The following is a 144,179-nucleotide window of genomic DNA, read 5'->3' as shown; positions in this document are numbered from 1 at the left end:
ATAGTGTAGACCAACTGGTGTTTTAAGTCTCCATGATAAGCTGTGTGTAATTTAAATCCTTGTTTCCTTCAGTAATTATAGCAAGAAGAACAAAAAATCAGAGCTTGGACTGAAATATACGTTACCAAGTTGGTAATCTGCCATCCTCACATTCTCCTGTAAAAAATAAAGTTGTGAGTCAACAGAAACAGAAGACATCATCCCAGAATAACTATCTGGAGATGGACCAACTATTATCTCATCAGAAGTTAATGCAACTGTATTTAAAATTAAAAGCCAGAAAAAACAACAGACGGAAGGAATGCAGTCAGCAGCAAAAAAGCATTGCTGTTTAACTGTAATTTTGATCCTGAACCTTTCCCCAGGGTCCCCTTCCATCTTACACCCTATCAGGCAGTTGGCTCACTGAGTGCTCTGCACACGATGGAGATGAGCTGCACATGCTGCAGTGTGTGTTTGGCACACAGTGGCTCACACTGCACGGCTGTTAGGAGAGCTTGGAGTTAGGCTAGAAACTCCCCCACAACATTTCAAGTTTCCCTTACTGTACCTACAATGCCCTTTATGCTTAATTTCGAACAGAATATCTCTTGAATATAGAAAGCAAAGAGTAATTTTGTTTGAGTAGTTTTCTAAATTATTATAAAAGGAACAGCAATATGATTATGTAGTCCTTGAGAATTTGATTCATTAACTGGAAGAGAAAATGAGATGGTCGTTGTTCCATTGGTTTTTAGGGAGAGAAAAGTATTAAAGAAGTGGTAATATCTTTTATTAGACCACCTTATAAGTGAAGAAAAAGCTGACTTTTGTGCATGCTGATCTCTCTTTCCTCAAAGAAAAACAGAATAACAAACATTTTTATGTTTTCCAAAATTACAGAATTACATGGTTGGTGGTAAAGGAAGGGAGATTAGTAGGTTGGGATATTTTTCTAGAAAAACTGAACTTGAAATATATCCAGTGATATATGGGTAGAGATATAGATACATTAAAGATTTGGCAGGTTTTTGTTTTGTTTGTGTTGCTTTGTTGTTTTTTTTAAAGCAAAACTTCAGACTCAAATGAAACTCTTTAAACCTCTAAACACTTTTGACAAAAATTCTGAAGTTGTAATATGTCTTGACTGCTTTGGGGTTTTTTTCCCATGTCTTTTCCAATACAAAGGGTTAAAGGTCAGAAGTGTCTGAAACTTATCTAATTTGGGAGAATGCCCAGGATTTGGACTGTGGAACCTGTGTGAAAGTATATAATCTCACAAAATTTCTTTCCCTTTTGAGCTAGGGAACTACAAGAAGAGCATATGAAATTTTGTTTTTGCCATTCATCTCATTCCCTAGCTTGCTTCATACTGACACTTGATTTGGAACGGCACTTCCTTGTCCCACTAATTCATAATTAGTCATCTCTTATAAAAAAAAGGTGATTCATCTAAGAGACAAGTAAAAAATGTCTTCACTTATAACCCCAGAAAAACAACAATTATGTGTAGATTTTATATCTCACTGTTGTTTATCAGAGACATTCAGAAAGAACAACTACTATTTGTTCTTGGAAGACCTTGGCAAGAAACACACAAAGATGCAAGAATCTAATAGATAAAAGCCTATTGCCCACTGAGAAAAAGAGACTGACAAATTCATGTTTATTATGAAGAACAAAATAAAATTTATTAAAAGGTGAAAAGATTACAAAAAATAATGATTATTCGGGAGTTATGATAACATGGAAGATAAATTGGCAGGAGAGGATCCAATCCTCATTCTGAATCCATTCTACAGATGGGAGAGCTAAAGCTCCCAGTTTATTTTACATTCTGGGTCTCAGGTACTCTTCATGCCCATGAATTTAATCCATGGAGTAATCAGGTCTATGAGCAATTGCAGGTGAGAACAAAGGCACTTTTACAGTTAATGGCAACATTTTCAAATATCTGTCTAAGGTGTGTAAGTGAAGACTGTCAATCTCAAAATATAATCTGAATTTGGAAATGTGGGTGAGAGGTTTAATAAAAGATTAGCCCCACTATTCAAAAACAAATAAGTGATTAAAAGACTTAATGGTGCATTTTTTCACCTACCTTTTTCAGAATTCAAGCTGTGTACCTACTACATTTGTAATGCAGAAACTGGAACACACATATATTTAATAACAAGGAATGTTAGATTGCTGCAATGTAAAAGCTGGCACAGACAACTGAAACCCCATTAGCAAAAATGTGTATTTAATTAACATAGTAAAAAGGATTTTCAAACTTCTTTCTACCCCACTACAAACCAAATCCAAAATTAAAACCATGCATGAATCTTAAAAGGAAATTGCCTGTTGTAGTTAGTGTGTAGTATTAGCAACGTTTTTGTGTCTTTGTTCTTTTTTTTACAGGGATCACTTTAAATGTGCAATGTGCTCTAATGTGTGTTTCTATACATTTGGCACAGATCTCAGATTGGTAATGATGAATTTTCCTGGCAGACAAATACTTGGTTCTATCAGATGATGGAAATAAGCTCTTTTGGACTGAGGTCTGCATGGAATTGTACCAGTATGTCTGCACTGACCTCAAGTTGACTAAAATGTTTCTTTTCAACAATTTTAATGGAAACTGATAGTTTTTGTTGTTTTCAGAAGACTTTTTTAAAAAATATTATTTGTGTTTTGCCTAAAAAGAGTTCGAGACATCACAATACTTTTGCCAGAGAGAAAATCAAGAGGGGAAAAGTGCAAGTACTGGTTTAGCTTATATAAATTTTAGCAGGATTAAAAAAAAATGCTAGTGATGCAGAGGGCTTTACACTGGTCTCTTCCAGCACTAAGACTTCTTGACTTCAAATGGCAAAACAATTCACATGTAAAAACAATTGGGAAGATGCTACCACAAAAGAAAACAAAAAACACAACACACAACTACAACCAAAAAAAATCCCCACAAAACCAACCAAACCAATAATCACCGGTGGAAATACATTATATTTTGTAGCTGATATATCTTTTAACTTGTTGCATGCTGGAGATTCTGCTGTCTATCCTCAAATTTGTACATATATGCAGGTGTACTAGGCTTTCATGACCTAGTTTGGTAGGCTTCTGTGAGAAGTTGCTAGAAGCTTGCCTTATGTCCACCAGAGGCAATGCCAGCTGGATCCAAGACAGACCTGCTGCTGGGCACAGCCAAGACTGTTGGTGACAATGGAAGCACCTCTGCATTTAAAAAGGATAAAACCACCCCGCACTTCCTCAGTGGGAGAGGGAAGCGAGCATAGGTGAAACAACTCTGCAGACACCCAGGTCAGTGAAGAAGAAGGAGAAGGAGCACTCCTTGTGCCAGGGCAAAGGTTCCTCCACAGCCTCTGGCGAACACCACAGTAGGGCAGCAGTGCCCCTGCGGCCATGGGCCACTACACGGGAGCCACCTGCAGCATGTGGAGATGACCAGGCCAGGTGGATGTGCCCGAAGGAGGCTGAGCCCCCGTGGGAAGCTCGTGCTGGGGCTGTGGAAAGAGGAGCTGAGGCTGGAACGGGTTTGCTGGCAGGGCTTGTGGCCCTGGGGGGACCCACACAGGAGCAGGCTGTTCCTGAAGGATCCTGGGCAAAGAACCCATGCTGGAGCAGTGTGGAAAGAGCTGCAGCCCATGGGAGGAACTGCAGCATACTGGAAGGGCTCATGTTGCAAATTTCATGGAGCACTGTCTCTTTTGGGATGGACATCCTGTTGGAGCAGGGGAAGAGTGTGAGGAGTCCACCCCCTGAGGACGAAGGACTGGAAAACAGAATGTGTTATGAACTGAGTTTAATACCCACTCCCCATCCTCTTCTACCACTTGAAGGTGAGAAGGTAGAGAATCAGGAGTGACGTTGAGCCTGGGAAAGAGAGAGAGGTGGTGGGTGTGAGGGTGTTTTTAAGATTTGTGTTTACTTCTCATTATTCCACTTTGATATGATTGATAATAAATCAGATTATTTTCATGAAGGTGAGGCCACAAACAGTACTATGCAGAAGTTGAGGCCATTTTTGGTGATGGTAAGTGACTAATTATCTCCACCTTTATCTCAATCTGTACTTATCTTGACCCTTTTGCCTCCTCCTTACATTTTCCTTCCCCTGTTCAGCAGCAAAGGGATTTGATAGAGTGGTTTGGTGGGCACCTGGTGTCTAGCCAAGGTCAACCCATCACACAAAGCATGTTAAAAAAATGTTTCATCAAATATATAAACATAACATTCAGTGCAGAAACATAGGTAGTAAGTTTTTCATTGTATTTAATATTACTCTGAATTTAGCAAAGAAGAAATAGTGGCAGACAAAACAAGGAGTATGTTAATAACTTAAACAATTATTAAATTTCATATTTGCAGTTTGCAAATGAAAAATGGTTTACCTACTGCTGTTTCTTCTGAGACATTTGTCTTACGTCTTTCAATATGAAGAACCTTTTCCTCTATTAGGCAGTGTTGGCTACACAAACTTTCTTTTTCTTTAGAACAAGTCTTTACCTTGTATACATTCAAAAGCTATGACCCATATTCTGCATCTCTTTTCATAAGGGTAACCCTTCTAGCAGTGCAGGTAACACCGTTCTGTTGGGCTGCTCTAGGGCTGAACCTGCTGTGAGACTGAAGCACAATACCACTGGCAGGGGAAACCTGTCACCGACAGCAGCTCTGGCTTCTACCTAAATGAGGTCAGCTCACACCTTTGGTTCTTTTAGACAATGCAAGTCTAATTTAATGAGAAACTATGAGCTGAATTAACTGAAGAGCAAGTTAATTTTATTTCTGAAAGTAACGATAATTACTGAATTTTTATATGGGCAAATAGAGGTACCTTGTATAAGTGGATAACACAATTTCTTGTGTCTGTATGAGTTCTATGAAATTGTTTTCACAGAAATAATATTCATAAGGCTAATTTTAGACAAATTTTCCACTAGTTTTGCTTGCTTGAATAGATTTATGATAAGGGTCCATGTGAAAGGAAAAGGTTACCTTTTTTAACAAGCAATATGTAATGCCTTTCACGGTTTTTACGTGACTGAGGAATGAGGGCTAGGAAAATGAAAACTGAAGTATGACAGTTCTGCATAGTACTATGTTTGTGGCATAATAAACAAATCTGAAAATGCCTTCTTCACAATAGAAATGAGATGCACAAATTCTTAGCCAGGAGATTGTTGTGGTGCTTCCTATTATTTTGAGCTTGACATGAGTCCTGATATTTTCTTAAATATTCTTTTTTGGATCCTGTAACACAATGCATTTCACATTTCTTTTTACATTCTTTGGGAAAGAAATAAAAGCTAAAACATAGGATTTGTGAATGTTCAAAATATCAGAAAGAAAAAAAAAGAAGAAAGCTACCATGAGCTAAAATTGAGAGGAGATTTTGTTTATTTCATGACCTTCTAAGGAATAATCCTCTTATATCAGTCTTTCATGCTGGAAATATTTTTTCTCTGTGAGAATAATTAATAACACATATTATAATCAAAATTCAGTTATTTCCCTCAGAAACAGGGTATGTTATTTGCCTTCCTTAAATTTCAGAATATTTTATTACATAAGCAAAGACAGTTACCATTAACTCTATCAGCTTATCTGACATTACAGAAAATACTTCTTACAATAAACAAATGAAGTAAAACAAGATGTCCACTAAAGCATTAGTAATTTTATAATGTGTTACTTAATTTGGACTTTTTCCAGCTCTGTCTAATGAGATTTGATTCTTGTGGATTAACAGGTTGGGCAATTAGTCTACTCTTTAGTGTAATTTTTCCTTCCTATCCATCTGCCCCAAATCATAAAAGTTCTTCAAAATCTATTTCATTCCAGCAGATTTTTGTGTTACTCTTCTAAAGGCATGCTTTGAAGACTACATTTGTGCTGTTTACCCACTTGTGTCCCTGGGGAAATAGGCGCACAAAGTGTGGGAGTATGATCCTCATGATCCTCATAAGGTCTTAGCTGCTGGCTGAGGTAGCACTTTGAGGCTATCAGAGCGTGTATCTGCTGAATATCCTTTCCTCAGTAGCAGAAGAGCCTCCCTCCTCTGTCCTAGTTCAAAGCATGGAACTATCACAGCTGCTTCTGACCCTGCCACCCAATTTCACCAGTCTGTGCCATGACTGTGGCTGTTCAGGACATTATCCGAATTTTCTGCCCAGCAGAAAATAAAGCAATTGTTATAGTGTGAGCAGAGAGGTGGTCTCCCATGGGAGATATGAGAGCTCCCAGAACTTCATGGGTTACATTGCAATTATTGTGTGATGCTCCTATCAGTGGCTGCAGACACTGGCCCTGAGCAGATCTTTTTGCAAGGGATCCCTACTGGAATATTCTCTCCATGAAGGCATTCAGCCTTGCAGGTGCAGCCAGTTCACAGGTGGGGCCATGTAGCCCTTCCTCCTAACTGAGTTTGTGAACTCTGAAATATGGACAAAATTTTCATCTTGAATTTCACCATCTGTTTTGAATTTCCTGAATTTGCATGGGGAATATTTGCTCCTTGAATAACACTACTCATGAGTCTGTAATCATGGATTAAATTGAATTATGCCTCTAAGATCACCTTTGGAGAGGTGGAGTCACCCAAGGAGGCATCATCTGCTGACACCACCACCACAACACCAACAGGGGGTTTGGGGCAGCCTGCCTCAGGAGTTCTGAATTAACACATTTTAAAATGCAGATATTCTGTTTAGCTTCATTTTTTTTTTTTCTTCATATAAGCTTGAAAAATTGATAAGTGGTTGTTTAGGAATTTTAATCTACGAATTGTTTAAGACAACCTTCAGGCTCATGCAAATACAAAACTTCTCTAAGTCATCAAAAATTTAAATGAATGAATGATTTAGATTCCCAGTCCTAGTATATGAGAAAATCTATGGACAATTTGAGAAAATTAATTTTTTAAAATCTCATAACAGGTAGCAAAGTTTGAGATGACTTTCCTTGCTACATCTTCAATACTCAGCTCAAAAAAGAAGCACTTGGAGACAGGCCTGCATCAAGTGACAGGATATGGAATCAGCATTCCATATAAAATGAGATAAAACACATAAAAAAAAAAACATATTTGAAAGTAGAGAAAAAATCATGTGGGTAAGATGGGATTTTCAAAGCATGAAGTGTAGGTCTCTGATTGCCCTGAAATCAGCAGTGAATTTCAGTGACTTCTACAGGAGCAGATCAAGTACAATGCTGTTCACGTTTTTAACTTCTACTCATAAGTAACTTTTATATATCTGAGAATAGAGACACATACTCTGGTAATGAATATTCAGTTACTCCAGAATGTTCTTAGCTTTCATTTGAAAAGTATATGAGTACATATGGCTACAAAATGTGTGCTGCATCCAACCTATTTTCCTGGTGCTTGATAGCACCAGTCTGTGATTGAGCTGGTGGGAAAATTGATAATTGAAGCCATTCAAATAGCTGAGGTGCTTTTTAATAGGTTTCTCTTCTGCTTGAAAAATGCATTTTTAATAGAATGTTTCTAGCTTTAAAATCCTTCAAAATCTTTTAGGAGTAAATATTATTGAATTACACAGTGATTTTCTAGTGCAGAGAGGCAGGCAGATATGCTTACATATCCCTTCCTGACAAAACTATAATGACTTTTCAAGTGCAAAAAAGCCCATTTAAAGTAGCAATTATAAAAGAGCTGCCAGAAAATACATGATGAAACACTACAGATGGGTCTGTGCAGATCTGTACATTTTCAACTGCATCGCCTGCAGCATGGAAAACTGTCTACAGGATGCTTATTGACATAGCTACAGGTAAGCTTTAATAATAGTGATACCACAGTGTAATTGTTCAAAATGTGTTAGTTAATTACATGATATGGACATGAGTCTAGATAGAGCCCTTGAGATTTTAGTTTTTATTATATAGGATGGCAGTCTTTGATTTAACAGTGCAAAATAGGAGACTACACTCCTATGTAAGGTGACTGGGAAGAATGAGGATCCTTTTCAGGAAAAAAGTGAATGATGGAGGTGGTATCTTCTGCCTCCAAGCAACAGAGACGATGCAAAAATATATTGCACATTCTACCCAAGATGCCTGTGTAATAAACTTGCATTATACCAAGTTAATTAATCACATGTGAGAATAATTTATCTTATCATATGAAATAGAGAAATAAATTAGCAGGAGTACAAGCCAGTACTCCTTGTAGTTCCAGCTCATAACTGTGGAATATGGATCACAAAACCAATCACATCCTGGGCAGAGAAAATTACAATCATGAATAATAATCCATTCAATGTCCTTCGGTCAGGAAATAAAGCCTCAGAGAATGTCAATAAACTAATTGAGTTTGAACAAAAACAGGGTGAAATTTCAACAGAAAGTTGCAGTCAAAATTAGACAGGATCTAATTATATGGTTTTAATGGGAATATGAATTTGATTAACTACAGTGTAACAAATATTAAACACAAAGTATCAACGATAATTGCCTTCTGAAACTATTTTTCTGATTGGGAAGTTAGAAAGAAAACAAGGAGAAATTTAATAAAAAGAAAAAAAGACTGACAGAAATCAAAATAGAACAAAAGAATTGTTGCACTGGTGTAGACTGACACTGCACCTATACCACTGTCCTGTCCCTAAAGAATTCACAGGCCAATCCTTTGTTTTTCTCAGATCTAATTTTGGTGTGCAAAAGACCAACAATACACAGAAAATGAGGCCTTCATAAATCAATGAAAAGGTGCAGAGACAAAGCATTAAGACAAGCTAGACATGCAGTTCGGTCAATATCTGACAAAGTAGTCGGCTTTTACTTTTTTGTCTCAGTCATATTTTTGTAATAAATGAGAAGGTTCATTAGAAAAATAATTTCAAGACCTCTGTACTTTCCCATAAGGGATTTTTTCCCTTTTCACTAAACATGATGGCACACTAAATAAGGTTTACACTCATATAAATCCACTAGAACTATATAGAAGTTAGAACTGTATAAAAAGTATAGATTTTATTTTACTAATAACATGACACATAGAAATTTTAAAAAAGACCGAAACCAAACAGATATAAACTCTCTCTCCGTAGGTTTAATTGATCTTAATCACACCAATTTGCAATGTAATCACATGAACTTAATGTGCTATTTTCACAGATTTCTTTAATCAATGAAAATTTGTTTCTATAAAATATTGAGAATGAGAAGACTGAAAGCATCTATGTTCAACTGAAACCACATCAAATTATTTGATATTTATTATCCAACTTTTATATCAATAGTGAACAAAGTATTTTAGTGCTGTACTGTCTTGTTACTGTGTTGTGTTGATAAGGAAAGAAAAGACTTCATGTATTATTTTTTACATAATTAGGCAGCATTTTAAAAATAAAATTTTAGAAATAAAATCTGTTATTCATAGTAGTAGTTCTGGTTGTATCTTCCCCACATTTCAGATTGAATCACAATCTCATTCTTTTATATAAGAGATTACTTTTTAAAGCCTTGTTCAAAAACTACACAGAATTGTATACCACTGCATGGTTATTGCATTTCATTCATAGATGAGGTTCCTCCTGTTTATCAATTTGGTGTTTTGAGAAAAAAAGTGTTAAATAAAAATGCTATTGATATACTTAGTTTTAAAGGGCATGTAATGCAGCTTCATAAAGTCATATATATTTGTGGTGAATAGCTATTAGGTCATCTGATTTAGTTCAGCCACAAATAACTCTCATTTGAGTTTTGCATTATTTGTATCAGGCCCTCTGGGAAATTTTTCTACAGACATAAATTTCAATTATAGTAATTGTATCCTGATATTCAAACTAAGTTTTCCTTCACTCAGTTTCACCACACTCTCCTCTCTCATGTTCTTGGAACTAACCAAGGTTGTTAATGTCCTTTTGTAAAATAATAAACACTTAATTATATTTTTCTTTATTATGGAAAGACAAAGCTAAGAAAGAAACCCTTCTTAATAAGGATGAAAATGAATAAAGAAAGGGATATAACCTTTATAATGTACCAAAGAGCTCTGCAACTGTTTTGAAAAGAGGTGATAATGCTCTTGAAACACTAAGCAAACAGAGTACCATTAGACAATATTAAAAGGAAGAGTTAAGTTTTGTTGAGTCAGTGACAATAATCTGAAGGGCAAATATACTTCTACTTTATTGTTCTTCATTTGCATGTCACTGATTACTAGACCTTGATCTGTATTTCCAGAAGCCAGCTGTGAAGGCATTATAATATGAGAAATGAGAAGAGATATATATTATTTCTATTCTCCAATCATTGTTTTACATGGGTACTTGCAGCTAAAGCATCTTAGGTAATATATCTTGATTTTCTAAGTTAACAGTTGCTTAATTTGTTACTAAATTCAGTTAAGCAGTGCCTTTGAGGTCAATGGTTATATTTTCAAAGAATCTCAGGTCTCATAGGCATCAACATCAATTCTCTAGATTTTTCAAAGTACTCAATGAGAGTACTTGCAATCATCTTCAGTGAAACTTGAAGCTTTTAATAACCATGTCTTAAGCACATTTTTAATATCATGCTGTTTTTCACACTGATAATTAGGAATATTTTCTGTTTCCTATTCTGTTTTGTCTCAAAATATATGTGCAAAAATTAGTCTTGAACCATGAGTTTTATGCCCTTTTTCAAGTATGATATTACTGTACAAAACAAAATCTAAGTCTTAATTGGGTCATTATTCTTTCTTCTTTATGCATTATTACTTTGTGTTTAATTTTGGTTAAAATGCTATGGCTTGTATTTAACCCAAGGCTAAAAGAGCTTTGTCTTGTTGACTGTAAGCCCTTTTTAACTTTGGTGCATCTATTACCAAGTACTATTGCAGTTTCCTATAAATTCCTCTTTCCGTAATGCTCAGCATGTATTAAATTAGTATTTATAACAGTCACCCAAAGGAAGCATCAAGAGCTGGCAGAGACAAAAGTCCATCTCAGGATGCACCTGATTCTTATTATGTTATTCTATATCAAATAAAGGAATTTGATAAGACTGATCCAGGTCCTGGCATGGTTCATTTGTCTCACATGATTATTTGCAAATAACTTATTTTTAAAAATCAGTTGTGGCTAATTATAATTTAGAAAATAGAGGCTATGGCTTTTAAAGAAATAAAGCACTTGACTGATAAACTTCAGTGTCTGCTCACTGTGAGTTCTGTGCTGATCTGTCAATTTTTTATTCTACAGGCTTTCCTTTAAGCCAATGATTTTAGGTAATAAAACAACAAAAGGTTAAATAACCCTGATCAAGTTTGGGTAGCAAAAGTGCTTGAATTCAAATAGTTCAGCTTTGGTGAAGGCAAAGATTTACTGTGATGTAACACTGAAACAAAGTACAACTTCATGACTTAAATATCACTCAGTAGTTACAAGAAATTGCATGGAAATCAAAGTGCTCAGACAAAGAATTCAGGATTTGTTGTCTACCAAATCCTCTCTACAGGACAGAGGTCAAAACAGGGGTTTGCTGGGGAACATGCCCACCAAAACATGGAATCTGTGTTTACAGATCTAGATTTTTCAGAACTGTGTTTGGCCAGGAGAGATTTTCCAAATAACAATCATTTGAGGGGGAAGGAAGGCAAAAGGGGAGGGGGCAGAAATTCAGTGTAATTTGTCATAGTTCACTGTGTAGTTATTTTCAATTTCAAAATTAGAAAAATAATTATCCTAGCCTCTTCTATTGCATTGTGACACAGTATTTATCAAAGCGTAATGCAGCTCAGGTGACTTAGATTCCCAGTTTACAACCTGACCATTGAAAAATCCTTTCTCTTGAGTCTGAGCCTTGATCTATTCCTGCACTATTAACTATTCCCAATTTGCTTGTCTACAAATAGATGTTACCTTATTTGAGCTGAGACATCAAAGATGGTGAGGAAATTAAGAAAACCACATCACTCCCTTGGCTACTTGTAGTAAAAGAATCTAGGATGTTATATGGCTTTCTAAACAGAGATGAGCATTGAACATATATGTTCTTGTAGACAGTATCTTCAAGGGACTGAAAGTAATCTATTCTTTGGTATTATATGGTAATGTACTACTATCCTGCAAACTAGTTAAACCCTGTAAACTAGTTAAATAACATTATCGTATCTTTTTTTTAGCTGAGGAGCCTGAAAAAGTGATAGGCAGTTTATAGGTTCATGTAAAACAATCAAAGACTTCAAATTGCAGAGAATGTGTACATTTTGCCTATATTCCTATTATTAGATGGGAAATAGGTTAAAAATCACCATGAAAGTTACATTTTTTTCCCATCGTTCACAGATTCTCCCTAGTTCGCTGAACATGAATCCAAACAAGGTCTCAAAATCAGAATCAAAGTGCACATGAGAAGCAGAAGATATATGACGAATTAAACCTACTGTGTATTTATTTGACTCTGCCCATTAGAGTGACTTAAATGTCAAGGCTAAAGCAATATGTCTTGAATGGTTATAGCTATGGATGTATAAAGGGTTAACTTAGAAATGTAGGAAATTGTGTCAATCCTTCACTGTGATTTTAAATAATACAACAGAATAGAATCAATAAATATCAATATATTATAATGCACTTTTATAGTAAAATCATTATTTTTTTCTTCTAGCAGGGGCAATTACATTTTGGCAAGACAGTCAAGAATCTGCAGAAGAATATATGAAAAGGATAACCAGTCAAGGCAGTGACACTTTATTATTTTTCTCCCTCCCCTAACTTAATGCATCTGCATGCAGGATTTGTGTCTTTTGGCACTGCTCAAATCCCAGGATGCTGTGTTTAGTGACTTTGAACAGATACCCTCTAGTGGTTACATTTTCAATACAAAATGAATATAATTTGCTCCTCAGAATGGAGTATTTACTTAAGAACTAATAAGATTAAAAGAACACTCTCATTTAGTTTTCCCCTGTATCAGCAAAGGGAAATAACCTTGGGTTTTTCTTCTCTCTGACAAGTTAATTTCATTCCTTCTTTTATCAGTTCAAGTATAACACTGGAAGGCTTCATGCTCTCTTGCCCCTGTTTTGGACAGATATGAAAAAAATCCATCTCCTGAAATAGATGTACAATTACCTTTTGGCCTATTTTGAGTTAAAAAATACTTTTGGCTTAATTTCCTGCAGTATCAATGCAGAATGGATTGAATATAGATTCTTCCAGAAGTATTTTCTACTGTTGGAGCAAACGACATTCAACCAGGATTTTGCTCCCAGGTCTGTAATTGAGCTTTACCTTCGACTAGGCAGTTGCACATTGCATGCCCCAGTATGAAATAGATATAATAATTATTTCTTCCCTTAAGCACTTAGCCAAGCATTAAATATGTATTTGTTGATTTTTTTTTAAGTTTGAGCAGCAAGAAGTACAGATAGATCCACACTACTCCCTACAAAGCCCATTCAGAGATGAAGTTTAATGAAGAAATCATAATCAGGGACATGTTCAGGATATATATATATAAATTCCTGAAGTTCTCAGATGATCTTATCTGTCTGTACTACATACATAGGCAATCTGTTCCTTTCTTGATTGAAATAATTTTTCACTTACCTCATTGAAAATTTTTTTCACATATTCACTTAAAGAAGTCTACATGTAACAACCAATTGGTTACCTTGGATATCTTGTCTGCATGTGAAAGTAATGTGCACTTTGAGCCCTGTGTAAAGGGAGAAGGTGAATGGGCAGGACAGGTCTCACGGTGGCTTGGTGGCAGATGTCTCCCCCCACACCCCACAGGGGAAGCAAGGTCCAGCATTTGGGATCTTGCTGTGGGTGCTCAGCACTTGTGTGTTTGACTGACTGGTTTGGAGGTGGATAAGCCTCTTACTGGAATGCAGGTGTACAGAGCCCTTGTGAATTCACTCCTGGGTGAAACCTCATGATTAATTTTGGATAAACCACCTGAATTGCCTTCTTGCAACCACTGTTGGTGTTACTCACACCGAAAACTAAGATTCAGAAGTGTAGTTTTAGAAATGAAACGTTCCAAGTTCCATTGTATACTCTCAGGTACCCACTTATTATCAAGTTCTTTAATATGCTAAGTGTTTAACTCTGTTAGGTATCCTTTTGAGCTACAATTCTTTTGTTTGTTTTTGGTTTTGGTTTTGGTTTTGGTTTTGGTTTTGGTTTTGGTTTTGGTTTTGGTTTGTTTTTGTTTTTCTTTAATATAAAAACACATTTCTTTTTAATCATAATTATTCCAAATTTATGATGAAATTAATCCTTGAAAAAGTTAATGTGTTTTTACACCAGTATTTTAAATATGATTAATTAAAAAATTTTGAAATAAAAGCTCTACTGGGTTATCAGTGATCAGTGTTGCTACTGCATGAGAAACATACCCACTCATTCTATCTCTGAGATGTGCTTGGAAAAAAAAAATATAAAAATTTAATTAATTGCATACCTTAAAGGTCAACACTAATAAAAATCAACATATGCATTATATAGTCCATAGAAAAAATAATTAGTAATACTTTCAGGTGTTGTTAAAATCAAATCACATAAAATGAATAAATATAATATTTTATCACAAAGGGCATTCTTGTCCCTCACGAGAGAAGAAAGACCTCCAGAACTTGTGGCTACCTTGCAATTTGAATTATGAGGTGATAAAGAAAAGTTACTCCATAAATTTCAGTCATTATAGTTGCTCACCATGTGTCCTTCATGAAAATGATACTTTTTTCCAGTGTTATTACGAAGTTTCTCTTATTCCCAGAAAGAGTTATGAGTTTTGGTAAAATTTTCATTTCTTTCCATTGATCTTTTTTCTCACTTGTCATCACGAAAGTGTTGATAGAAGACAATAATACAGCAGTAGTATGGGAAGTGACAGAAGTATTGTCAGTGTGTTAAGAAACCCAGAATTTCTGATTATTATCTTTATTAAGATAAATTAATTTATCTTCATAAATATTTCCTATTATTATCCTTTTCCAACTGCTTTGAAAATTTCAGGTCTGCTTGCCAAATTCTTGACATTTGTTTCAATGGAAATAAGCTGTTAGCCATATATGGATGATTTCACTTATTGTTGATTCACAGTAAGAGGCTCATACACTTAATCTGTGAGCAGCCTTAGATGTCAAACTGTAAGGTCCTTAGGTATAGAAAAGATTTCCAAAGAAACATAATCCTCAAACACATTGGCCCCCATTCTTGTTTACATAAAGGCCCCTTTACAGATTCTGGCAGCACAAAGGAACCCTAAAGTGTATTTAAATAAAATTTCTGCCCACTCTTAAGATTTTTTTTATGCTGCCAGAACTGTGTAAAAGAAAATCAGGTCCATTATATCTGAGGTGATTTTTTTCTTTCAACTGTTGCATTGTATATATGAAAAGGCATTTCTTTGTAACTTTTACAAGGCCAACAACACAAATTTAGAGCTAAAAAGGAAACAAATTTGTGAAGTTAAATAGAGAAGAAAAGTTAGGAATATTCTGTTTTAAAAAATAATAAAAAAATCATTAAAAATATGAAAAGCAATCAATTGAAAATTCCTTTCCTGGTTTTTCCTTTATTACTCTGAGAAGCTGTGATGGGGCATGCCACATACCAGAAATGTTAGGTTTTGACCAGGTTTCAAAACAGATTGGCTGAAAGATGGCTTGCAGAAAATCAAGCCTGTGACCCCTCTTAACCATAGAGCAGTCATAGATATTTCACAATGATGAAATTAAAACCAGAAAGAATCATGTTTAGTGAAATGCATGGGATGGTTCTTCATTTACTTTGAAGAAAATGTGCTATGGAGGCAAATTTTTAAGTGTTCTTTTAGACTGATCATGAAAAGACATGCTTGAAACTCTATTGAGGGGACATATCCAGTGAATTGTTTTAAAACTGTAGTACCTCTGGCCTGAAGAGTTAATTGCAGACAAAAAATGACATTTCTGTTTGATTACAGCCCATTTCCTGGGCCAGTTGAATGCAGCCCAAGGTCAAGCATTTGTATTGTCTCCTTCAATGTCCCTTCTTTAGACCTCTTACCTGAAGTTCTGACCTTGGCCTTGCTCCATTTTAAATTTGTTTTTCCTTACATTTATGCCAAGATTCCAATGGATTCCAACCTTTCCCTGTGCAGTAAAACCCTCTTATTTTTACTCCCCGTGGAACATGAAAGTATAGAAAACAGAAGACAGCTTACACATTTAAAAAGCTAATTTATTTTCTGCATAATTTGTCACTAGATGCATTATGTTCCAAGTCCATATTGACTGGAAATTTCCCTCTTATTGTTTCAAGTCTATAGAAATTTAAAATTTTCAGTACTCCTCAGCAGCACTGTCATGCTTTGGGATCTCCACAAGCATTGGCAGTAAAACAGGGGATCTTGCTGGTAACTAAGGATTCAAAGCCCTTACTCTGCCCTTTCTCCCATTTTATCTGCTCTTCCTATCTTAGCTTTTGCTCTCCCCTGATCACTCACTACTCCTAAGAACCCATACATAGCTAACAGGCAGTCTGCTCCAGCAGAAATTGTTTGGGGACAAGTAGTTCCTTGCAAACCTCAGCTAAGTTTCCACAAAAATCAATGTTTTCTCCAGTTCCTGAAGTGGACAACACAGTTTCCTTGACTCTTTTATTATAATAAAAGACAATGTTTGGGCTTTTTTAACCTGTTGGTGGTTTGTGTTCATTTCAACAATCAAGATACAGTAAAACTTAGATTCTTGAACATATTGTCCTTCTTGGATCTTCTTCAGGTGTCATTGTTAGAGGTCTCACAACTCTGAGTGAAAAATAGGTGCTGCCTATTATCATGAAAAGAACATGGAAACTTTGCATCTTCATATAAATTATTTTATCTTTACAGACACGCAGAGAATAAAGGCTGAAATATCTTGGAGGAAAGCCAAGTGGCAGTGTGAGGTGGAACAAAATGATTATTAGTTAGATGAAGAGTAAAATGTTCAGGTACAGTTATAAAAATGAGGTAGCTTTATGTGTACATGTAAATCAAGTATCTAAAATATAGAATCTTCTTCCTCTGTGAGATTTTACTATGATTTGCTTAATATGTCTACTTCTCCTGTCTCCCTTTGATTATTTGTACAACATATGTCTTTACTCAGCTTGACTTCTATATATTTCTCCAGTTTGTTGGACTTTAATTGCCATTTTAATTACCAATTTGATAATAACTTAAAAGATGCATAACGTATAATTCACAAATGAGTGAATAGTTCTCAGATGCTGGTTAGAAGATCACAAGCCATAATCACCATTGCAATTCTCCCATTATGTGACAGAACTGCTCCTTAGCATTCACACGAGAAAACAGAAATAACCAACAGACCTACCTGAGGGATGTTTAGATGATTAACTATTTCTTCTGTTTCATTGATATAATAGATGCCACAGCTGATACAGAATAAATATCAGCATATATATCAGCAGGGTGAGAATCAGAGTACTGAAGACTGAATGTGAACCTAAAGCAGCCTGCTTCTCTTCATAATTACTTACCATTAGTAATTTTGTATATTAAAAATATACAAATATTTTGTTATATTAAATATATGTTAATATATATAGATATTAAAAAATAGAGATAAAAGAAAGAAATATTGTACTGTATCCACTGCACAACCTCAGGGATGCAAGCACTATATAAAGCAAGAAAACAAATAAGAAACACCAAATCCACACAAAATCTTCAAAGACACAGGGGTGAGTGGTATAACAGTTTCACCTTAGCACAGTAGATGAACTCAGCCCAAATCATCCCATGTTTTTTCAGGTTACCCTGCTGCAGTGTGTTTGTTCTGATGCTACACCTGAATCATCATCATTTTAAAGAAACAGTTCATCTTCCTTGAAAATATGCATGGGGGAAAGTATAGCAAAATCTCTTCCTTGCCACTGGAAGACAATAAAGAATATAGGGAATTCCTCTATGAAATTACACAAGGCTTGACTCATGAAGGTAAAATAATAAGGATTTAATATGAATTAAACAGAAGGGGATAGACAGACCGCATAGCAGATTCAGCGCTAAGTCCTTCTCTATTTTTTCAGCTACATCTGGCTAGCTCTTTTCATAGCCAGTCTTGCATACGCAGACAGCTGTTCCAGGAGGGCCTGGGAATTCAGACAGGAGATGGATGAGGAGAGGTCTTCTGCATGTAGGATCAAGGTTGCTAATGTGGTTTGCTGTCTAAACTACTGAAACTCTGATGGATTCAGAGCCCTTTCAGCATGCTTTTGGACACCTGAATGCCCATTTACTCCTACTACAAATGCACCATTTTACTGAGGCAAAGTTCTTTTGTGATGTTGAGCAGAAGCAGAAATCAGATCCCTTATGACAATGTTTATATATTGCCTACAAGGCTTGTTTCCCCTTGTAAAATGTACATCTCATATGCCTTGATGTATGACATCACAGACCTCCATAAACATCTTTATTTTACTATAGTCCAGGTGTAGTCATTCACCTGAGTCAATATATCCAACACAATTAATTGAAATAAATCTATAAATCTTGAACAACTGCAGCTTTTGGAGGAAAAAAATGCTTTATGAACACAGATCTATTGTCACCCCCCGCACAGTCACATTTTCACCTGCACACATAAACACACAGACACTCATCGTATATGACTCTGTAGCCATTCTCAATAGCATTCATTCCACTTTAAACCACCTGTCAAAACAGCCATTTAATTAGGTTAAGCTGTCTGGCTTTGTGAAAAGGTTTTACTGTACTCTGTTGTCTTTGCTATAAAATTAATAGTTTGACCAACTTCTGAGGGGACAGGTTTTTGCACTTGTGAAAGTCAAATTAAAGCCACCTTTGCCAAACAGAATAATAATAATATAAAAAATAAAATGTTGATGTCTGAAACTTTGAAAGCAACACTTCATTTATAATCTTTTCCTAGTGCCAAAGTACAAATTATGTAACAAAACAGAGCTGCAGCTGCAAAGAAACCGAGAGTGTAACCTGGAGCCCGTTATCCTTGGAGTTCTTGGGGCAGTTGCAAGACAATGAAGTTGCAAGACAATGAAGTCAAAGGACTTGTACTTTACTCTGCACAGCATGTTTGCTGTCCAGTTCATTGAGGAAAAGGGAGTCTGCGTTTTCCTGTCATCTCTCTTACACCTTTGTAAGTCTCATTCCTGTGACTACCAAGGTGACTTTGTGCTGGCCTTGTGAATCACCAGCTCCCTGAATACCGACTTAGCTGAGAGAGATCAGTTGACTCAGTTGAGTGATAACCATTCTATCAGAATAATCTTTTTTGTCAAGGGACAGCACTGAAAGTGGATGTCTAAGCAAAAGGGAGAATTGTTAGGCATTGGTAGTTACGTCCTGGTAATTGCAAAGGAGCACAGCCTCTTGCTGGCAGAGGCTGATTTCAGTGGGAGTAAAAATGTCCAAATTCCCATCTTTGCTTCTACCTTGATTTGCCTGGGGTTTTTCAGGCTTTTGAGGTTCTAAAATATAATTCAAGAGAAGCTTCCATTTTTTATGGTAATTAATACTGGTGTCACTTGCTAATACAAGTGACAGTACTGTGCTGAAAATCTATTAAGTATGCAGGACATGTTCTTTAAATTTATAAAAAAATTAATATGGTCCCTGAGGCTTGTACAATTTAATTAAGATACAGTTATGAAGGAGATGATCAATTACAGTTTACCTGACAAGGCTTATGCAAGTTTTAAAATTTTTTTCACTTTTGAGCTAACTGGTTACGTACATGGATTGCCTACTAAGATTTTGGCCAATATATTTATTTGTATTGAAACTGCATGGTATGAAATTTATTTAATCAGAATGACAGAACCCTCAGTACATTAAAAATCAAATAAAGGAAATGATAAATTAAAAATATGAAACAATTTAAATTATTAATTAACTTAATCTTCTGCTAGTTATCAATTTTTTTATTTTTTTTCCCTTGGAAAAAAGTTTTATTTTAACTTTACTTTGATTTGCCCGCTCACAGAAGAGTGGGCCTCTTGGGATAAGATAAAATAACTAGGTTTTATCAGTAGCATTTCAACAATACACTGCTTTCAAATACTCAGGTCTGCACGCAGACTATCCTAAGGTGCACCTATCCTACAGTTACAACAAAATATAACTCAGGTGAGATTTCAAATATGCCTAAAAATCTTAATATATGCAAGCTTGAAGTGTAACTTCTATCTCAGTGTAAGTATTGCCCATCTTCTATGCAGCTGTGAAATAAACTGCTTCTGTTCATACTTCTCCTAATTCTGTAGATGCACTTTCACAGACTCACAGCATAAGCTGAATTGGAAGAACCCCACAAGGACCATCCAGTCTATCTCCCAGCCCTGCACAGCACCATCCCCAAACAGTTACAACATTGTCCAAATTCTTCTTGAAAACTGTCAGGCTGCTGCTGTGACCAGTTCCCTCACCAGGACTCTATTTTGTTTTGGTATAAGCCAGCCTCAATCAGCAGTTTGCATTCTACCTTCCAAAGTCAACAGAAACTGGTTTTGAACAAACCAGAAGCCCACATATTTACTAAAAAAAAAAAAAAAAAATATATCATTCAACGTGTTTTATTTCTGCTAGCTTTTCATCCAAGCTTCCTTTTCTTTATATTTTTTTCTCTCTCTGTTTTCTGTAAAACTCTATGATATGAGTGAAGTAGGATTTGTTTTCCAGGATCATATTACACTTCCATGTGTGGCTTTCTTAAAGTCTTCCTGTTTCTCCAATGTTGCTCTAGCTGAGCAGAAGCTGTGGTTTACCAAGAATGTTCCCTGGAATGTGCAACTGCTGGTAACTACAGTTTCCATAAACCTAGGAGCTCTTTTTCTGATAACCAGAAAATGTCATGCAAATAATTATATGTTTTTATGCGTGATTCTACTTAGCCAATACCAGTTTTCTGAATCCAAGTGGAACTTTTCTGCTCCAAGTAGATTGCATGGCTTTTAGGCCTTTCCTTGCTTCCTTTATTTGTTGTGCAATGCCTGAACCACTTCTGTTTCACAAAGTGTTTATTGTAGACTGCTAGAGTGAGGTTTTTATGTTAGTTTCTAAGATTTTAACTTTATGTGGTTTGATACAATATCTAATAAGTATTTTCAGAAAAAAAAAATAAAAATAAAGTTTATACCCCCCTCCTCATGTTCCTAAGCATATACTACTGCAGCTTTCCTTTTTACCAGGTCTGTTATTACACACCTGCAAGGCATGATGCTTTGGTAAGGTGATTTGACAGAAAAAGAAGTACAAAAAATATTATATGAAGCAACAATGCCCTCAATGGTTTCTGTAAATCTTTCTAAATTTTCATAAAAACCTGCATAGCTTTTGTGTCAAAGAGATTTCCTGTAGATTTCCTGCAGATTTTCCTGCAGCATCATTTCCTGACAGTACAATGAAGGTGTCAGTTGTGGTTCTGCTAGTCTTGACTTGTCAGCATGATGTGTACCGAAAATACACAGTGGAGATATCCTACAGCTGGTCACATTTTCTGCCTTGTTCTTTATTATCACTTTGTGCAGCACCCAAGATTTAAGCCCAAAACCCTCAAATTACTAAATATATTAGCAAATATCCTGGGTTCACAGAGTTTTTGGACCCCCATTCTTAGGTCATATATCTCTTTATTTACTGTCAAAGTCAGAAAAGAACAGCTAAACTTCTATTTTCTTGCTACTCTTTTGGAGCACCCTGGTTGCAGTGGAAGCAGTTTATTTCTAATATTGTCTTACACAAGAGGTTTAATAAGTCCTTTTTGCATTTAGATGAATGTTGGCATTTGGTTAGATTACCCTCAGAAACTGAGAAGAGTGCTGGAAAAATAAATAAGGCATAGACATGTTAGGATGCTTTTCTAATATACTCTGTTCTCAGCAGCTCAGCTCATCTCAAAAAAGAATGTCCAAGAAGTCATGTCCTGGGGCATTTACTGTTCTGGGTTCTGATGGGGTCAATGCAATACTTACCTAACGGTGCATGAATCTAAGTTAGCAGTTAGATTTAATATAGCTGAATTTATGAGACCGAGCAATTTAGCCTGTGCCTGAGCTACAGGCTGGAGCTCATTTTCCTTGCATTCCCTCTTTGCTTGCCCAAACAATCAGCCCAGTGGTGCATAACTTCTTTCATTTTGTACAAATTCTGTGCTGGGTGGTATGACAACTCAATATCTTATTCTCATGGTTTCCTTATATCCTGGCAGCTGTGACACTATTGCTGCTAAAGTTTTAATTTTGTACTGGATCGTGGTGAGATTGTTAATGCTTGTTCTTCATCAAAAGCATAATGGATGGGAGCAGTAATTGCATAGAGTTAAAAGGGGTTAATTGGACATGCAATCTTCTCTGCAGGTTGTCTGCTTGGCTGTAAAACCTTGTGACACTGCAAAAAAACATCACCTCAGTAAAAATATGGCATCTCTATATAACATACAAAGCACGCTGACATAATTCTGACACTGCACTATGCTAAGCCATTAATAGTGCCATGAATAAATTTATATAAATATTTATATAAGTTCTGAATTAATTTTGTTAGAGCTTCTATTACCACAATTTAAAAACAAAATGTTTTCTTTCAGAGCATATATGTATTTTATAATCCAGTAAATGCAATTAAGGAAAAAAAAAGTAACCTTCATGCCTCTAAGTGTGCATATGAGAAAAATGGGGGAAGAAGGAGAGAGGCAGAGTTCTCATGAATTTGTTTATCTGCAGATTCCTTTCTCCCTCCCCTTTCATTCATGTCATTTTCACTTTATAGCTTTGCAGGAAAACAATGATCAGTGTCTGAAAATCACAAGGCCCTGAGCAAGCACTAGGCACAATTCTATTGCATTTATATATCCTCATGTAGCTGCTGCTGCTGCTACTCCATTCAGCCTCTAAAGGCTCCATGTATTGATGATGCTCAAGTGTTGTAACTGATGGCAGAGACAGATGCCAACAATTGTTATCTCAGTGCAAAAAAATTTCATGCTGCAAAAGCAGCTGACATTAATGGCCCTTCTGTGACATCCCCATGAGTGAACAACTCTTCAGGGAGAGTGGAAAAACTCAGATTCTGGCTGAAGTTATATACTAAAATAAATTTCCATCTTCAGTACCTCTCAGAAAAAAATATATATATTTATACATACATATGTATACATGTAATGATGCTTAAGAGTTGGGGTGACTTTAAGGGATGAAAATATTTCCTCATTTTAGTTGTACAAGAAGTATGTCTATTTTATTAAGGTTAGAAACAACTCAGCATATGGCTCTTCGGGATAGTAGTGATGGGACTGGTTTCTGTGTGCATAAGTGTAAGCAACAGAGTAGTTTGTTTATTCACAAATTCATTGTCCCACCTGACAGCCAAACTGATGAAAAAGATACAGATAATATCCACAGTAACTGCACATACAATGTTTCTCAAGACAGTGGATGTAAACAGAAGACAATACCATTTATGTTTAAAATACTATTGTTTAATACTGTTTATGTTTAAAAGCCTGTTAAATATAGTTACAAAAACTCCGGTTTTGCTCAATAATTTTACACTAGCATAATTTAACTACTCACTGCAATATGCTGCTGTTTGATAATATTCAGAGGGACAAAGTATGTTGATGATACTGTGTTTACCACATTTTCAAACGTGTGTTCTCATAAACTTTTATCCCATCCCTGTTTTGACAGCACATTTACAGAAAGGATGTGAACCAGAGTATTCTCATTGACAAAACTTTGTTGATAATTTAAAATAATTTTAACTCAAAAATGTTAAAGACATTAATATTAAACACACAGTATATTTTTTGAGTAATTAATGAAATGATCCTCTGCAAGAAGCCCTGTTTGCTTCACTGTGTGGCAGATTTTATGCTACAAGGATTTTGTATATGCATCAGAAGGGAGATACAATTCATAATAGCAGCCAGGGTGATATCCCACACTTCCTTTAAGGCATAACTTTCTCAGTATTTTGCAAATTACGATTAAAGCTCACAACCTCATTGGATTTATAATAAAGTATTGCCTATCAATCATAAAGATGAACAGAATTATGTTTTAGAGAAGAATTCACTCTCTCAAGCCCTGCTGTAAATAAGACATGCCAAGATAGCTTTGAAGAAATCTTTCAACAGTCCTACTGGGTATGGTGGCTATTGTATTAGAGATGCAAACAATGGTTAATAAAGCAGCTCATAAATCTGCAATCTATTATCTGGCCATAGAGATGATGCAGCTCCTTAAAAGTACATAGAATTGGGTTGTTGAATGAAATTAAAGAGACACGGTCAGCCTGATATCTAACCAATTACTAAATATGAGCTAAAAGTGCTTCTACAGACATTTTAAAAAGCACTGCTTGCTTCCTAGATTTTTCAGGGGGATTATTTCTAGGTAAATCACGTATTTCTGGCTGATGCTGGCAGGTCAGAATCCCAAATTTTTCTACTCTTATTACTTTGAGTTTCAAAGATCTTAGAAATGAACCTTTCCTTCCCTACAGAGAATAACCATTCCTTACAGACTTGCACAAGATTTAACAGATTAAAAAGATTCTTTGTGTGCTCCTTCCAAGGTGCAAACACACAGAAAGAACTGCTACTATCTGGCTACAGGTAAGTACTGTGCTTGGTAGAACAAGGAAAATAAAAATTGTTTAAGAGTGTTTTCTGTTCTGTTCAACCATCAGAAAAAAACATTTCAGGGCTGGTCTCTTGACAGTGCAAATAGGAGATTCTTCATTAGTGGTGTTGTGCATAAATAGACACATTATACCTGTCTGAATGGGAAAGATGAGTTCCTTGTGTGGGGGAAAAATTCCCAAATAATTTATGGGATTTGGAGTGGTACTGTAAGGAAAGCAAAAGACATGAAAAACCTTCCATGGAAGTAAAGTTAGGGTTACAAAGGAAATAATTATTTAGGACAATTTTTAATGCTCAGGTGGTAATGACATGAAGAAAATTCATATTTTCAATATTCTGGATCTCCTCTGGCAACTTCAAGCCTTCACAAATTTTATCCTATTTAACAACTGGGAAATGTCTGACAAAGATCATTATTCAATAAAAGACTCTTAAAGGTTAAAATGGGATTAAGACATTTGGGAGAGAAAATATTAGAGATTATTTTTATTTTTCAGGTGCCAGGTTCATATTCAGAAGATATTTTAAGACATGCTGAAAACCACAGAGAAAATCTTTCTTTCTGGACGTTTTCATCTTTAGGCAAATGTGGACAGAGTGACTGTGTCATGACAAGCTCAGAGTAACCTCCAAAAGTGTCCAGAACAGGATATCATAGATAAGTCTGACTTGTGACAAATTTCACTCTCTCCTCTGTGAAGACTAATATGAGTAGGTATGGAAAAGAGCCATTGTTCCATTAAATTCTCTACATCATCCATATCTGATTTAGTTTTTTTAACCATGAACACCCAGTGGACTTACAAAGACCACTCTGACTGTTTATGTAGTCATGCTGAGTTGGGTTTTTTACAAAGCTAGATAGACAGTGAAATTTGTCTGAAGTCCTACTCTCGAGAAGCAGAAAATGTGTGTCTTTGCAGAGATGTTGTTAAGGTAAAGAACAGGAAAAATCCTACTTAGAAACCTTGATGACGCTTTAAAGTAGTTCATTAAAAGATTAAGTTTTTTACTGAGCATGGGATTCTTTGTGAAACTTTCACTGCTTTTCATAAAAGCCAGTGTTCCCATGAAAGAAGCTTTCATCTGCAGCAAAGGAGACTCCTCAAAGTGGTTATTCCAACTCTATAGGTGTCTTGAGCATATTAATCATACTGGGTGGAGGAGAGGGTAGAGCAATATTAGGCTTAAGCACAAGCTAATTTTCAGGTTTCATAGAACCAGAGAATATGCTGAGTTGGAAGGTGTCCACCAGGATCTAAGTCCTAATCCTGAGCATGAAACCCTGAGACACTACATGCCTCCTTTGGATACCATCTAATAGCTTCATGTCTTTTTTACGATGTGGTGCCCAAAACTTCATGCCTTATTCAAGGTGAGGCCACACCAAAGCAGAGCAGAGCAGGACAATCCCCTCCCTTGCCTGGCTGGTGATGCTGTGCCTGATGCCCTCCAGGACACACCTGACCCTCCTGCCTGCCAAGATACACTGATTGCTCATGCTCAACTTGCCATCAACCACAACTCCCAGGTCCCTTTTCTCTGTGCTGCTCTCCAGGCTCTCGTTCCCCAGTCTAGGCATACAACAAAGAGTTGCCCAGTCTCACCAGCAGAATCCAACACTTGCCCATGTTGAACTTTGTATTTTTGGTGTATTTTTGCCCATAAAAAGTATCTCTAATTTGTGAGGGTCTCTCTGCAGGACCTCTCTGCCCTCAAGGCAGTCAATAAATACTCCCAGTTGAGTGTCCTGGGTCTGTGCTGTTTATGAAGCTGTTGAAGAGAACTGGACTGAGGATGGAGCCTTGCCAATACCACTTGTGACTGGCTGCCAGCTGATGTCACCCCATGCATGATAACTCTTTGTGCCCAACCTGTGAGCCAATTGCTCACCCACTGTACAATACAGTTATCCTGCTGTGTGCTGGACATTTTGTCCAGAATGATACTGTGAGAGACAGTATAGGTAGCAAAGGTCTAAAAAAGCAGAGGGTTAGAATAAAAGTAAAATTAAAAATCTCATCACCTGCATATGAGAAGGATTACAGAACAATAATATGAAAATTCCTGGACTTATTCTGCGTGAAATATGCAGAAATAATTGAGTCTCAGCACTAAAATGCTGTCACTAACACATAAAGGTCCATGCCCTGATGTTCCTGAACCTCTGCCTATGGTGTGTATCACATCACAATGCATTTGTCTACATCTTCCTGTAACATAGAAATCCTAGTATTATGTACTAATGGAGAATTCTAATAATATTTCTCACCTGGACTTAGAAGAGAGCATCTTGCTTTGTGTTTGTGTGAGCCTTATTTCCAGGCTCAGTAGAGTTGCAAAACTCTTCAGAGCCAGGGATAATGGCTCAGTGTGACATTTAGGCAAACTCTGTGCCATGCTTACCTGTAGTCTCAATGGCCAGAGACCAGCCTTTATGCCATTTGCACGTTCTAAGTCACTTTTTTCTGCCTTTGAAATCATCATCCATAAAATGAAAGATTAATGAGATCATCTGCAGCCATCCCTCACACAAATAGCATTCATCCCCTCATCACTGCCTCTACTGAAATGACAGACCTGCTTCAGAGAATGCTCTGATGTCACAGGTTCTGCAGGGTCACTTCCCCAAACCTTGATTCTAAAACTCATGTGCCTGAACAAACTAAGATGTCTGGTAAATTATTAAGACAAATCTTTCAGTACAGCCACAACAGATCACTAAAACAATTACTATAAACAAATTTAGTTTCCAAAATTGTTTCCTTACCTTTTTTTCCTGAAAAATTGCACAAAAATTAATTTCCATATTGGGAATAAAAGGAGGGTTTGCAGAATAAAGAGGGAGGGAGGGAGGGAGGGAGGGAGGGAGGGAGGGAGGGAGGGAGGGAGGGAGGGAGGGAGGGAGGGAGGGAGGGAGGGAGGGAGGGAGGGAGGGAGGGAGGGAGGGAGGGAGGGAGGGAGGGAGGGAGGGAGGGAGGGAGGGAGGGAGGGAGGGAGGGAGGGAGGGAGGGAGGGAGGGAGGGAGGTTGATAAAAAAAGAAGAAAGAGAAGGAAAAGGAGCTGTCTAACTTGCATCTGCACACAAAATACATTCTCTAAAGTGCAGGAAACAATACTAAATACTTGGTGAACTCCTGTATTAAGTGATTTATATTAAAGAAAAAGTTTTATCCCACTCTATACTTTCATAAACTGTTTATTTTGGTTACAAAGGAAACTACAAATCTGCAACTGATAACTGATATTTCTCCCTTTTCTATAATCAACTATTTAACTAAAAACCATCTGGTAACCTTCCATAAGCATTCAGCTCATTCGTCAGATTTTCATTTCAAATCATTTTTTATGATATCCAAAAGACCCTTGCTATAAGGAGAAAGGAAAGTAATCCATGTCCCATTGTTTCTTACTGCATAAAACTAAATCCTGTGCTTCTTACTCCTTCCTTTGGGAATTCCTGTGGTGCAGTACAAAGCATGCATTAAAGAAGAGATGTTTTAATGGATTATTAGCTCTCTTACTGGAGGCTTCAGCCAACGAAATATTTTGCTGTGGTCACTGGTAAGCACCAAAGATATTAATGGATGTGAGACACATTTATGTACAATTTTTTTCTGTGCTTCTACAAAGTCCAATGCAGAGAAACTTAAAGAAGCTTGAAAGGGACTAATATTATGGGCCTGATATATAGAGCTTTTGCTCTTGTCAAGGACAACAGGAAACTCAAGTTCCAATTTAATTCAGGCCATAAAAATGACTTTGGATCCTTTCTGATTACCAGGTGTGTCCTACAGTAACTGTTCTCTGTTCTTTTGTGGGTTCTTGCCCTCTTTCTCCCTGTTCTTTAAAAACAGAGCAAATAAAAGTTATCCTAATGAATAACCTGCAATATTCCATAACAGTTCTTTTCATACAACAGTAAAGCTTTTATCCACTACTACTTACATGAACCTCATCATTAGTACCAACACACTGGATCACTCTCACCACTGAACTGAGGCAGAGAAAGGTAGAAAAACATCACATTTAGCATACCAGACATGAGGCTAGCTGGTGCAACTTGATTAAAAGTATTCAGGAAGGAACAGGAGTCAAAAACATCTTGAATCAATGTCCAGAGAACTAATCTTGACAAATGATAACTCTAGATAAAAAAAATTAGGGGATTAAAATAATCCCATTTGGATTTTTTTTCATTTATTTCTAAACAGAATTTTTAGCTATTTTGTACACTGAGTTCAGGGAATGAACACTGCAGCTCTTGACAAGTCTGCAGTGCTCTGTCTTCTTTTTTTCTCTCATATGCTTCTCTGCCCTGTTTGAAGGAATCACTTTGACATGCTGCATCAAATAAAAATCCATACATAGCCTTTCTAGGTAAAACAGTCAAAAGAAGGGAGAGGGAAGACAATAATAAATAAAAAAACAGCCTAAATCTGAGAGTATTTGAAACCTTATTTCTCTGTATGTACTTGTGACAAACAAAAAGTGAATATAAAGAAGGGACAGTAGTGAGAAAACAGACTGCAAATTTGTGAGTCAGGAGTCTGGATAGTGGAGTAGAACAAAAATAATTATCAAGCTTTGGGTGCAGCAGTCTTACCATTGAAGACTCTCACTTCTCTTTCATCTCAGCTCTTGCTATAAAACCCAGTGAAATGGATTTTGGAAATTGTAAAGTTGATTGGTAAAGCTGATTTTTTCCTGGGAAGATGAATACGGTGGGTATTGCTACTGACTCTCACTCTCCCATATTCTGTCTTGCTCATTCACGGAGTCCATTTTTGGAGAACAAGAAAAACATTTCTCAGCTAGCATGACATTATATTTTTTACCACTCTTTGATACTTCCATGGCCTGTGATCACAGTGGCATTTTCTCCATAAAGTGATATCATCTCCACATGACTAAACTAGAGTTGAAAAACAAGTTTAGGAGGAAAACAAGCTAAACATTCCTGACCTCAGCCTTGTATCAGGAAGGAAGGTGACCTGAGACTGACAAGCAAAGGGAACAGGTGGAAGAGGGAAAGGTTCCCAATGGGAGCATAAATTTCCTTGTTCATGTTCTTTTAAATAGTTTGTGTGACCTCTAGCGGCCTTTGCTGCCTGCTGTGTCCCTGTGACTTCAATTTTTCGAAGCCACCTGGACCTCCTGATTCAGCAGCATATTCGCATGGATGTTAGATACTTCTAGATTTCTGTTGTGGAAGCACAAGTCAGACTGGGGTTAGGCATAGCTATATCCAAATTATTTCCTTAAATAAACAACAGAGAAAATATTTTTAATTAAAATAAACATGTCAGCTTCTCTTTTCTCCCCAAAGAACCTCTCCCAAGACAGAATCACAGAATGGTTGAAGTTGGTTTACTTCAAGCCCCTGTTCAAAACAGAGTCACCTAGGACAGGTTGTTCAGCTCTGTGCCCAGCTGTATTTTGAAATATCTCAAAGAATGGAGACTCCACAGCCTCTCTGGATAATCTCTTCCACTGTTCAGCCACACTCGTAGGAGAAAAAAATCTCTCTTTTTTATGTTTAAAGGGATTTTTTTTGTATTTTTGTTTATGACAGTTGCTTCTTTTTGTCTCACTGTGTTCCTTTGACAAGATCTAATGCATATTTTGGTTAACAAATGTGAAGAACATATGATACTCACAGGAGAGACAGATTAAAATAAGAGATTTTAAAACTACACACACACACACACACACACACACACACAAACACACATATTTTTGCAGAGTAGATTTTTCTTCCTTTCTTTCTCTTACCCCAGAAATTTCCAGGGCCTCTGAGCTGTAGCACACTACACACAGTTCTCATTCTGTGTTTTGTTTGACTTGGCTACATATTTGCTCCCTACTGCTCTCAGGAGCCTCCTCTTCTCTGCTCCTTCTGGATGTTCCCAGATTGCCCTTTTTATTCCATCCCTGCTGGCCTGTCACGTTCTCTGTGGCATCCCCCACTTCTGTACATTCCAGCTCATGAAAACAATAAATTCTCCCTCAGTCTCCAAAAGGGAGAGAATTTTGCTGCAAAGAGAATTCAAACAGGTGATCATCTTCTTCTATGCTTTTCAGTCATATTTACTAATGGATCACAATATAAATAATGTACTGTAGAAAAAGAATAAACCAGATACCTTCCATCATTGCTGGCTTTGCTGACTGTTACATATAAATGACAAACATTACTGCTAGTTTTCCAGGATACTGGTGTGCTTAGATTAAGATGGAAATTTTCCCAAAACTCCCAGTGAAGAAGATGCATTAATCCAAATGAGAGCAGTTTCTTTTGCAGGTTTAGTATTGCATTAAACTGTGAGCTGCAGATGGTGGGAGTACTTCTATAGTATACACAGAGAGATGATGTAGTGAAGGTATTCATTGCTTGAATCGTTTTATGTTATAATTTAGATATTAATAGCTTTATCTTTGTAGATCTTTTTGCACTGCATATCACTATCTTTTCCCTATTTTGCAGAAAAAGAATTGAGTCAAGGACAATAATAAAGATCATTAAATGTAATCACATCTACACATTATACACGGCAATGTTAGATTACATACTAGAGCAATGGTTTGAATCACTTGGTTAAACCAACACAGGAAATTTGTAAGAAAAAATGATGATGTTCCAGCATTTTAAACTTATTGTTCTTATCTTTTATGTTTTTTTTTTAACTACAATGTCTTCCTCTTCTAATGAAAAAAATTGGATATATAATCCCCCAATGTATCACCTTGTCACCAACCTTGATTAACTTTAAATAATGAGGATGACAGTGAGAATAGTATCACATTAAAACACCACTGAAAAAGAATAGGTGAATCTAATTGTCTCATATATATGAGGAGAATTTTCTGATTCCAACTGCATATCTTAAAGTAAGAAGCCTTTTACAATCAGAGAAAAGTTAAAATTAAAAAGTTAAATTAAAGCAAAGAAAAATACAAAACTAAACAACCCAAAAAACAACAAAAAACAAACAAAGAAACAAAAATGATAAAAGAAAACAAAAATCCCCCAAAAACAAAGAAAAAAAACAAAATTAACAAAACAAAAATCTCAACCCAACATTCATCCTAATCATCAAAATATATTTCAAGTCACCAGACTTTGATCTACCTTGGAAATTTTCAAACTCAAGGAATACTTGTTTTGATCTTTTTGGCCTTTTGATTTAACAATTTGCAGTACAATTGAATTCTGATTCTCAGGTATGTCCAGAGAGATGACAGGTGCTGAGCTGCTGAGGCTGAGCAGATTCTGTTGCTCTAGGAAGAAGAAGCCAGTGTTTCTAGTTATGTTTACACTGTGCTGCAATTAAATAAGCATAGCAAATATACACACCACAGCTTTTTAGGGTTTAGTGACTTTTCTTCCTAACGAAAAATCTGAGTCTTTCCTTCTTTTTGAGAGATAGGATACAATGTAGTGCTAACACTGAATTTTTATTTCTGCTCAGCTATAAAGATGGTTTATAAATGCTATCTCTGCCATAAGGTAAGCGAAGATAATAGACCTGATTTGTACAGAGCATATGGGCCGTAGTATCCAATTTATTTCTTATTTTATTTCTTGGATTTGCCTAAGGCCTGTGTTCTGTTTGTATAGGATTTCATTCAAAAATAAATCCTAAAAACCTCTCTTCAAAACATGCATTGCCTTTTTTGTTAATAAACTGTAATTCAGACAACTGCTAAACTGTCCCCCAATATAACCATAAGAGTGCGTCCACTGGAATCCTCTCTCAGAATAAAAAAGGATGAGTTAGATTAAACTACTTTCAAGATTGTTCTTTATTAAAGTATTATTATTCCTTATTAAAGTAGCTTTACCATTGAAATTGGCAAAACAAAGTCATAGAATCTAGAAGAGAGTTCAGTTCCAGAATTTTGTTTTCTTTATTATGTCTTAGTTTTACTGAAATCCATTAGTACTTAACATAAAATTCCTTTGTAAGAAATCCTCATTAACTTCCAAGGGGCTTTGCCCCCAACATTTTCAAATGTCAGAATTTACCATACAAATCAAAAATAAATATGTCATTTTCTGGTTTTTTCTTTTCCCACTGCTTGCACTCTTCTTATTTGGAACTGCTAAAGAAACCAAAGCCAGAATGCAGACTGTGATTTCTAGATCTTGCCACAAATAAGACCAAAAGTATGCTTTTTCTCCCTTCTGACTGGGACAGCTTGAATGGCAACCCCATACACCATGATATAGATATATTAGAAAGGCCTTACCTCTTTTAAATGGAGAGTCTGTTTTTATACTCTGCCTGGGGGAAAACTTGCCCTTTGTTTATAGGTTCCAAGGTGACTAAATGGAATGAAATCCAGAGCCCAGTTCAGAAGGAAAAAATATTTTCTCAAAATCTTGAAAATTTTCATTTTATCTACTTCCCCAAAGCACTGAGTAGAAAACAGAATGTCATTTTCCATGCCCATTTCTAGTGAGTGCTCTAAAGAAGCTATATTCCATTAACTCATTAGAAGATTTAAAAAGAGACAGCTGAAGGTGTACAGGGTGCTCACATCCCATCTGGTCTTTATCTCCAGAGACAGTATTGCCACTCTGGCACACATTTTTTATAGGTAGCTCAGAGAAAAGGGCTATGAAGTTTTACTAAAGGTGTAGTTGTAAATATTATCCAATTCTATGATGATCCAGTCCCCTCAGATGTTAAGAGGTGGTGTTCAGGTTAAGTTCTCGATATTCAGATAAGACCTCAAACTAATCTGAAATGTTTGCAGTAATTTTAAAAGCCATGACCCTCAGGTATCTAGAAGAAACATTAATGAAAATTCCTCTTGTCATCACATGCCCACTGAAGAAGCTGTAAGTCATATTAAGATAAAACTGGAAGGTGGAAGGTACTCACAAGATTATAGCGTCCAACTCTTAAGTATATAACCTATACAGGGATTAAACTCACAGCTTTGGTGTTCTTAGCACCATATTCAAACCAACTCAGCTAATCTCACAGTCATTCATACATAGATTCCATCCACATATCTTGAAACTACAAACTGGCAAAGAAGAATTTGAAGATAGTAGAACAATCAGCTTAATTTCAATTAATTTGAGTAGTTCATCAAGCTAATCAGATTTATAAGCAGTTGAGGAAAACCTCATGATTAATATTGGCCAGCTTTGACTGTCAAGGACAAACAGTAACAACACAGTCTTGTTTCTATGATATGAAGCAGTACACTTCGTTTTCTGAGAAGCTCTTGTCACACATGGAATTTTCATGAATAAATTAGGGACGTACGATAGAACCATTCTACATGAGACACAAAACTAGTTCCATGCTCAGAGTCATCAACAACTGAAGGACAGGATGCCATTCAGAGGGACCTAGACAGAAGAAGTGGATGCCTAGGAATCTCACGTGGTTTAACCAGACCAAGTGCAAGGTGCTGCACCTGGACTGGGTAAACCCTCAGTATCAACACAAAATGGGGGATGATGAGATTATGAGCAGCCCTGCCAAGAAGGATTTGGGTGTGCTGGTGAATGAGAAGCTGGATTAGATCCAGCAAACTGTGCTTGCTGCCCAGAAAAGCCAATTGTGCCCTGGACTGCATCCAAAGCAATGTGGCCAGCAGGGCAAGGAAGGTGTTTCTACCCTTCTACTCTGCCCTCATGAAACTCCACCTCAAATTCACCTCCATCCTCAACACAGGAAGGATATTGACCTGTTCAAACAAGTCTGGAGAAGGGTCATCAGCTTGATCAGAGAGATGGAGAACTGCTCCTGTGAGAAAAGGCTGAGAGAATTGGGATGGTTCAGCCTGGAAAATAGAAGGTTTCAATGTGGCCTCATTGTGGCCTTCCAGTACCTGAAGGAAACTTGCAGGAAAGATGGGGCAAGACTATCTGCAAGAGCATATGTTGATAGCACAAGCTGAAATTGGTTCAAATTCAAGGAGAGTAGGTCTAGATTAGATTTTAGGAAAATATTTTTTACTGTGAGGGTGGTGAGGCACTGGAAGGAGTTGTCAAGAAAAGTGGTGGATGCTCCCTCCCTGGAGGTGTTCAAGGCCAGGCTGATGGGGCTCTGAGCAACCTGGTCTGGTGGAAAGTGTTCCTGCCCCCAGCAGGGGAGTTGGAAGTGGATTGTCTTTCAGGCCCCTCCAACCCAAACCATTCTATGATTCTATGATTCTGTGAACTAACAAAGCACAAAGAGAGGTGGCAGAATGGCATATGTTCATATTCATATTCAGGGCACATTGACAAGAATATAGTTTAGAAGATTAAGAACATGTGAACTCAGAAACTTCTTACATATAACAGAATTTTTTGACCTGAGCATCAAACTGAGTTTTTAAAATAAACAGATAAAATTACCGTTAATAAATAGCCAAGCCATGCAATATTAACTTTTGAGTCCTACAGAGAGTCAGAAATTAAATTTCTGAAAAGTAGTAGAAAATTTAATAATTTTGAAAGACACTTCACAGACATAAATACAAATAATTTTAAAAGTGCTTCTAGGGACAGTCACAGCTAAGGAACAACATGTCTGACTTTCATGCTGGAAAACAAAGTATAAAAAGAAATAGAATTAATAGAGAATATATTGTACATGAGCAGGTCAGTATAAATAAATAAAATTTTGTGTCTCACAGAGTCACCAGAACTCTTTCAAGGACCACTTAGCATATGGATAAAACATGAGGGGAAAATGCTATCACAAGCTGAACAGGAATCAATTTTTCATTGGTGCATTGTGACAAATATAATGCCAAACCTGAGTAACAGCTGTGAGAGCAACATAACTCTGATTTCCTTAGCACTGGCTGCATCTCAATATTAGATGTAGTTTTGTTGTAATGCACTCTGAAGGGAAAAAATAATCAAACAAGCTGCTTGGACAGATTCATCAGGAAAGAAAATATCTTAGAGGCATGAACAATAATGATTGAAAAAATCTGACCTTGCTTAGTCAAGACATGACAGAGGTTAGAAAAACTAGCAGTTCCTACAACCAAAGAGATCATGTAGAAACAGCTATTAAGTGTTATTTCATTGTCCATGTCCAGTGCTAGTAGGATAAGTAATAATGTGTTTAAGTTTGAGCAAGGCCTAGACAAGGTAACTAAACTCCAAATTCAATTCCCCAGAACATGATATTTTTTCACTAAATAGAAAGCACTGGATGGATACCTATCTGGAATGTCATCACATAGAAGAGAGGGAAGGATTACAGGGCTTAGAATACACTTCCTAGATTAATTTTCTATGATTCAATAACTATATCCACACATTTCAAGTTCTGTTTCAGGAATTTTTATCTAAGCACTTAACCTCAATAATTGCAGTAGTTTGGTTGTGACTTCAAATCTTATATTTCCAACAAAATGTCTCTGTTTTCCCACCAAAAAGCACAGGTCCTGTGTTTGTTGACAGCTGCTACAGTATCCTTCAAAGATTACTTTGGATTACCTTTATCCCAAACCATCATCAAAGTGTTGATTAATATCATGTCTGGTTTCAGTCAGGAGCTGGTAATGAATGACAGGCATTTTTTCCAACTGTAACCTTGAATTAGGTATGCTTTTCAAATTGTAGGTTGGTTTCAAATTTAAGGCTTTTTATGTGGAGATGTTTTACATTGGAATGTACACATTTAGTAAGCAAATGGGGAAGAGAACTTTACTACTAAAAGAATTCAAGATAAGTAAACAGGCAATTGTAGTACAGGTGGCTTTTCATTTCCAAAGAACACAAAAAAGCCCCAAGCACCGCTGTAATTTAATAAGAAAAATGTAAAAAATATCCCTGTGTACTTACCGGTAAACAAGCTTTGGGGAAGGAAAATTATTTTGGAAAGAAAGTCTTGTGGAATCCAAAAATATTATGGGCTTGAGGAGTTCCTAAGAGAAGATTTACACTAACAAATCCAAAACAAACAAGCAAAGTTCAGTGTGTCTTAGAAAGAACATAATATTGTCCAGAAAGTAGCCCTCAAAAAGTAATTATGCTCTTAAATAGAGACCTGTCTTGAATGATCTTCAGCTAAATACTAGCAGCAGAAAAATCTTATGTTAGCATAATTCAATAGTGTTCATGTTATCCCTCCTTTACAAGGGTTCATAGCATTGCTGTATATTTAAATGCATAAATAGTTTTTATTTGCATTTAACCATAATCTAGTTCAGATTGTGGACATTAAAATAGAGTTAACAGAAAGCAATTTTAAATCAACAGATGTGGTGATCCTTGAAATTGAATTTTTCTCAAGTTCATAGCTTCCCTAAATATTGATGCAAGAAATTCAAAAGGTAAGAATTCTATTCTTTAAGCTGCATGGATAAGAGGCTACATCAGGAGATTGAGAAAGAAAGAAGTATTTCTCAGTAGAAACTGTGTGTCACTATAACAAACAGGATAACTAAAACCTGACAGTCCCAAAGGAATTGCTCAAAAGTACTGCAGCCAAGGTATTTTCCTGTTCCTATTGCCAGATTATTTGAATCTTAGTCTATTAAACAAGCATGAATAAGTGCTCTGAAGGTACTGTCAGGGAGAGATACTCACTTTACTGAGCATGCAAGAGAAAAAGAGGAAGGTTTGTTTCCATAGGATAAGATAGAAAAGGGAATTTGCAAAATAAAAAATCCTCTGCATGACTAAGGAATGCTTTACCCAAGAGAACAGTCACAGCTAGAACTGTAGCCACACAGAGAGAATAAACTGGTTGCTTTTGATGACAGCTAAACAAGACATAATATGTCTGTTGAGAACATAGACATTGAATATAGGACTGTGAGGGAGAATAAATCGCTAAAATAGACAAAAGCTTTTATAGTCCAGGAATGCATCATGTGGAAGGGGGAGTGTTATTAAGACAATATAATTGGAGGAATTGGCTGGGGAAAAGAAAAAAATTATCTTAGAGTAAGAGTGGGGGACTCTCATTAGTGGGAATTACTACTTATTTGCCAGCACACTGACTGAAAAGATGACCTCTCTTCCATAATAAACGCTGAATGACTAAAACCAGAAAAGTTGGGGATAACAGCAGAGATAGAGCTGCTACTACCAGAAAGCCAAGAATATCTAGGGACTACAATCCTACAGCCACTGACACAAATACTGGAAGGTCAGAGTAGTTATGGTGTGGAGATCAAAGGCTATAGTGCAGCCTTGAGGAGGGAGGTGATGCACCAGCACACACCACAAGATTTTATGTGTCAGAAAAGAAAGTCTAGGTAGACCTTGTCTTAATGTGCCATTGCAGGCATAAAATAGAAATGGCTCATGGAAAAGGAGCAGAGAGATATACACAGAGGTACTACAAAGATGAGGGGATTAGTCAGAGACAGACTTGTAGATTCTTAGACACACTATCCTTTTACAGTTATCGCATTATGATACTCATGTTAAAAGTTCTTCTTTTTCATGCTAAGAGACATGGTAAAGTAAGCAGTGCTGCGGCTTCTATAACCAGACTCAAAATCTGAAAAGAATATTTGCTTCCAGGAGAGCAAATATTTATACTCTCTCAGATGGTCCAGAAGGCATTTTGATGGTTTCCATCTTACGAGTTGTCCTTATGGATCAAGCTAGATGGAGAAAAATACTCTGCCTCTAAACCCAGCAAGCAATTTTGCCATCTAACATCTTAAATCAAGTTCCTTGCCCTTTCAGATAACAATGAGAAAAACAATTTTTATAACCTATTAAATAATTATAAAATGATGACATTTGTCTCCTATTTTATCCAGAAATAAATTATTTAATAGACATTTTTGCTAAAAGTGCTTAAGGCTAGACTGAAATATATGCAAGGAGAAAGATTACAATGGCAGCATAGTATTACCACATTTGCTCCTGGCTACTGCAAGATTCTTAAGGAATCTCTGTGTTTCATGTGTTTGTACACCCATACAGAGAGATAAAACATAAATCTTCAGATCTCAATGGATACTTTTTGTGAAGGAGAACTAGATTAAATGGGGAACTTCATATATTCAGAGTGATATGTGGTGATTTAAAATGAACATTACATTTGACATAATAATATATATCCAAAGGCCAAAGGGCCTGAAAAATGTGGTACAACCAGAATTGTTTCAAGAATTCTTTTGAAGTGGAGGTCTTGGTGCTACCCTTAATCCTTGAAAACTCCTTTAAAATGCAAACTTCTTGGGAGAGAAGCCTTTGAGGAAACGAAGAGGTTAATGAATCTACCTACAATGACAGGAAGTGACACATTCAGGCTGTACCACAAGCAATGCACAATAATAATTTGAAAGTCTGTTACAGATGTAAAGAGGTTATAAACCTATTTACAGGTTTGTAGGAAAGAAGAGACACTCCTAAGCCCTCCCTCATCAGATACTCACCAACAATGAAAATATACTCTTTTAAGAACATAATTCTGCTTTGGGATGTGCCTCTTTCAACAAGGGCACATTTGCATAATCAATGGAAAAATGTTTCTAATAAAATTGCAGGCTATGATGAAGATACCATTAGACAAAGTTGCAGCCAGTAATATGAAATCAAGGATTTTAAACAGTATAAATATGGACTAAGGCAAAAATAAGGAGTTTTTGACACATAGTAAGAATATTTTGAAAGTTATTTTTCCATATGACTTGGCAATGGCTGAGCAGAATGGCAACTTTTCATCTATTTTCTTTTTTCAAGACAAATAATCTGCTGGTAACTCTGAACTGATTCACCTATATCAACTAAATTCTCATTTGGTTTGATAATTTTATATTGTCAGACTGTTCAAAATGTTCAAATCTGCATTCACTATAGACAATTTGTGAGATCAAGATGTCATCTCCTTGTCTGTCCAGTGCCCAATTAATGTTTCTGTATCCAGCTAGAGAGATGCCATGATTGGCTTGGCAGCAGCCATTTACAGAAGCAGTTACAACAAATACACAGAGCTGGATGGAGCCTTTGAAAAACTAAGACCTGGCTGTTAGAAGAACATCTGATTCATTCAGAGTTAATCATTTGGGCCAGAACAAAAACCTTTCTAGTCCCCAGGCAAAAGGCACAGTGGACTGGGAAAAAATATGAAAGGTGAAAATCAATGGCTAATAACATTCTTTGGACTGTGAAACTATGCTGAGAAGTGTGAATATTGGAGGCATGACATAGGAACCTACTCTTGTTGCTAATTGTCTTTTTAGAACTTTATTGCAAAGATATTTTTAGTCAAAATAAAGATGAAATCCACCTTACTTAACTGTAGGAACAAATAAATCTGTAAAAGTAGGACACTGAAGTAAGGTCAGAATCAAAAGATGTTGTTGTGGGATTGATTTTTTCTTTTTTTAAAAGTATTTCTTAGATATTTCTGTGGACTGATGTAAATTAAAAGTTTCAGCATTCCATTTCATTTAAGATACATCAAAGTGCTGAAATTCATATATGTCCTTTGAGACCAGAATTTACTTTTTCTCCACATTTCTAGGCTTCCCTTCAATGGAACGAGTTCTGACTCAAAAGGAAATCAGTATTGTATTCTCTTCTGGAAATTGTTTGGCTTTTTTAATTCATTTGATTTTATCACCAGTGGCATAACTGCCTATATTGGTGTTTTGACATCTTTTAAAATTAAAAACATGCAAAAGTATATAATTAACATAATTCTTTTTTTTTTCCAAATTTAAAATTGTGCAAAGAGGTTTGAAAACCTGTCTGATTACCAAATACTCCACAGCAAAAAAAACCAAAACCAAAATAAAAACAACAGACAAAATGTATACTTTTAAAATTTTTGTTATTTTAATACTAAAGTCTGATATTTGGTGTCTTGATTCATAGATTTTTTAATTTATAGACTTGGTAATGCTTCACTAAGTTAGCCCATTTCATCCCAGATCAACATGCTCCAAATATACCAATGTGCTGCAGCAAATATAAACTGCAATTTAGTTCCTAAGAAAACCCAAGAATTTAACATAGTTGTTTGTGTTTCTTCAGAAGTGCTGTTTAGTTTGAAGTTTAACTGAGTGTGAGAAAACACAAAAGTACCCATATTCTGAAGTGCAGAAAATGGGCTTGTATTCAATGCAAGCAATATTGTTATTAAACGATATACTATCATAAACAGGCTTAGAGTAACATCTCAAATCAAACCTCTGTTGAAAGGCCCCTCAACACACAGGTTAATTAAAATCTACATTTAAATCTTACCATTTAGGACACATCTGTTTAGCTTAACATATGCCAAATTATAGGCCACGATGTTTCTATGCAAAGACATCTTTTTAAATGCAAAGAAGCTTTCACAAATGCCATCCATTTGTTAATGTTTTAACAGAAGAACAAAGTGATGCACTGGGTGAATTACATCCTCTTATTCTCCTCTTATTCTTCTTATCCTTTCTGGTTTTCAAATTTTCAGACTCTGTCCCTAAGTGAGGCTTATGTAATCACCCTGATTTTTCTAATATGTGGCATTGCTGTAAACTCTATGTAATTTGTTTGATTTTCTTGCTCTTTTATCATAGCAAAATCCTGTTATTCCCTACTCAGCTGGTCTAGTGTAGTTCCTTGGATGATTTTCTTGCAGCATCACTTAAACCTTTTTTGATTGCTTTACATAGAACACAAACATTTTATGACCTGTGTCTGTCTGTCAGACTGCCACACCTGTTTTTATTTTGTTTCATTTGGTTTTATTTGTCTGGTTTTAATGTTTTTAGTTGTTCTTAAGCAAGTAATCAAATAAGAGGTATCGCAAACAGCCAGATTGCTTTAAAATGTGTGAAAATTGATGGAGAAGTAGGTTACAAAGGCTCTGTAAATGTCTATTCTCAGGGAGAGAACTCAACCAGTTGGTCTGTCCGTGGCCATGTACTGGCTTATCGTTACATCACCTCATCACTATTTTCTCTGTCACTGATGTCAGCTTTTGCCTATTAACCAGCCAGACTCATATTTAAATGGTGGAAAATAACATGGAAAGAGCTAGAAGAGTTTTTTAGGCACAACAGAGATATTACACTAGTGGCAGCATTGAACTAAATGTAGGGACAAAGTGGAAGTGGACATGAAAAAGAGGGGAGAGTAGAGTGGAGAAGGATATGAGGCATAGAAATGAGAGTAAGAGCTACAGATACAGACTTCTAATACTTCTCTGTACTTGGAACACTACATCTTCTACCTATAAACAGTGTAAACACTAAGCATAAGGGAAATCATGGAAGTATCAAGAGGGAAATTTGCTAAGAAACGGAATTTTTCATTAAAAGCACAACAGCTGAAATAGCTAACATTTAGACTCAGAAAAATGGTTGAGGAATACTTAAACTTAAGCAAAGCTTTAGCAAATAAACAGCAAAAAATCTTTGCCAGATAAATTGACAAAGTTATCTAATGCTATTTGCAGCCATATTTGGATGAATGGGAAGGGCACAGAAGTGTGACTGGAATTCATTCTTCCACTAGCTAAAAACAGATTTCTGCCAGCTTGAATGAACTATTTTTGTATCATATCTGGGATGGAAAAATAAGTGACATTCAAGAATAAAAGAGAAAATACATACGTAGGACATCCGGCTGAGCAATGATCAGAGGCAAAGAATGGTATTCAGGAGTTTGTTTTTGCTACATTAAAACCCTGTTTTGAAAACAAGTTCAAATTGTTTCATTTGATCATTTGAGGAATGTAAGCAACACCAGCAGGTTTTTCAATCAAATTATATGGGCTTATTTTCTCTCCAGCATTTTTTTTTCAAAATTCAATATATGGATATTTACAGCTGAAGCACAGATATGCCTTCAGTTATATTAGCTCTAACAAAACAGTTATTATAGAGGTTTATTCATTTCAGCACTATCTATTCAGTGATGCTTTATTTAACAGCAGAAATTCTGAGAATGTGTAGCAATAATGAAATCATGATGTTTTCTTTTGAGACTGGGTTTTCCTCCTTTAAGAGAGGAAGATTTTATTTTTGTAAAGGCAAGTTGATTTAACCATCTGATAACCTTTAATTAAATTAAAATAAAGACTATCATCCTATTACAAATTTACAAATGCATCAAGGAGACACATTACTCTTTAAGAAAGACAAGATATAATTAGATGTTCACCAAACAAGAAAGATGTAGCAGAAAGACTGCCTTTCAGAAAACAAGAAAATAAGAAATCAGGACATTTTGGTAAAGCTGCTAAGGATTCTATTTAAGTAGTAGAAGTATGGAAAATGACACTAAAAATACTACAGAAGACACTAAAAGTATCTCCTGATATTCTCTTAATATCTGTCTAGTAATGCATTTGACTTTAAGCCAGATTTCTGATCCTGATCTCTTTAGATGGGCAAGCAATCAACACTTAACATACAACACATAAATATATGCTTCTGAGAGAATAATTGAGTGATCTGGAATATAGATCCACTTCAGATTAAGCAACAATTCCCTACATTTTTGACTTAGAGAGCAATATCTCAATATGAGACTTAATTAATCAATTACTTTAAATGTTGGTAAAGTTAAAGATTCAGAATCTGTCCAGAAAAGAAAAAAAAGCTAGACCACGAGAATAAGACTTGAGGAAAGTCTTATAAGAAATATAATCTCATTAGAGAAGCCAACCATCACAGTGAGAAGGATAGTGTCTGATAAAGTGGAATTGACATCTTGAAAAGACTTCTCAGAAACAGATTTCTGTTATTTAAATTAAGGTTGCAGAATCACTGCAGAAACTATTATTTACTTTGTCATGGGTTCCCACAATACGTTCTCTTTCAGAAGGCTTTGTTTAGACTAAGTAATAAACCTTAAATTTTAGAGCAGTAGTAGTAGAAAAGAAATCAAAAAAACAACTTTTTTTAACCACACTTTTGTGTTTTTAAACTCTTTAAGCAACTTCATAGGTATTCCTACAGCTACATTTATTTACAAAAATAAATTCTTTGTAATCTTTCATAGATTTTCTTACAATCATGCAAGTATTAGTCTCTAGAGTACAGAGGATGTACAGTGACTTTATTAAAACATTTTTAACACATACGCTGTGTGTCCTAGCCTGTAGCTCAGTATTGCAGTATTTTTATTGCAAGAAGTGCTCCACAGGATTTGCACTGAGTTTTTGAGGCCTCAGGACTATGGCTTGTCAAGTTTGCTTTGTGTGACTTTTTTTTCATCCGCCTGGAACTTTGTTTTTGACCTAGTTAAGCTGTAACAGTCTTTTTCTCTCATAAGTGGGTAATCATGTTTAATTTGTTTTAATATGGCTTGTCTTCCCCTGGTATAACCAGTTTCACATATAGTTGTAAAAAGTAGTTTTTCTATATGAAATGAGATATTTGTGAGCCTAATGTAACGAAGCAATGTAGAGAATTACAGGGCTGGTATGTTGGCGGAGTCCTTGGGAAGAGGAAGCAAAAGAAGAAGTATAGAGGAATAGTGGTGTGGGACAAGAGCTGAGTCACAGCCTGGCACCAGACACCCCATGGCTATGAACAGCTCATCAAAAGTCAAAGAAATGCAGGCATGAACAAAATTGGGGTTTGGGGGTATGACAAGTGCAAATTACTACATCTTATGTAGTGAAATTGAATGTACTCTGGACTTGCACAGCAATAAGGAAGAAGCTATGTGTGAAAGACCATTAAAAAAAGAAACAAATACTACCTCAGGAGATCCTAAGGTGGAGAAGGAAACTACAATTTCATCATAGTCTTCCATGCAAAATAGTTTGGGGGCTGGTGATTTCTACATGGTACCATAACATGTAGATGGATGCCAAAGGAGAGTGAAAGGTTCAACAAAACCATTAGCAGCTAGGAAATGTGTGATACACTTCTAAATGTATTGTTATTGAGGGTTGTTTTGAATTTTTTTACTTTGGTTTGGTTTGGGGCTTTTTTAGTAATGGTGGTATCCTTTCTTTATGCTCTTTATTTTCTTAATATTCTGTCATTATTAGATGTTGGTTGGCTTTCTGATTTAACTTTTCAGTTATACTAATAATGAAGTCCTGGCTTTATGTACAATCATTATTTACTTCTTTACCTATCATGTTTTTAAGTAGAAGTGTGGACATTGTGATGATATAATTCCATTATATATTGTATATTGTTACTGAGTTCCTATGGAGTCCATATATTAAGAAAAACTCTCAAAATATTAAAGCAGCTTCTTATGTTCTATTAAAATGGCTCTAGGCAAGTTTTTCAGCAGAGCTGCATATTGTGAAATAAGAAAAATGCCTAGCTTTTACCCAGTGCTTATCTCCAGGTTAATAAAGGATGTATCATTTTCCCAATCTTAAGGAAGACTCAACAAGTATCCAGGCTCAGGATCATTAACATTTTGGTGTCAGAATTTGTCTTTTCAATGTACTAGATGACACTGAAGATTAGAAATTTATATGTGGATCTACAGAAGAAATCATAACTGATCTAGATGGTCTTCTATATAAATTATTCTAATCTGACAATGCTTTTTGGCTAAAAAAATATGCTTCAGGATTCATTCCAAAACGTGAAACTCTTAGAGTAATTCCCTTTGAAGAAGACTGTAACAGGATCCACAGATTATTCCAGTCCTTTCAAATTCCCATGCAATTTACATTTTGTAAATCTTTTCTAGAGAGATGCATCCAAGTATTCTTTAAAGATGTGGATACCCTATTAAAAATATTAATATAAATTCTTATATGTGAAACTAGAGCCTTTAGCATAAACTTTGAATTTGCCATCAGTTACAAAAGCCTTTGCTTTTGTCAGTTTAATTTATGGTTTGAACACTTTTTCAGGAATGTAGGGCATGTAGCTGGCGGAAGGAAACTGGAAAATGTGGATCTGATGCTCAGGGAGCAGATCCCAGTCCCCTCTCTGCCCCTCCTGCCGTTCAACAGGCTCACACCACACTAGAGGTGATTCAGCAGGGAGCCATTTGCTGGTGCATGTGTGTTAGACTGGGTGCTGCAGAGGCACAGGGCAGGCAGTGTGATGCTGAGGAGAGGTGACAGCCGTGATGATCATCCATCACACCGTTGGCATCCTCCCCTTCACAGCACCTGCTGAGGGCTCTCAGGCAGCTGTGCGGGGGACACTGAGTGGCAAACTCCTTGTGGGTCACCATCAGAGGGCTGAAAGGATCTGTCATAATTTGCCTCTTCCCTCTTGTCCTGCTGCCCTGAGAAAAACCTGCACATGGCAAAATGGCATATGCTTCACGTGATTGGCTCCAGCCAGGGCAGTCAAGCAGGAAAAACAAAAGGAAAAAACCTGCAAGCAAATCCAACAGAGCATTAGCAAGGGAAGCAGTTGAAACACCAGAGTATTTAGCATGGCTAAAAACCTTTCTGAAGGATGGCTTCTGAAACACGATTTTTGAATAATTACTAGAAATATGCTGATCAAAACATTTTGAAGGTCATAGTGTTCATTAGAAAGCAGAACTGCATTTTGCAGCAAGAAGTAAATTATAACTTGAGGAAATTCATGTTATTTCAGGCATATCATACACTGCACTAAACTAATGCTGTTAGTGTTTTACTCGTAACTTCATTATTTCCTATGATTATTTCACTTATCCTTCATCAGCTGTCTAAATCTAAATTCAAATGAGTACGTCATCTTTTTAGAATTAATGCGAAGAAAGCATTCATCTGACAGTGAATTTTTCTACTGCTTCAAATTAACATCAGTCTTTCAAACATTGTTAAATGTTTTCTCCTGATCCAACTGTTTGTTGGATTATTAGGGCTTGAAGAAATGTTCTTCTATATGTTCTATACGTTCTTCTAAATGTTATCTTCTATAGCAAGGTAGAGGAATGTGTACTGTGATACTTTGTTTTAACCTATAAGCATGCAGCTTCCCAAATTTACTGCAACAGAGCAGACAGTAGTTTCTTTGGGGAAGAAAACGGAAAAAGAAAATTCAAATTTTGAATAGAAAATGTATGAAACAAAGAATTTTTCTCAACCCAGGCAAGGATTTTTTAATGGTGTACTAATTTAGTCATTTAAAATAAGAAGCAACTCTAAATGAACCCCACAATTAGAGAAAAAATAGAAGAAATTTTTACGTTGTATTTATCACAGTTGTTTGGTACTCTAGGTCTGAACAGAACTCTTATATTTTGGCCCATATTTTTTTTAAATATATTTTTATTAGCAGGATTTCTGTCTTTCAAATCTATCTCTCTCTCTCCACCCCTGCTCCAAATACTAAAAGAAACTTTGATGTTCAGAGTAGTCTGTTAGTGGAACTTCCTAAACTAGTAGGAACTTCACTACTTATATCAATTCATTTCCTATTAGTCCAAAGTAAAACACTAAAAGAACATTACCCACCAAATTTCTAACTTTGCCTGTAAGGGCAAACACTGGCTGTTTGGCTCATCTCAGAAAGGTCTTTTTCAAAGAGTTACATTAATGACTTGAGGAGGATGAGTGGCAATGAACGCTGCCCACTTGGGCTGCTAAACACAAATACATTTGCTCATGTATAAGACAAGTGCTCTTTTGGGGCATTCCAAAAAATCCTGTATGAAAAATCAGGTTCTTATGAAGCAGAATGTGAAGAGTGATTTAAAAGAGAGGGAAGGAAATATAAACCACAGAGAAAAATAATTACAAAGAAAGTTGACAGTAAGGCTAATTATGTAGAAATATCTGAATTTATCCCTTATGGTCCATACTGGGTTTCAGTTTCATACGGCCTTCTCTCACTTTCTCCTCTGTCTACACTTTATTTCATGACCACACAGAACAGTCCTGCTATAAACTGATTCCTCAGATGTGCTATGAGCATTCCCAAGTGTATTCCAAAAGGTGCATACTATCTGCTTCCAGTAGCTGGGATAATCTTCTCTGTAATTTTCAAGTTTTAGTGCATAGGCTGTCAAAGCAGATAAATTACTGAAAACATGCTCTTATTAATACTGACATTACAGTTCTTAAAAAAAAAAAAAAATCATGCTATTCTACCTCTTTACTCCCTTGAACAATCTAACGTGGAACTGAATTGATGCATAAGTCCAGAGCAAAAGATCCGTAATGGACTCACATCCATATTTATAATACAGATATACATACCATATGTCTATATATTTGTATATATGAATATTTGAATATATGTAAACACAAAAAAATTTATAAATACAGCATGACTGTGAATATGTTTATGTGTGTGTGTGTCTTATGTGTGCGTAAAATGGTGAGAAACTAATAGTGCAGTGGACAGGTACAGAGTAAATTACTATTTTACAGAGTAAAATACTACTAGAGCAGCCCAAAGATGCAGGCAATCAGAAAATAGCTTTGTTTTTCTTGTTTTAATCTTAAATGTAAACCCTAATAAATCAGATAACCATGTGAGGCATCAAGCAGCAATCTGCCCTCTAAGGTAATCATGCTAGAGAACGTTGGTGTGACGTAGAGGAAATGAGGCAGAAAGCAACAGAAATTGTAAGATTGGTGCCTCTGGATTTTTTATAGTCTGGATATAAACTGAATTGATATCACAGTAGAAGATCATTACTTCATGACAAATGGTTCACTGTATTGGCAAGATTTCTATGACAAGCAATAGTACAAACTGCTTAGTTTCAGGCATTAAGAAAAAAATATAATTTGACAAGAGATAAGGGAGAAAAGTAATAGACATCTAAACTGAAAGTAGTGTCTGATCTGATGGTTAACACAATGATCACATCTGCTGTGGATTGGAATCTTGCCTGCATGGACCTCACTAATATTTGCATTGATAAAAGGAAAGTCATCAAAAATGTGACCATACAAACCTGCCTTGTTGCACACTCCTTGAACCACGTGGTGTAGCTGGCACTCCAGAACTTACAAGAAAGAGTAATTAAATACCCACAAAACAAAGTAAAACCCAGATCCTTCCTTGTTTTTATGGGCATGAGTTTTGCCTTTTGACACAAGCCCTCCAAGAACACGAAGCTCAGTGAAGGCACCTCAGTAGGGTCCTGGACAAAACAAATGTCCTATTTAATGATGCAGAACACCTGTAGTTTGCTGCATCCCTTATAATATGATTCAGCTCTACGTCTGCCAGCTTCTGTAGTCATCAAAGAGAAATGCCGTGACTGCATGTGTTTTCCTTCTGTTCTGGCCACCTCGTTTCTTGAGGGAGATCTCTGTGAAGTAGCTGTGTTTCCTCCTTGATCACTACAGAAAGGAATCTGATACTTGAGTAAGGAAGAAGAAACCTTTGTTCCCTTCTCTTTGTGCAGCTGCTAATAATCATCTGTAAAACTGAACCTATGAACCTAAAGTTCCTATAACCGCAAACCTGAGTTTACTCAGTGTTTCTAGCTCAAGTTCTCAGCATGAGTATTGCAATTAAATGTTGAAAAGTAATTAATTCAACTGAAAATTGTATCAAAATTCCATAAGATAATTTTTCTTAACAGTATTTTTAAATTTTGTCTTCTGTTAGAAAGAATACAGTCTAACCACTGCTGTAATGACAGCAGGAAATAGTTTAAATTTACTCTACTTCAAATTTGCTCAATTTTTGTAAAGTTAAATTACAAAAGGGAAAAGTTAAATTACAAAATCAGAAAGCTCTAGACATATACTTATTTCCCATGAAAGCAAGTATTGCACACAAAGTAGTCTATTCCTCAAATTCTTCATAGCCAAGAAAATAAATCAGTGTATGCCAAGACTTCAAATAAACATCATGACCAATTTTTTAGAAAAAACAACAAAAAACACTAGCTTCAAAACTAACCTCCAACGAAGATGTAAGTGAAAAGCTGTCTGAACAAATTTCTTGTAAACTGGAAATGGAATTTATGCTCCTAGGGATGGGAAATATAAAAAGCTTCAATACTTTTATGAACCCCTTTTTTTAACTGTCTAAAGTACTTAACTGTATACTATTATATATTATATATATAATGAGTATCTCCCCTTACTCAGGTTTCTACTTGTCTATTTTTCTAAATCATCTATTCTTGATAACTCATACGTGCTTCTTGTCAGGTGTAGTGTTTTCTTGAAAATCAAATACTGTGTATGCCTTGCTTCTGCAGTTCGCACAAACACATGCTAATGCCCTGCTTGAATAAATGTCATTGTTCACATCAGCATATACTGCAGAACTTGACTTCACATCAACTCTAGAATTTTCTTAACAGGTTTCCTAAATGGGGAGAAATTCCTAGCATTTTCATTGTAAGTCAGAGAGCAACGAATTATGCATTGGCTCCTGACCTGTGAATGCCCACAGCAGCTTGTGGAAATATATGAGGTCAGGATTATAAGACAGTCATTTAAATTGTTTGACTTTCTAGTCAAACCAACACTCTCCCTTTCTTTCTTCTTCTCTTTTTTCTTTCTTAATATTCATGCATGTATTTTTCAGTCACAGTTTAGCCAAAATATGAGATTATAAGAAAAAATATGTATTTATGTGAATAAAGAACATTCTTGCTATGCTCACTGGACCATTTGTGGCTTTAAATGCCCTTATCTTCCATGGCTTTATATTGGCCAATGTTGCCCAGCACATACTTATCTCCCCACTCATTTTCTGCACAGTCTTTTTCACAACTTTCCCAGCTCTTCATGAGAGAGACCTAGGCCTTCTGCCTTATTCAGCTGATGTATTTCATTTGGGGATACATAGTGTGACATATGTGTCATAATGCATGTTTTTAATAATCGTTCTGTGATATATTATTGCGATTTATAGTTGAAATCAGTGGAGTCAGGATTTCACCATAAAAATGTGCTAATTTCCTTCTAGGAATGAAAGTTATTGCTAAAAATTTCACCAAGTCTCTCTGTGTGTAATGGAAGTATTTAGTAATTTTTAGTTTCAGCCTTTGAATATCCATGTTGACAGTGGCATTTCAAGTAGAATCAGAATATTTGTTACATACTTTAATGGTGGAATGCAGTTTCTCTATGTGGTACTGTAACTCTTCTTCAACAGAAGAACTCTTTTTAAACTGGAATATTAAAATTTTTGATTGAACAATAATGAAATATACTCCTCCGTGTGCTTTCTTTGAGAAATCTTTGTAGCTAAATCCTCTATACACAAGAAATTTATACACAATTGTACATGTATAAACAAGTCCAGGTAACTGAACTTAGAAGTATTAAAAATAAAGCCTTTTTTCTACAATAAATAATTTTGAGTTATTAAAAGATTACCTGATGAAGTCAGTGGTTGTCAACTCTTTTTTTTTAACAGCAAATATTGTCAATTGAAAATGATGATGCCCTCATTGTCAGAAATACACAACTGATGGCAGGCGTTTGTCATTTTCATTATGTCTTGTCCCTCCTGTGGTAAGCAGGTTTAGTTGCCAGAGTCTAATGTGCTCCTGCAGAAACATCAAATGAGGGGAGGCAGGACTTTACAGGGAAAAAGAGGCAGAACTAGGTGTGGATGTATTGCACACCAGCCCTCGGTTTTACATGATACTCGGGGTTAAGAAAGAGTCTAAGATAATTTGTTGAGGAACTGTGACACTCAGCAATATTAAATTTCTAAGCTTTGAAATAACATAGCTTGCAACATTGAGCATTTCACTTTCTGTTAAAGCAAAAAATTAGTTCTTGTATATCGAAGTAGAAGAGGGGTCATTTCCATTTCTAAGTAGCTAAGCCATCTCTTTATATATAGTATATATTACCATATATGCTATGTATAAGATTTGCTTTATACAAAAATTTATTAAGGCTTATGTATGAATGTTGTGCATTCTGAAAATTCAAGAACAATTTTGAAGGGAGAATTGGAAAAAAGATCATATTTCATGTCAAGGAAACAGATTAAATATATAATAATAATTAAAAAAACAGTTTCATGATTGTCATGGATGAATGTCAAACACATTTATCAAATGGCTATGCATATAATGAGTCACAGTTTCCACATATATATATATTTTATAGGCATGTAGCTCCTGAAGTGTACCTATTAACTGCAAACACTGGAGTACAGTTTGTTCTCGTTTTACATTGCTTTTCTGTATGCATATTAGAAAGAGATAACTTTTTAAAGATAAGATTAAATCTGAGAAACTGAGGTAAAAAATTATTTAACTCTTTGAGAGACAGAAGATATTTGTCTTTTAGAAAATGAAGAGAGGATTGAACAGACAGAAGTTTCAGTAGAACATCTGAAAATATCTCCATGAATGAAAGTACAAAATATTGATATTTTTTGTCCCTTTCAGATACCCACATCCTTATTTTAATTAACTTGCTCATATAAATACAGTAAGATTGTTGTATTTTTTTAAATAACTCTTTACTGAATATGTCAACAAGATAATATATAGTGTATAGTGAGGTTTTGAAGTTAACAATGCGTGCAACATGGCAGATTGCAGAAAACAGATAACGCAGACTTCAAACCATCTATTTTTCCATGTTAAAGATAGAAAGTATACCAAACACAGAACAGAATCAAGTGTGCATATCTTAGCTAAAATCAATTTCATGAAAGACCATCTTCAGATATTTGGGATCAACTCATGATAAAAATTTGTTTAGTAGCTTATCTGTTTCTGAGAGGATCAGAATTCAGCTCTCACGAGGCACATTTCCACAGAGCCCCAGTGTAATTAAAGGTTGCCAAATCTCTTCTGTGCTAGTTTTCCATATGGACTACTAGCCAGCGTCCTTTTAAAGAGCAAAACATTCTCTGCTGTACAAAAGTTTAATGCCAAATGCTTCAATATTGCCTGTAGTATCATGTGGGATACAAAGTGCCCTGTTCAATAGAGTTCAGGGAAGGAGTAATCATCAGCTTCCTAGGATTATCTCTGTGTTTAGAAGAGAGCATCAGGCAGGATTTGATGAGGTTCAGAGCCAGCAACTTTTGGTTTTGGCACTCACTTCTGTTTTGTTTTTCCACTGAGCTGTAAAGACAAGTCATGTGTAAAACCATTATTCTCATGGTCTAAAGAAAAAAAAACTTTAATATCTCCATGTTAAATTTAAGGTGAAGAAGTACTATAAATGTAGAATTCAATGGGAATTAACCACTTTACTGTCAAAAGCTGAGACTGAACTTTCACTTCAATGCCATTAATAAAGTGCCTTATGTAAACCCTTAAAACAATAATATCAATATGCATGAAGTTCTTTTGTTTGAAAAATTGAAATGAATTAATTTTTCAGAGGGAGAAACTTGCTCTCATGAAAAAAGGAAAATGATTCAGAGAAAAATATAGCTGAACTACTCTAGTAGCAATTTTCATATGCTACTTCATTTTTTCTGTTTTACATGATATTCACTGTAGTCCTTTATTGGCTTACAGGGAAAACTGCTAATATATTCTCAGTTCAAAGTAGCTTATTCCCTAAATATTCTTATAAAGAAATTCAGTAATAATATTCCAATAAGAACCTGTTAACATGAAGTCCATGCACTAATCAGGTGTTTGTTTCTGCCAGCAAGCCACATGCAAGGAACACTTATTAAAATGTCAGAATCCATGAAAATAAGGACCTCTTTGTAAATAAATATGTCTTTAGAAGGAACCCAAGCACTGGGAACAGCAGTGTCATGATACTTCTTTAACACAATTTCACTTCATTGCTTGTTTTATTCTACTCACCAGTCTTTCTGCACATCTGTGTCAACTATGAGCACTACACAATGGAAGACGGGTGAGATTTTTTTCTGAAAAAAATAACTTGTCCCCAGATCCAATGAACTTGATCAAATCTGGACTTAAAAGTGAACATTTTGAGTGAGTTGTACATGCACATATTTGGCACTTCTGCTCTATAGCCTTTAGTTATTATATGTGGTCAGATATTTGTACTAAGTGAAGATCACCCAATTTTTACAAAGCCCAAGGAAAAAGATACTAATCTTAAACTTTAAATTTCAAAAATATCATTGTCCATTTTTAACTCTGACTTTTCCCACATACTTTACCTAGTGAAATTTGCTCACTAAATGCTTATCTAGGTTGGAACTGAAATGAAATCTCAGGTGTTTGTGTGACTGTCACTTTCAGAAATCTCTAATTCTATGGTAGGTTGAAATACATTGCCAAATACATTTTGGAGCTAAGGAGCAATTAATTTGGGAGAATCATTCTTCAAATGACACATATGACACTTCAGTTGCCTACAACTCCAAATTTTTTTAGATAATATTCCCTGCTCTATACACAAATTTCAGTATAAGGCGCTTGCTATGCTTTTTCAGAAGAGTCTTTATAGTAAAGAATCTTTTATCCCATACAAATTGATATATTTTTCTTCATACTGAAAGGAAGCATAAAATATGCTATCTTTAATATCATTGCAATTTTTGATCAAGGTGAGTCATAGACTACATATATATAAATATATATATATGTGTTTCATCATTCAAAATCAAAATGAACAGTTTGTAAATGCCTTCTGCTTTCACCCTCTTTGGTAAGTAACCAGATTTGTTGTCATCAGGTTGGGCTTGTGGATCATTCACCTGCAGTACAGACCAAACTCCCTGAATTAAGTCAATTGCTACAAATAAGGTGCCTATGGTACGCTGATGTCCAGAACTGAAGATTCCTCCTGCATCAGTCATTGAAGTACAAAACACTAGAAGCATGGCCAAGGAGGCCTTTTGAAACCAAATGTACAACCAGTTATTTCATTGAAATTAAATACTATGTCCACACCCAATGGGAATTACTGGCTCTGCTTAACATCAAGCAAACTCCAACATGCAACAGAAGCATCAGGAGCACAACTATTTGCTGCTTGTCTTTTGAACTGTTACACCTAAAATATGTTAAACAAAAACAAAAAAACAAAAAAAAAAACCAACAAAAAAAACCAAAACCAAGAACCAAAGCTCTAAAGTATCAACCTTACGATCATCTTCAGTAAACAGATCACAGAAAAAACCCTACACTTTGCATAGACATTCCTACCTAGAATTATGTCATTTGAAAACATATGGTAAACTTTTAATCAGCAAAATTTTAGTGACTAAAATATTACAGTAGCCACACAGGCTGCTTAGAATACCTGCTATAGCTGGTGAAAATAGCAAATATATAGAATATAGAGTGGAATTTCAAAATGTGATTTTTAAAGTTGTTGGTGGGAGGATGTGGTTCCTTACAAAAATGGTCATACTTTGTCATCGATCATAACTTTGCAGAAAATTAGTGTTATCATGTGATTTGAATTGCAAAAATTACATGCTTATATACTGCTGAGTTTCAAGAATAGGTTGAGTGAAATGAGAGACAGAAAGGATTAAAACCATCTCTTCCATCATAAGGAGCTTCATAAAGTGAAAACATCTAAGCATTCAACTGTGAAAGTGCTTCAGCCTTTATTTCCAATCCACATGCAGCAACTTTCTGTCTATCCCTAAGTGATCACTGTAAAACTTTCTCTTTGGTTCACTACTACCTCAGGGAAGTTTTGTATCTATCTTTTTTCTTTTTCTTTTTCCACTGTAATGTAGCTTTAGCTTGTCCCCAAACTCAGGAGAAAATTAGCTACATTAAAAAAGCAAACTGAATTCCCACCCCCTCCCCAAAAAAAACATTAGATTCCACTACAGTTCTTGGCAGTCATTGACTTAGCAGAGTGGCTGAAACGTTACATAATTTTGAGAGCTGCATTATGATTTTAATACAAACATTGTGTTTTGCAATAGTGCATGTAAAGCTCAAGGACTGAGAAGGTATTCCAAATAAAGAATCTGAGGGTATAAAAAATCAAATTCTAAACCCACCTACTGCTTGTGAAGCAGAATCATTATGGGAAACTTGAAAATGCTTAAGGTAAAAGAAGGGCAATTCAGAGGGACACTGTGTACCTGTGTTCTCAAAATTCCCCAGTCAATCAAATGCTTAGCTAACATCAGTCTCTGTATACTTTAATTGGGAAGGAAAAAAAGCAAAACAAACAAACAAACAAAACTCACCAAGATTTGTACATGATTTTCCCCACTGAACATATTTCAGTTCATTATAGCCCTGGGGGTCTTTCCAGTACTAAATAATTTTTTGACAATATATTTCTTGTTTGCTTTCTCTTTTTGTTATTTTTTTCCCACTTATTTCTCTATAATGAAGATAACTCAGACCGTTAAGTGAAACGAAGCTTGAACTATACAAATTATTAGCAAAACCTTTCCATTGCCATTATATTTTGCAGCATGTTCTCATCTATGCGCACTTTTAAATTTCAAATTACATGAATGTGTACATGAATACTGCAGAGCTTGGAGCACTCAGAATTTCCCTCACTCTGGCTTTACCTGAACATGCTATGTCAACAAATGCTGATGCATTAAGAGGTGCAACTTAATGACAGCCCTCTGTTACACACTGTTACATAGCTTTCACCTCCCACTGAGAAGGGTCAGAGAATGCCTTAAGCTTAGAAATCCTAATAAAAAGCACGAACAGTTTCTAAGATAAAGTATCTAGCGCTGGGGAAATTTTCGGAGGAACTTTTGCAAATAGGAGTCAAGGTCACTTTGAGTTTGACACTGAGCTCTTTCCACGCTTCCTATTCCAAGTAGATTGAAAGGAAACTAATCAAACAAGAAAGTAGCTTTTTTGGCAGCGCTCCGAACTCCAGCGTTCAGTTGGAGGTGAGAGGTGCAGAACTGACAAAGAGGAACGGATGTGTTTCCAATTGTTTGAATCTCAACAGCAACTGCTGGGTTCAAGTCAGAAGGGTTGTGCCCATTTTATCTGAATTACTTTTGTCTGTTCCTAGTGACCCTGTTTTAATATGCACTTATTTTCCTGTATTCCAGGACACCTAGAAACTTAACATCCCTCAGACTGCTTCGACAGCAAAGTGGTTAATGTTTGAAGAATGACTCATTCTTTCCTTTGCCATGACATTGGGTTCTTATTGTACAACCCTGTACAGTACTCAGCAATATTTTTTTAAAGATTTAAAAAGCAAAGAGTTACAAAACCATTTGCAATTAACTTGAAATAGAAAAGATAGCACTTTTTTTTAAATCCCATTATATAGTACACCGTATAAATTACAGAGTATTCAAATGCATAAATGCATCTGTGTAACATTTATCAAATGTAATTTTTTTTTTCATTATTCTCGGGGGGCTTATTTTTTCTAGAGTTTTTTCTCCTTGTCCTAGAGACCCCCATGCTCCCTCACTATCACGTATGACAGTGCTCCAGGTCTGAGACGTTGCTGTTGCAGTATCGCATGTTGTTGGGGATGTGGCAGTCTGTGTAGTTAATGCCCCCGTTTGGGGTATAAATGGGCTGCAGTCTGAAATCTCCTTTAAGGAGCTGATCGTTATTTAAGGAGACAATCTGGAAGCTGGTTTCCGTCATCTCCAGGATGGAGTTGTCCTTCTTGGTCCCTGCCTCACAGTAGTCATCTTTCCGACGGCCCCGGTTATATTTCCACTTCTGGGAGGTGTAGCGACCTTTTTTGTGCATGTGCCAGCAAAAAATGCTGAGCAAGACCACGAGGACAAATATCACTGCACCCCCAATCAGCCCTGCCAGCAGAAATGGGGAGCCTAGGTTCTGAGAAGTTGTCTGCTCATGGCTGGAAGGGATGTTGCTGCCATTCAAAAAGGAAGCCTTGGTTGTGGCTTCTGAACAGACTGTGTCTTCTCCAGTTCGGTAGTTGTTGTAAGTATCCAGTGGAACCAAACAAATCCGGTAAGTGGATTTGGGTTCCAGATTTACCAAGCTTGATTGCTGCTTCTCACCGCTGATTATTCGTTCATGAACAATTCCTCCTACCAGACTATGGCCCATTTTAACCCACGTGAGTTTATATGCCATCACGGTAAAAAGGGACATCCAGTTGACTTGGATGCAAGTGTCATTCACAAAATGGATGGAGAGCTGAATCCATTCAGACAAAGGAGGCGTCACCCTTTCTCTGTCCTCCCTGTCAGGCACAGTGGGGAGTGTGGCTATGATGGGAGTGAGAGGGTTATATTTACTACTTGAGGAAGGAAATGATGAGCTGGGAACTAATGTAGTTGGCAGGGTTGTAGCTGGGACTGGGGTGATGATGAGTGGCAGACCAGGGGTGGTGGTGGGGCATGACAACATATTCATATTGAGCTCCCTGACTGCCATACCTCGGACCTGCTCTGGTCCCTGGCACATAAAACCCCGTACATTGATGGAAGCAGGAATAAATTTGAGCCATTCGGTGACCCACTTAATACTGCAGTCACATAACCAGGGATTATTCCTTACAGTGAGCTGTCTCAGGTTATGGAGATTATCAAATACTCCCTTTGCCAACATCCGAAGTTGATTGTTGGAAATATCAAGACGTTCCAGTTTGTGGAGGTTTGAAAAGGCTGTAAGCGGTATATGGGTTATCTGGTTGTCCTGCAAGTAGAGTCTTAGCAGATGTGTACCTGGAAGATCGGGAGGAGGGTAAGTCAGTGAATTCCGAACTATTGAGAACTCCTTGAGCTTGGAGAGGTGGCTAAAGGTGCCTTCAGCTATGCCTTTATTAGTAAGGAGATTGCCATCCACAATCAGACGCTCCAGACTTGTAAGATTCTGGAAGGCCAGGTCTGAAATGACAGCAATTCGGTTTTCATCTACACGAAGTTCTTGTAAGTCCAGCGGAAGGCCTACTGGCACACTGCTTAAGTGATTCTTGGACAAGAACAGAAGCTTGAGGCTGATGGCTTCCTGGAACGCCCCATCCTCAACGCCAACAGTGGAGATGGAGTTGTCATCCAGGTGCAGTTCTTCCAGCTTCAAAAGCTGAGCAAGAGCAGCACGTGAAATGGTCTGAATGTTGTTTTCCTGCAGGTGGAGAACCCTGACATTTTTGGGCAGGTTCATGGGGAATTCATCCAACTGATTGCCATACAGGTAGACTGTGTGCACAGACTGGACATTGTGCAACTCTGCAGGAAATCCAGCATTATTAATTTGGTTATTATGGAGGTAGAGGACGGTTACACCCTCCGGTATCCCAAGAGGCACTGAGGTCAAGCTTCGTTCATTACAGTAGACAAAGTTTCTGTCACAGCGGCAAACTTTTGGGCAGGCCAAAGTTTTGGAGACCTGTATGTAGAGCCCCAGGGAAAAGATAAGCCATGATTTCATGAGAAGAGCCCAATCTGTGGGCAACATTTTAGTCCACAAACCCATTTCTACTTTAAAGAAATAAAGTACCAGAGTGTTTAAGAACTGATAACGATACTAACGGACAGGTAACAAAATCTCAGGTCATTAAAGTTGGCTTCTATTTATGTCCAGTGTTCAGGCCAGAGTTAAAGTCCTGGAGGCTAAGCATGAAATAATCCTTTTATAATTGGCCTACCTCCTACTTTTGATAAAGAAAACAGAGTCTTATTAGCCAGGTTACAATGTTTGTTGCCTTCCTCCATGTGTGCTGAAGGTACCAATAGCCATGTCTTTGCAGATGAACATCAGGTTACTTTAAAGCTACCATAAGTCTCTGTGCTTGGAGGGGTATTTCACTGAAGTCTGTTGGTTTCTGTCAGCTTTCTGAAGTCAGAAAAGTCCTCATATCCGCTATCTGCCAGATCTGGCCTGCCTGTAAAAGGAAAGAGAAAAGAAAAAGCTGAATAGCATGAAATGTTTAATAGGGAAGATCAAACCTATTAGAAGACTATTCTAAGGCTGAGCTCTTTATGGATTTCTGGGGAAAAAATGGGGAGAAAAGACATTAATATTAAACATTAGCTTAATATTACTGTTAAATAGTCTTGAAATAGATTTGATGCAAAGTCATTGCAATGACTGAAGGACTTTCAGTGACTTCAGTGAAGGCTAGATCTATTACTTCCATTTGCATACTATACCTACATACTTTGTCCTCTCACAGTCTGTTTAAAATTCTAGAACTTAAAACAACCCAAAACCAAAACCATTTAGCCGGAAATTTTTTGGTCAGGTAATTATTTCTCTTCTGCGGAACCACTGACTTCAATGACTGCTATTCACTGATGCCTGACAGAGTAGACTCTAGGCTGTATTATTAAATCACGCTCTATGGTTTTTTCATTTTCTACCAGACTCTGGAATATTCTGCTTCTATTTCTGTAATACCATTACATATATCCCCCAAATTAATGCGGAAAAAAATGATAATAGAGACTTTTGGGGAGAGTCCTTAAAATAAGCATGGTAGTCCACAAATGTAAGATACCCTGGGGTAAGACATGTATTTGCTAAAACTGTCATCTTGATATTGGTTCTGATGTGAACTGTGCTGTCAATGGACTTCACAACTTGCTTTCCACTAAATGAAACAGGCTCACATCTGCTAAGTTTTTGTTTTAGGATATCAGCTCAGACTATGGCAGTTTTGCAAAACGCTTCCTTTGAAACCATAAAGGTTAGATATGGCTTTTAATTTTGCTACACAGTTATCTGTGAATGGCTACATAAACAAGCGCGTTAGCTTTAGTACAGTTAAGTTCCTTAATGTGCATTTTCAGCTTGTAAGCATGCTTTTTATGTTCACAGCTACTATTTATTATTCAGATCTATAACCAAACGTTCTCACTCTTTAAAGCATGCTATGAAAGGTACTGTGTTGTTTGATGTTGTCTTGTTAAATGCTGTTTCCAACAATTGTTGTGCCCTTCCCCCCCACTCCCACATTATACATAGTTGGACCTAATGATGGATATCAACCTTGACAAGTACAAAATGTGCAGATCCCAGGGCATGGTAATTTACCAAGTTTTCTTTATCCAGATCAAAACTCAGGCTGGGATTCCAAGAAAATGGAATTTTAGTAAAAAAATACTGTTTCAAAATGGTGATTTTTTTTTTTATTATTATATTTATTCAAACAATTTAAGAACATCCAGGTCATTCAGAAAGAAACTTACTTTGGTTATCCATAAAACCTTGTTCTTCTGAAAATGCTGTACAGTTTATAACATGTCCCTGATGCTACTTCTGGGAATCCTATGGACTGGTATTGTAGAGAGCACCCTTAGGAGTCAAATTTTTATAACCCTTCAACCTTGTACCTGTAGATTACTGCATTTATTTAGAGCACCATCAGGTATCAGCCTCAAGGTTCAAACAGCAGGAGATAAAAAAGTGACACCCTGAAAAATCCTGTTTATCATTATGAATGCAAATTTTAAAGGTATGCAAGCGTAATACTGTAATATAGCCCATACTGTGTATTGTCCTTTTATAGAAACAGTATGATTAGGTACACCACTGTTCATGGTTTTCTCTCTCACAGGCATATTTCAGTCAGGAGTGATTTCTTTTCAATTATGCCAGATGACGTGATACTGTAAAGAAACTCTTAACAGGATTACATTCTAACATGAGCCTAAGTGTGACGGTTTATCCGCCTTTAATATGGCCTGGCTCCCATCTAGATCACAGTGCTCTGATCCGTCATGACACTCTCTTTTTAAATGAAAATGGATATGCAGAGCATCCTCTGAGATGACTGGGACCACACAGAGTAATGATAGTTGTTCTCTCACTTTTCCATCATCATCATCAGAGAGAGAGAGACAGCCCGTACCTCCTAACAGATCCAGTGCTCCGCACTAAGCTCGCTTCTGATTGCAAGTCCAGCTACTGATTAGGTTTTATTTCACTCCCGGGTACAACAGAAAGCCCAGCTGAGAACAGGCAGGCACAGGCAGCTGCAGTTCCTGGTGTGCTGGGAATCTCCTAGGAAGGGACTGTCATATTTAAACAGATTTATGCATTCACCTCATTCTAGTACTCGTTCCAGTGTATCTCACATAAGTAGATGTGGCACCTGAATTAAAGATTTCAGTAATGATTCAAACAAATTAAGTCAAGTACACAGCACTTCTCATTAGCTATTACAAGAAAAAGAGATTTGATTGGACAGTCAGTCCTTAATAAACTGGTGAAATAAAAGTCAGTACAGATTGTATGTATTTGGGACTAGTCTTGATCATATTAAGCAAAAGCACAAGTTCATATCTAACTAGATACCTATGACTTCAGGGCTGACTGTGGTGTGGCAGAGGTAAAGAATGAGGATGCAAGGATAAAACTGAATGTATTTAAATAACTTTTTTGGGAAGGGTTTTACTTCAGTAGACTTTTACAACTGCTTAATATTAACTTAAAATACGGCTCACAGTTGCTGTATTTTTCAGCATATCTCAGGGATCCTAATGCAAAAGTGAGTTCTGTCTCTGTGTCAGAAATCTCTACCCTAAAGGCATTAAAAAGATCAAAGTGTTGGAAACCTGCTCGATTAAAAAAAAAAATAAAACTTTTTGAAGGAAAACCATTGTCTGTAAATTCCAAAAGGCTAGAAAAGTGTGAACAATTTTTCCTTCAGTAAACTGCCAAAACTGAAGGCAGGTAGAGTCACTCAGCTTCCCTGACCATTCCTGGCATGTTGGATTTCTAAAGCAAGCTGTTTTCAATATAACTGCAAAGACTAAATTGAGTCTCTCTTCAACCTTACTGCTTTTTTCAGATGTAGAAATTTGGAAGTGGAGGAATTAAAGGCATTCCTTAACTATTGTGGTTGTAAATCTTGGGACTTGACTGACAAGCTATAGGTGGGAGTAACTTTCTTTATTTGAAGTCAAAAAGTTCTATAAACCAATCTAGGTAGAAAAAAAGTCAAGTGTCACAATTAACTTAAAATTAAAGAAATCAACAAGCAAATGCCTCAATAATAACACATCTGTCCATCACCAATTTGGTAATTTTTGTTTCCATATCCTCCCATGTACACTTGATTTCTATTATTTCTCACTATATCCTCCTTAGACACAAGTTATGTCTTCCAAGTGTGTAAGACATTTCCTGCCTTACTGCTGCCAGGATATTAAATCCCATTTGGATTTAAGGAATGATACAATGAAGTTAAGAAAACCACATTGAAATAGATGAGAAAATAGCACATGCTTTAGGTGACCAAGTCTGAAAATTTGTCTTAGTAGTTCCTGCAATCAGTGAAAATATTTATTTGCATAACTTACAATGTATTTCTGATCAACATTTTTATCTCAGTGACTTTTTTTAAACCTGCCTTGTTTAAATTCTCTTTTGGCATAACTGATGCTAGCTGGAAAAGAACTTTATGTACTAGATAAAAGATAAGGTGTTTTAATTAAAGATATTTTAAAGGTTGAAACATCTCGCTGCGAGTTGGTAAGGTGAAAGTTTTTTAATATTTGTACCTTTACTGGTCAGAGTTCTCCATACAACTTCCAGCATTTGTTACCCTGCTGTGCACAGCCAGGAAATAATTAATATATTACTGAAAATGATGTTCAATTACAAGTTTGTGGCATCTAGGGGAAAAAAAAATTAACTCACTAGTAGTCTGTTTGTGGAACTTCTTCCTACCTCACTAACTGGTATATTTCCTCAGTGGCTCTGCCTATGCTGTCTAAAGAATCTCCAAAGCTGCCCTTGGAACCAGCTTTACCATTTTTCATTCTGCAGTCTTCCAAATGTGTAGTCAAGGTCCCTGTGGCTACCTGAGAACCTAGTGATATTCAGGGAAGATAAAAGAGAATAAAGAGAGAAGATAGCATACAGAACCAAGCCTGCATTTAAATACTTACAACCCTATAAGCACAGAGTTTTGAGGTGCTCCTAAAGACAAGTTATCTGTCTTCATTAGCCTAGACATGGTTTACATTAAGGCTATAAATTTTTCCGAAATAATAAAATTAAGAATAGTTGGCTATTCTTTCTTTCAAGGAATCCTGAAAATAATAAAAAGTAGGTCAAAGGAATCCAAGGCCTTTTTTTTCCTAATAGTCTAATCATTTAGCACCACTTTTCCCAGAAGTTCATCCGTTTATCTGGACCTGACTGCCATGAAACATAAATTGAAAGGAAAGCAAAACCAAAACCAAATGGTCATACTTATTCTTTTCACTATTACCAGTCAGTGACTCTTATTTAGCACTGAACCATTTGGCATAAACTTTCTTGGCTGTACTGAAGACCAGGGTTATAATCAAGTCATAATCTTACTCTAGGTAATTATAATATACAGTAACTACAAGGCTATTATGTCTGTAATTGAATGACAAACAGAAAACAAATTAATTCCATTTATATGAAATCTAGTACAGACTTCCTTGTTCTCAAGAAAAATGTCCCTGTGTATCTATCAACTGGTAACAAGAAAAATTACAGAATAATACCTGACAAATGCCGTTTTTCCATATGAGTTCATATCTGTGAGTGTACACATTAATGAATATATTTGTGATTTATTTTTTGGAGCATTTTTTTGGTTTATTTTTATTTTTGATTTTTTTTTTAAGTGATTAGAAACCTTGGGTGATGGTTTGCTGAACTAATTTCTCTATGAGTTACTTGGATTTGAACTTTGTGTTCAAATTCTAATATGAGTCTATTATCTCTGCATGAAAGGCATGGGGAAAATGACCCAAAGGAATCAAAACACTTTTACAGGAAGCCCTTTTGCCTGCTGTTCTGGCTGCTTCATAGTTATGGGTGTGTATTATGTAAGAAGAGGAGGTAAGGAGAAAGAAAAAGAGGTGAAGAAAATGAGACAGAGAGGAAGAAACCACCCTTGGTTCCCTCTTCTAAAGTGAGTGTTGATGGCAGGATAATGATCAGTAGCTGGTACGGGAAGGAAAGAAACCTTGGAGTGTTTCTGTACACTGTTACACACACTACAAAATCTATATGAACTGATTTTGGCAGAGAAGGGCATTACTGTCTTTGCAATATTGTTAGCAAAATGATTCAGCAAATGTACACATCTGAACTCTTGTGCATTTTTCTACTCTGATCAGGATGTTTCTGGTTTTACTTCTCAATTTGCATTTATAATTATTCTCAAAACCTCAGATCAGGCAGCCTGAGGATGCAAGTGAAATTGATTTGGATCTGCCTTGGTGGAGACAGGAGAAAATTTAGAGAGCGGTACATTTTGCAACAATGGGTGTAAAGACGTAATTTGCCATGCTTCTCTTTCTGGTTCTTCTGTAACCTTCTGGTCCTCCAAGTCTTTTTTTTCTTTTTAGCTACATTCCTACAAAATATTATGCAGACACACTGCCCAGATGGATGCAGGCTTGAGGAAATCCCTTTTTAAAAGGCAGACTATTACAGTGAACAAGAGATCTATCTCTGGAAATCTGGGTAGTGTACAGGTTCAACAGGACTGATACAGCCCAATTCCTGACTGCCAGGAGAGGGAGCTAAGCCAGCAGGAAACCTCCTCTCCCCGAATAAACAAATAAATAAATAAATGTGGGACTTGTTTTCTTCCCACTTTCTCTGTCCTCACACACATGCACATACTTGGTCCTCAAAGTTGTCTGTGACTGCTGACTTGACTGTTACATACCTGACAAACTGAGTTGCATAGGACTTTGTTACTGAGAAAATTAATGTTCATGTAGTCTTGTAAAAACACTATTCCCAGATTCATAGTTCAAGACTTTTTTACTTGTGGGTTGCTACAGAGTGGAATTACTTCATAGGCATTAGAAGGCATGTACGAGGGTGGGAGAGAAAAGAGAATAAATAATGGAAAAAAGATTTTTTTGAGGGGCGAAAGCTCAGGTAGAATAGATTTTTCCTTGCACACATTAACAGGAAACAGTAACAGGTCAAGAGAGAGAACCTACTACAAGACATAATCATTGGAGTGGCTGCAGCAGTCCAGGAAGCAGAGCTGAAATAGCTACAAGATCAATAGCATTAGTGCCTCAGGTGGGGCCATGCATTCAAGGCTGCCAGTCATGTTGTCAGGCTCTGCGCTGTACGACACACCCTGCTCAGCTCCTCAGAGTCCTCCATAAATGGGTGTTGAAGTGCCAAAGTTCAGGTGTGGAGACTACCTAGACTAATGTTATCATCATTCCTGTGTTTAACAGTTACTGAACTGTAACAGAGGGAAGCTATTCTGAAAATTTGACATTGCACAACTTCATCAAGACTACCTCACCTGTGAAAATTAACAAACCTCTGAGCCCAGAAACAACTGTGTTTGCAGTCTGTGGCAAAAATAAAAAAAAAAAAAAAATCCTTGCTTGTGCACACATAGGTAAATAAAAATTTTGTCATTAAATAGTCTTAAAAATAAGACTCTTTTTAGTGATAAAACCCATAAATGAAATACTGTAGAATGTCTAGTAGAAAACATACCTACCCAAATTCATGTTTTGGTTTGTCATATCATCCAGTCTTATCTGAATGACTGTCTGCATGAATTTATCTTGCATGGACCAATTTCTATTGATAATTTCATCTTAGGTGTTCTAGACATGGAAAAGTGACCACTAAGAATGTCCTGCCTGTAGAGTCCTAACATAGAAAACATCCAAGCTTAGTATGTCAACTAACTGTAACTGTTAGAGTACAAGTTACTGAGGACACACATGTCAAATTAAAAACCAAAATCTTTAATTGCCTCTACATGAGCAGACAGGACAACCTCACAGAACACAAGGAAGAAGGTGCAGAACTATGGGTTTTTATCCAATGTGAGCTTCTGAGTGTTGTAGGACTTCAAGGCAGCCCAAAGTCATTGATAGCCCAAGCATCTTTTTATAAGGAAATATCCCTGCTTTCATTATAAAATTGCTGATTGCTAAAAAATTACTCCAGATGGTGACCATCATATTTTCACTCCAGTGGGCAAAGAGGAACAGATGATTACCTCCAGGACTCATATTAAATGGAGTATTGCACCTACTAGCAAAGGGTTATTGGTGTCTCTATTAACCTTGCCCCAAGGCCTACTCTAATTTTTCACCAGTCTAATGCTGCAGTGTTCAAAACTTAACAAATTTGTCAAACAGTGAGAACAATCTATTTAGTATGGCAGTAAATTAATTCCCCAGTCTTTCATCCCCAAAAGCTGTTCTCATATCTTAGGTGAAATAGTTTTGATGGATCTCATCTAGGACTCCATAAACTCATCAATGTACCATGTGATGATGTGAAGTTGGTTTGAGAAAGCTGGAAGTGGCAGATGAAAAGAATCTCACATGAGGAGCCATCCAGAACATTTCAACAAAACACATTTACATTAAAATATATAGTTTCACTTTAGCAAAAATCTTGTGTGTAGATTTGTCAGTTCTGATAATGTTTTCAATAGGAAATGTGCCTGAGGTCCAGTGTTTTCTGATCCTTTGTGACCACAGACAGAGAGGGAAAAAAAGTAGGGGAAAAAATAAAAAAATCTACTTTTTTACACAAAAACGTAATTTTGGACACAATTCCACTTCATAAAAGCATTTGTAAAATAATGTTTACATTCCACAATTTAAAACCACAAAAATTGTTGTGGAATTATCTGCCTCTGGACAGCTGCACTTAACACAGTGAAAGAAATAGAAATATAATCTTTCTTTGCCTTCTTGAACATTTTCCAGAGGGCTTGCAGCTTTCCTTGACAAAACCAGACACAACTGCTTGTGAAAAACTAATAATACTAAACTAATTTCAAATAATTCCCCTTTTGGAACACATACATTCTGTACTGTGGTTAGCATAATGCATTTTCTACTAAGAAAAAATGATGGCAACCTGCTGCTTCTTTGCAAGCAAATTGGTCCCTACCTATAAATTATTCTACACTGTGAAGCAAACAGTTTGCTTTTATCTAGAGATATGTGGGCAGCCTGGCAAAACGTCTGTGGAGAATTTGAAAAAGCTGCTTTTAGTGACCTAAGTGGCTAAACATTGCTGCTTTGGAGACAACATTTTGACACATTTTAAATGTGTTGCATGGTGCTACATCATTGATGAGATCCTGAACGGCGTCACATTACCTTGTGGGGTATCGTTCATTTAGGAAAATGAGCGTGGGCTGTCATATTCTTGTCTTCCATATTTGTAGCATATGGCCTGGAGAGAAAATATGGCAGGAGCTGCCCCTCAATTTCTTAGGCACCTCAGTATAAATAAAGTTGAAAGTGTCATCATACGTTCATCTTTCCAACAAAGGCAGATGGAGATCTCTCCTTCCTATTTTAATATTACTTAGCATGCTGCTCCTTCACAGCTCTAAGAACTACTCCATAAACACTTCTAAGGAGCTATCAAGAAAGATTAATAAAGTTGTTTACACTCTTAACTTCTGCTTTAGAGAACCTATCATGTTTGGTGCAGTCACTTATGGCGCCAGTGAACAAAAGATGTTCCCCAGATATAGAACAAATCTCGCTTATATGATACAGTCCCTGTAACAGGCAAATAGAAGGTTTTCAAACAAATTTCTTAAATCATTGCCATCAGATAGCCAGTTAACAGCAAAGGGGAAAGATATTAAAATGATGGATAAACAATGTACAGCTAAGCCTCTGAAATCCCTGTTCAGCTAAATAGCTGAATTATTTATCAACTATACAATATCTCAGCATCAACAGTACCTGACAAGAGCCTGGGGATCTGGATTTGTTATCTTTTCCCAGTGATCCAATTACACTCTTCTATATGCACAGGTGGAGAAAGTACAATAATCTCACTGCACCCTATATGACACAGCACTTCATACAGGCAACAACTTGTGCTCCTACATATCATCAGAAAAGAAAATCAGTAATCTGAAACACTAAAGGTACAGCTGCAACTGTAACTGTCTTATAGCAATACAGAAAAATCCATACACTGGTTATCTGGACACCAGTAAACCTAGTGATTTTTCTGAGTACAGAGAGGAAAGAAATGCCAGAGGCAGTAGGAGAAAAGAGTTTACCAAGAGCATTACAAACCATTAACAGATTTTTTTACCTCACTTACTTTTATTTGGTTCTGCCATTTATTTCTTGCTAATTGTTATTCAACATTCCAGTAACTCTATGATAATAACTATTTTCAGTGAGAGAGTCTTCTTGTCTCTTTTTAGTATTTCTGGTCAAGTGCATATCCTAAGAATGTGTGTATCTCAGGATTAAAAGGATTGAAGAAATTATGGTAGGATTAAAGAATTTCTTTGCAGCAATGAGGATGTGAATCCTCCCCAAGTCTTGTTTCTGACAGAGAGCAGAATCCCAGGTCTTCCTCTGACAGAGAGCAAACTTTTTGGCACTTTGGTCTGATTTGACTATCATTTAGTGAAAGGGTACACTACTACCTTTACCCAAGAGCCATTCAGATCTCCCCTTTAACCTTGAAAGCTCTTTGAGAAAAGAAGGCTGCATGGGATAGAATTTAACATGGGGCAGCTTAAGTTTTAGGTACAAGTAGAAATAAGAGCAAGCTAGAAAGAGTAAATAGATATTTCTAACCCAGTGATTCTCAGCTGTGGAATTAAAACCAGAAGAATCTCATGAGAACTCTTAAGGAATCACAAAATGATACATACAGGTAGTGTTAGCCAGCAAGAGCACTGTTCCTGTAGGATGAAGGAGTACTGATTATACATTTAAACACTGACTGGAACAGTTTACATCAACCAAGAAACTACTATCTGCCTTTAATTTCTGGCAGCAGCTCAGTTCCCTGGGGAAGAGACAGAGAAGAAGAAGAAATGGTGTTTACATCTGCAGTTATGATTTAAGTCACTTTAAGTCACTTTTCTGTCTTCCTTCTGCTATACTATTTCCTTGAAGGAGCAGAGATGCTGCCAACACAGAAGGTGCTCAAAGACAAAGCAGAGCCAAACTGACATAATTTCCAGAAGCTGGATGTGTTTCTCCATCCAATTTTTCTTTTGCCCCATGCTGATGACTGTAGGACAGAATATTCTGTGTGAATAGTTTCTCCTGATATACCAAATCACAAGTCTTCTGACCATGAACAGAGAAAGGAGGATACAGTAATGGCAATAGGTCTAATTTTGTCCACAATGTACAGAGTAGATACAGGAACGAGTCTGCCATCTTTGTGCATTTATGAAGAAGCAGCTCAGAACAGAACAAAGCCCTGCTATTCTGTCCTGAAGTTTCTATCATTATATTTTCTCAATAACTGCTTTAAAACATTTTTAAAAGAGCTTGTCTAAGCTTATTTCAACCGTAGAGTTCAAAGCCTTTATGTTGAACAAATCCTGACAAAGATGGAAAAGAACACAGAAAGAAATTCTGCTTTCTTTTTCCACTTCTCCCCTTTACCTTTGAGGTCTGTGTGTGGTTTGATCAGTTGATCAAAATTGCCAGGAGGCCCACAAATTACACATACCCATAGTAAAGTAAAAACCATAGTCCTCTGCCATTAATGCTTCATGGTGGGTGACTTTTAGCCACGTGCAGACAGCCAGCAAGAGACTTGCAACCACTTAAACTCTCTTAGTAGCTTTTAAGTGGGTCCTAAGAGGTACAGAAGCCTGGAGTTGGCCTTCAGCTCAAACGCAAATTCCATCTGACATGTGCCAAATCATTCCAGGCAGCGGAGTCCTTATCAATATGTGTCCATGTGCTACTTTTCAGCACAGTTGTTATTTCAAGGAATCACAAAAGTATTATCAGCATTTTGTGCTTATACAAAACTGGACATCTCAAATGAGTTCAGAAAGGCAGAGAGGCAGAGCACAAGAAAACCTGAGAGAGGGCCAGAGGGAGAAATATATAAAGAAAAAGTGAGATAGAGTTTTAAGCTATTCTACAGGCAGCAAAATATGCCTGCTCAAAAATGCAATTATTGTTTTCTTCTGTTTGTGAGCACTCTATTTTTTCAGGTCACTGCATGAATCAAATAAGAAGACACTCATCTTTTCTATACAGACCTCTGGGTACTTTAAATGAACTACATATAAAGATCTGCTGCAGGATTTGGGGATTTGCTGATGGGTTTTTCCTTGTACTAAAAACTGAGGTAGGTCACTAACAGATGTATCTTTGTAAGTATGGGAAATCTTGGATTTTGATTTATGTCTGCACCAAAATTTTACATACTAAATGCACAGTTTCCTCACTTCTGCTAATAAGGCGTATAGTTGGCATAACCCGTTGATAAGGACAGTGTTAGCATTGCATGCAATCCATGACATTTTCAGCAATATTACCTCTGCTCATCTGCTCTGACCTCTCTACATGTTCTTTTTTTATAGGGGGTTATAAATTAAGGGAATTTAAAAGCAAATCAACTTTGATGGCCATGGAAATATTGGGATTGCTACATGCATAGCAGCAGGCATGGGCTTGCACCTTCCAGTTCCACTGTATACTCTGGACAGGTACATGTGTACATGGAAGCAAAGAGATGAAGAAAAATATCAAACTCCTCTACTTTATGGAGACACGAATGGCAGAAGAATCTATAAGCAGCCTGGAAAAAGGATTTTGAGAATTTGAGTAACTGCAGAAGTTGCTTTGATTGCACAAAGGAAATTTCCTTATAGTGCAAATCCCGTTTTGTTCCACCTCTGTCTTTGGGCTACTGCATCTCCATTGTGTTATGTAGAATACACAGCTTCAACAACAAAGTGACACAGACAATTAGAATAAATACAAAGAGGGGAGGCCATCTGAGGCTTCACCCATCACCACCACCACTCCCATACGCCTTCAATTCGGATTTGGCAAGAATTTGTCAGACGTTTCGCTCCAAATTCATCCAGAAATCTCTGACCCATTACAGCAAATAACTGACCTTCACTCAAAAAGTAGTATGAAGTAGTAAAGGACAAAAATAAAACAGCTACCACTATTCCAATGGATAAGACTTATTGTCTCATATGAGTTCAGCCCACCACAGTTGGGTCTGTTTATTGTAAGGTGTTATTTTAGAAATTATTTCCTTCCTATTGGAATCAAAATAAGCTGTACTTCCTAATACCATACATTGTGAGAGATGCTGCCACATGCTCTATCCAAACACATGCTCAAACTAACCCACCCTGGCAGCAGCTACCTTCAAGCCTTTTGAGTCTCTTGGGAGATATTGCCCTCTGTTCCAGTGAAACAGAAAACCATCCTGTGTTCAAGAGAAAGAAAAAACCTGTTTCTATATTCACTGAAAATATAGAATTTCAAGCATTAGCCCTCTTTAAAAAAAAAAAAAAAATTCAAATCTTCTGCTTAAGGCTTATATGAAGGAGGAAATCTTGTCAAAGCATAGTGTTCATTACTATAACCAATAACCAACTACTTTCAAAACACAGATAAGGACTGACTAAGCACATGTCAGTGTTTAAACACATTCACTGTGGCTGTTCTGGTCACTTTCTGAGTTCACTCCCCACAAATCACTGAGCTGCACTGGAACAAAAGAAAATGTGAAGTGATTTGAACAGGTACCTGCAGCAAATTAACTGCAAATACCAGCCTTGACCTGGGAAGATTATGACTCACACTGCCGCACAAGAAGCATTGAATTAATAAATTTTTGCATAAAAATCATATTTTGAATACCAAGAGACAATGAGATTCATTAAAATTAGTAAGATATAAAACAGGAAACAAAAAATATTCCTTTACATAGCAGATAGTGAAGTGAAAATTTCTGTGGAAAGAGTTCTACAATTTATTGGTCTTTAAATAAGTTCCCTTAAAGAGAAGACCCTCTAATAGTTCCACTATATAAATTGTCACACTATTTCAGGCACTTCTGGATGGGTATAGAGGGAAACTGGATGGCAAAAGCAACTCCAACAATTTCTTGTCTTCACTGGAGACAAAACACTGAGATGGACTGCTGGTCTCAGCTGAGAATTTCTTGTTTTACTCAGTCATATCTTATGGTCTGAACTAGAGGGTAAGAAATTAGATATGGTGCAACCCCGTGATGTATCTGAGAGCTTAAATATCATTGAAACAGCTCAAATTCTGCATTTTGAAATTGTGGATGGTTGCTAATGACTATAACGTTAAACCTAAACTGACCAAATAATGTATTCTCAGGAGCATTCCAAACGCAACAAGGAGGGTGACTTTACTGGTCTATATTGCTTTTAAGGCCATAAGCTTTTCAGGCAAATAAGAAAATAAAATGGGAAAATGATGATTCAAAAAATGTGTTTCCAGGACTAAGTTCTGGTTCCCTAAATAGCAATGCTCTGCTTTAGCTTTAGAGGACTGGAAACTTTATAGAGTGAAATAGTGACCACAGAAGGAACAGAAATGTATCATCATATTTTATATTCTTCTCTTCAATGACCTCTGCACCTTTCCTATAGAGAAAAAACACAAGACAACATGTCTGTATATAGAATTGTCTTAGCTTGAAACTAAGATTGTTTTGAATGTAGTGTTTCAGTTAGAACACACCTGTAATTTTTATTTATCCAGTTTTTATATAAATGTCTTTTTCTTCTATTCCATTTGTACTCTTTGTATTATATAAATGGGATCTTTCTTCTCAGTGAAACTTTGGTGAAAGAGGTCATCCAATCAGCTGCTATATAAAGCCTATATGAAGTCTGTGAACTTTCTAGGTTATGTCGCTTCTTTTTTGACTGCTGGGAAGGTTGTCAAACACAATGCTTTGAAGAAAGACTTGCTCAACATCTCACTTCACCTCCTTTGAGCTAAGATATTTAGAAATATCCTCATCTTCCACTAACATATAGAATTCATAACTTTACTTGTGTTTCAGTGTAAGGAGAGTTTAGAAAAATTGTCTCCTTTTCTAAATTAGACAGTAGCAAGGAAAATTTCAGAATATAGCGATAAAAAGAAACAAAAGGAGAGGATAACCACATTGTTTCTTCTGACTGGGCTTGATTGCATTCTACCACCACCCATAACACATCAACATCCTCCTGATCAATGTCTTTCCCCTTTTTGTGGATGAACACTTCAAAAACTTCCACTACTCTCTGCGATTGTTAAGCTAAGCAATAAAAATCACAATTTTATAGTTTATTTTCTAGGCAATCACTATTTTCCTGTTGTTGGAATGTCCTAAAAAATAAATAAATAAAATCTAGACATGGTCTCTTGACAGCTGTGGTACTGGCACTTAGCAAATGCTTGGTAACAGCAAACAAGAATTGTTTATTTTCTTCTCTAAAAAAACAAAGTTACAAATCAGTGATCCCAGAAAACAATTTTCTTTCCATGTTATATTTGCAGCCCCTCTCTTAGTCAGGTCATCTTTTGCATCAGTTACTGCAGAATATAATAAACATCATCTGAGAATGTTAACACATCCATGAGAGTTCAAGTACTGCTTTATTCCTAAAGCATAATTATATCCTGGGGTCTGTTGGGCACAGTCATACTTGTCACTGTACACAACATTATTCACCTTTTCATCATCCTTTCTAATCCAGACTAGGACAGTAGTGTCCAGCCATCAGTCATTAGAATGGGCTATGAGTATGGTGAAAAATGAGCTGGCAACTTAAGGCTATTCCTTAGGGGAAGCAGAGTCCAAAGTGGTGTGAAGAGGCAATGTTTGTGTGATGGATTTTTTTCCCTGATGCCAAATCTTTGATTAAATACCAAGCCAGAAGCAGTCAGGCAGGGCTCTAAAAAGGGAGCTTGGAGAGTGTCACTGAACTGATAGGAAAAAACTCCGCTTTTCAGCCTCTCTTCTTGGTAGATGTTGATTTTTGCAGTGACAAGCTCTTTGGATGAAAACTACCTTACAGTTAGAAGCAGTAGATAAAGACAGGATGGAAAATGAGATCACCCTTCTAATGTATGGCAAGTAGAATATCCCTGCACCTCTAAATGGTGCTGTTTAATTGATGAAGTAATTAATTTTTCTAAGAAATGCTACGGTAGCCTGGACACCCCTTAGCACTTACATTTGCAATCCTTATTCTCATACCTATAATCACAAAGTCTTGCATCTCAGGGAAGACAAGCTTAAGTACTTCTGGACCCACTGGTTCAAGGAGAATATGCCATAAAAGACATGACAAGCTTATTAAGATTCACAGTAAAATCAGGTTGTAAGTCAGAACCTATAATCAGACATAACAGCAGTGGATGTGTTTCTTAAACTCAATATGAGCATTAAATAAATATGACTGATTAATTCAATTATCCTACCTGGCTTCCCACTTAAATATTTATAACAACTCTATCTCTCCCAAGCATAATAAAAGGTAAAATGAAGCTAAGCACCTAAAAACAGCATTCTCCACCAAGTTGTGTGGGTAGGATGTCCCAGATATCTCACTACAAAGGTAGCAAAAATTAACAGGATGAAGTTCTCTCTTCTGCTTGTGTTCAACAGGCAAAGAAAGAAGGTTTGGAGCAGTACCACAGACTACATTTAGCCAGTATCATGGTAGAAACAGAGGACATATTCCTCTTCCAGTACTTTTTTTGAAACTTTTAAGTTTCAAAAGTTTGGATTTCCCTCCTCAAAATAAAGAATCCAAAGGTCAGGCCTCACATGTTTATGTGCTGGTTTTGTGAAGTTTTTTTTGCTAATACCAGCTACAGTCAATTATATTCACCCCAGCGCTCACTTGCTCATGCCAGTTTGGGGTTTACAAGCTCTGTCCTGGGTAGCGTCACTGGCCATGCCTCTGACCAGATGGCAGTCAGCAGGAGGGAGCTAATTCCCTGGTTTGTCCGTACATGCAGGACCTGGAACCGACCTCCTGGGTCACAGAGTCCAGACTCCTGCTCTGGCAGGTAACCCTGCCATGGAAAGGCAGTATCTCACCTAGGGGCTGATGTGTGCTTTGCTCTTCCTGCAGTGAATCCCTCCCAGTTTCTCTGGGGAGATAAGAGTATGTGCTTCAGCTGCTTTTGTTCCCAGGGTTAGCTAAAGATCCCTCATACAGTCACGGCACGACAAGCATCGTTAGCCTCCTCCTGGAATTCAAAAAACATTTTTATTTTTCAGTTTAGGTTGAGAAATTGAGACATGGGGCTGCGTGTTCTGTGTTCAGCTGTCAGCTGTCAGCTGCATACAGCCCTGTGGTACATGTACTGTGGTACACGTACTGCAGAAACTGCTCAGCTGCACAGCCAGTATCAAAAGTAGCTCAGACTTTTCCAAGAAATACAGGATAAGACCCAGCATATGGGATATAGGAGAGTAAGGCCAAGGGCTTGAGGATAACACATGTGTGTGTGATTTAGTACAAATAACTGTACCAGCTTGGGTGGTTACTCTGAGCTACCTTCAGGATGCCTTCTTGCCCCCTTGGAGCAGACCAGGATGGTACAACTCAAAGTGTGCCCTAAATCTGCCTCGGCCTTTGGGATTGGTGCTGTGACTCTACAAAACACAATGCTAGATCTTCTGCAGAGTTAAATAAAGTTGCTTAAGGGTTGCAAAGTGAGACGGGAGCACAAGTAAAATTAAAAGTTACAAGTTCCTGTCTCTCAGTCTGCATTCAATCAATGAAACCACATGTCCTCTCTGCTTAGAAATACGGCTTTGAAGACATGGCCCTTAATGGCCTGAGGTTTGACTGTTCCAGCTTTGTTATTTTGGTTTGTTTTTTTCCTTTTAGCATTTACTACCAACCTCAGACAGTCATTCAAAGCAAGTAGAGGGAAGAAGACTGGTGGCACAGTGGGGAACTCAATTTAATAAAAGCACTAGCAGAATTTTTTTTTTTTGTTGTTTCTTGAAAGCATGTAAATAGACAGTATGATTTACAAGGATACAGGGAAACAAGCACACAACTTCCCCTGATGTTGTGATTAAGACAGCCTGGAAACTATAGAGCTGTGCAGAGACCAGCACAAACATACACTGCAGAAAGCCAAGACAACTATTCAAATTCATCTTTGTTTTAAGCACCAATTATTAAAGAGACAATGCTGGTTTTACCTTGTTTTCTCTGACAGTGGGTAACAAAAGGCTTTTTAAATGCTGAAAACTTGCAAGTCTGCCTTTTCTGAATTGCAGAGGGAATTTGTCTTCTTGGCTTTTGAGTAACAATGCAGAGTGAAAGTCAGAAGGAACAGTTGCATGTACTATGTCAAATATGCACAAAATAAAGAAAAATAAACATAAACCTGGAATATTGAGATTCATATGGATTAAAGTGCCTGCACTATACAGAATACAGGTTTTAATGTGGCCTGGATGAGACATGGTAGAATTCATGGCAATTATTTTACTATATGAGCAAAAAAAATTAACCTCATGTTGCTAATGCTGCAGTTATCCCAAATCCTTGAATGAACTATACCATGTGGACAACTTTGTGCCAAAGTTAAATAATCTTGCTGTCTTTCACCATTTGCAACTCTTTTTACTGTTCATAGGATGAGCCATCTTAGACCTCAAATGGAGATAAAAAATTGCAACAGCAAAAAAATAATCACCTTTTATTCTGTTCCTGGAGTGCTCTTTATTCAAATATTATGATTTTCTAAAATATATGTATGATTTTGAATTGCACAATACATTTTTTTTTTTACAAATTACAGCTATGAGAAGGATTATTATTAAAAGTGTCATTAATAGCAGTTGGTCACATTAGTCATGTGAAGAGCTTTTGGGTTCATGCCCAATGCTCAAAATTTCTAGGATTGATTTTCTGGTAGAAATCCTCACAGAAAGCTATGTAAAACAAACTCAACACAACAGCTTATGATTCACTGTTAAAGTCCCTCTCAAGTAAATGTACTCATGTAAATGTACCCAAAAAGCAGGGGAAAAGAAATGCAAATATATCTCTCCCATTTTCAGGAATATCTGCTTCCAGGGCCAAATTCTCCTGTGATGAAAATGGTCATTTTATTGTGCTTGTCTGGCTGAGAACACACTGCATAATGTTTTGACACTTCAGACTGAAATCTGACTAAGGTATGGCATGCACATTTGAAGAAATCAATAAAAAGGAGATGTATAATTCTTAGCACCTTACAAAGTTTTTTGGTTTTTTTTTTTTTTTTTTCAGGTTTGTTTCTAAACATATCTAAAATTTGTGGAGAAATATTTATTTTTTAAAATAGATGCCACAATGTGATAATAAGTTTGAGAATGTGAATGTTCTTCCTCTCTTAAAAAAAACATACCAGAAAAACCAAACTAAACCAAACCAAACACCTTCCACTGTAACTTTCTTACCAATGTTATGTATTAATATGTCATCATAACATCTGTCATCTGTATGCTTTCTCAAGACTCAGATTTTTCTACAAAATTAATATTGATGTTTTAGTAAGATGTTAAAAATACTTTAGTATTATTACTTAATTTTGAATATTCAAGTTCTACAATGTTCTATTTCTCATATTTTCTATTTTTGAAGTAGGTTTCCTTCTACTAGGCTGCAAGACAATGTTCTTTAATTCAAGAGAAGCCATAAATTATTATAACTGGTGAAAGAAATGTATAATTTTGAGAAACTACTACAAAATCATTGTCATGGATTCCTTTCCCATGTATGAAGTTTCATGGCTCTGATTCTATTCTACTGCCTTTGAAGTCAATGGAAAATTTCCCATTAGTTTCAGTAGGCCCTCTGTTTTATTTTCAGAAGTATTTTTTAAATTTTCCCATTTTGAAGTTCCCATGATTTAACCTTGGATGTGACCTTGAAAGAATTTTTATGCCCAGGAACAGAGAGAATAACTGAAGTCAATGAGCCTGGAAGACTGGACAAAATATCATCACTTATAGTGCTACACTCTGTTAACTGCATAGAATGCCAATCATTCGACTTGATTTCTCCGTCCCACTTTATAATTCGAGATTTGTGGCTGTGCAGCTTATGCAATAGTTATATTGCTAACAATGGAAGCTCAGTAGAAAAACACAGTTAATACTTTGTGGAATGACAAGGACATAAAACTGCAAGAGAGTAGTTTCAGTATGTTAGGGAAAAAATAGCAAAAAAGGCAGTTTTCTCCAAGTTTCTTGGGACTATTTTGGATGACATTTAGTGTAATAGGCTTAAGAGAAATATTTTCAATAAAGCAGCTGAAACTTTGTTTTACATAGATTCAGTTGATTCAGGAAAGCAATTATTGCTGCATCAAGGGATTTTTTAAAGAGCTGAATAATAAACAAGATAATGGGCTCTATCAGTTTCATGGGATGTTTAAGGGTGCAGTTCACTTTTCAAAACAAAAATTTTCCCAAAGTTTCATCTGATGATGCAGTGCACCATCCTGCACTGTGTAAAATCTCACTGCCGTGGTTTGATTTAATTGGAAGCAGAGATAAAAACACCACGGCGTATTAATGGCAGTCTCACTAAGTAATATCAGCCAGAACTTTAACTCATTCCAGGCATTGCTGTATTTTACTTTTACTCACATCTTTCTAAAAAAAATCAATTCCCCCTCCACCTCCTCCATCCTGATGAAGCTGTCATTGGTACCAGCATAATGCCAAGGAAGAACCCAACTGGAACCCTGTACTGGATGTTCTTTCCCTTATTCTGTAACTGTGACCTAAGTTCACATACACATCTGTATTTCCACCTTTTCATTCCCTTTTTTTCTACTACACATTTTTCTTCCTCCCTCATCTCTGCACTCCTCAACATGGAGCACAATCCACTCCAGGAGGTTTCTGTGGATTTCAGCAAGCATGGACTCTCTCCCTCCTGTGACTTACATAATGGCATTTGGATTTCTGAAAGAACTGTATTTGGTTGGAAAGTGAATACTTTTTTTTTTTTTCTTAATTTTTCAAAACAGAATTTCTAAGGGTTTTTTTTTTTATCCCTCTTAAATATCAAAGTAATTTTGTCTCAGCAGCTCCATGCTCCCCTTAGATTTGTGAGCTGAACATTTTGTTTCCTTTAGTGTGCTGATATCTTTCCGAAACAGCATCAATGAAGAAAGCATAGGAAATAAATCCATCTCTCTTGAAAGAGCTCTTCTCTGCTAAATAAAGGGATTTAAGGATGTCCAGGCTCTACCCATAGGAGACAGCAAGAACATTTAACACTTACAGTAAATGTACTTCTGTGCTAAATTACTTTTCACCTCTCAAGTGTAGTGGAAACATTAGGTAATGATGCTCCAGTCCAAATGAAGACCAGAAAATGCATAATCAAGAAGAAATAAACATTAGAAAACCTGTAAAACCCCTGACATGCAACTAGGCCAGCTCATTACATTTGGTCTGACTTGATTTCATCTGTAAGTACAATAGTATCTAGCTGACACTTCCATGCTGAAGGCCAAATGTGCAAAGGTTCTCTTGACCTACTGGTTTTAATGAAACATGTGTTTCAATGTTTCTTTAAAATTAAAGGTTTGGGGAGGCTAGGTATCAAAGGAGTACTGGATACCTGGAAGTAAGCATCACATACTATGTTTACTTGCAATGAGTTGAACAAAAGCATCACTAATTTACTATTAAACATTGCTAAGTGAGAATTTACTGGTAAAGTATTGCAGATGGTGAGTTCAGGAATAAGGAATGAAAAAGTGGTGAAGGACTCAAGTATGGAAAGAGGAGCATGAGACAACTTTTATGGTTACAAGTAAAATATCTTCAAGTAAACTTCCCTTCTGCAAATAGGGCCAAGGCACAAATGCATAAAACAGAGAAAATAAATTGCAATTCAATAAGGTCTCAAAAAAGAATAGTCAAATTCTACAGAAAAAACAGGATAAACTTGTGATGAGAATCCTGATTATCTAGTATGTTACTACCTACACTGGTTTGAAAACATTAAATTTCTAGATTGCATTATATTTGTTTCAAAGGCTTTGATGGTCTCCCATTGTATATATTTGCCCTTCTGTTGAGATAAGAAATTCTGGGTTTGGGACATTTTCTGCTATTGGCTGCTGGACAATAGTTGTGAAGGGGGGAAGGAATGGATGCACCTTGTCCTCTTTTCCTTAGCACTCTTCTGTGTTCCTTGGAGCAGCACAGTCTCTTAAGTGCACACTCGACAAGGATGAAAACAAAATGCTTTCAGTTAAATCTATTGTCAGGTTTGGGTTTTAACCCATTTTCTCACTCCACTTATATTTGGAGAGAAGGCATCATTATCCTTCCTAGTGTGGGTACTATTGTAGTTCCTATGCTCACATAGGAATTAATACATTCACAAGTAAGATGCTGCTCTTACTTGTGAACCTCATGTTACTTGTGCTGCAAGAACTGTTTTGACTTTTCATCTTAAACTGGGCTTTAAAACAAATTTCGTGGCCTGAGGCTCATAATAATAGGCAAAACAACCAATGTGAATGGTGGCAAGGCTCCTTCTGGTATTTTTCTACCAATATTAAAAATGCCAATGCAGAATCAATACTCTCCCATCATCTCTACTGAACATAATGCTGCCACAAAGGCTTTATAAATCCCTGGATCTCACATGACCCAAGCTCTGAAATTTCTGCTCTACTTTAACTCCTGATCTGTTGCTTTAAGGTATCTGGTACTTTCAAAGTTTAGAGGCACTTGATTTTCCTCTGCCAGAGAAAAGCTGGACTGCAAGACAAATTCAGAATGTACCTCTACAGGGGAAACAACATGTGCATGAAAAATCATGGAAGCATTGTTAGAGCCATGCAGGAGCTCGTGCCTCACTTCACTGCCAGTGTGAGCAGAACGTGGCCATCTGTCAGATGGTGGAGTGGATCAGGAGGGTTCCAGTGTGCCCCAGTGTCAGTGATGGGTGTTCAGCACGCCTCCCTCTTCTTGGACTAAAGGGGAGGAAGGCATATATCCTTGTGCAGCCTCTGGCCTTCATCCCCACCTCAGCTATCATAATCACTGTAAAACGTGAACAATGTTCTCAGAACATTGCCAGCAGCTTCAGACAGATTAGAAAAGGTGTGTACTTTGTCTGATAATACCGATAATAAAAAAGAGAACAAAAGTTACAATGTTTAACACTTTGTATTACAACCAAATCAGAAACTGAATTGTTTGGGGAAAAAAAAAAAAAAAATCACAGGATTATCTCTTAACTAATATCAGATTTCTGCTGTAAATAACAGATATGGAAGTTTCTGAAGGAAAGGCTCACTGTAATCCTTTGTAAAGAAATTCCTAGCCAACTTAAATATAGAATTTGCAATTAGCTACTACTACAACTATTGAGTCAAAACCCAGATGGGAATACTAGACGTGAAAAATCAAATTCTGTAGTTGTATTGATTAAAAATATAGAGATAACTAATGCTAGGACTACATTTAAATACTTGTTTGAATATTTTAATAACGTTCCCCATTTTCAAGCATATAACCCTAATAATGTTCACATATGAGTGTTTCCTAAATGGCAAATTATTATACCTACCATTTAGAGACCATAATTACACAAAGAAAATAAGATCTTAACCCAGAAAGAACTGTCAAAAATTAATGAAGCTTAGAGGTATGGCAGGCAAACTCTGAGAGAGATCAGGAAGTTTTTCAGACTAAGAGCTGCTAGCAGTGCATCCACCACAGTGACACTTGATTTACACCCCCTTTTACATTTGAAAGCATGTCATAAACATGAACAATTCACCAAACATTTCGGTAGATAAATACTGTAGAACAACTCGTTGAAGTTAGTTGCCACCAGCTGCCCTGGTTCCATGGAGACAGGAAGGTAGTAAAGGTGGACCTGGGTTTACACAGATGTGGATTAATATATATTATTCTGGACATATATTCTGAAAAAAAAAGGTGCCATGATCATATTCACATTTCCTAGTTCAGATCTCATAGTTGTCAAAAGCTGTAAGTAAATCTGGGAAAAAAAATATTAGGACTGAGGTAAGAGGCTTTGGAAAGTATCAAGCATTCTATTTGTCATTACTATTAGAGAAAAAAGAATAAATTTACAATTATAAAATTCAACATAGTTGTTATTTTCACATGGATTTTTTTTTAGGTAAAAATAATAAAATAATCATGATTTAGAGATAGGATAGTTCATATCACCCCAAAGCGGTAAGGGTCAAATGGAATTAACCCTAACTTCCACATCAAAGTCAGACAGATCTGTAAGAGTTTCTGCATGACCTGTTCCTAGCTTCAGCCTACAAAAGTTTAGATTGGAAAGAATGTCCAGAAAAGAACACAGATGGTAGATGTGGTGTTAGATTAATATATGAGGAATTATTTGGTTGAAAACTTTGAAAATACACTACAAAATCCCTCACACTTTGGCATGTTATTTCAAATTAATCTCAGCTGGACCCGACAGCTTCTACCAGCTGATGGCAGCTCTGTGTGAGATAAGGAATTAGATTCCAGTGCAGCTACCACTGGGTACAGCCAAAACCACAATTCGCGTCTGGAGTAACTGTGCCCTTGTGAGGCCAAAAATCCCCGAATAGTAAGGGAGATGAAACTATCCAGTTATTCCCTAGAAGGCCCCTCTGAGATAAGGTGAGAGACAGAATGAGATGATATGTATGTGTGAAAGGAGGATGAAAGCATGGCTCGTACTTCTATAGCACCTGTGCTGCATTTCTTTGAATAGAGACATTCATGGTTTGAGACCCTCAGTCTGATAAACCAGCACTACTACAATTAATATTTGAAAAAGTTGAAACTAAATTTTTTCTACTCACTGAAATGACAAGATGAGAAAATAGAGAGTAGAAAATACAGTACAACATATAGGCATGTTAGCATATTTTGTACTCTGTATCAAAATGAGAAGTCATTTAAATGTCTTTATTCTTAACCTTTTTAATGTGTTATCAAAGAAAAATTTTCACACTTACATCACCCTTCACCAAAAAAATGAAGGGAAAAGATTTCTCTATGCTGAACATAGATTTATGTATGACCTCCATTAACATTAAAGAGAGCCTTTAGCTAAATCCCCAAGCTATGCAGCAGACACCTACACTTAATAATTTAGTCAAGAACTAAAAAGAAAGTGGAATAAGAAATAGAAAAGAAAATAAAATCAGCAGAAGTCAAACAGTAACAGGAATTCAAACGTGGGGCAGCAAAAACACTGCAGAAATTCGTAGTTTGCAGAGGAACGAGGATGCTGGATTCAGAGTCCTGAAGAGGTGAAAATAGAGCTGGTGTGAAAAGGAGTGACAGAAGTCCAAGATGCTTAGAAAGCTCACTAGCCTATCATCAACTCCAGAAATAGTGGCCTCCATGATGATGCAGGTTGGAAGATATGGTATTATTTTCCAGGGATGAATCAAAGTGACACTTTGTATATTGTTCTGTTAGTGGGTAATTAGCTTCAGAGGAAGAAATTTATCTGTCCTTGCTTCAGCAAAGGCAACAAGGAAGAAGATATATATGAACAACTCTGTGCTTTTCCAAGCAAAAAAAAAAAACCCTCAAAGTAATACCTTAAGCCAGATGAGCTCTTGTTGTAGCTGGCTGTATATTAAACACAATTTTGCAGTATAAAAGTTCATTCTTTCAGTTTTCCTCTTTCTTGTCACACTGTAAGTGCACTGAAAGAAAATGAGACACATTCACAGATGAATATGTCAGTTCTGGCAATCTAAGCTGTTGTACCTTTTAACAACTTCTGTTCTCTTATCCCACATCTTGTAAGTTAAATCCCATATCAAATCAGACCCCCTACAAACAAGCACAATTTGATGTAAACAGAAAACTAGATTTAATGGAATCATACCAAGAATAATTTTGGGCCAAACTCTATAAAACAGAATTTCTGCTAGTGAAGGTCGTCACATAGGAGCAGAAAATCTAATAAACTAGTTTTTACTATGTTATCACCTTAGGATTTAACTATAGACAAACAAATGTCAGAAGGTATCATTTCCATGCCATGAGGGGCTGCAAAGATATATATTTTAAATTGAATAGCTATTTGAAAGGCAGAAAAGAAGTTGAATTTAAAGCAGTCTGACCCAGGGCAGCTGGTAATATCTAGTATGTAGTGTGAGAAAGTATTTTTTACACCTGGAAGAGCTTTGCTGCAGAACAGGGTTCTTATGCAGGGCAGGAAAAATGAATAAAGATTTCATCTACCATGTGTTCTAGGAAAAGGCCAACTTCCTAAGGAGTTGAACAGGAAGAATTAAATTCAAGTATTAATTTAACACGTAAAGAACTTCTCCAAATTGCAATTTGCACTGTGAAACTTATATTTGGTTAACATTTGTATGATTTGGTCAGCATTTGTATGATGCCCGTTTAAAAAAATGTTCAAAACCCTTCTGCACTCATTCAAATCACGAATCACAGTTTGTTTCTGCTTCAGTTTCTCTCTAGTCAAGTTCAGAAATTTATCTGCAACTTGTAAATTGACACTACAAATGCTTTTTCCCTCTTGCAGTCAAGATGCTTTGGTTAACTCAGTGTCTATTTTGTCTTCTTATTTTGCATTCAGTCATATCTATAGTTAGATTATTTCTTTTTGGATAAAGAATCACTAGAGTAAAATGTCAACAAAAAATTAAAAAGACCACGTTTCAGAATAAAATATGTAATCTAATAGCTGCATAGTGTTAAACAGAGAAGAACTGTGATTTATGATTGGTACATTGAAAGGAGTTACAGTCACCAAAACAAAATAAGAACACCATTGGAACAGCTGAGTGTTTTTCCCTTTCCCCTCTTCCTCCCTTCTCACTCTTCTATTATTGAAATTAATACATTGACGTTGACAGAGTTTATCAGGAATTTCTGAATAACATTTTAAATATACAGAATTTCATTTTTTTTTCACTTATAAATTAAAGAGCTGTCATTATTAATGCCATCGCTTTGAAAAAGAAGTGAGAGTTCTAAAGAAAATCTGAAATCTGTTTTCTGAAATTTGTCAATAGGAAATGCACTGTATGGTAGTATGTATGTATATATGTACATTTTCCTGCGAAGCTTTTTTTCTCTTTCTCTGCATATGATACAGACTTACCCAGAGAAATGGTTTCAGAAGGGTTAAAGGCATAATATTAATGCTGTACTACACTGATGTCAGCAATTTACAGCAGGATGGTGGGTTCCAGTGCCAGAAGCTATGGCACAGGAGAGAATGTTATTTTAACAGCATGATTCTCTATGAAAGCCTGTCATCTTCTGTTCCTGAGCCTTTGCTAATGTACTGAGGCGACATGCCCAGATAGAAAAGGAATGTTTTTCAGCTGTTATGTGGTGGCTATTAATATAAATACTGCTATACAATAAATATGATGCCACTGTTTGCCATCATTTTAAATTGACAATGGCATAGGAATCTCTTGGGACACTGTTTCTAAAGGGCCACAACCTTAATTCCTTATTCAGATGAAACTCTTAATAACCTAGCTCACAAGAAAGTTTCCTTTTAAGAATTTTAAGCCCTTGAGACCATCTGGGCACAAATACCATGCTGTGTCAGGCCACATTCGCTGTGACTGACAGGGCATAATGCAACACAAGTTTCTATTTTTCTGCATTGCTGCTCTCACACTCCTTAATATTTGCTTAGTATGCCTGACAATACCACAGTCAGATCCAGCACATGCTCAGTAGCAGAGAAGAGCTGAAATTCTGAACATTGTGACTGATGAACCATTTTGTCTAACAGCCCTCACAACCCACAGTGGATGAATAAAAAATTTAGCATTTAAGTCTTCCCAAAATTTCCTTTTTTTCTGTTATCACTTCCCCAAATCACTCAGCTGTACTACTAATATATATGTACTCATTTTTTGAAACAAAATAAGACGCAAAGAGAAACTTTCTGTCTGCTAAGGAATTTTTTTATGTATGACACTTTACCATTTTGTTTTGGTTAACAAGTTCTTGCAATATCATAGCCAATGACTATAGAGGTAATTCTTCAAGACTTACACACATGCCCTTCTAGGCAAATCATCAACAATCCATGTTCTCGAAAAGAACATAATTCTATTCTAAAAGAAATAATTCTGTCTATCCAACTCATCAAGAAAGGAATGTGAGTAACCAGGTTGAGCAGATGAGCCTTAGTCACCTGAGCCAATTAGGTCACCCTAAGCAAATGTGGCACTTCAAGGTATCAGGTCACTCACAACATCAGCTTGGTGATCCGAGAGCAAAAAATTTTCTATGGAATCACTGGAAAAAAAATCTACAGAGAAATACATCTCTATATTTGAATTTCCTATATGTCTGTAAAAATTAAATGTTTCTTGAATGTTGAATCAAAGTAACTGTTAATACTTTTTATACCAACAATAATGTGTAACATGCATGTATATATTAGTGCTCATATTTGAAATACAGCAGAGTAAAACTGGTTGTTTTACCTGTTCATACCTACTCATACATAATTCCTGCTCAGAAAGTTTACCACCTACCTTTCATGTACTTTTTTGCCTCCACTCACCCTGATCTGTTTTTCTGCCTAAAATACTGGAAAACGCAGAAGCATAACATTATTTCTCTCGTACATTAAAAAAGAAGGAAAAAGGTGGGGGAGAGGTGGGGCAGGGTAGATCTAAACCCAACTCTCTGACTGCATGGCCGCTGGAAACAAAAATCAAAGTTTTACAATATCTCAGCAAAGGAAGTAGCTAATCACAGAAATAGGTGAGCTACTAGTCAGAGAACAGAGCTGCCATTTGTACAAGCACATGCTGTAGAACTAGAGGAGGCATCCTGGGTCAGTGAATCCAATTCCCTGCTATCATAAATAATCATGTCATATAATCCCATTCATCTCATTTGAGCTCCATCTTAAAACCCTTTTTATGAATTTGCAGAATAAATGCATTCATAGCTGGTTTATATTCATTTGTTCTTGTGTAACCTTGTCCTTTAGCAAAAAATAACTCATCTTCCTCCTGCCCCCCATTTATTTATAGAAGGCAATCAGACTTTTTCTCAGCTATTATTTTGCTAGGCTAAATCCAGCTCTTTCAGTCCCCTCATGTAAAACAGCTTCTTCATTCCTCTAGCTATCAGAGCAGCTGGTCTATGTACCTGCTCCAGTTCAAACAGGATTTTTTTTAATACTCTCTTCAATGCTCCAAATAGTTTTAACCCTTTCTGTTGCTAATGATCAAAATTTCATTATCTACTGGAGATAGTTCACTTCATGCATACTAACCTGTCCTTCCTTCCTTCCCTCCCTCCCTCCCTCTTGGGCAAGGCACTCAAGTGTTTTGTGATTGACTCACACATTCAAGTCTCCCTTCCCAGCTGTTGTTCCCCTAGCCTACAAGTTAAACCTTTTGTTACTTAAAATGTTTCTGTATTTTAATAATTCCATCATAGTTCCATCTTAGAACAGTCAAAGAGTTTTCAGATATTGTGGCAGTACTCTCATGAGAATTTCTCTTATATGTGTACCATTGGTTAATTTTATTCTTATAAACTAAATGTCTAGATAAAAATGCTAATAATTGTCAGCATCAAATATAAAGTTAGACAAATTCTAATAATATCTGTGAAGATAAGTTACTGCATTTTTAAACTCTTCCTTTCAGTTGTTTTACACTTAAAAAACTCTTTCTAGTCTCTAAGTCTAACTTTCTTTCTCATGTTAAAGAATTTCAACAGATCAGATGTTCTTTTGAAGTCTAGATAGAAAAAGTACATTATCATTTTCTTCAAGAAAAGCAGTTATCTTGTTAAACACAGCTATCAGGCTAGTCTAGCATGACTCCTCCTCTATCTCTGGCTAATGCAAATTGTATTCCACCCCATTTTATACAGATATTTATATTCTTAAATATTTGTCTCAAAATGTGTTTTAAATCCTTACTTATGAGAAGGGTGAAGACCTGCTAGCCACACTAACAAAGATAGTCACTTCCTTCTTTTTCTTCCTCTAAATATCTTCTCCAATTAGTGAAGAATGCCATGGACTTACTGTTTCAGATCTCCCAGGTGAAATTTATGCATCCTTAATACTTGCTGCATTCTCAGATGAAGAAATATCAGTTATTAAATGCATGCTTCCACCAGCTTTTCTCTCTGCCTGTGCGTTTTTCAGTGTCATCCCCACTAAAAACTCAATAACAGAGCTCTAACCCTGAGCTTAAGACTTAATTTAACTTATTTGGAATGAGTTATAAAATGAGTTGTGCTATGATAATAAGTTATTATAACATTATTATTGTTACAGACTAATCCTACAGTGTCAAAAATTGCTACTGTTTTATTACCATAACTTCATAATTCATTAAAGCAAAAGAGAAGAAGACCATACTGCATAGGCTGAAGATTATAATCAGAAATACATGTTGCATAAGAAAGTATTTTGTGCAAAACATCTTTATAAAACATAGCTCAGTAACATGGGCTGGTATCTTAGATATATGCAGATTAATCAGAATTAACCTGGCAGGTAAACACTGGAAAGGCACACAGTATTAGACAGAATGAGAAGATCAGTGTCAAAAACATAAATTAAAAAGAAGATGGTATAACTTCTTTAACCATATGGTAAATGGCACGATTCTGAGTAGGAAAAGAATTGTTTGATATAGAAAATATATGCTATACATCACAGAAGGGAGAAAAAGGCAAGACAGACTAGTCAAAAGCAGTGGCCATCTCCAAAGGCTTCAGAAAGTCCTGAAGATTAAAGCACCACAGATCCTAAACTCTTAATTGTTCACATTTGTTACCAGGTTTCCGAGCTTCTGCCCAGTTCCTGAATGATTAACTGCTGTCTTATTCACACCCATACAAGGGCACACAGAATAATTATTTTTTTTTCCACCTAAGAATGTCTTGTTATCCATATAAATAGCTTGCACTTATTCTGATCATAAATTCTGCAGCACTTAGTTCAGCAGGATAGCTCCTAACTATAGAGAATACAATCACTTTAAGAAGCAGTTGACTTCCAGACCCTTGATCTGATCTAAGGAAAAAGACACTTAAGAATATTCTCCTTATCTACCTAATGGCTTTTGTATTACAGCATCATCTCCCTTTTGAGCTAAATGCTTCTATTTTGTGAATGTCTCCTTACAACTGCAACAAATTATATTGTGAAAATGTGTGTTTCCTTTTGGGGGTGGGGGGGGGTGTGAAAATAAAAACAACAAAACTGGAAAAATATCTCTCTTACTGTTGACTTCAATTTTGAAGAATTTGAGATATTTAGATTTTTTTGGGACATTTCATGCAAATACAACCTTTCACTACATCATAAAGTGTTTTAGAGACAAAAGATGACAGTTCTGAACAAAGTTTCTGGGGTTGGTCAGAATTTTTAACCAGCTAGGACCAGAGGTTAAATTACTTGACCAAGTAAGCTCAGTGAGTCAGCAGCAGAGTCAGAAGAAAAAAGCCCCAGGAGTGAAATTTCATCTTTTTAGAGCGAACATAATTTTCCTGCTTAGCCAGGAATTCACTACAGTTTCTATAATATGCTTCTGCCTCCTCTAATCACTAAAGCACAATGGCTTTAAGTGGCTCTTCAGTTACTAAACTTTTAAAGGCTGTTTTGATGGTGTTGCTGGTGATATTTTTTGCCCTCTCATGTACTTGATCTCACATGATTTTACAAAAGTGCTCATCAATCTTACTTCAGTAATACAAGCTTAGGCAAGTAGCTTGATTTAAAATTTACTGACACTATAATCCCTTTAAATAGTTCCAGCACAGCATTAACTTATTATAGAGAATGACAGTATAATGCAAAAATTGAATAAAGTAAACTATAAATAAAATTTCTGAAGAAAGACAGACCTCATGTCAGTCTATTTGCACCAAAGAACATGAGGGCAATGTACCATATTTGTGAACTTGATCTACAAACGCTTTAGCAACTTTTGTTTATACGTACAGGTCTGACAATGGTAACATTTTCTGTCATAAATATTTGGAAACTGTGAAACAAAGAAAATAAAATAAATGAAAAAATCTGAAATTTTGAGCAGTCTGGAGAACATTTAATGGCCCAGAAGATTAAATTTTTCTTCTTTTAACAGCAAAAATCTGTTCAGATATTTCCTTACAATAACTTTTTTTTTTAAGTCATTACTATGCTTGATAAACTTATCACAAAAATTTTTAAATGCCAAATTGCTTATAGTCATTTTGCAGCAACACTCAAAAATCAGTAGAAGCTTAGCTGTGGCACCTTCAATACTTTCTTGAAAATCCTAATTTTCTGATGATAGTGACTGTCCAGAATTTTGCTCAATATGCTTGAGAAATATTTGAAATTGAAGAAATGATTCTTTGATTAAGTGATTATATTTTTAACCAATTCAGATGGGCATATTTTCCAATGCAATTTTACCAATGACATTCAATCTGGACAGCTAAAGTTCTCACATTGCTGAGATAACGTTATTGCTATTAATAATCTCAAAGAACCTCTGAGTTTGAAGCCATTGCGTAGAGCCTCAGATAGCTCCATAAAGGTCATTATTTTAATAGCTATAACACTAAAAATACTGGAAATTCCATACACTTGGCTTCATTGTCCTGTATGTTTACCTTCAAAAAGCCAGAATTTATTGTGACTGGAAGAACACTTGCAGGAAACATAAAACTACATAAGTGACACTCCAGTGCAAGCTAACCTTATGGTAATATAAATATTGATGTTATTAATGCCACCTAAAATATCCTCTGAAAGTATCCAATTAGAAATACACCTGCCTGTCTTGTGTGCAGCGTAGCAGTTTATGTCAACAAGGCATTGCTTCTATTGCAATGTTCTATTTTAAACAGATTTATAGCTCTGATGTCCTTCAGAAAGGGAAAGCAGATTGAGGAGATGCACAATGGGAGTAAGAAAGGACCAAGAAAAGAAAGAAAACCCAAATGCACTCAGGGTTAATAACATAAATTACATAGTATCTTTCTACAGATTTCCACAGAGTGTGATTTCAGCTATTGGTTGCACTTCAGGTAACTTCTCTTGTGTGAACATGGTTTCCTGACCTGAATGGAAATTTAAACATTTTCAAGGGTTTAGCAGTTAAGGCCTAAGGATATAATATCTGAAAGATATACATAACAGACCATATAAATAGGTGCCTGGACAAAAACTCTACCAGTGTTCACTTGACTCTCACTTCTATTTCAGTGCCTTGGGATCTAAATTACCTGAGGCTCCAATTGAAGACGATGCTGTAGTCAGTGCACTCTCTGTCAGAGAAGATAGGCATCCTATGGTACAGCTCAACTCTGATCAATCAATTTTGCTATTCCAAATGACCAAACACGGTTAATTAATTTATCATAAGCAGTGAGAAGGTTTCCTTATGCCAGCTCCGCCTGCTCTGCCGTTGCAGATGTATTTTCAACACTAATACATCAGTGGTTGTCAAAGCTAATTCCATCTGCACCTAGAAATGAGTTTTACATAATTTCTTGGAGACTATATATTAATTTTTGCTTTTAGAAAAATATCCCAATGTTCTGCTTATTTGAGACAAAGGCTAAAAGAGTAAAGATGCCATTCCAGCTAGTGCGACATGTATCATGATTTTCAGTTTCTCAAAAAGTGCTCAGCATTTCTCAGTCTTTTTTTGGATGATATCTGGAAAGAACCATGTTTCAGAAATGCAGTTTATTAGGTCTGTGAAGAATTTTAGCCTGCATGTTCCAAGTGTATATGGGAAATGCATATAGATATATCGAATCTTAGTTTTATAAACTTTCTTTATATCATTTAGGTTCAAACTAGATTTTACATGGTTTTGATTAAAAATGTTAAGATGCAGTACTGAGCCTGAATCATACTCTGAATTTCTGTGTGGTAGCTTAGATTCCAGGTGCCCATATAGTAAATTCTTGTCTCCCTTTGTGATGCATTCTTGTCTCAGTGCCCATGTTCCACTGAAACAGGAAAAGGAATACATCCTTTTCCAGATTGCCTGTATGACTTGTAATAAAATCACAAGTTAAGCTTTTTTATGTGGCCATTTATTGGACAGATGCTCCTTTGCATGACAGGGAAAGTATAAAGACCTCATAAACATATTAAGAGTTTTAGCAACTACTCAATGTAGCCTTAATTAACCATAAGGGACATGGAAAGGGTAGTCAGAAGAAGTTACCCTGTTTCTTTGATGTCACTGGGAATTATCTCTATTGATTTTTTCTGAAGGACAAACCATCACCTTTGACTCCAGGAACTTCAGTCACTTTTATTAAAACAGAGAATCTTAGCTATTTCAGTGCTATTATGGCACACAAATACCTAAAAATACCTAAACACCTAAAATAGATTACATCCAAATTAATCAATTGCCTGTCACAATGGACTGGTATTAAATTTCAGGGGTTTCTGCAACTCAAACTTGTGTTTAGGACACCAAATAAGTAATTCTGCATCACTTTACATATATCATTCCACCAAATCAAATTGTTTTATTTGAAATTTATTTAAATATTTCTAAAATTTTCAGCCAATTCTGGACATAATATGGGAAAAAAAAACTTATGACTGTGTTAAATTTAGGAGGAATGGATTCCTCATTAATGTCTTACATTCTCTTTAATTTTTTGTTATTCTGGAAAGGTAATCAGAGCAGATCATCTAGTTGAATGTTCTTTCTTCTGTTCAAGTCCTGAACCAGCATAAGTAATCTAAGAAAATTATGTCAGTACCGACCAACTGAGGAGCAGAGCTGCATGTTCAGAACACTAGAGTATATATTCTAGCATCATCAGATACACTGAATATTGAATCAGTAATTGGATGCCATATTTCAGCACACTGAAGCTCGCCCAGTATGATATTGCAGCATTTTCTCTTCAGGAAACATATGGGAATGAAAATTTCACATATATGACAAATTGCTTGGATAAACTGCATATTACAAAAAATTATTCTAACATTCTTTATTAGGGAAATTAGTTTGGGAAGTTCTAGCAGAGACAAGTTGTGCAAACCAAAATGTTTTGCAAAAACAAAAAGGGAAAGCAAAAAAGTTTTCCCTTGAAATAAATATTAATTCCTCCCATGTCTCTAGAAGGAAACTGGTTTTGACAAACTGTATTTTGCCTCTATTCCATTTAATTATTCACATCAACATTTACCAAGGGGGATTGGTCTTTTCTTAAATTCTCATTGCATGCCAGACTACCTGCTGCCCATTCTTATTGCTTTTATTACTTATTGCTGTTGTTTTTTTGGACTTTGCAAACAATACTGCTACAATTTAAATAAAAAATAAAAAAAAAGTCACCATGAGAGAACTTGATCTTCAAAAACAGCTTTTACTTCAAACTGTCTCAGATTTATATTTTATTTAGGTATGTGTGGAGACCTTGCAAAATGGTTATCATGTTCAAAACTTATTGACTTTTACTGGGATTCAAAGTATGCAGAATTCTAAAGGACTTGACCTCAGCTGTGGAGATTGCTTCTCAAATTTTTTTTTATCTAACTGGAAACAGAAGGAGCCAATGTCATATGCAGCATGAAACAGAGGCCTGCATTTCACAGCATTAACATCTCAGTCACTTTTGGGAGAGAGCAGGAAGGTAGGGGAGAAATTTAAAAAACTTCTATTGTTTTAGCATGAAATGACTGTGGTACAACTGCATGATCCTTAAGCTTTGGGTAAAAATAAAGCAATCATAGATACTGATGAGTAAGTAATGTTTTTAAGCAAGTAATTTTTAATAAAGTAATGTGGAGTTAATTGTCCCAGTAGCAAAGCCCCAAGAAGTCAGCTATTCCTGCCTGGAGATATCTGTAAAAGTGATATATACATATGTTGCAGTCACGGTCTCTTTGTTACAGTATTCTTCAGATTTTTGTTGTACTTTATGGAGAGCCTTACAATGTCCTTCCCCTATACTCCAAATTCATTTATTTATATAGAAAAGTCAGATCTCAGTCTCCCAGCCCCTTCATGTAGCAAAATGGTGATACATACTAAGCACATGTAGGAGCTTCTCTACAGCATGGCATACTAATCATCAAAATAAATCAAGAAGCTCTACTCAGTGTGAAAATTTAGCTGTTTGTGGAATGTCATTTTTTTAAAGTTTATATTAAAAAGCAGAGGGTTCTTTTACTTGTCTCTATTAGTATATTTAATGAAAATTTAACACACATGAATTTAACACACAAATGAATTTTTGAACATGCTGTTTGGACTAAATATAGTGCTTTTGATTGTATTTTCAAAAGTGTTGTGGATTTTTGCAATTGCTTTTTAAACTACTATGGATATAGGTAGCATGCACAAATAGGCAGATCACTGTAGCTGCCCATTTGATTTGTCAATGTACTGGTATTTGTATATTGATTCATAAATCATGAGCACTCTCTACTTCAGGCATTTCAGGTCTGTACATGCTGTGTTTCTGATTATTTACAGCTCCAAATATGTTTTGCCTGTCAATTGGTCTGATACAAAGATATTCATCTTCTTTCTGTTTTATCCTATAGGGGGAGATTTTAAACAAGGATTAAGTCCCTTCATTTTCATTTATGTAGATGTAAAATAATTCCAGATTTTAAAAGAAACATATTTATACTGGAGAAAAATCTGTGGTGAAAGTGTGATCAGTCATACTTTAGTTTTTGCTATTTCAGGTTTTACAATTCCTTTTCCCCTGTTCATAATGATACATCATGAGAAGACTTAAACAGTGAAAAATTATCAGAAAGATCTCCCTCTATTTAAGAGCAGGAATATGAGATATGATGTTATTTATTTCCCATTATTTTATTTGCAGCAATTAATTTAAAGGAGAAGTTCCTCAAATGACTGTCAGCAATTATAGAACATGAGTACTTATTTATAATAAGGAGAATCTTCCTCCTAGAAATTGCTTGAAAAGCCAGAAATACACTGGGATCATGAATTTTACTTTTGTAATTACCTGAGAGCAAGGAAGAGGAGATTTGTTTCTTGTCAGATCAGTTCTAATCTCATTTTCCCACTGCCTAAAATGACAGCTTTGTACTGATATCTATTAGTGAACCTGTGGACTCCTTCCTCTCTGATAAGAGATGTTAAAATAGATGGAATCATAGTACCGTGAAAATGCAACCCTTTAATCTCGGTGGGAAGACCTAGGTATCAGCACATCTAGGGCTTTTAACATTAGAGGTTACAACAGAAGGGCAAAGTGAGGGAGAGGGAGAGAGCAAGGGTGGGACAGAGATGCTGTATGTAACATTTCTAGAACCATCCATTGGGAGTAATTTTTGAAACATTGTTATTTGCAGTTGGAATATGAAACAAAATTGATGTCATTTTGCTAATTACTTATCTAGATTGTGCATGTGTATCAAGTCAGTGGGGTTATAAACGTGATCGATGCACCCATAAGTTACTGTGTGTACAAACCACTGCCCTGAATTTCATGATCAGAAGGGAATTTAAAGATTTTCAATTCTGACTGACCAGGTCTCATGTTGAGTATTAATAATTCTCTGCATGTTATAAAGACATGTAACCTTATTGAACATCACAGAACACTTTTGGAATGGCATCTTTCACTAAAGTTTTACATATTGGCATTAGGTTAATACGGTGATGAGCAGAATAAGATCACCTAGAACAGAATGCAATGTGCCTCATTATTATTCACTTTGTTTTATATCTAGTTACAAAACATTGTACTAGTTTCTATAAAGGAAACAATGACTAAAGAAAGGACACATTTATTATCAGACATTAGGAGCCTCTGGGGAACTACTGAAATTTGTACCAGAAAAAGGCCACTAAATCCTGAATGACAAAACATCACTGGTTACCAGCTAGCAAAGTCTTACTGTAAATTCTGGAGATAAATATTCACTGCAGCACAGCAATACTGAATTTTCTCCAGTAACATTACAGCAGTTGTCTCATGCTTTTCTTATCTTTCTTAGACAACACCACCATCAGAATACGCACAGCTATAAGCCTAACTGAAATTTAAAAATGGCAAATTGATTTCTGTCATTATTCTCCCTGCTCCTGCAATAGAGAGCTTCTGCTGCAGGAAAAATTATTTAATTCATTAAAACTGAATAGTTCAAAATTTACTGCAAGTGGCAAAAGTCCACTGTTGTATTGACAAAGCCATTATGTCTGTAGTCCTCTAGCAGAAGGAGATGACAGTTAGGCTGGTAAATATTTTAGAGCCATATTGCATGCCCAAAATGGTCACATGCCCGTGAAAATCAAGCTACATTAGTTATAGCAATGGTGGAATGCATGAAAAAGTCACGGAAAACATGTCAGTCACAATGGGCACAGCAATTGCTATGAGATGGATATAAGGATCATAACTGCAGTATAAAATAGATGCCTCAATAAATTACTGCACAAATGACTCTGAAACTCCAAACTGTGGCAAATAACTACAGCAGCGCTGTAAACCTGACCTTAGGCAATTGCATGCCCAAGCATTTCCAGTTAAATCAAGAAAAAAAATATTTACTTTGTGTGAGATTTGAAGAGCAGGGTCCTCTATTGATTCTGAGGAAGCCAGGGCACGAACAGCAGTGTCAGCTCCCAGAGTGCAATCCTTTCCCCTTACTGTTTAAGAAGGAAGGCTGGCCTACAGTCATGGCTCTAACAAGGAGCTCAACAGAGAAGTTTTCGGTTTTATGTTGTCAATAATTCAGCTGTAAACTGTTTGAGCCCTGATTTACACAAGTGCTACTACACATCTAATATCAAGCAGCTTTCTGAATCTGCGTGTGCATCAGAATTCATTGATCAAATGCTGAATGAATTCCTCCTATCTCATGTTTACATTCCCTCTTTTTATGTCAAGAAAAATACTGTAGTGTTTGTTTCTGATAATGTGCTTCTTACGAGGACTTGTACAGTGTGTCTGAGGCTCACGTCTGCTGTGTAAGAACAGAGGAAGAAGAGCATGTGGAGGTCAAAGAGCAGTTTGTCTTCCTTACCTAACAAATCTTTTCACTTCTGGCAAGGGCTGGAAAAGAAGACTTTGTTAATAGTGGTAGGTTTACCTGAGTCTACCTTTCACTTCATATAGATCACCAAAGACTATGCTTGAATTTCAAATAGTAAGAAAAAATTTTGTATTCAGCAAGAGAAACCCTGTGTCATTTACTCCCCCTGTAAGTTTTTAAAATATTGCACTTTTTTGTTACTTCTTGTAGACTGCTAGAAAAAATTAATCAGAAACTGTAACACTGTTTCTGTTGTCAGGGATGACATGTTGACTAATTTCTTACCCTAGTAAGGGTATTTTTATTTCCACTTGTTCTTCATTTGTTTGAATTGTCTAATAAAGTATTTGCTAATTTGACAAAATTTGAATTTTCTCCAATTTCCAAAAATCAATTATTTAAAAACATGTTTGGCTAAATTTTAGTGCTCAGGAAAAGGGAAGGCAGATACCACCAAGCAAATCATCACACACGAGTTCCCTGGCACAGTTCCACTGAAGCAGTTCAGTCCCACACCTGTCCTGGAACTATTCACAGAGCTAATCTATGCAGTAGTTATTCCCGTGTGGGCAACTATCCATGAGAGGCTTGACTGAGACCAGCCAAATTCATCTGCCTTGTGTTTTATTACTCACAGGAAGCTTGATCTGAAAGAATGAAGGGCTAACATGTTAACTCATACTGTGCCATTTTTCCACTGAGTATTTTTTTGTCTCTCTTTCAGTTACAGTATCTGAATTCTAGTCAGATTCTTTACTGGACTTTCTGTGAGATAATAAGTAAGCAAATAACTAGAATTACATGGTGTTCCAAATATTATTGCTACCACAATACTCATGGAGAAGGCTGACAGTGTAAAAAAAATTGCACACCCTCACTAACAAATCAAGGACATATATCTTTAGTATAGCCTTCACCATGAATTATCTCCTTCCTTCATATAAAGGGCTCAGACTTGGTGCTGATGCTGATTGTGGGCATTTGGTGTGCCTGGGGGAAGAGAAATGCCAACCCTCCCATATGTACATGCACACGGAATTTCTGCAGCCACTGCTGGTTTAGTCCTCAGTCTGCACCACTTTTATCCCCTGACTGCAGAAGCCAGCGCTGAACTCTGCCCTGCCTTCAGCTGCAAGAGGCAAAAGCATACTGCAGACCACAGCCTAGAGTTTGATCAATGTTTGATCTAGCCAGTGATTTAATCAACAGGACAGCATGAATGCACTGATGACGCAGAAAAAACATCACAATTCTGAGTGTTACAGCACACAATGAACATTTTCTTCATCAGGTTTCTTACAAACAACAGCAATAAAGACCCGCTTTGGTGTCGTTTGCTCCCATGGCACTGTCCACATTGCACCCCTAATTGAGTCTTTTTTTTGTCACATAAGGGGTCTCTAATATCTTTCAGATGGGATGTCTAAAATAGCTGCCAGGATCTATATTATATACTTTAAGTAACAAATAATATTAATTATTTCCCCTTGATTTATCCACATAAACACACTTTCTGTGAATAAATCCATTCCTGAGAGGAAAATTTAAGACTAGTTTCTCACTGACTGCTTTATACATCCCATCTTTTACTCTGTATCTGTTATTTCTTATAGTCAAAATGCATAGTTTCTAAAGATACAAAAATGAGAACACAGGATAATATTAATAGGGAATAGGCAAAAGAACAACAGACCCACAAAAACAGCAAGGGTTCTGTTTTAGATATAACACTCTGAGAAAACATTAACTGTGTGATAATTCAAATATGTTATGCCCACCAGAGAAACAATTAGGGGAATGCAACAGATCCTTTTGTCCCATCTTAGCTTGTCCTAGAAGGTGCACTGTTCTGCTTCTCCCTCTCATGGCGGTCATTTTCTTCTCAGATGAATAGCACCTTAGGTGGCTAAAACTGTGATCACTAGAAAATTTTGATTTTCTGTTGCACAAAAACTTATCTCTGGACTTAATTTGGTCTGGACAATTTTGATTACTCACTTCCATCCTGTTTTTCAGCTACTTTCTAGTTACTTTCCCTTTCAAGCTTTTATCTTTCCTTGGCATAAGACTTCAATACTCGACTTTCAAAAATTATATGCGAAATATTTAAATGAAAATAAAAGCTGCTGTGAACATTATTATTTCAGTTTTGATAGTATCTTTAGGATACTTGTCCTCAATGCACCTGACATGACAGACATAAGAGGATGAACTCCAGCTTAAAGATCCTTCTTAGCTGAAGAGCTAACTAAAAATTCTGATTCAGCCTATGCTGTCATATGTATTTAAAAAGTAGAGACAGTGAAAGAGAGAAATAGGAGAGTAGAACGCTGCTACCAGAATACAAACACATGTCAATTAAAGTACCCCAGACAGTGGAAAGGCAAATTTCATAGCAAGACTCCAGGTCTTTTTTTATTTCCTATTGTATTAAATAGGAGATAATCTTTTAGAAATGCACTGAAAGAGTTAAAAAGATTGCCTTTTGACAAGCATTGGCTATCAATCAACACAAGACAATATACAGTGCTATATTTAAACACCCCTTCCCAAGATTGCCAAGTGTTTTTTCACAAGACTTAAGCAGCCTGCGAACCGACACTGATGTTATCTGAAATTTAAAAGTGTTTGTTCTCCTAGTGCTCAGAAAGGATCATCTTTCTGCAGCTGGTTGGCTATACTAGAGGATGCCTTCTCTGGGTCAGCACATGCATAACCAGACAGTCACTCAGCAGATTGTAAAATATGATTGCATATGAGATATTGATGGCCTAAGGGAAGTTCTGAATATCAGAGGTTCATAATTAGAATATCTATGCATTTGATTCAATAGAGTTTCCATCAATGTCACCGACATGAGTGGTTATGAATTTCAGAGTCATCTCGGCTCATACGGGCTGATTTATGTACTTTCAGTTTTGGACAAATGAAGGGTGAAGAGTTAAAACTCTTGTACCTAGAGACCTCCTTATCCTTTGAAGGGCTCTGAAATTTATAATTGCCTCTCCTGGTACTCAGGATCAAGCTCCACACTTGGTAACTCATGACCTATTTATGATCATGCCATCCATCCACTTTCAGTCGTTCTGTCCTCTTATCTGTAAATCCACAGTCACACCATGTAGGATGTGTGGATCTGCTGATAAGACATTTTTGCAGGAAAGAGAATCTGGGCAGATCAACAGTTCTGTTGCCAGAGCTGCTGGCAGCAACTCTAACATCTCATTTATTCCAGATTTATAAAGATCCACTGTGCTGATCTGAGAACAGAGCTCAGCGTTTGACTTCTGTGATAACAGACAAACCTGTATGTGGTACTAAATATAAAGTTAAATAGATACTGATAAAATTATCCAGTGTGGAACAGAAAACAACCATCTTGTTAGCATTGAGATTTCCACAGCTCCTGAACTCTGGGCCTGAGCGCCCTTTGGTTTTGCTTTTGGGTTTGTTTTAGTGGGTTTTGGTTGTTTTTTTTAATTGTCATTTGGTTTTCTATAACAGAATTTTACTGGAATTATACATAACTAAAAACTTAGGTTCTAAGTTATCACACAAGAAGGGATACAGAACCCTGCATCCAGAATTTAAAATGAAATCAAATTTCAACATTTTTCTTGAGACTGTATTGAATGGAGCAATACTTGTGAAAACTGTCCTGTATTAACTGTGGAGGGAAAGTACTACAGTAGAAAAACAAACAAGCTAGAAAAACCCATTTAACAGTTTACATTTCAAAGTTCTGCAGTATCAGTCTTTACCCCACTACCTAGTTAAATAATAAAAAAGGAAGATGTTAACTAAGCTTCAGGAGAAAGCAGATTTTGTTAAATGATCTTTTGTTACTCTAATTCTCTTGAATATATCTTTTTTGTTGTTTTTTTTTCTGTATTTTGTGTGTGTGTGTCCCCAAATGCATGTATTTCCATATTTATCATTTTAAATACATAATACCACATGAATAAAAAGATTTTTAAAAGGAGATTTTTATAGGGTTCAACATGGATAAAGGAACTAGAGTAACATTACTGTCATGCTCTGCCACAGATGTTTAGGCATCTCTAGGCAATTATAAGGGACATGGCTGTGTCTGTGGCAGTCAAAGTGCACATTCTTAAAAGAATGAGAGGTGTCCATTATGCTTCTTTCTTTCCTAAGTATTTCCACAGCTATAGTAGTAGACACTTCTCTCCATGAGTAAAGACAGTAATTCTGCTGCACTACTGATAGACAATAAGGTTTTGAAGTTAGTTTTGTTACAGTGAAAGTAATTTCTCAAATAATAATAAAAAAATGCTTCTACTGGCAAACTGCATTTTACAATTTACTGTTGAACTGTTCAAGAGGCAGCTCTTCACTGAGCAGCATGGCACAGGGCCAGAACGAGCTATTTCAAAAATCACTGTTAGGCATATACCAATTTGATACACAGGATTTAGCAATATAGAGAGAATCACTGTCTGTATGTGATCAGGTTCTGTTAAATTTTAACAGTCCCTCACTGTATACTCATCTTCAGTGCGAGAAAATTTGTTCTTAGAAAATTAAATCTGTTTTAAAGATGGAGAAATTTATCAGTCTGGATAATAGCATGTTTTATTTGCTTAGTTTACTTATTTGGTTTTGGAAATAAATTTTCAGTGGGCAGCTAAATGATAAAATATTGAAAAAGTTTAAATTAAGAAAGAAAATGCTATGAGCATATTAGAGAGAGAAGCGTGACCGGTTGGTTAGTCTTTCCTGTCTTTTCTGTCTCCACTTTCTCTTCTCCAATGAATAAGGTGGGGGCTTGCAGTAATGGATCTGTACGATATGATGCAATATGCATATAGAATAGTAATATATTTAATTGGAGTCCTACAATCACCAGATCTAAGATAACACCAATTCAGGTATCAGAATATTTTGGCTTTTGTTGGTTTTGGGTTTTTTTTTTGTTTGTTTTTTGGTTTTGCTTTTTTTTTGGCTATTTTTTTTTTTACATAACAAATGATGAAACTCAAGAGCAAGTTATAAACTGATATAGCTCAAGAAATAATGTGTAGTCTTGGAGCATTTGTGACTAACTCCAAAGCTAAGTGGTTAAAGATAAGAATAAGGCTAAACCTAGATGATCCAGTGAGATGGCCTGCGAAACCAGACGGACAAGACTGTTAAATAGGGTACATTTAGTTGGATGCAAATCTCTCAATGACACAAGAAGCACCACCTAGGAAAAACTTCCTAGATCACAAATGAAATTATAAGGCACTGCTAACAAATACTCCTTCATTTAGAGACACCTGACATGGTTTCAGTTAGTATTTAAGGCATGAAACAGGCTCACTGAAACTTCTTCACTTATTGAAACCATAATTCATTAAATGATATGCACACATGATGCCTTGTCTACAGACAGTTTTTACGGAAGCATAAACTTTGTGTCTGTGACAAACACATACACTGCTACAATCCTAGTAAAGACACAATTCTAGTAAATTAAATTACTTTTACCTACATAGCTTGTTTTCCTGTACATGTGTGAAGAAGCTGCTATTAAAAGCATATATACATTAGGATAACCAGAGACATGCTGTTAGGGTTGTATCATCTTCAATTACAGCTAAATGACATCACTTTGGGTATTTAAATCATTACTCACATGAGTAATACCTAATAATGAGAAGAGTGTCTGTGAAATTAACTTGCCAGTGAAAGAGAGAAGGATTGAGTCTGGAATCAAGTACAATAATTTTAAATGCAGTTCTTCAGCTGTGAAGCTGTATTTCATAAGCACAGGTGAGTTTGCTACAGACTCTTTCCATTGACCTCAGGAGCAGCACCTCTTGGGAGCACCTCAGCTTTTTCACCCTGTATAGAAATTTCCAATGCACTGGAGAAAAAGTACATCTTTTTTTGTTTAATTTGATTTGAAGCTCACCAACAAAATTGATTTTGAAGTAATTTTAATTATATACACTTTGAAAGGTCTGAGGGAGACCTCTATGATTAGAAAGTCACAGCCACCTATATATGTAACACATACAAAAACTGTATATATGTGCATGCACATATATATAACCTACATTTCCTTTTCAAAACTGCATTCTCATGTTCTTTGAGTATGATATTGATTGAAATGGTTTTTTGGTGTTAGCTTCCAATGACATTGTAAAGGTCATCTTTTTTCTCTGTAGGGAAAAGATACAGGAAATCTTAAGAGAAAGAAATATTTGTACCCTGAACCTACAGGTCTGCAGCTGATGACCCTGTGACTGCAGTTTGACCATGTTTTGATCCTCTGCAGCCTGTGAAGAGGGAAGACTGTGCCTGAGCATCACGACAGCCCCCCAGCACTCCCAGGACGTGCTGCTGGAGCACTTTCCCATGCAGACAACCCTTCCAGAGATGGTGTCCCTTGGCTAACTCCTGGGGAACAGCTTGGCCAGGTAGGAGCTGCTAGTGCAGCACTGCAGGTACTGGCAGAAAAAGCTCTGCTCTTTAGTCTAATTTGACCTGTTGGTTTTGTGAAGGAACAGCAAAGGCTTCCAGTGAGAACTGGGAGTAACACTGCAGCACACTGATTTCTGTTTTTGGGAGGTGCTGTTGAGGCTTTTCATCCAGAGACCTCACCATCTCTGCTCTCAAGAGGTCATGTAGTACTTCCATATAGTTTACAGTATTTACCACAAGAGAAGTGTGCAGCATCAGCCTGCCCAGGCCTTCCTGAACACAGATGTACATGACAATGAATGTCTTATAAATCAGATATGGAATTTCAAAATCTTTTGCTTGTAATGCTCCCACAGGATCTCAGACATTTAAAAAATCATGAAAATTTTGACTGAAGAGAATTTTTGGAATTGTTTTAGATTAATTTAGACATCTAGAAGGAACTAGCTTGATATCTATATGAATTTTTTAAGATAATTAGATTACCAATGACAACTTGGACACTATAAAGAACTTTGTCCAAAGAGCAGAACTTCTGTCACTTCCTTCAAACCTTTTCACTGTGATATATTCAAAAATAAATGATGATAAAGGGAAATAAGTACTGAATTCTGTGGCTCAAGGTATGTCTCTGCCTGGGCCAGGATTTCCGAAAACACAGTGCAGACCATCACAGTAATCTACAGATTATTTTACTTCAAAATGTTTTGACTGCAATCTTTAATCCACAACCGTTGCATCGAATTACAATGATAACTGATATTGTGAATAGTTAGCTGGTGTTTAAGAGTTATGAAAATTGCCTCTTGACTTGAAGGCCAGGCCAGAATATTATCTGTGACATCTAATATTCTGTTTAGTAAGGGGCAGATCCTACAATGCACTGAGCAGGGCCTGTTGGAAGCAGGTCACCTCTCACCTGAGGCCAGAGAAAAGCCATCACTTTTCAGGACCAAATCTGCCAATGATCTGATCCTGTATATCAAAAGATTTAGGCTTTTTCCTGAAAGGACTTAGCAGTTTCAAAGATAGCACCTTTGAATGATAAACAATTTCCTGTGTCATATGCCTTTTTAAATACATACTTGCATTAAATTTGGCTATAAAATGTTTATGAAAAAAAACCCAAACCAAATAAAATAGTCATATCTTGAAGTAAAATATAAAGAAGACTGTTTCTAGGTAGAGTTGAAAGACAAGATTTCTTTTAAGAAGGGAAACTTTACAGACCTTGCTCTGCATCATAAACTTTTCAGGAATGCTGAATAGACCATGATGGATTTGTTTTAAGTCATGCTAGTATTTAATTTTGATACAGTTCAAGGGGCCACATCAAAAGAAGGAATCAAAGACAGAAAAAAATCAAACAAACAACCAGTAAACTGGGAAAATCATCAATTAATAAAAAAAGAAAGGTATAAGAAGGTCCCAACACCTTTCACCCATGGCTGAAAATATCAGATTAAATCGTAGTATTCCTGGGGCATATTGTTTGATGTGATTAGAATATAATTTGTTAAACAGAGTAGAGCTTTTATTTCAAGCACTTCTTTCTTGAGTATCATTGACAGATTAAGGTTTAAGTTTGTTTAAAATAAATGAATAAAACATGCCATCATTTTAATGATGATCTTCTTGTGGTTGTTTTTCTTTAAAAGAAGTCAGTAACTTGAAAGGTGTGGGTTACACATAGCTGTAGGGAAACTGAAGCTCATATCTTCAGTGTATATTAAATTAGTCTTCTTCAAAAAAATAACAACTTATTCTACTATATTATTCTTTTCTATTTTTTTTTTTTTTAGCAAGAGAAAAAAATACAAATATTTGTTTAAAAATATAAAATAAAAACCAATTTTTATACCTTTAGGGCAAGTTCCAACTCTTTTGGTTTCTTGAGGAAATAAATAAAAAGGTTTGCAGAAAGACTCCTAAAAAGACTGCCCAAGGGGGAGGGAAGGAAACACCTAAAAACATCACATTACCAAGCGCTGAGGTAATCAACTACAATCTGAGAAATGTCAAACAGTGGTATTCATCTACTCAAAGATTTTGCTGATCAAGTCCTTAACTGCCATTTACAATCACTAACTAAAATATGGAATATAGTTGTGGATATAAACAAGAGGCAAATTAGTATTGGAAAGCTGGGTTTAATAATCCCCTAAAAGAGTCCATCTGTTTTATAAAGACCTTTTTTTCCTTGATCTCTGACATGTATTCCTAATATAGACAGCACTGAATTTTTTTATTTATTTTGTTTTTTTACATTTTTTAAACACCCTGGTACTATAAACTCTACTCATAGAATATCTGATCTGAGTGTTTCTCTCAAGTTTCAATTATGTAAGCACTAAGGGGGAATAAAATTGCACACAGGTTTAGCCTGCTTTAGAATAAGTATTATAACATCAGACAAATATAAATGCAATTCCTTTATTACTGATGTTCAATAGCACTGGTTACTTATTTTTCTAATTTTGCAAATATTTATGATATTATCACTGGAATAGTTGAAACATTGAAAACACTTTCATGTTTGGAACTGGAGTTCAGTTTTGTTTTCCTGCTTAAAACACTAGAAAATCATATTGTTTGCAATGAATATAAGATAGATAACCTAATAAACTAGGTGATTTGCAGGTGTAGAAGACTAAAACAATCTATAGCCTGCGTTTCCAATCCATTGTGGTGAAGGGAAAAAAACACCATTGACTACACCCTTTTCACAGATAGAGGTCACTAATGGACTGGATTTGAATCTGCCTAGTGAAAGCCTGAAAGTTACATGAAAGTATCTTAGACAAAAATGAACTCTTTTTGAGATTAAAGAGGTAACAGAAATGATTAAGAAACAAAGCTCTCACCTTCCTGGAAAAAATATTATCTTAAGTGTGCCTTCTTTCTAGTCCTTTAAATAGTTCAGTGCTGGAAAAGCCTCACTGTTGTACTTGTTTTGACTCCTTTTTGTTTTCTTCACTTGTTAAAACTATGTCTCTCCTTCTCTGCTGCAGGAAGGGTAGGGAAGTCAGCCCTAATGACATCCCACATTTTAGATACTGCTATTTTAAGCAGTTGAATGCAAGCACATTCTCGATTCTTGAAGGAAAGCATAGCCTATGTAATGCAGATTCCAACTGGAAGGGTGTAGGGTTGCGCAAAGCAGATATGTCTACATCCTAAATCAAACTCTCCAGCAGGCCAGGATATAAATGTGACTTGTAACAGTGGCTCAAATTAGATCCAGACTTCCCCAAGCCAAACACAGATAACATCACCTTATACAAAATATAGGGTGTATGTGTGTGTGAGGAGTGACTCTTAAGAAAGCTGGGTGCATTCCAGCACCACTTCTTGCTAAAGCCTTGGACTTTGGAAATGACTGTTCTAGTCACAGGTAGTTTTATAGACATTCTATTTGCACAGTGCTCTGACTTGTTTTACCTATAGTACTCCAGGCCTGAGCTCTCTTAACTGCCTCACTACCATATCAGGACACAGAACAACCATTGAAATAGCTTCTTGAAATCTCTCCTCACATAATTTTCAGAAATAAGACCAACACTAACATTCTAACATCACTTTTGTCACATAGAAATAATGACTTTAAAATCACATCTGTTATGTCTTTTTTTATTATGCAATGTTTAGATCTTTTTCATTATGCAAAGTTTATGTCTCAGTGATAACATTGCATATATCATCACTTTCAAAGAAAGGAAAGAAGGGTGGACAGAGATATAGGTACAGTACCTTTTAAGAGTTTTGAAAAAAAATGCCAGGATGAACTTTTCTCCTTCCAAAAATACATATATTGAAAAACAATTCATTAGCTTTGTCTTAAACAACAAATATATAAAGGTCTTTCTTTGGATAAAGACCATGTCAGTGACTGAAGCAAGGAATTAAGTCCATGGAAATTTGTGGGGGTTTTGCATGGTTAGTTTGGTTCATTAAACACAAGCACTGATCAGTCTCAACCTCTAAACTGGCTTAATTTCACTGCAAGCACTGTAAAGTTAGTTACAGTAAATAAACCTCTCTTTAACACACACCCTGATTTTCGGGGGGGGGGGGGGAGGGAATGAATCAGAGAGGGAGAAGGAGGTAGAGAGGGAGAGGTCTGACTTGCTTTTGGTATGGTTTCCTGCTCCTCATCTAAGGAACCTCTCCCCTTCTATTTGGCTGAATGCTGCATTGCAAAAAACAGTATCTGAAGAAGTATAATCAGTACCTTCCACACACAGTGCAGGAATTTACACGGATTTGTGCTTTGGATTTATTAGCTTATTGTAAGCCTTAAAACAGATTTCCTCCATTAAAATTAATTAAAAGCTCCTGTTGACTGCTTCCCACTCTGAAAAGAAGGTGGAGAATCTTACTCTCTTAACTTTGCTGATTGTTTATTTATCTTTTTATGGGGTTTAATATATTCAAGAGCAGTGCTTTCAGCTGCTTGACTTCCTTTTGCGATCTACTATTTTTTGTTCACACACCATCCCCAAGCACCCAGCCCCCCCCCCCCCCCCAAGTATTTATTCTTATTTTGTCAGATCCCCGTCAGGTCTCTGAGCGGCTCCTTTGTGCTCCTAAGTCTTGATCGGATTCTCTTATCCTCGCCCCCACCCACTCACCGGCAGCCCCGCTCCGGAGCTGCTGATGGGGATCTGATGGATCCTCCTGCCGGGCGCAGCTCCCGACTCTCCCCGTAGATTCCTTAGCACTCGCCAGCGCCGAACTAAGCCGACTCCCTCTTCCGAGCAAGGCTCACCTCTAAAGGTCCCGTTTCCCCGAGCCACCTCCCAAGCAGAGCCGCCGGCGCTGCTCACACGGGCTCTCTGCCCGTGCCCCTGCCGCAGGGGTAGTCCTCGGCTCTCCCCTCCCCACGGGGTGGGGGCCAGGCTCGGCACCCTCCCGGCTCGCAGTGAAACGCCACCCGGGAGCTCCCTGCGGCTGCCAGCCCCGGGTCCCGCTCCGGAGCCTCTCTCACGCACAGCAGCCCGGGCACCCTCTAGCACTTGCCGCCGGCCATTCATAAATCCCCACTGGTGCGAGCCCGGCGCCGCCGACACGGGGCTCTAACGTGGCGAAGGCGGTGTTTCTGACACAGCCTGAGCCCGGCTCCTCAACTTTGCCATCTGGGAGAAGGCAAAGGGCACCGCGGCTTTAAACCGCCCGGGGCTAGAATTACCAGAAAGGAAAAGAGTGAGAAATGAAATCCCAACTGTACCTGGCGGTGTCTGGGAATCCCTCGCCGGCACCGATCGTAATCCCCCTCCGCGCCTCTGGCCCCCCACACCAAAACTTTGCCGCCGCCGCTCCTCGGTGGTGGCCGCCGCCGCCCTCCGCCCGGCGCCGCTCCCGGCCGGCCCCGCGGGCCCGTTCCCCGCCGGCCGCCGCCGCTCCGAGCGACCCCCGCGCCTCCCGCGCCTTCCTCCGCCCTTACGAGGCGGCGGCATCGTCCTACCCCCTGCTCCGCCACCTCCTCCTCCGGCGCGCAGCCCACGGCTCTGGCATTCCCAACGCACTTTCTCTCCTCGGTTCGCTCTCTCTTTCCCCCGCCGTTCTTCCTTCTCCGGTAAAAAATATAAACGAGAGGGGACCGCGGCTACGTTTGGTCTTGGGGTTTCTTTCTGGGTTGTTTTTTTTTTGTTGTTGTTGTTGTTTGCTTTTTTTTTTTTTTTTGTCTTTTTCTGTCCTCTGGAAATGATGAAAGGATCACACGAGGAGCAGGCACGGCGACCCAGGACCCTCGTAAGTCGGAGAAGGCATCGGACACATGTATGTGAGTATACGTGTGAGCGTGTGTGTGTGTGTGTGTCTGGCTCTCTCCAAGTCCTGCGCCTGCCTCCAGCCGGGATTGCAGGCTGATCTTAGCAGTAATGATGCCTCACATCTCACTATTCCCTGCTAATGTAAGTCGTGCCTTTTTTTCCTCCCTGCCTGACACCCCAGGGAGATGTTTACAGTAATGAATTCAGTTGATAGCCATCTCTCTCTCTCTCTCCTGGAGTCCCTCCCACATTTCTAGTTTAAAGAATGCTTGGAAGGCAGGGCTGCAACCTAAAGCTTTCCAAGAGGCAAAGTCAGGCTAGATTTTCTCTTTTTCTTCTTTCCTTATTTCCCTCCCCGTCCCCCCCGTCTCCCCCGGCTGCTTTTAACCCCTAGGTTGCTGAGGACAATTTAGCAAGCTCTATCGGCTTGGACTCGCCCTCTCCCCCTTTTTCAGCGATGGGAAGCAAGCGGGCGGCGCTGCCGGGGGATGCACGGGCTGCGCAGAGCCCGATCCCCGCCCTGCCTCACTCTGAGCCCGCCGGGCCGGCGCTGCGGGAGAGGAAGGTGCGGGTATCGCCGTCCTTCGCGGCGGGACTGCCCCGGCACCGCTGCTCCGGGGGCGCTCCGCGTGGATCGGAGCGGATCGGAAGGGAGGCCGGGAAGAGAGCTGAAAAACTCCCCGAGCGGCGGTTCTGGGAGATGCCCTCGCTAGCAATAATTACAGCCGTGCTCTCCACCAACATGGCGATATTTCATGTGCAGCCGCCGCCAAGCCCGCCTCCCCCACCCCCTTTTTTTGCTCTCCTTCCTCCCTTGCGAACTTTTAGATACGCAGTACCAGTATTCAACAAATATAACATAGAATAAAAGAATCTCCAGCCCTCAGGGAAGAGACGGACCTCCTCCAGTATTCTGTCTGGTTTTCATCATCAGTCATAAAGACTTAAAAACCTCTGGAGAAACCGCCTTTTGCCCTAAAGCGGTAACAACACCCACTCCACCCCCCACCCTCCTATTTCTCCTGTACACTCAGTGCATATGAGAGTGAGTGTGTGTGTTTGTGTGTGTGTGTGTGTGTGTGTGTGTGTGTGTGTGTGTGTGTGTGTGTGTGTGCCGGGCTGTCTGCGCTTGTTTCGGAGTAACCCTTCCCCCGCCGTCCAGCTCCCTAGCAGCCAACTGCCTCGTCCTGGCAAGTCCACTTAAAGACAAAGCTATTTAATACCGAGAAGCACTTGAGCGATACGATACAGCCGTCACGGTCGGATGTGGGGTGTGCCAAGAGAATTTGCCTCAAACTCCTACATTAGTAATGAAAACGCACAGCGCAGCTTTTGCTGCGAGTTACTTTAAGAAACGGGCTGAGGAGGGACGCAGGAGAGGGAGCTGATCAATGCCATGTGTCGAGGAAACAGAAAAAGGAACCGAAATGCCTCGGAGTTGGCTTGCCCCTCACCCCTGGCTGCTCAGTGCCTTCTATTTGCTCGGCCGTACCTCAAAAGCTGAATTACTCGCTATTAGCTCCGCGCCTCCTTCGCCCTTCGCTTGGGGGGGCTAAACCACTCCCGACTTCAAAGGCTCAATAAAGCCGTAGCGAGGAGCCCCGGCGAGGGTCAGCCCAGCCGCCTGTGCTCGGCGCAGTTCCTGCCCCCGCACTCGCCGGGCCCTCCAGCCGCTGCCTCCGAGGGGACTCCCGAGAGTCCGGATGGACAGCCCGGAGCCTCGCCGCCTGCTCGCTCGGAGGAGGAAGAGGACTTGTGCCCTCACCTACGAGGAGTGATGGGGGTGGGGAGCGAGCACGGACAGGGGAGCGCAGGTAGCCAGCGTTTCTCGGGGGACTGAGCAAGAGGAAGGAAGTTAAGGACGAGAACCCGCTTCCCTCCCTGCTTTTCGCCCCAGGATGGAGGGGAGGCAGCCCGGGGCCCTCCGCGGGTCCCAGCCGGCCGGGAAGAAGAGGGCGTGACACCGGTCAGTCCCGCGGCCAGAGCCTGCATCCCCGCCTCGGAGCTGGGGCTGCTCTGTAGTCGAGTCTGCTCGCAGCTGCCAGCTGGTCCCGAGGGATGAAAGGATCAGGAGCCCCTTAGAGTACAAAGGCTAATATTCTAGGTATTTTTTGACTTTTTAAGATTTTTCTTTATTTATTTCTCTGCATACTTTTCAGAGCTCTTATTTGAGCATGATTTATATATGCCTCATGAAGCTGATGGACAACTAGTGCATTTTCTAGCTGGCGGAAAAGACCCTCTCTTTCTCATGTTTACTCCACCTGTCCCTCTGTTTTCCACGTCCCCGATATTAGCAGCCTGGCGTCAGCACAGAAGGCAGAGCTGGCCATTGTCGATGGCAGGTATTTTTGCCCTCTGTGCCCCTAATCAGGGAAGAAAGTGGGACTATTAAAAACTTCTGCAAGGCTGCAGGCAGTTGCCCTGTTCCGCAGTCTCAAAGGGATTAGGCGGAATTATCCCTGTTTCTCTCCCTGTCCCTGGACCCTCAACCGGTCTATACTTCAAATCAGTGAATGGTACTCAGGACACGTTTTGGTCAAATAAACATCGTGTCAATTCAGAAAGTGACTTAATCAGGCGTTACCTGCTCCTGCGGAAAGGGGTTCCTTCTCTGTAGGTCACCCAAAGCCCACCGGGTCCGGCAGGTTGAAAGGGGAGAAAGTGGCAGAACCGCTGGGCTCCAGCATGGTACTGTTTTAGGGATCACCACCGAGGTCTCTGTTTTCCATAGCTGCCAGTGGTCACCAACACCCAAAGTTGCTCTCAAGGAAAGGAGGAAAGAAATTATCTTCCCAAACTGCTCTCCAGCCGGTCATTTGACCCTGACACCCACCGATGACACTGAAGCACACCCCGTTGAAGCGGCTAAACGCCTCGCAATTTCCTGTCTTCTGTTCCCCCGGGCGGCCCCGGCGCACCGCCGCCGAGCGATCTTATCGCCGTGCCATCATTATTCACCGGTGACAACCAGAGATGCAGCGCTCCTAAGTGGGGGTGACAGATTTCAAACGCGGGGCTGCAGCGTATCCAGCCTCAGACATATTCTTCCTCAAACTTTGCCTAGCAAGCAAGTCAGTGGCTTAACCCTTTGCAGCTCTTTCTCTCGCCCGGGGACCGAGACCCCAGCAGCGGGGAATGCTGCTTTGGGGGGAATGCGGGACAAGACGGCTACTTGGCTGGAGATGGTTTATTACGTGCCGTTTTCTATTCTTGGTTATTTTCACTTGAAACAGATGAGAACCGCCAACTCCGGGGAGCAGATGGAGGGCTTTTCTGTGATTAGGGGCTGGAAAAAATCCTCTTGGCAAAGCAGATCGCTGGGGACTCACCTGTGGTCCCTCTCTGTCACCAAGTCAGCAAACTCATCTGCATGGCACGAATTCCTCTCATACGCATATACACAGAGCTTCTGCACTTTCCCCAGCCAGGTGTGGTTAAAAGCGCAATTCCAAAAGTGCTATTTCACTCAGATCTCGAGATTCAGCTCTTTACAGGTTATTAACTACAACAGAGAAAGGAGCAAGTGAGAAAGAAACATATTTTCAGGAAAAAAAGAAAGGAAAAAATAGCCTTGTTCACATATGCACTTTGTACTCAAAGGAAATATTTACCACCACCAAACTCCAGCCTGTCAGAGCATGTTTCTTTCTAAAAACAAGAAACCTTAAAACTGAAAAAACCCATGTGCAATTCAAAGATGACATGAAGTGCTTGAAAGCACTTTACACAAAGTATATACCACCAGCCCAGAGCCCGATGTCAAGACAACAGGGAAATAAGATTAACAAACTCTATTGATTGCCTAGTATTCATTTTTATATATTTTCAGTGCATTATGATGTTTTTGTCACCCTTCTCTGCCCCAACCCCCCCTAAAAAAATTAAAAATAATAATGATAATAATAAAAGTAAAGTGGGGACACGACCTCTGGCTGCAGCTCCGGGAGGTCCTTCCAGAGCCCCTGTGGTCATGCTGCAGGAAGGCTGGAGAAGCAGGTAGATGTGTATGAATGGGAATTTCAGTGCTTTCTCCATTAAATGTGTAAGATAAGGCTGGACAAGGGAGGAGAAGAATCCTACAGTAAGCAAAAGGACAGAAAAAAAAAATATTCTCCTCCCACCCACATTTCTAAGTTCCGATTTTAAGCACAGCAGGAAAATAAAATTCTTCAAATGAAGAACCCCCAGCCACACTCAACCCTTCCCCTCCACGAAACTCCCCCAAACCTGACCCTTTGGACACGGCACATATCCTTGTCCAGCCGGTGCCAGCAGGTGAGGTGAGCGGGGCCCGAGAGCAGGCGCGGCGGTTCCGCGGGCAGGAGGAGAAGCGCTGCCGCAGGTGCGCAGCGGAGCTCCGCGGGCGCGGAGCGGGGCCGCCTGCACGTCCCGCGGCGCGGCCAAGGTGGCAGCAGAGCACAGCGCTAGGATGGACACGTTCCCCCCTTCGCTCCTTCCAACACGCTCTGCTTAAAGTGCTGCACACCCCTTCCCCCTCTTCCCCGCTCCCCACGTAATCTTGGTAATAGTCTGATTACTTGGACTTTAAACAATTTTTCCCCTCACCGTCACCACACTATAAATGTGTCAAGGATGGATTTATTTATTTATTTGCTAGCAAACCGCTTTGCATGGTTGAAAAGCTGTAAACTGAAAGGAGAATATAGAAATATATTCTCTTTAAATTATCTCTGATCATACAAGATGGCTAGCCTGGAGTGATGGTCCACTGATCCATAATACAACCTCACTCATCTTATAGAAAATGTAAGATGGGATAACACTAAGAAATGTTATAAAAATGGAAGTGTCTTTTTAATTTTTTTTTTCTTCGAGCTATATTGTTAGATTGATTTCTGCAGCTTGCAAGAAAGAGGGTAAAAGGAAATGAAAATAATTTTGTAACTGGGAGGTTGGTCTAAATCATAGTGAATAATTTCAATTTTTGTCAGTAATGTAAAATTTTACTTCAGGCCTTAAATTCATGCAGCTGACGGAAAGGGAAAAAATCACTAAGTATATTCTTCATCAAATTTTGGAAAATCATCTTATTAAAAAAGGTTTTGAGGGAGGAAAGGGAAAGAAAAGGGGATGGGGAAGGAAAGAGAGAAAGGAAAGGGATAGAAAGAGAAGGAAAGGGGCAGAAAGGGAGGGGGAGGGGGAGCGGAGGAGGATGGGAAGGAGAAAAGGAAGGAGCCAGGTAGACACAGTTGTAGAATATTGATGTTTCTTACCATAGTTTTCATGCTGATGACAGTTGCACAAATGTAGATCAATCCAACGAACACTTGGTTGAATCTGAAAAAATTAAGGTAATTAAAGTGGCTAAAATCATGATATAAGAATACAGCAGTCATTAAACATTGTTATGCATTGTTTCTTTGTGGTTTTATTTGGTTTTTTAATGTATAGACAATGCAAAGGAGAGTAGAATAATGAGAAAAACTGAAATCAACACATATATGAAAAAAATAATTTATGATTGACCTACCTACCTACCATGGTGAGTGGAAGGCATAAATAAAACCTTCTGAATAACATACAAATAGCCAACATGAGTTTTTCCTTTCACATTTTCTAAGCGTAATAATTAAGATTCTTTTCATTGTCATAGCCAGCTTTTAAAATAAAGGAATATCTTCCATCTCTGGTTCTGTCATTTTATCTTTATGATTCTGGAAAAAATAGTCCACACACTTCTATCAGACGAACTCTTGCTTCACTATATAAAAAACATTTCAGTGAAAGTCACACAGCATTCATTAAGTTTCCCCTTCTGCATTCAGTGCTCTTCTTTTATTCTAAGTGGAGAAGCCTAGAGGGCAAACTATCAATCTACTGTAGAGAAAGCATCCCTTTCTGATCACAAGGCTATCTACCCAGTCTCCCATGGGAGCTCAAGAGCTCACTCATTCTAATTTCCTAATGATTAAAAAATCAGATTTATTTGTATTTTCTTATCCACAGGTTTGACAAACTCAAATCATTCCTTCACTTTTGTCTTTGTCAAGCCCATTTCTGTAACTTTTTGTATTTCCTAGGAGATAGTTACAATTATGATACAGTGCTTCTAAATGATCAGAGTAGAGAGTTTTCTTTCAGCCCAATAAACATGAATGAACAATAGAATTATGAGAATATATAAAATCTGGACAGGAGAACATTATTTTTAAAAGATTAGCCTGATCAAAATCTCTCAATATTATTTAAAGAGACAATATAAAGAAGTGCTACAATTTATAATATAGACCCTAAGGCTCATGCATAGCTTTGGCTTTATATTTGCTTGATTTCCATGCATCACTTTGTAGAAGGTTAGTAAACTTTGATCTACAGTATTTCAAAATATTTCGAGCTCTATCTGACAACTGTTAACTCTCTTTCAATTCCAGTATCAGATACTTATGTGTAACAGGATACAATGGAAAATGCAAATTTCCCATTGAATTTTCTACATTCTACTGATTTTTGTCCTAGATTCTGATAAAATGGTAACATCATTTGGTAAAGCCTTCTAGTCTTTTCTGTTTATTTGTTTTAGAACATATTGTTGCAGAAAGAATAGGTGAAAAGAAAAATTTATTTCAATTACCTAAAGCAAAAACCTATAAAGATGTTACCTTGACCAGAAGGGTCAAGAAACAGAGGCTACATGATTACACCTCCAAACTGAGAAATAAATGAGCAATAATCTTAGGATGTTGGTGCACCAAGAGGTCCCCTTTCCAGGGGCTATTACTAGGGGGCAGAAAAACATGTCACCATGGTACAGACCGATTACCTGAAAGGAAAAAAATAAAAAGATTAGGCAGATGGTATCTGTTTTGCATCCTGATAAATTGGCAGTAAGCTTTCAGGTCTTCAAGAGGATTTTGAGGCAGTGAAAATATCTTGAGAAACCATTTGTCTTGCTCTTTAGTAGTGCAAAGCACCCACGTCACAGATTTGTGGACTGAGGGGGATAGGAAGGTTGTCACAGCAGTCAACAACTTAAACTCTTTAAAAACATGGGGCACCAGATTTTGTTCAGACCTAAAATTTTCCTTAGGATTTAGTAAAAGAGATTTTATGTCACTTCAATAATCTCTTTTAGACTTAAGGGAAATGTTGTCAGGAGGAACAAGGATCTGTGATTAGATCTGCTGAACCAGTGAAGGTACCTATCCAGGTAACCATGGCCTGCTGAGAGAAAGAGAAGGGATGTGCATTTATGAGGGACACATGTTACATTGAAGTAGAAATGCAGTGCCAAAAGTTATGAGGCTGCTTACTAAGTGATGCTATGAAGAATATGGTGCCTAGTGCCAGTAGAGTTTTTTATTTCATTCCCATAGTAGAGCAGAACTGGGAAAGTCTAAATTTGCTTCGCTGATGGGATGCTTCTGGTGAGAAAACCCACTGGCAGAATTGCACCAGGATTGCAATTTTAGGGTGGACTTAATTCAGCTAGGAGTCATTGTTAGGCAATTCCATTCCTCTTGTGGAATTGTGTTTTCCATTCAGCAGTCTTTGCAATTCTCAAGACCTTGAACAACCCCTGAGGAAAGGCCAATTTTGCCTTTTATACATACTATATGCATTCAACCTCTGAGAGACTACCGACCATTTTATATAAAACCCCAGCTATATGCAAAGATAACAGCACTGGGAAATTCTTTTCCTGGATCATATGTATACATATATATTTAATTATCTTGCAGAATGTATAACTAAGTCATTGAGGTCTGCTTTTTCTTTGCTTATAATTCAAACAGACCCTTCCTCAGTTCATGACGAGTTTTTTATTCAGTTAATTCTGCTTACTTGCTGGTGACAAATTGCACTTGAAATCTACCACAAGATTATTTAGTTAAACATACCACACTACTCCTAGGTGGAGTAGTTATGAAGAAGAGCCAGGAATATACCCCCAGGATAAACTGAATTTTTTTTTCTTGCATCATAAAATGATCCTGCTTTCTGTGCCTCAGGCAAAAAGAATGTTAAGAAGTTAAGCTATTCTTTTTGGTAGGGTTAGAGAAGACAGTGAAATCCTCCCTGGAGAAAATGAAGCAGCTTGAGTGTGTAATCGTTTACTGGTGAACTTTAGTAAGTCCAAATGATGAGTTAGAGAGAGAAGAGTTTTCAGGTTTTGGCTCACTCTTTTTGATTTTGAAGCATATGCATATTCGTCAGCATTTGTTCATCAGAGAAACAGATTTCTGCAAGCTCAGAGGAGCTGGGCTTTCACTATAGGATCATCTTTGGCATTTGTTTCTTGCATTTGTCAAACACAACTTGTCTTAACCACTATTGAATAAAATAGGCTAACTATATACTTCTATTGCCGTTGTCTTTGGATTTCTCTGGTCTCAAAGGTTATCGTCGGCTATTGAACACTGTTATGGCCAGTCTTAGCACTCTCATCATTTTCAGCTTATTGCTGGACTTGGTGTAGGGAACAGCAAGGAAAAGGGAGGATGACCTGGAAACCGAGGGTGATCCCAGAAAAAGGAAGTGCCCTCAACCAGTCTTGCAGAAGGGACACAGGGTGGACAAAAAAGGGGGCTTGGTAGAGGGTTCATTAATATTCATAGTCAGGCCAGGATAGAGATTCAGGCTCCAGGTTCACAGAGGACTGGGGACAAGACGAGAAAGAAGGCTATCATGCCTGTCCAATGTCCATCCAGAAGAGAGGACTGGAGACCGGCACACCTCCAGAAGTGACTGCATCTGGTCACCCCCAAAGTGACACAAAGTCCATGCACCAGGGAGGAGTTGAAGAGAAGGAGTGAGGAGGGGAATTTCCAGGGAAGGCTGGATGTGATCTCTCCCATGGCTATCCCCAGGACTCTGGATTTGTGACAGTAGCCACCACACTTGACTTAAAAACGCGTAATACATAATGAATACATAATATCATTTCTCTGAAGGGCCATTTCATAAACTCACAAACAAGCTCAAGCTCTTTCCTCTGACAATATTTAGTTTTACCAATCCCTACTGGATAGTCCATTGCGTTACATATCTAAAAGATAGAATATTTCATCTACATGTAAGAAAGTTTTAAGCTCTTTTCAGCTTCTCTTTTCTTAGTATTTTAATTGTTGTGCATGAGATTGGACAGTCTCAGAGAGGAGATACACTGTTACCATTTTGAACAATTGTCTCATTATTTCTCTATTAATTGATGATAATGTGTCAGAGATAATTTCTAGAGTAAGGCTATTGCTTGAGACATGCAGACATTTGCAGTCATCTAAACTGAAGAGGTTTAGGCAATTATTGATCAACACTTTTCTGCTGTGCTCCTGCAGGTACTTTTTTTGCAGCGGTTATTACTGAGATGTATTCTTGAACCTCTTCAGATGACAGCAAAATATGTACTAGCACTGACTAGGGTCAATTTCCAGCTTCCTCTTTTTTTTTGCTAGGTTGTAAACTGATAAATGTCAGGAGATGCTGCCAGTCTAAAAAAGGTCTTCCTATTGAGGGAAAATGAGGAAAGGGATGGGTGGACATCTGGGTGAGGTAACCATTGCTGCTTGATTCCCCACTGCAAATGAGTCAATAGTCACAGCCCTAATTTAAAGCTAAAAAAATAAGTAGTCTCTAACTTTTAAGAATGCAAATCCTAAAACTAGAGAAAAGTCAAAAACCCCCAACAAACCCATTAACAAGCCAATAAAAAGTAAGGGAACAAGACAATTATTGGAAAAAAGGAATTCCTAGTGAATATTGGGTTAGAATTCTACATTATGTCATAGAGTCCCATCATGATTTCTCTTAGAAATGCAGATTTTGAATCTCATGATTTTCAATTTTGTGACTAAGGAAAGATTGGAATTAACACTTCTGGTTTTATTTCACTTTTTGGTACTGATAAAGTTCCATTTATTGGATTTTTTTTTTTATTCCCCCTCCCTTTTTTTTTTTTTTTTTTTCATTTATTCAACTGCCCGGAAATGCTGAATAATGTTAGTGCCATGTGATACCTGAGCTAAGGAGTGTGTTGCAGTCAGTACTTGTGAACTCTTCATTGCCTGTAGCCTCAGGCCAGTGTCTACTGTCACCTGCCTTATCCTCTGATAGAATTATTTGACTTACCTAGGCTTATTTCAGGTTTCCAGGGGATGATATTAAATTTATCATTTCCTAGGAATTTGTTCTTGGAGACATGTGAGTAGATCCTTTGGGAACCTCTCTTCTGTAGTTGTACTAAAGGACAGACCATTAAATTGCTTTCTACCTATTTGGTTGCTATGACAAATCTGGAATTCTATACTTGGAGATAAATGGACAAAAAATGTGTCCTACTGTTGCAGGGCAAACTCTATTGAGTCAGCTGAGTCAGATCACACTGGCTGCACAACTTTTGATGCAATGAATCAGATAATTGGTCTAGCTGTGCCAACACCCTTCTACTTCTGGCCATGCCATTGTTTGACACTTTAGAGAAATGTGCAAAAAATCCATAAACCACCTGGCCAATTGTTCAAGTTTCATATCTTGATTAAAAAAGTTATGGATGAAAAAGCAGAAGTCAGGGAAACTGATGATATTTTTCTAGTCGAGTGCTCAGTTAGACGCCTTGTATTTAACAGAACATAAAGAAGCTCCCTTTTGTTTCTCAGGTTTTTTTCTAAATTATTATATTTTATGAAGCATGCACGTACTAATCCAGAGACATAGACAACTGGACTATTAAGATTCATTAAATGCATTGATTTGTCTTTTTCTTTCTGTTTCTTATCTCTTATTAATGATGCACAATGACATGTCTCTCATTTTTTTATCTGTTTTCATCCATAGTCCTCATATTTTATCTCGAACAAAGAGTAGTCTTGTGTCACGAAGGCTCATCAAAGTCATAATTGCTCTTCATTTATCTGCATTGAACTGTCTGTCATCTGTTAGCATTTTGAATGCTCTATACGTCTTTCTGCACTTGTCTGCATTCTTCCTTATTTGCTTCTCCTGGACCATCCATTACATCTTGCTAGCTGATTTCTGCTTTTAATTTTTTTAATTACTAGGTGTGTTTGTAACCTTCTAGCAGTTTCAACCCAGAAATATTGGTAATGTTTTTGTTTCTGCATTTAATTTATAGTCAGCACTACTATTTGTCTGCAAGACTAATGTGCCCCAGCAGGGAAGGATGAATCTCAGTACTGAGAATCTGTAATACACCATAACAGCCTACACACCTTTTCCTAATCTATCTTTATGCTCTGGACATTATCTTTGACATAGCCTAAAGCTCAAAAGAGCTTATTGTAAGTAATTTCTGTAAAATCATCAGCTGATAATTACTAGATTGGTGGCCAGAAGGGGATAAAGGCTGTTACTGATGATTTTAATTTCTTATTAGTTTTATCATGCATCATGTTTTACTTTTAGTTAATTAAATATTCCTTTTATTTTTTCTTATCATACAACTGCTTATGCTTGTCCTTTTCCTCCTAGGTACCTGTCTCATCATCTTTACTATATCTTATTTTAAAAGACATGGCAAAACTGGATTACAGAAGGTGTTTTACAAATTAGATAGAGAACTCAAATTTCAGAAGGCTGCTTTGAGGAAGTAATTGTGGAAATACTAATTTTGAGCTGTTCAGATACTGTGTCCTTTATTTATAAATTGGGACAAATGAGCATCTTTTCCTTCACAAGGAAATCCTTCTTATGAGTAGGTGAAGGTTATCAGACAGAAGGTTACTGTAGAAGGATAAAATAGTCTATACTTTATATTTCAGCTTCTGAACTGAGGTACATTGGTATAATGGAATCAATGAAACTATGGTGTTTTATATAAAATGATAACAAATGTAGATGGGTTTGTTCATTTGTTTTTGCATTTAGAAGAGAGTCAGGCAGATTAACAGTGGCATCATTACCTTATTTAAGCATGTTTCAGAGGCCTAGGAACTTTATTGTCTTAAGCTCAGGTGAACAAAACACTATTTAGTGTTTGGTAATTCTTTAGACTAGAAATAATATCAGGTCACAAGAAATCTGCTGAAACTCAGCTTACATTAATATTACTCTGTAATTAATTTTTCTACTTTCACCAAAACTGAAATTTCTGATAGTGTGCAAACTATTAAACAGCTTTAATAAAAAAAACAAAAGCCAGGTCAAAAAGGGACAAATACTTCACCAGCCTTCTTAACTTTTCATATGTTGTTTTAATTTAATTTAATTTTATAAATACTATAAATACTTTATATCTTTATATGCACAGTACTATGAAATTAAGCAAACTAATCTTTAATAGGTGTTATATTTTTAAATTAGCAATGGAAACATCTAAGGGCTCTATGAAGCATTCCTACAGTATACATAACTTGATTTTTAAATGCTTTTATTGAGACAGGAAATTTTAACTGAGAAAGAGCATATAGCTTGGAAACATAACAAGATAATCCATCATGATTAATTATTTTCAATGTTAATTGTACATTTGAGTTTGTCTACCTTGAATTTTCAGCTATTGTACCTTACTACAGATTATGACATATGAACCTTCTCATCACAAACAAAATGGAATCTTCTCCTTAACTTCCTTAAGTAACAAAATCTTTTTTTCCTCTTTTCCACTCTTTTGTTGGTTACCGGTTCCTTGTCAACTACAGCGTCACCCACCCACACATCCCAGCTGCCACTCTCTCATTTTCCTTCCAAAACAGCAGAATACATCACCTGTTATCAATACTGCCATTCTTTCTCTAGAAACAATCAAGAAATAGGTACATATCCAAGGTTCTTGGCAGCCACCAATGTTTGAAAGATTGAGGAATTCTATTTCTACTCTATTTCCTAATCTTCATCAGCATAGAGTATAATATGGCTCTGGAAAAACTTCTGAGCTCCAACTAGAAATAGCTAGTAACACAATAGAAGAAGTCTGTAGTTTTGCCTGAACAACTGGTGAAAAACCAAATTCCAACCGCCCTAGCTATAAAGAACCCCATTTTTCTGTCCTTCAGGGCCACAGACGAGACTTTATCTCTGGCTTCCCATGTTCTCTGCTTCTCTGGTGTTCTGTGGAAAATTCTTTAATATTTTTTGTTCAACTTGAGTTTTCCTGCCATATAATTTATGCTGCTAAGTGCTTTAGCACAGTCTGGCCTACTGATTGTCTCTTCTTCATTGCAATTTAATGCCCTTTGCTACCTTATACCTCCTTTCTGCCAATAAACTGGCTGCCCCACTGCTGCCACTTGTGTTATTGAGATTGTGGTTTTATTCATCTGTTCTGAAGTATGCTGTGGATTAACTATTCCTATTACTTAACTTGGACTTATTTATTGCTTCAAAGGATGCAGCTCTTCTCATGTTGCCTGATATTCTCATCTTGTACTCCTCTTCCCTCCTTCGTTCCCCTACCCTTTCATTTCTTAACCTCCTTTTATCTTAGCACAGAATCTCAAGCCCTAAATCACAAAGTGCAATGTAATAAGCACAAGTGGCTGAGCTGTTATAACTTACAAAAGAAAATGAAAAAGGGTCAGTGAAAATGCCCCCATTAATCTCTGCTCTTGCATTTTATACAGCTGTTTCTGTTCCTGTACAGGACAGATAGCAAAGGATGCCAACTTTCAACTTCATCCCAACCTGCCTATAGGCAAAGACAATATGAAGTGGAAGATGAACTGACCATACCCCATAGACATCTTCTAGAAATGACATATGCATGTTTATTTTTAGGGGGTTTTTTTCCCTCCCCACAAGCTGTATCTTTTTAAATTTTCTCTTTATGTGCTACCACTAATGTTTTTTTTGTATCTAAACACAGCACATGATATACCAGGGCAAACTGCAGTTCTCATTCTCAGGTCTGCTTAGTAATGGCAGGTGAAAGCAAAAACTCTCTTCTTTTGAATATCTGGCAGTGTCATTTAGAGCTACTGTCTGCTCAACTGGTTATTGCTCAGCCTCTCCAGCTAAGAGTGACTGCTCATGTACAGGGGTTTCTGATTTTCCTACTCCTGCTATACAACTGCCAGGGAAGTTCATGAGAGTAACAGGCCTGAGAGTTACAGAGGTCTGGAGCCAGAGGGTGACTGGCTATACGTGGAACCTTGTGGCATAATTCCTGATCAAGAGAAGGGTCTTCTGCTCTACGTAGTTGCCATTGAAAATCTTCCTCATGAGTCAAATTAAGGTGAAAGTATTTTTAACTGGGTCCAACAGTGTTTTAGGCCACATATCCCAAGTTTTTCCCTATCTTTTGGTAAACAGTGGGTTTCCGCTGTCTCTGAAACTCAGTAGATACCTTCTGAAGGTCATCTGCCAGAGAACAAAAGCATTTTGGAAAAAAAGAGGTTGTGACTTATTTTATATTTTGGGAATGCAGTGGCAGTATTTTGGTCATGTTTGGAGGAAGGATTATGATGGCCCTCTAAAACTAATCAACTCCCACTTCTTTCACCCAAATAGTTCACCTGTTTTATGTTGTATTTTCTATATGTCTGTGACCTCTCACTTTTCATCTTTCAAGAGTGAAAGAGTGACAAGATGGCTCATAGCACCATACATGATTTGAAAGATATTTGCAAAAAGAGCTCCCTAACGAAAAAGATGCAGGGAACACTATAATTTGCACTATTTGTGCAGCCCTCAGTGGAAGTGTGAGAAGGTGGCTAAAGGGAAAATAAAAGTCATGAAAACAGAAAATATGAGGTAGGGATGGAGGCAAGTTTGGGAGCAGTGGGTATCTGAATGTTGTTTCCTATTAACATAGATTCAATGTGTTGTTAACCAGCAGACTCTTTTTTTAACCTGCTGCTTTTTTCCTTTTTTTTTTTTTTCTCATTTTTTTTATTTTCACTTGGATGTATTTCTCAACCCATGAAAATCCAGGGCAAGCCAATCACTTTTCAGTGTTAAATGCAAATTAAGGTTTTTTGCTTCATTACCTTTTCAAACATGGTATCTTGTGAAAATAATTTTTCCTTAGTTCTTTCTAACACAGGCAGAGATCTTAATATATACAGTGTATAGTGTACAAATGCAATGTATACACAAATAAATATATTTACTTAGCCAGAGATCTGTCTGTACCCATACAATCTTTAAGCCAAATTCAACATTTATACAACTTGTCTCCCCATATAATTCTAGTGTGTTTGGATTAAACAAGTCTGCAGGTTTCTAATTGTCATGGTTTAACCCCAGCCGCCAACTAAGCGAAACTGGCACATAATAAAAGATCTGACTCTTCCTTCAAACCCTGCACAGACCGTACATCTGGGAGATGATTTTGGAGGTGTGAAGAAGAGAAAACATCATTTCCTGGCATGTGTTTTACTCCAGATGAACATATCAACACGCTCTTTTTGATTGCTTACCTGGTGTTAGTGCTCTGTGAAGGGATCCCGTCACCACAAGACTGTTTCCCACTCAGGTTGGTGGAAATTACCAAATTCTGTGTCAGCCTTTTACGAATCCCAAATCTAGTTGGGCAGTAATGAGAGAGCAATGCCCTTTTTAAGCCAGTGTGAATCACAGAGCATCTACTCTGGGTGTCTTTTTTGGTGGCTAATCACTGAATGCTGGGTGAAGAAGGAGTCTTGGTATTATAAGGACAGAAATTCTTCCTCTTCTCTCCTCTCAGAAGAATATAATTAGCTGAAGGCAAATCCTCATGGACTTCAGTTTTTCAAAAAAATCCATACAAATCACAAGTCATTATGGCTGGCAGTATGTGTCTTACTGTGTTGAAACCTCAACAACTTTGTTTTCTTACAAGGTCTGAACTCTCAAGTCATAAAAGTAGTATCAGTCTGACTGCCTGCTTGTTTTGCCATGTTTTGCTTCTTGCTTAAGAGCAGTAGTTATATTCAGAGCAATTAATGATAGCATCTCTTAAAAGTTGAAAAAGCCTTACAAATGATGTTGAAAAAGGTTTGATGTTTTCTCAGGAACGGTCCTTCACACTTTCATTCTGGATTCCTGTTAAGGAAGCAGTTGTTCTCGCTGATGTAATCCTTGGTTTTGGTAGTATCTGTTGCAAAGTAGATGGCAGATTTTTTGCATCCTCCACATCTCAGTAAAGGGTTTACATTGATAGCAGCTACATTAGTTTTTAGGTCTCATAAAAACATGCAGATGAATTTTGCTACTGGTAGGAGAAAAGTTGAATTATGAGCAAGTTGCTGCAGTGACCTTGGCAGATCCAGTAGTTAATTGTGTGCCTACTGGAAGTTTGTGTGCATCTCTGGGTGTTTGTAGCAATATCCAGATGTTTTATCATTGCTTTTCATAGGTATGCTGGACTTGTAAAAGACTTGAAAAGTAAACAGAATTCAAAAAACTGTTAAATATATAATGATAGAAGAATATCATTATGTGACTGGATATATATTTACACAATGAAGAATAATGGTTCCAGAGCCTACTGGGTGAATGAAATGTATTTCTTAAAGCATTCCAATAATACTTTCATAGTATTAAAGGGTAAATGGGATAATTACAATTAAGGACATTTAAATGAGTTTCTTGTGAATATTTATGCATGAGCCTCATGCTGGTAGATAGGATTTTTCAGCAATTACTACCTAACCTCTTTAATAGTGTCCCCTTTAATTCTAATGGGAAGGAAACAGGCTGAAGAGTCATAAGTAATGCTTGAATTTAATTTTCTCAGTGATCTAAAGATAAACAAAATTTTGAGATGACTCACACTTTAAATGCAACAAAACCAGGGAGAAAGAGGTATATTTAATGTAAATTCATTGAACCAGATCTCTTGAGACCAGAGATCACAAGTATGTGCGAAATATGTTTCTGATGGACAGACATATTAAGCGCATGGCCAAAATGTGTAGTTTAATTGGCACAAATGCCATGGTCACTCACATAATTGACATGGTTATTCCAAAATGTGCTGTGACTAGAGTAGTTTATTTTCCTTAGTGGCAAATAAGTATAAAAAAGAAATTTTTATTCAGAATGATGTGTACCAACTCTAGTTGTATCTTGAACAAGTGCTAGGGAGAGATACATTCAGAACAAAATCCTCAACAAGACAACTTGACATGCAGAATATATTTTCTTTTCCAGAGGTTTTCTTCTCACAGTTACTGCAGTAGTGTTTAACACTAGTTCAATACATTGTTGAAGTTAAATTCAACTCATTGTCAGATGAACTTTATCCTCACAGAACTTTGAAATTTCCAAGGATGTAGACTGTACTCTTGGCAATCTATTTAATCATCTTTCACAGGGAAAAAAAATTTCCCTATATTATGAGAAGTCAAGGTGGTCAGGTAAACCCCACAATGACTGGAAAAAAGAGAACCACTGCTATAATTTTTCAAAAATGTAAAAAGGAAGACCCAGGGAACTACAAACTGGTGAACCTCACCTCTGTGCCTGGGAGCCTGGTGATGAATTGCATTCTTCAGGGCTCACCTTGGGACCAGTGCTCGGTAATATGTTTTTGAAAGACACAAACAATGAGATTTAGAGCACCCTCAGCAAGTTTACAGATGACAAGAAGCTGAAAGGTGGGGGTGACAGAAAGAAAGGATGGAAAGCTATCCACAGGGACCTGGAAAAAACTTGAGAATGGGCCCACAAGAACATACTGAGGTTCAATAGTTCAAGTGCAGGGTGCTGCACCTAGGCTGGGACAATCCCAGACATGACCACAGACTGGGAGAAGTTTTGGAGAGCATCCTGAGGAGAAGAACTTGGGTTTTTGGTGGACATGAGCCCTCAGTGTGTGCTTACAGTGCCAAAAGGCAAACACATCCTGAGCTGCGTCAGAAGAGGAGGGGCTAGCAGGTTGAAAGAGGTGATTCTCCTCTTAATCCTCTACTTCTTCTCCTCTACTCTGCTCTCATGAGACCCTACCTGCAGTGCTGCATCCTTCTCTGGGGTCTTCAACACAGAAAAGTCATGGACCTGTGGGAGTGGGTCTAGAGTGCCACTAAGCTTCTCAGAGGGGTTGAGATCTCTCCTATGAAGACAGACTGAGACAGCTGGGGTAGATTTCCCTGGAGAAGAGAAGTCTGTGGGGAGATGTGATGTGACCTTTAGGTACTTCAAGGGTACTTATAAAATAGAGGCGATAGTGATAGGACAAAGGGAAATGGTTTTAAACAAAAAAAGGAGAAATTTAAGTTAAATGTTTAGAAGAAATTATTTACTGTGAGGGTGGTGAGGTACAGGAGCAGGTTGTGTTGAGAAGCTGCAGATACCTGCCAGTGTTCAAGGCCAGATTGGATGGGGCCCTGTACAACCTGATGTAGTGGGTGGACTTGTAACGAGATGATATTCAGGGTCTCTTGCAAACCAAGGCATTTTATGGTTCGATGATTCTATGATGCTCTTTACCAATCTTTATAGAATGCAGCTGGCTAAAAATGGAAAAAGTAGCTTTATAATATTCTAAAGAGTGGCACGTAGATGGGAATAAGCAATTGTCTTGATTTCTTGAATGTGCTCTCCTCTTGTTCCTACAGTTCTGAACACAACCATTTCTGTCGCAGGTACACACTGATGGCTCATGCTCAACTTGCTAACCACTGCAAACTCCAATAATTTTCCAGTAGAACTGCCTGGAACCAATCCATCGCAGCCTGTAACTCTGCAAAAGGCTCTGCTTCCCATGTAGAGGACTTTACATTTGTCTTTGCTGAATTTGATAAGGCTCCTGTTCACCCCATTCCTTCAGCAAGTCTGGGTCCCTCCACTCTCAACTGTATTGACTGTTCCTCCCCTCCTGGTTGTCACCTGCAAACTTGAAGAAAGAGCACTTCATCACCTCCTTCAGCTTTTCGTTAGAGACACTAAACAAGACAGATATGTAATGCAACATTAGTGTTTCAAGAATTCAAGTAGTTCATTCTGTCTTTCTGCTTCTGACACTCACAAGCTTCCCTCTGAACTGTTCTTAACTCTGACCAGCTGAACCAAGGGTAAATTGATGGGCTCTACACCAGAAAATGTCTTTTATTTCACTGAAAATGTTGTCTGAATGAAAACGAAAAGATTGTGTCATTCATCATACTGGGCATTCTTTCAACAAAAGGATTTCAAGAAAATCTCTGGTTCAGCAAATGCATAAAAGAGAATCTTTTGATTTTCATAGCTGTACAGTGCAGCATTAGCAGGGTAAGCTTGGTGTGTAATTATCATTTCTGAGAACAAATTGAAATAAAAGATCTTTGTGATGAAATACGTACTCTAAAATGTGAGTGCTATATTCTATGGATTGTCATTATTTTAAAGTCTTAAAATAAATAAATGTTTCCAGAAGCAAACACAGGCTATTTAGATGCCAAATTCTTTTGTTTTCTTAAATGTCCCTTTGAATGCATAGAATCCAGCATTTAGCACTTGGCATCTAATTAACTTGTTATCAGGGAGGAAGTCACAGAGCAATGCCATTCCCCATTCTCATAAGTGCCAGAGTCTCTTTTAAAACTGTGGAGGCAGAGCACTAATAATAACAGCTTTCTTAGCTTTACTCTTTCCCTTCCAGCTCTACACCATACCTTAAAGAAATCCTCCCTCTAACTCAGGGGAAAAAAAGGCAACAAAAAACAAATCCTAAAAAACCCCTCCATAGAAAGATATAACCCTCAGGATTTTTCCTGTTATTAACGTACATTATTCTTTTATTCTGCTTTGAGAAACTTCATTCTTAGTGCATTTTTAAGTTAATGGAGATGAGATTCTGGGGAAGATGAACTAGGGAGTTTGCATATTTTCTATAACTAGACTTCCAGGAGACCAATTAATTTTAACTGAAGTGATAGAAGGACAGTTCTATTATTCACCTTTTCAAAGAGCAGAACTGGCTTTGCTTGTATTGAGTAGGCTCATCAAATTTACATCACCATTTAATTAAATGTTTGTAGCAATAATTGACCTCAGGAGTAAGTAATTTAGTAATAAATAGGTTCCACTGTTTCTAAATACTATTTTACTGACTGTGAGATGCTATTCATAGCCTCATAGCTTTGCCACAAATCTCATTAGCAATTTACTTAAATGCATATTCTATTGTAGAATTGACAGTGAATCAGAACAAAGTTTAACAATAAAGATTTCAGAGCATGGTCCAAAACAGAAAATAACATGCATTTCTCTGAAATTTTTTAGGGACATCCCATAACTGAGATATGAAAAAAAACCCCAAACAAAAAACCCAAACAAAACCAAAAAACCACCAACAGAAAACCAAGCTAAATCCTGATTTATTTAGTGTCTTCATGTTTTTCTATTTTTTTTTTTATCTGCTTAAATAATTGCTTAAAGAATTTGGTGCATATCTCAATTTGAGTTTGATAGTGGTTCAAGTAAAAAAGACAGGACCTTTTTATTAGTTTTGATGAAATACAGTGATAACCTCAAGAAACCAAAATGGACACACATTTCATGTCCTCCCTCCTCGGAACTATCGATTTATTACTCTGCTTTTGTTTAAAACCTATGAGCTAGGTTCAGAGGTGATACATAAAATGTGTAATTTAGAGTTCTTTATGCTCAGTTAGACACCTTAAGACCTACTTACACTCACTTACTAGAGTATAAGTCAGTGAAATGGAGTGTAAATTGATGTGATTTACATGTGGAGGAGCTGGCAGAGTGAGAAGGCATTACCTTTTGGAGGGAATAGACTTTGTATGAGCACTTTCTAGTGTTCAGCTGGTTTTCTTGCTACCCCTCTGCACCCCTGAGTAAAGATGTCTGCATCTGACTGCTTAAGCTCCTGTGATTTCTGTGAGACTTGCTGGCCAAAGGCACTGATGAAATATAAGAAGTGTGATAAAAGCTGTGTGCTGAGGAGTGAGTATGGTGTTTATAAATAAGTAACTAAAGGCTACTCTTCCCATTCCTCTTTGTGGTTAGCTGTAAACCCAGCAGTTTTGCAGTTACTTGTAATGACTGTTCTCATCCATGGCCCTGCTTTCTATTGGGGAGGTTTTTACATCCAGTGCATGCTGCGTGTTTTGCCCTGATGCCTTGTTTGACAAGCTGGCAGGTAAGAGGAAAGCTCCACCATATTTTCTGTGGGATAAGGACATGCACCTGGCAGTTACCATGCTGCTGTAATTTCACACTCATACCCTGCGGTAAGTTGCTCTTTTGCCAAGTGAGCTATGTAAAACCTTGTCAGCTCCCAGAATTGTACCACTTGAAACATGTCTGTTGAAACACTACCAGTACAGAGGCAATCCCTGCAGGATAAAGAACCATAAATCTATTAATCTCAGTTTCTACTGCCTTAAAACCTCTCCTGGTAGTATATAAATTTAATAATTAAAAAAAAAAAAACAAACCCAACAAGACCTGACCAAAATACTTAGCCTTAGATCATGACTATAACATAAGCAAGATTCAAGTTTCAAATTAATCTGAAGTACTATGAAAATAATGGGATAAAACATAAAGAACAAAGGAAGAGAAGTAATGGAGATATAAGCTATCCTAGTAAAGACTCTGGGAAGACTTTAACCTAGGCTCCTCTGGAAAGTTTTGGAGCATATATAGGTGAAGTGTGAAAACAACAAAACAAAAAAGTGCATCTAGGTTTTGCTTCACTTGCAAAAACAAATGCAATTGTTCTGGCCAAATAATATTTCAGAAAGTATTGTTCATTTTGTTCAAAAATCTAACACTGGTTTTTCTTTTTTCTTTTCTTTTTTCATTTCTGTTTTTTTTTTTTTGGTTTTGTTCTGTTTCTTGTTTTTATTTATTCCACATTTTTATAGAAAACCCTTATCAACTCATTATTTTAGTTACATATTTAATTACACAAGATGATAAAGGTATTCATTTGGGTATGATCTATATGTAAACTTTTTGCTAAGTATATTAGTATTAGATATTGATGAAGTTAAATTTTATAGGCAGAAAGAATTTAGCCATTATATGAGGTATAATTTTTAGGTACCATAAGTTCTCTTAAATTCTATTTTTTTCCTACAGTTAAACTGTAAATAGGTTGCTAACCACAATAAGTAAACCTACTCTAGGATTAAATTGCTATTTCAGTTTGCATTCAAGTCTCGATTTATACTAAGAAGATTTTGCAGTGCAGCCAAAAGCTTTTGGTGCAGGACTGAATCCAACTAATGCTTTCTGAAACCATAGTCAAGACAAAAAAAATAATTTTTTGTTACGCATTAGAATGATCATGTGTTCCAATAGAAATTCAACTCACTTTCTATACAACTAGCTTCATCTTTATTAGAATCATAATTTTCATCCTTATTTTCAGTTGTTTCTAAATGAAGTCTTCCAACCAACCTTGAATTTACACAGGCACACTTCCCAGATAGCAGAATTTATTTTTAAACAATGAACATTAATGTCACCTAACTTATCTATTAAGTCCTTCTTTGAATAATAAAGACATGAAATCATCAAAAAATTTGCCTAATTGGTGGCTACAATTACGGTCCATTTTAAGCTCATTGTTAAATCATGTACCTCATAAAACCCCAAATATTTACCTAATTAATAATTAAGGGAATATCCTACTTGTTTCTGTTTCAAAATAGTCAACATTATATCTTAAAACAAGTGTTTTAAACTAAAAAAATATAATTGAGGCTAAATATGGTACTGAGTTTAAAAATAAAGAGTTTGGGAGATCCTGTAACTAAAGAGGAAATGAGGGTTTATTGTGTTTCTCTTGGTTAAAAAAGAAATATGAAGTACAAGGAATAAATTTAGAAGAAAGAGAAACTATGCAAGATCACTTACATAGTATATCCCCAAAGAGGATAAGGAATATGAGGCCACTTGGACTTACTGCTGATGTTCATGTGTACAAATCTTTATTTTAAGGGAAACTGACTCAGCAAAGCAGATAGCTGCAGTAAATGTCAGTGAAACAATTTTCTGTGCACCAGCAAGGCATTGGAAAGAGTTTGTGTGTGTAAATGCAGTTAAAGAACCAGCAGCCTGCCCCCACAGGGGCTCTTCCAGTGGCTGAGATCAGCAGGATGGCTTGGGGCAGGGTGAGACGGGGCCAGGCGCAGGATAGCCCTGGCTGACCTGAGAACTCCTCACAGCACGGTCAAATGCGCGCAAGTGTCGATTTGCCAGCACCACTGTGACATTTGAAAAGTGTGACAGTGGTTTTGGAATTAACTAAAGGGAATATAATTATCTATGATATTTATGTGTCTCCAGTTACTGTGCTGTTTCGGTGCCAGCTGTAGAGCTGGGATAATGGCAGTGGCCCAAGGAGATGCTTCTCTTGCCATAGTTCTTCTGAGTACACAAGGAGACGTTTTCATATTTCTGTCTTCCTGCATTTTTGCTATTTGCAGGATACCTGGGTATACCACATTGTGTCCCTAAGATTCACAATTAATATGAAAAAAGACAGAAAATAAATAAGAATGATGGGATTTATTTCATACAGTCATTGGAGATATAGATCCACTTTGGCACATATTAACGTAGGAGTTCAGGAAGTAGATTCAGACTCCTGTAAAATGAAGTCTCAAAAATATTTTGTAAAGAATTCCTAGATTTAGTAATTTTTAGATTTTAGTAATTTTTCTTTTTCTTTCTCCAACTTCATTTAATCAATTTTCTAGGGAAGTTTTAGCTAAAGTTCTATCTGAATTGTAGGGAGAAGTTTTTGTTCATTTCTGTTTAACAGACTTCAACCAGTTAAATTTGAAGAATTCACTAAACTAAATTAAAAGCTATTTGTGAACACCTTCATCTCCCCACAGTTTTAGTAAACATTTTCAACAGTTTTTCACTAAATTCATCAGCACTGGTATCAGGCATGGAAAGAATTTTAAACCTGAATAACTACATAGCTGTTAGCAATGCTATGTAATTTAAGAACAACAAGGTTTTGAGTGTATTAACTGATTTTCTGCTTTGTAGAAGCCATAATAGCCCTTGCATGAGTAAATTAGGCACTTTCTTCAAACATCACCCTTATAATTTAAGAAGTTCCTATACATACAAAAACGTGCAACATTAGCCAAATCCATCTACTTGTTTGAGCTAAGATCCTTTTTTTACAAAGAGAGTACATAGCTAATCGTAGATGTTTATTGCATAGTTGCTTACTGACTGTGATTCTGACTTGTGTTTTTAAAGAGCAGATTCATTTCTACAGTATGAAAATGGTACCTCACCTCTCTAAGGTAGTTCTGCACCTTTAGAATTTGAAATATTTTATAAAATCTGATGCCTGAGGTTTGTACATTGACATAATCCCAACCTTTTGTTCTTGTTCTTTGGTTTTAAAGGGCAGACTGTTGTATAATGTTTTTGTTCAAGGGATGCATATTTTTAGGGTGAAGAAAAATACACCTTCAAAGGTACAAAGCTATACTAAAATCTAGGACCCACATTCTCTTATGACTAAACTACTGTATCTTCACTGAAGTAAAAAGAGGCGCTCCAGATTGTCAGAAGTGTGAAAAGAGAACAGGGATCCTTCCCTAACATGCATCACTGTGAATTTTAACACCATACATATGTCTAAAATCCAAAGAAATTCGTATCTATATTTGGCTTTGGAAGCACATGAAATTTGAGTGAGCAGTTTTCTCAAGAAAGAATTAAAAATAGCAGATAGAGGTATCTAATGCAGAGCAAAACGAAATAAAAATGGCATATGAATCAGTGAACAATTCACACTATGACCTTGTTGATTGGTTCATGAATAGTTTATGTTCTCTCAATCTTTATATTAAGCAGAATTATTCCTGATTTTAAGACAGTACCTGAATTGAAAACAGCATATTCCCTGTTCATTGACAGGTCTCCTTTGGGTCAAGTTTTTTGCTATTGTGTTCATCAGATAAATTCATATTTGATACTATAGAATGAGCTAAGGTAATCCACTGTAGCAGTATAAATGTTATACCTCACCAGCTGTTTTTGGCTTCAGCTCTGAAGGTCATTATTGGTACAATATGAAGTGTAATGAAGTGTATTTACTTAGGAAGTGCCTAGAGCAGAGTCACAGCAAGCCAGGAAGAGAGGAGTTTTCCAAGGTCTAGTCTAGTTGATTGGAAGTTATCAACTGTCCCACACAAAGGGAGAGCTCATGAACATTTCACAGAGTAGAAATACTCATTGAGATCTTTAATGAAAAGCAGAACAAAGTCTGTGTTTCAAAGGAAATGAAAGTCAATGGGTCTGTCATATCCAAAGTTTCCTACTCTCCATCTTTTTTCGTGCCTAAGACTGTGATGCCTCTATTTTGGGTTTGGGCCCATTCCACTTATGATCTTGCTGAACCTTCCTTCTTTCATCTGAGATCTCAAGCAACAAAGGACAACCATACACTACTGAGAAGAACATGATTCTCTCCAGCTCCCTTTTCCTTGTGCCTGTAATATATGCTTGAAAGATATGACATTGTTCTCAGGAAAGATCTATTTTCTATATGCATTAGCTAATCCCATTAAAAACTCCATGGAGTATTTTTCATTTAGGCACACAGAAGAGCAATTTTTCATTGTTTGGAGAGCTCCATCTGTATTGTTTTATTAAACAGAATGAAAAGGAACAATCAAGCTCGATCAAAGCACTTTCAACAAAAGATCTCACATGTACAGCACCACAGACAAATCCCCCCTTATGTCAGTCACTGACTCCCTACAGGAACACTGATTTCACAGCAAGAATAGAGTGGTGAAATCTCAATGTCCTTTCTATCCCAAATTACTGTATGATTCTAAGATAACAGTTTGGTTTTCTTTGGTCCAGGTTATGATGTTTAAAACTGAAGTTTGGACCTCTCTGTTACCACAGGAAAAGATTATAACCTTAAGAATAATTTCCTTAAATGAATCTAGTAATCTAAGTATCATGCTCAGGAATCACTGAGTTAGTAAATGAAAAGAAGATTTGACACTGATCTGCAAAACATAAAATAAAATGCATTACATTTCATCATTAAAACTCTCATTCTTAGCCTCAGAATTCCATGTAAAGACAATTAGTGGGCTAGTCAAGTAAATCAGATTTCAAGCTGTAGTTAAGGATCTCAGAAGCCAGAGTACAGCCTGACTGTTGATGTAGCTGGGTATCCCACCCTGACAGCACTGCATGGAAGCCATCCATTTGGGATGCTGTCTCTGTTTTCAGGGTGTACCCCGGTCATCCAGGTTAATAAGGGGAAAAAATAGAGTATAAGGAGGTCTTTCTTTATTTCTCTCCTTCCCTTCTTGACTATTTGAGTAAGATTACATGGGATAATATGAATATCAGTGGTGGCATCTTTACTTTTTTGTCTGCTTTGGATTATCATTAGTTTGGAGTTTGGCTTGACTTGGATTTGAACACTGTTTTTTGCCTGTTGGTATGTTTTCAGCTGCCTCAGGAAGATGACAGGATAAGTGCAACACTCTCTTACCAAGGACACAAGCAGACAACAGCTAGCACAAGGCATATGCTGTGACAGGAACAGCCACAGCTGTTTCAGGAGCACTGAAACTCTCTTTTTGGGGTAAAGCTAATGAGAATTAACTTGGAGAAGGAGGAAAGAAAAACTAAAGAGATATTGCACTGTTGCAGCAATGATTTTTCCAGTTATGTTTTATAGACCAAACTACATTAGCCATTTCACCAGTGTTTGCATCTGTGAAAAATGGAGAAATAATTCATGAATTCCAGGAAGAAGTTAGAAACACATTTATAAATTTGTTCATTTGAATTTTTCCACAGAGAACTCGTAACTCAATTTGAAGACTTGACACATTTATAAAACTCCTGAAAGGTTAATCTCTGTGCCCAGTGTATTTCTCATATCTTTATTTCAGCCTTCTTAGTACAGTATCTTTGTAATCTTCTTGATAAGCTGTGGCTATGGATGCAAAGTTCTATTTTGCTGTTGTGTCTTTGAGCAATGCTTAACATCTCTACACATGTTAATTATGAGCACAGCAACATCAGTTTCTGGGTCCAGGGACAATTAAAAAGGGTACCAGTTGTAAGGAACAACACAGATAGATGGAAACAGGGATTCTAGCCACTATTCCATACCCAGACAATGGCTTTGCTCTCATGTCACGTTTTTGTGACAGTGAGTAAGTACTGAAAGAATGAAATAAGCTCCAAATTTCTGTGTAGCAAAAGCTGTCTCTTGAACTTTGCTCTGAACTTCTGATCCCATAGAGATAATGTTCTTCCTAGTGCTGCTGAACTCCTAAGCTATAAGTAATAGCCAAAGAACCATCTCTGCACTGTCTTTTCTCCAGAGAAAATTTTCTATTTGTGCCCATGAGTAAAAAAATAGGATCTGAATACTACTTTTAAACAAAGCTTAGGAATCAGCCACTCTGCCTCTCTACATATCTGTGACTATATTCTGAAGTACAAAAGAGAAGAAAATTGCTTTAGTACCCTTGAGGATATAGCTATTAGACACTAATGTTGCTCCTTTTGGCACAGTGGCATAGATAAAGAGAGACAGTGAGAAAATATCAACTTATCAAACACCTCAGGAGAGTGAGACAATTATATACAACATATTTATATAAATTATTTCACCTGTTTGCCTGTATATAGCTTTGGTTACTGTTATCTCTCAGAGAGAGTCTTCTAGAGATTATCCATATAAACTGTGCTAGCATGCATTCAACATTAGCTCAGCATTAGCTCAAAATTTAGTAATAATAACACCGTAATTTTGTAAGTAGGACTGAAAAAATGTGGTGAGTTATGGTTTACAAAAAGTGCAGCAGAGAAATCTTTTATAGTTATTTGTATATTTATAGTTAAGGTAGGACTTCGGAAAGCTGTCTGCTTTTTCAGTGTTGTTCTATCTTTTCATAGTCACAGATTTCCTAGGAGGATACCTGTTGCTCAGAGAGAGGGTCGTGTGATCTCATTCTGCAAATATCCTTTCTTCTCCAAGCCAAGAAATTTTAACCAATTTATACCTCAGGGCTTTTGCTTCACTGGACAGCTGGTTGTATGTAGTTATCTCAAGTCAGTGCTCTCTTTAATTTCCCTTCCAGTTCTCTCCCTTGGAATAGTTCACTAGTGAAGTACTGGACAGAACTGGTTAGGTTTTACCACCAGTGGCCCCAGTTCTTAACTCAATATGGCCAGAAATAAGATAGACTTGCCTGAAATCAGCTGCAGCACAAAACCAGTGGTACAAAAAGATAAGGTTACAGGCACTTTATGACGTATTTGTAGTCCAGTAGACCATTGACTTTAATGACAGCAAGGGCAAGATCATGCTTTCATATCTTCTGAAGGAAAATTATCTTAGTATATATAATTTTTACATAATTTTACAAAATCTGTAGATGCATATCTAGTTTATTTTTATTTTGTTATCTTTTCCTTCATTTTTCTTGCAAGGCTTGAATAAAGTATATATCAGAATCTTTTAAATGAAGACTGGGGGAGCAGAACTCCTGTAAAAGGTTAAGTAGGTGTACCACTGGTAGACAGCACTTAATGCTTTGGTGCTCTGAGCCCGTGAAACAGCAAGTTCTGGAGATAATGAGAATTCATGACTGATTTTTAGTTTGAATATTGTGGCTATAAGTAGAGCCTTAATACCTTAGTAACTCGGTAAATTAGGAGACCTCAGCTTCTTTATGTTTTTTTTTCTGTAGCCTTTCTAACAATTTGTGGGCATGCAATCCTCTGGATGTTACATATCCTTGCTTAAGAAACTTAAAATAGGTTTGGTTAAACATAAAGTGTGAACCACTGCACTGTGGTGCTACAGCCACCCTTGCTTCCTTTTTCCAACATCCAGATCTACAGCCCTCCTTGACAGAGTTATCAAGGTTCTTTTCTCTTAGGAAAGTTAATTTATACATATCAGATTTCCTCTAAGGGTGAGGCTTCTAAACAGCACCCTGCATTTTACATAACTAGGACTCTGGGAGTGGCTTTCTTCCGTACTCTTTGATACTGGAGTACTGGCTTTCCTGGGCTGCCCTCTAATTTGAAATGATTTTGGTGAGAAGAGATTAAAGTCTGTCATGACAGAGATTTGCATGAGCACTTCATTCCATATGCAACACTTTGGTTTAACTTTTGATGGGAAAGTAGAGCTCAGAGTGTCTGACCTATTTATCCCTTTTCTGTTCCCTTTTTTGAGATAAAATTGTTATATAGATGAATAGCACACAACAGAGAATTTGTGTTTGGTTACTATGTCACTTTTGGTAAATCAAAGAGAAAAATCTTTTGTAATCAGCTAGCCTTTAACTTAATAACTCTTTTGATAAATTGCTTGTATACAATAGGTTATCAAACCCAAACATTAAAGATTTCAGTTTGACATTGCTGGAATGAATCATACAGACACAAAAGGCCAGATTTACAATTCTTTATCTGGAGTAAAGAAAAAAAACGTATCACTTTCAAAACCTGCACTAATGACTAAATAAAGAATTTCAAATCTGGCCTAAGGAAGTTAGAGCTAGAAGCATAACTGTTCATTCCAACAGAATTTACAGTTTCTTTACCAGAGAGTTTTAGAATGCTGTGGATCATTGTCTATAATTTACTGTATACTACCATTAAGAAATACCTCTTTACATTATTTTCTTTTTTTTTTTTTTCTTTTCCTAATTTATTCCCTTTTCTTGTAACTTTTCAGCTTCCCACATACACAACCCCCATGATGGATCTGCTACACTCCAAATCATGTGAGTGACAACAGGTTTGACAGCCTTTAGGGCGGTGAAGGATCTGGCGAGAGCAAGCCTCCCCAGCATGCTCATTAGGTTAGTAAGGATATTGTCATGGATGGCAGTGCCATATATTCTTGTCAGCCATAAGTGTAAAGTGATTGCAGCCAAACCTTTCCTCACAACAAAAGGAGGAACAGCTGAAAAAAACCTGCTTGAGATAGTGAGTTGAAAGATTATGATGCTTTCCAATTTATAAAAGAAGGCTCCCTTCAAAGCACTCTGCAGGCATACCTGCTTCTTGTTTCTATCACTTGCACACTGTAAAGAGGCCTTACAGTGGCTGTAAATATAACCTATTTGAATTTTATAGTCTTTTATGCTGCTGGAACTTTAGGCTGAGGCTTTAGGATAAACACAAACTAAAGCCAGCTTGTTCTATTATGACCTTCCTTTGCCTGTTTCAGAGATTTCCCACTCAGAAATACGGAGATGAAACATCTTTACTGGGTAACTCTGACTGAGGAAGGGAAATATCTACTTCAGACTGCCCAGAACTCAAACACACCCTGTCTTCAGCAGCTCTGTGTGTGTGTGTGTCCTTCCTTTAGGTGGCCAGCAACAGCAGAGACCCTCTCCAAGGGGATGATAGCAAAGTAGGTGTTATCTGGCAGATTCACAAGAAAAAGGCGTGTGAGTGCTGGCTGTGATATGGTGGAAGGAACAGGGAAACAGCTGTCAAGCACAAAGTCAGCACCTCAGCAGCTGGAATCTACCAGCAATTTCAGTTTATGCTACTATATTAAAACAAAAATGCAGTCAGTCCCATTTCAGTTTGCATTAAAATGTGCTCTTTACTAGCTGCAGAGGTAATAATCATAATAACTATTTCAGATGAACATTTACCATATTTGCTCTCCTGTCATATCACATCACCATACATGACTAAACATCCTGAGGTGGAGAGATAATGATAGTACATCTTCATTTCCTTTGCACACCCTCATATTAGCCAGGTAAAACATGATTTCCACAAGCTCCTTTTGATAGAGGTAACAGGAATTGTTGTCTGTTTAAATCCGGTAAGTGAAGGGCTTAAAGTTAAATGACATTTTCTAGGTCAGAAAGAGATTCAGCTCCTGTATTTTTCAATGGCATGCCAGATCCCTGACTTCTGCCTTGTGCTCCCACAGCTAAATTTTATCTCATAGAGCTGAGCAGTGGTGATGAATGTGCCGTGGAATTTGCTTTGCAAAACAAATATTTAACTTTCTACACATCACTGAAGACCTGATAAAACTCTTGAGTGTCACCTAACTAATTTCCTTCTATTTTTAATTGAAGAATCTTTTTTTCCTTTCAATCTAAATATGTGGTTCAAATAAGAATGGAAAGGCCATTTACAGTCCTTTTAAAATATGATTCATGAAAATAGGATTCACACAGTCAGAGTGTTCAGAGTGAGACTTTGAAGGAAAAAAATCCTTTTAAAAGCATCAGTTATTTCAAAAAGAGGAGCCACATTTATGATTAATCAAGAGGGCCAATGATTCCTTCTTGCTTTTGGATAGACAGATGATATTGGATATTTGTGGAGAGACAAATATCCAGGAAGGCAGGGCTGGGCTGTGTGTGGGGGTGACGTGAGCAACTCTGATATCCTGAGTGATGCTCCGCTGTGCACAGGCTGGTGCTGCAAATTCCATGGTGGGGAAGGGCAGAGCAGGAGCCATGTAAGCACTCCAGAGAGCAAGATAGTGAGGTAGAGAGCTCGTTCCCAGCAAAGACATGGGAATGCTGGCATGAGTAAATCATCTAGCTCCATTCTACAAAATTGGAGATTGGAGTCCACGAAAGGCGCTTTATTTCCTGTTTATTGTTTACAGTAACTTCCTATGAGAACTGAAGGCTTTCTTATATTAGGGCAAAAATTTAAACATATCACAGCTGCTGAAAAATACATCCAAATGCAATACCGATAGGAAAAGTCTGTCTGAAAATGCCAGTGTGTGGAAAGGTTTCTGCACAGGGAGATTTATACAGTTGTATCTCTACTATTTTCTATAAATTAACTTAATATAGTACTTATTTATTGTTTGCATTTATTTAGATTACTCAGTTTATAGCAAGATTCTAATCTGAAAAAAAAAAATAAAAATTGGAGCTTTTGTTTACTTCAATATCCAAGATCTTCTAGATTTAAGTTTTAAATTTTTTATGTTAAACTTTTTTTTCTCATCTCCCTATAAAACAAAGGATATAATTTATAAGTCTTGACATATTTAATCTTGTTAAGTTCTGACATAAAAAAATCCCAAAAAATTGTAAATAATTTGAGGGCTAGGAAGTATTAAGAAAGATACTGGTAGTGAAAAGGAAAAAAATCATTGCATTACCATATATGTTGTTTAAATGCCCATAGATTCAACATTTAATTAATTTCTGGTCATTTTAACCTAAAATGGGATATAGGAAAAAAGAAAAAGTGCATTGAAAGGAGACAAGGGTTATCGAGGAAACAAATTGTTTCTATATTAAGTACATACAAATAGATTAAGATTATACAAAACAGAAAAGACACAAAAAAGGGGGGAATTACAGGGATCTAAAGCAGCATTATTTGCCTGGGGAAGGCATTTATATGTAATGATTATTTACTGCTTCTCTGAATACAGGAAGCAGTGGAAAACAAATTATATTTTCATATAGTAGGCTTAAACCAAACAACATGTTTTGGTTTTTTCCTTTATAAAAAAAAAAAAAAATTAATCTGTGCAACTTGGTGTTAAAATATTTGCCAATGCCAAAAATTTACATAAATTAAAAAACTCATTAAACAGACTCAAAGAAGAGTAATCTATGAAAGGCTAATAAATATAACTTAAAACCTGCTGCTCAGGAAGACCTTGAACTTCAGATCAGAGGAAACTGTTAGATTGTACTAAGAAAGTAGGTCTTTAATAAATTTGTCTGAGTTTCTGTGCTGCTCTGTAGAGGAACTACTCTTCCTGCATTTCCCTTGATCAATCCTGAAAGCTGGAAACTACATGTAAGTTTTGTCTTATCCAACAAAATTACCTTTTTTCTGGAGTTCAAAAAACCTGAACAAAAATCTAAAATTTAGCGAAACTAAATATTTTGATTGTCAGAAAAATGTTGGCCAGGTTGCAGTGAATTAAGGTTAAAAAGAAACAGTAAAAAGGCAAACTACCTATTTACAAAACAGAAAATCTCATTTGCCTCCCACACCTATTCATATCTATTTGCAGTCATTACAGGTAAGAACATACTGCTGGTGAAGATGCTTAAACATATAATTACACAAAAAATGTAGCAGGTAAAGTAGTAAAACATGCAGAATAAGACAATACAAAAGTTAGGCTTATTTTATATTGGACTGTGCTTAAAATTTTATTATGAGCTTTTGACCAACTCCACTGAAAAATTATAGAATCCCTTCCTATTGTTTTTGTGATGTTTTACTTTAGGATTATTTTGTTATTCTCCTTGCCTCAGTCAGTTTACCTAACTTTTTACTTCCAGTCATCTAAAAGAACAATTTACAAGATGTATATTTTAGTAAAACAAAGTGACTGAATTTTTATTATGCTCAGCTCTGAAAAGAAATTATCTTTTCTGCTCACTCTTTGCAGCTAATTATTTAATCTCCTTCAAATTCTTAGTAAGGATAAGCCTGCCTTTTCTGGTGATTGATAGAGAGCTATTCTGATCTATTGAACTGGGGCATACCTAATCTTAATATCACACCAAAATGAATTGAATAAAAAAAAATTAAAGTACAAATCTTTTAGATTTAGAATGTGAGGAACAAAACTCATTTAATTGCCTCTAAAGATGGTGTTCTAATTGTGCAAATTTGCTTTCAAATTACACCTGGAAAGTCCTAGTTACTATAGATCATATTTATGCTGATATTTGCACCATTTTGTTTTGAAAAATCTGGGTGTTACATAGGTGTGACCATCCACCCTTAAGGAGCAACAGTTTTGTTAAACTATCTGAAACCAACTAAACCAACTGCAGTTGGAAGAAGCAGACAAGTTGTTACACAGACACTGGGGCTTTTTTTTTTTTTTTTTTTTTACTTAAAAATAAGCCTTTTCCTTTCTGTCTCAGAAGGCTGGACTATCATTCATTTCAATGACAAATATTTCCTCTTCCTGCAAAATGATGATTTTTCCTAGCCTTAAGCAATCATGTCTGTAATCATGCTTCTGAAATGAGGAGGTCCTGAAAGACCAGCAGACTGAGAGATGACTGAGAGGTTGGAGCCATGGCTATTTGTCTAGGTAAGATATCCTTGTGTTATTAGTATGGAGAAGCAGTGATGATCTAGCAAAGTTGGAACTAGATCTGCTTGCTCTGAACAGCTGGCAGAGCAAAGGTGAAGCATCAGCTATTTAGTGTAATTCCGTGTGTTATAAAATCCAGAGTGTCATGGGAGTGATGCATCGCCTTGGCTCGTCAGACTGGTCCTTCTGTGGTGCAGATTATGTCTGAGTCTGTCTGAGTTTTCTCAGTGTTTGAGATAAGGAAAGACTTTGAATCTTGCTAAAATCCCTTAAGAAACCAGACACCTGAACTGCAAACAGATGACATAAGCAGCAGCAGTCAATAATTTGGAAGTTTATCTCTCACTTATACAATTCAGTGGGTGTTTAAACATTGATTTTCTTGAAATTAGAATCAGGCTCCCAGGTTCTAAATTAATTTTTAACTAATGTACAGAAGGAAATGCTCCATTAAATTGCTGCTACTGTATTACTTGTCACAGCACCAACACCACCTTCTGCTGTTGCAGAGGCCTCAGTTCAGCAGTCTCTCATCCTCCAAACTGAAATCAATAACACTATATTCAGTCTCCCAGCAAAGAGTGAAAAGTCTGTTAGCCTAAACCTCACACAGAGCAAAAAAGAGATGGAAATTTATGTGATTGTTATTTACATTTAAGAGTAAAAAAAGGGTTGAAAAATGCTCTTTTAAGGCTGAAGTGTTAAAGTTGTGTTGTTTATCTAGGACTGTGTGTCATGAATTTCCTTTGGTTCATGGACTCTGTGGGCTCCAAGGAGGGTAAAAAATTCTGACCTGCAGCCTGAGGTCAAAGTATAAACCTCTTCCTGAAGTTTTCAACTTTGCATAGAGCTGCTGGACTAGAATGTATTAATGTGATGTTCAATTTACCCTCATTTTCCTTACGTTAAGGGAAATGTGGACATTCAGTAAAGGTGCCAATCAGCTGTGCTTGACATTACTGGACTAGGTCAAGAAGTTGCAAGTTTTGTTA

The 144,179-nt window shown here is 37.1% G+C and overlaps 2 protein-coding genes across 7 annotated transcripts; one reads left to right on the top strand and one right to left on the bottom strand.

Annotated features, from left to right (window-relative positions):
• Positions 1–52,492: 52,492 nt before the first annotated feature.
• FLRT2 (fibronectin leucine rich transmembrane protein 2) lies at positions 52,493–113,823 on the bottom strand. 6 transcript variants are annotated; one of them, XR_009278803.1, is made up of 4 exons: positions 113,516–113,823; positions 113,210–113,336; positions 111,868–112,785; positions 110,406–111,646 (listed from the first exon to the last, which is right to left on the bottom strand). XR_009278803.1 is itself a non-coding variant. In XM_058850258.1 (2 exons), exon 2 carries the CDS (start codon positions 58,737–58,739, stop codon positions 56,754–56,756), a length of 1,986 nt encoding a protein of 661 aa, XP_058706241.1. In that variant the 5' UTR covers positions 58,740–59,148; positions 111,868–111,978; the 3' UTR covers positions 52,493–56,753. The 6 variants fall into 6 exon arrangements, 5 of the variants coding, with proteins under 5 accessions (XP_058706241.1, XP_058706258.1, XP_058706250.1 ...); XM_058850258.1 differs by lacking the exons at positions 110,406–111,646; positions 113,210–113,336; positions 113,516–113,823 and adding an exon at positions 52,493–59,148 and having other exon boundaries at positions 111,868–111,978; XM_058850275.1 differs by lacking the exons at positions 110,406–111,646; positions 111,868–112,785; positions 113,210–113,336; positions 113,516–113,823 and adding exons at positions 52,493–59,148; positions 108,974–109,655.
• Positions 99,933–110,343, top strand: LOC131585702 (serine/arginine repetitive matrix protein 1-like). The gene is made up of 4 exons (XM_058852126.1): positions 99,933–99,983; positions 108,655–109,084; positions 109,223–109,287; positions 109,675–110,343. Exons 1-4 carry the CDS (start codon positions 99,933–99,935, stop codon positions 110,146–110,148), a joined length of 1,020 nt encoding a protein of 339 aa, XP_058708109.1. The 3' UTR covers positions 110,149–110,343.
• Positions 113,824–144,179: the final 30,356 nt, after the last annotated feature.

Source organism: Poecile atricapillus, chromosome 1 (assembly GCF_030490865.1).
Source record: "Poecile atricapillus isolate bPoeAtr1 chromosome 1, bPoeAtr1.hap1, whole genome shotgun sequence".
In the NCBI taxonomy this organism is placed as follows: domain Eukaryota; kingdom Metazoa; phylum Chordata; class Aves; order Passeriformes; family Paridae; genus Poecile; species Poecile atricapillus.
Note: the sequence above shows the minus strand (reverse complement) of the source record. Positions and strands in the feature narration are given on the sequence as shown.

Coding starts and splice junctions, on each gene's coding strand:
- FLRT2 (XM_058850258.1), bottom strand. CDS start 58,739: ATGGGTTTGTGGACTAAAATGTTGCCCACAGATTGGGCTCTTCTCATG.
- LOC131585702 (XM_058852126.1), top strand. CDS start 99,933: ATGAGTGGTTATGAATTTCAGAGTCATCTCGGCTCATACGGGCTGATT. Junction 99,984..108,654: donor GCTCATACGGGCTGATTTAT/GTACTTTCAGTT, acceptor ATCTGGGAGAAG/GCAAAGGGCACCGCGGCTTT. Junction 109,085..109,222: donor CCGCCGTTCTTCCTTCTCCG/GTAAAAAATATA, acceptor AAATGATGAAAG/GATCACACGAGGAGCAGGCA.